Source organism: Oncorhynchus mykiss, chromosome 23 (assembly GCF_057628025.1).
Source record: "Oncorhynchus mykiss isolate SJ-2025 chromosome 23, ASM5762802v1, whole genome shotgun sequence".
Lineage (NCBI taxonomy): Eukaryota > Metazoa > Chordata > Actinopteri > Salmoniformes > Salmonidae > Oncorhynchus > Oncorhynchus mykiss.
Genome location: NC_143044.1, coordinates 46,861,944 through 47,006,122, shown reverse-complemented (window position 1 = coordinate 47,006,122; position 144,179 = coordinate 46,861,944). Strand labels below are relative to the sequence as shown.

Below are 144,179 nucleotides of genomic sequence, written 5' to 3'. Positions count from 1 at the left end.
GGTCATCCTGTCTGGGTTGGCGCCCCCCCCCCCCCCATTGGGTTGTGCCGTGGCGGAGGTCTTTGTGGCCTAAACTGGTAAGTTGGTGGTTGAAGATATCCCTCTAGTGGTGTGGGGGCTGTGCTTTGGCAAAGTGGGTGGGGTTATATCCTTCCTGTTTGGCCCTGTCACTGGCTTTACTGGGTGTCCTCGGAGTGGGCCACAGTGTCTCCTGACCCCTCCTGTCTCAGCCTCCAGTATTTATGCTGCAGTAGTTTATGTGTCGGGGGGCTAGGGTCAGTTTGTTATATCTGGAGTACTTCTCCTGTCCTATTCGGTGTCCTGTGTGAATCTAAGTGTGCGTTCTCTAATTCTCTCCTTCTCTCTTTCTCTCTCTCGGAGGACCTGAGCCCTAGGACCATGCCCCAGGACTACCTGACATGATGACTCCTTGCTGTCCCCAGTCCACCTGGCTGTGCTGCTGCTCCAGTTTCAACTGTTCTGCCTTATTATTATTCGACTATGCTGGTCATTTATGAACATTTGAACATCTTGGCCATGTTCTGTTATAATCTCCACCCGGCACAGCCAGAAGAGGACTGGCCATCCCACATATGCTCTCTCTAATGCTCTCTTTCTTTCTCTCTCTCGGAGGACCTGAGCCGTAGGACCATGCCCCAGGAATACCTGACATGATGACTCCTTGCTGTCCCCAGTCCACCTGACTGTGCTGCTGCTCCAGTTTCAACTATTCTGCCTTATTATTATTCGACCATGCTGGTCATTTATGAACATTTGAACATCTTGAACATGTTTTGTTATAATCTCCACCTGGCACAGCCAGAAGAGGACTGGCCACCCCACATAGCCTGGTTCCTCTCTAGGTTTCTTCCTAGGTTTTGGCCTTTCTATGGAGTTTTTCCTAGCCACCGTGCTTCTACACCTGCATTGCTTGCTGTTTGGGGTTTTAGGCTGGGTTTCTGTACAGCACTTTGAGATATCAGCTGATGTACGAAGGGCTATATAAATACATTTGATTTGATTTGATTTGATTTGTGCTCTGTACCTTACAACTTCACATTAGTGAGCTCAGTAAATATGGTGGCTGTGGTCTGTACCTTACAACCTCTCATTAGTGAGCTCAGTAAATATGGTGGCTGTGCTCTGTACCTTACAACCTCTCACTAGTGAGCTCAGTAAATTTGGTGGCTGTGCTCTGTACCTTACAACCTCTCAATAGTGAGCTCAGTAAATATGGTGGCTGTGCTCTGTACCTTACAACCTCTCAATAGTGAGCTCAGTAAATATGGTGGCTGTGCTCTGTACCTTACAACCTCTCAATAGTGAGCTCAGTTTATTTGGTGGCTGTGCTCTGTACCTTACAACCTCTCATTAGTGAGCTCAGTAAATATGGTGGCTGTGCTCTGTACCTTACAACCTCTCATTAGTGAGCTCAGTAAATATGGTGGCTGTGCTCTGTACCTTACAACCTCTCAATAGTGAGCTCAGTAAATTTGGTGGCTGTGCTCTGTACCTTACAACTTCACATTAGTGAGCTCAGTAAATATGGTGGCTGTGCTCTGTACCTTACAACTTCACATTAGTGAGCTCAGTAAATATGGTGGCTCTGCTCTGTACCTTACAACTTCACATTAGTGAGCTCAGTAAACATGGTGGCTGTGCTCTGTACCTTACAACCTCTCATTAGTGAGCTCAGAAAATATGGTGGCTGTGCTCTGTACCTTACAACTTCACAAATGTGAGCTCAGTAAATATGGTGGCTGTGCTCTGTACCTTACAACCTCTCATTAGTGAGCTCATTAAATATTGTGGCTGTGCTCTGTACCTTACAACCTCTCAATAGTGAGCTCAGTAAATATGGTGGCTGTGCTCTGTACCTTACAACCTCTCAATAGTGAGCTCAGTAAATATGGTGGCTGTGCTCTGTACCTTACAACCTCTCAATAGTGAGCTCAGTAAATATGGTGGCTGTGCTCTGTACCTTACAACTTCACATTAGTGAGCTCAGTAAATATGGTGGCTGTGCTCTGTACCTTACAACCTCTCACTAGTGAGCTCAGTAAATATGGTGGCTGTGCTCTGTACCTTACAACCTCTCATTGGTGAGCTCAAGTAAATATGGTGGCTGTGCTCTGTACCTTACAACTTCACATTAGTGAGCTCAGTAAATATGGTGGCTGTGCTCTGTACCTTACAACCTCTCAATAGTGAGCTCAGTAAATATGGTGGCTGTGCTCTGTACCTTACAACCTCTCAATAGTGAGCTCAGTAAATATGGTGGCTGTGCTCTGTACCTTACAACCTCTCAATAGTGAGCTCAGTAAATATGGTGGCTGTGCTATGTACCTTACAACCTCTCAATAGTGAGCTCAGTAAATATGGTGGCTGTGCTCTGTACCTTACAACCTCTCAATAGTGAGCTCAGTAAATATGGTGGCTGTGCTCTGTACCTTACAACCTCTCAATAGTGAGCTCAGTAAATATGGTGGCTGTGCTCTGTACCTTACAACTTCACATTAGTGAGCTCAGTAAATATGGTGGCTGTGCTCTGTACCTTACAACCTCTCACTAGGGAGCTCAGTAAATATGGTGGCTGTGCTCTGTACCTTACAACCTCTCATTGGTGAGCTCAGTAAATATGGTGGCTGTGCTCTGTACCTTACAACTTCACATTAGTGAGCTCAGTAAATATGGTGGCTGTGCTCTGTACCTTACAACCTCTCAATAGTGAGCTCAGTAAATATGGTGGCTGTGCTCTGTACCTTACAACCTCTCAATAGTGAGCTCGGTAAATATGGTGGCTGTGCTCTGTACCTTACAACCTCTCAATAGTGAGCTCAGTAAATATGGTGGCTGTGCTCTGTACCTTACAACTTCACATTAGTGAGCTCAGTAAATATGGTGGCTGTGCTCTGTACCTTACAACCTCTCAATAGTGAGCTCAGTAAATATGGTGGCTGTGCTCTGTACCTTACAACCTCTCAATAGTGAGCTCAGTAAATATGGTGGCTGTGCTCTGTACCTTACAACCTCTCAATAGTGAGCTCAGTAAATATGGTGGCTGTGCTCTGTACCTTACAACTTCACATTAGTGAGCTCAGTAAACATGGTGGCTGTGCTCTGTACCTTACAACCTCTCAATAGTGAGCTCAGTAAATATGGTGGCTGTGCTCTGTACCTTACAACCTCTCAATAGTGAGCTCAGTAAATATGGTGGCTGTGCTCTGTACCTTACAACTTCACATTAGTGAGCTCAGTTTATTTGGTGGCTGTGCTCTGTACCTTACAACTTCACATTAGTGAGCTCAGTAAATATGGTGGCTGTGCTCTGTACCTTACAACTTCACATTAGTGAGCTCAGTAAACATGGTGGCTGTGCTCTGTACCTTACAACCTCTCAATAGTTAGCTCAGTAAATATGGTGGCTGTGCTCTGTACCTTACAACCTCTCAATAGTGAGCTCAGTAAATATGGTGGCTGTGCTCTGTACCTTACAACTTCACATTAGTGAGCTCAGTAAATATGGTGGCTGTGCTCTGTACCTTACAACCTCTCATTAGTGAGCTCAGTAAATATGGTGACCTTTGCCCCTTTTACACAACATCATGTGGTATGGACTGAAGGATATACAGAGATAATGATATATCTTCTCTGTGTTTTTGTTCCAATCTTGAGTTTTCAGAGATGACAGGTTGAGTCTCCACCAGCATCGGCATCGTAAATGTCTCTCTTTGCAGTTCAGGCTTCTTCATTGAACCTCCATTAGTGCTTTATAGACACTGTGTCCTCCATCTTGATTGCCTTTTATGGACGCTTTTTAAAAAACTTTTAACTCCTTATCATGCCGCTGAGTTTTTCTGCTCTTCTCAAACAGAGTCTATCTCAAATTCTATTCTTTTGATGGAGAGAATTCAGTTACATGGCCTTTGCATTTATATTTATATCAGGCTACCACCATTTTACGAGAGAAGAGAGCGAGAGAGAGAGAGAATGTATGTGCATGAGAGAAATAGAGAGAATGAGAGAGAGAGACAGAATGGGAGAGAGAATGAACGTGAATGAGAGAAAGAGAGAGAGAATGAGAGAGAGAATGAGAGAGAGAGAGAAATAGATAGAGCCAGAGAAGATGACAAAGAAAAAGTGAAATGTGGTGAGAGATATGAAGTGGCAATGTAAATATATGTTTCCAACGCCAAATAAGCCCTTAAATTGAAATGTAATTGAATTGATATATTACAGCCAACAAGTGGTACTTGTTTATTTTCCTAATTATGCATATCAGTTGAAATGTGATCCTGGTATGATGTGGGAACACCGGAGCTAATTATAGTGTAACTCAAACCCTAATGAACCAATAAACACACAAACACACTCTAAAAGTCTATCCCTACTTATTAATAACAGGAATGTCCCAGTTAACCACATGCAGACACCTATGATGCACTGAGCTGTCCAGTACCACCACAAGATATACACATCCCACTGGGCACAAATGTCGGATCAAAGTCTAGTTTTGATTTACATTTGGTTGAGGTGTCAACTAAAGTGAATTCAATGTGAAATCAACCAAAATGTAAATGTGATGATGTTGATTCGATTTGGAAATCTGACTGGCTTGGCAAAAGGTCATCAAAGTAAATATTTTTTTTAATTATTTATTCACCAAACTTTGAACCTAATAAATCATTAAGGAAATTGTCGATTTTTTTCCACTCAACCTTTTGTTTCTTATTTTTGTTTTGTACTTTCTGACCCTTTTTTCTCCCCAATTGGTAGTTACGGTCTGGTCCCATCACTGCAACTCCTCTACGGAATCGGGAGAGGTGAAGATCAAGAGCCATGCATCCTCCGAAACACAACCCTGCCAAGCCAAACTGCTTCTTGACACATCGCTCGCTTAACCCGGGAGCCAGCCACACCAATGTGTCGGAGGAAACCACGTCCAGCTGGCGACCGAAGTCAGCTTGGAGGCACCCGGCACGCTACAAGGAGTTGCTAGAGTGCGATGGGGAAAAGGAAATCCCGAGATCAACTCTGGATCGGTAATGAGGCCTCAAGCACTGCGATGCAGTGCCCTAGACCGCTGCGCCAACCGGGAGGCTAAATCCAATGATTTAGGATAAAAGTTGGGTGAACAAAAAATACAAAAATACCCTTACGCTGATGACTTTTTGCCAATCCAAACGGTTTTCTATCTTAATTCAACGTCATCACATTAAATTTTGGGGTAGAAATTAAGTGGATTCAATCTGTTTTTGCCCAGGGTGATTAGACAGCAGCATGGTAATAACATGAACCCTCAAACTATGATATTTGGAGTGAACTAGGCCTACCTATCTTAAATCAAAGCCCTAATTACATTATTATATTTTGAAAGCAGACTATCACACCTCTGTATAATCTAGCATTTGATCCCTGTGCACAACATAAGATGCAACACCGGGTCATTCAATAAGACACACTGTAATACACACAGGAGAAACGTAATACTCCAGAACTGGGTTTTAGAGAGAAGCTCACTGTACAACTATACTAAACCACTAGTTTTGTAATATGTGGGCAAGTACTAAGACACACTACTGGGCAAATACTGACACTGAGACAAGCTGCATCATGCTTTAGACTGATGACAGACACTGAATATATTTCCCTAAATTCAATGTGAGAAATGAGTATGGAGTACCTACTGTGTCATCTGTGATTATCAATTCTGAATTGAGATCTGTTTCTGATGTTATAAACAAATATCACTAGAGGTAGGTAGAGTTACAGTATATCTAGAGGTAGGGAGAGTTACAGTATACCTATAGGTAGATAGAGTTACAGTATATCTAGTGGTAGGTAGACTTACAGTATATCTAGAGGTAGGGAGACTTACAGTATATCTAGAGGAGGGTAGAGTTACAGTATATCTAGAGGTAGGTAGAGGTACAGTATATCTAGAGGTGGGTAGAGGTACAATCTATCTAGAGGAGGGTAGAGGTACAGTATATCTAGAGGTAGGTAGAGGTACAGTATATCTAGAGGTAGGTAGAGGTACAGTATATCTAGAGGTAGGTAGAGGTACAGTATATCTAGAGGTAGGTAGAGGTAGTGTCACACCCTGATCTGTTTCACCTGTCTTTTTTTTATTTTATTTTTTCTTATGGGGTGGATCAGCTTTAATATTGTGGATAGATTGTTGCTTTAATATTGAGGATAGATTGTTGCTTCCATCAATGTAATTGTCTGCGTAATTTCCCCATCTATTTTTTGGGTAAATACATAGACTCGTATACATACATACATACATACATACATACATACATACACATAGCCTTATACATACAGTGGCGAGAACAAGTATTTGAAACACTGCCGATATTGCAGGTTTTCCTACCAAATTTTTATCATAGATACACTTCAACTGTGCGAGACAGAATCTAAAACCAAAATCCAGAAAATCACATTGTATGATTTTTAAGTCATGAATTTGCATTTTATTGCATGACATAAATATTTGATACATCAGAAAAGCAGAACTTAATATTTGGTACAGAAACCTTTGTTTGCAATTACAGAGATCATACGTTTCCTGTTGTTTTTGACCAGGGTTGCACACACTGCAGCAGGGATTTTGGCCCACTCCTCCATACAGACCTTCTCCAGATCCTTCAGGTTTTGGGGCTGTCGCTGGGCAATACAGACTTTCAGCTCCCTCCAAAGATTTTCTATTGGGTTCAGGTCTGGAGACTGGCTAGGCCACTCCAGGACCTTGAGATGCTTCTTACGGAGCCACTCCTTAGTTGCCCTGGCTGTGTGTTTCGGGTCGTTGTCATGCTGGAAGACCCAGCCACGACCAATCTTCAATGCTCTTACTGAGGGAAGGAGGTTGTTGGCCAAGATCTCGCGATACATGGCCCCATCCATCCTCCCCTCAATACGGTGCAGTCGTCCTTTCCCCTTTGCAAAAAAGCATCCCCAAAGAATGATGTTTCCACCTCCATGTTTCACAGTTGGGATGGTGTTCTTGGGGTTGTACTCATCCTTCTTCCTCCGAACACAGCGAGTGGAGTTTAGACCAAAAAGCTATATTTGTCTCATCAGACCACATGACCTTCTCCCATTCCTCCTCTGGATCATCCAAATTTCAGACGGGCCTGGACATGCCCTGGCTTGAGCAGGGGGACCTTGCGTGCGCTGCAGGATTTTAATCCATGACGGCGTAGTGTGTTACTAATAGTTTTCTTTGAGACTGTGGTCCCAGCTCTCTTTAGAGCTGCCGTGTAGTTCTGGGCTGATCCCTCACCGTCCTCATGATCATTGATGCCCCACGAGGTGAGATCTTGCATGGAGCCCCAGACCGAGGGTGATTGACCGTCATCTTGAACTTCTTCCATTTTCTAATAATTGCGCCAACAGTTGTTGCCTTCTCACCAAGCTGCTTGCCTATTGTCCTGTAGCCCATCCCAGCCTTGTGCAGGTCTACAATTTTATCCCTGATGTCCTTACACAGCTCTATGGTATTGGCCATTGTGGAGAGGTTGGAGTCTGTTTGATTGTGTGTGGACAGGTGTCTTTTATACAGATAACGAGTTCAAACAGGTGCAGTTAATACAAGTAATGAGTGGAGAACAGGAGGGCTTCTTGAAGAAAAACTAAGAGGTCTGTGAGAGCCAGAATTCTTACTGGATGGTAGGTAATCAAATACTTATGTCATGCAATAAGATGCAAATGAATGACTTAAAAATCATACAATGTGATTTTCTGGATTATTTTTTTTGACAAGTTAAAAGACCAAGCTCACCGGTAGGAGTGAGTACTCTTGTGGTACATAGAGAGAACTTTTCCTCTCCCCTTACTCACATGCCTTTTCATGCCACGTTGCTGTGGGGGAACCAGTCAAAATTTCTCCGGGTCCTCATCGACTCTGGGGCCGATGAGAGATTTATGGACGCTACCCTGGCTTCTGAGCCGGATATCCGCACTTAGCCCATCTCCAGTCCCATGGATGTTAGAGCACTGGATCGGCGCTCTATTTGCCGGGTCACCCACAATACCACCCCCATCCACCTACGTGTGTCAGGGAACCATAGCGATATGATCCAGTTTCTGCTCATTAAGTCTCTTCCGTTTCCCGTGGTATTGGGATTTTCCTGGCTCCAGCGACACAATCCCCTCATTGACTGGCCTGCCGGTGCCGTCATTGGCTGGAGCCCATTCTGCCACGCCCATCTTCCTGGGGCCTCTGAAGTTGCCTCGGACCTCTCCGCCATTCCCGCGGAGTACCAGGATCTCCGGGAGGTGATCAGTAAGGCCTGTCGTTCTGGACCCTTTGCACCCTCTGTGGATTATAGACCCCTGCCTGCCTTTGACCTGTCGCTTGCCTGCCCCTGCTTCAAAAAGAAACGTTTGTTTCTCAACACTGTCTGCATCTGGGTCATGCCTGAAACGTGATAGATAGTGTATATCTAGAGGTAGGTAGAGGTACAGTATATCTAGAGGTACTTCTTCTTTAACATCCCCTGCTATATATTTATGAAACTTTAAATAATCCAATTTAAATTTTAGAAAGCACACATTCATAAAATGTTAACCACCCAAACAATTATGAAATTGTGTTAAAAATCAACATTGTATTATTGAAACCTTTCTGATGACTAGATTGAATTCAAATGTATACTTGCAGAGATCGGAAATAGTCTGCGAGACAGAGTACATATACTGTAAGTATATTCATATTATATGACTATATTCAGCCATGCATGACATCACCCATTTGTAATAACTCTCAGTATGTGTGGGAATGTTAACATGCACGGGCCAGAGATGGAGAAATGCAATGGTATGCCGTTTGAGTGTTTCCAGTGTAATTAACATGTGGGGCTGTCTTCCTGTTTCCAGTGTGATTGATAAGTGTGGCTGTCTTCCTGTTTCCAGTGTAATTAATGTGTGGGGCTGTCTTCCTGTTTCCTGTGTAATTAATGAGTGGGGCTTTCTTCATGGTTTCAGTGTAATTAATGAGTGTGGCTGTCTTCATGGTTTCAGTGTAATTAATGAGTGTGGCTGTCTTCATGGTTTCAGTGTAATTAATGAGTGTGGCTGTCTTCATGGTTTCAGTGTAATTAATGAGTGTGATTGTCTTCCTGTTTCCAATGTAATTAGTGAGTGTGGCTGTCTTCCTGTTTCCAGTGTAATTAACGAAATTGAGTTTAGGTGCATCCTGTTTAGGTGCATCCTGTTTCCATTGATCATCCTTGAAATGTTTTTACAACTTGATTGGAGTCCATCTGTGGTAAATTCAATTGATTGTATATGAATTGGAAAGGCACACACCAGTCTATGTAAGGTTCCACAGTTGACAGTGCATGTCAGAGCAAAAACCAAGCCATGAGGTCGAAGGAATTTTCCGTAGAGACAGGATTGTGTCGAGGCACAGATCTGGGGAAGGGTACCAAAACATTTCTGCAGCATTGAAAGTCCCAAAGAAAACAGGGGCCTCAATCATTCTTAGATGGAAGAAGTTTGGAGCCACCAAGAGTCTTCCTAGAGCTGATTAGAGACCTGAAAATATCTGTGCAGCGATGCTCCCATCCAACCTGATAGATTTTGAGAGGATCTACAAAGAATGGGAGAAACTCCCCAAATACAGGTGTTCCAAGCTCGTAGACTCAAGGCTGTAATCGCTGCCAAAGAGGCTTCACCAAAATACTGAGTATGTACAGTGCCTTGCGAAAGTATTCGGCCCCCTTGAACTTTGCGACCTTTTGCCACATTTCAGGCTTCAAACATAAAGATATAAAACTGTATTTTTTTGTGAAGAATCAACAACAAGTGGGACACAATCATGAAGTGGAACGACATTTATTGGATATTTCAAACTTTTTTAACAAATCAAAAACTGAAAAATTGGGCGTGCAAAATTATTCAGCCTCTTTACTTTCAGTGCAGCAAACTCTCTCCAGAAGTTCAATTAGGATCTCTGAATGATCCAATGTTGACCTAAATGACTAATGATGATAAATACAATCCACCTGTGTGTAATCAAGTCTCCGTATAAATGCACCTGCACTGTGATAGTCTCAGAGGTCCGTTAAAAGCGCAGAGAGCATCATGAAGAACAAGGAACACACCAGGCAGGTCCGAGATACTGTTGTGAAGTAGTTTAAAGCCGGATTTGGATACAAAAATATTTCCCAAGCTTTAAACATCCCAAGGAGCATTGTGCAAGCGATAATATTGAAATGGAAGGAGTATCAGACCACTGCAAATCTACCAAGACCTGGCCGTCCCTCTAAACTTTCAGCTCATACAAGGAGAAGACTGATCAGAGATGTAGCCAAGAGGCCCATGATCACTCTGGATGAACTGCAGAGATCTACAGCTGAGGTGGGAGACTCTGTCCATAGGACAACAATCAGTCGTATATTGCACAAATCTGACCTTTATGGAAGAGTGGCAAGAAGAAAGCCATTTCTTAAAGATATCCATAAAAAGTGTTGTTTAAAGTTTGCCACAAGCCACCTGGGAGACACACCAAACATGTGGAAGAAGGTGCTCTGGTCAGATGAAACCAAAATTGAACTTTTTGGCAACAATGCAAAACGTTATGTTTGGCGTAAAAGCAACACAGCTGAACACACCATCCCCACTGTCAAACATGGTGGTGGCAGCATCATGGATTGGGCCTGCTTTTCTTCAGCAGGGACAGGGAAGATGGTTAAAATTGATGGGAAGATGGATGGAGCCAAATACAGGACCATTCTGGAAGAAAACCTGATGGAGTCTGCAAAAGACCTGAGACTGGGACAGAGATTTGTCTTCCAACAAGACAATGATCCAAAACATAAAGCAAAATCTACAATGGAATGGTTCAAAAATAAACATATCCAGGTGTTAGAATGGCCAAGTCAAAGTCCAGACCTGAATCCAATCGAGAATCTGTGGAAAGAACTGAAAACTGCTGTTCACAAATGCTCTCCATCCAACCTCACTGAGCTCGAGCTGTTTTGCAAGGAGGAATGGGAAAAAAATTCAGTCTCTCGATGTGCAAAACTGAGAGACATACCCCAAGCGACTTACAGCTGTAATCGCAGCAAAAGATGGCGCTACAAAGTATTAACTTAAGGGGGCTGAATAATTTTGCACGCCCAATTTTTCAGTTTTTGATTTGTTAAAAAAGTTTGAAATATCCAATAAATGTCGTTCCACCTCATGATTGTGTCCCACTTGTTGTTGATTCTTCACAAAAAAATACAGTTTTATATCTTAATGTTTGAAGCCTGAAATGTGGCAAAAGGTCGCAAAGTTCAAGGGGGCCGAATACTTTCGCAAGGCACTGTAAATGGTATATTTCAGTTTTTTTATTTTTAATACATTAATGTATAATAATGCAAAAATGTCTAAAAAGCTGTTTTTGCTTCGTCATTATGGGGTATTGTGTGTAGATTGATGAGGGAAAAATGTATTTTAATACATTTTAGAATAAGGCTGTAATGTCACAAAATGTGAAAAAGTCAAGTGATCTGAATACTTCCCGAATGCGCTGTACATGAGTCAGTCATGTTGCTTCCTTCTCTTCAGCCTCATCTATCCCTTGTCTGTTTTACTCTTCCTCAGCTTGCTCAAATTCATGTTATTGTTCCTGAACATATCTCAATGAACGTTATGGTTGCAGAACATATCTCAATGAACGTTATGGTTGCAGAACATATCTCAATGAACGTTATGGTTGCAGAACATATCTCAATGAACGTTATGGTTGCTGAACATATCTCAACATATCTCAACGTTATTGAACGTTATTGATTTTTTTCATTTTTTGTTTTTACAAATGAAATATTTCATATACAATATGAAATGATTACACACCGTGATTAAATGTAGAATGAATTAATAAATTGGTTTATTGTTTATTTCATTGACTGAGTGTGGCATTCTTGTTTATTTCATTGAGTGAGTGTGGCATTCGGGTCGGCACGGTAGCCTAGTGGTTAGAGCGTTGGACTAGTAACCTGAAGGTTGCAAGTTCAAACCCCCGAGCTGACAAGGTACAAATCTGTCGTTCTGCCCCTGAACAGGCCCCTGAACCCACTGTTCCTAGGCTGTCATTGAAAATAAGAATTTGTTCTTAACTGACTTGCCTAGTTAAATAAAGGTAAAAAATTCTTAGTTATACATTTATGTATGGGTAAAATAAAATAAAAATAATTGGGCAACGTCTTCAGGAGGTGGAGTCAGATTAAAATCAGGAAATGGAAAAAAAGCCTAAAGATATGTAACACTACCCAGCTTCTAATTTGACTTGAAATGCTGCAAGGAAACTCCACCACCAAACTTAAGTGAATAATTCAGTAAAACACCTTCAGCCCCTTTCAAACAAATTCACAAAATCAAAGTGGTACTTACAAATAATTATGCTGGTGTTTTTAAATCCGAATAAGTAGGAAAACAACAGTGAAAGTTAACCCCCCATTTGCCGAGCGCTCTGATAGGAGGGGAAGTATATGTTTACCTTGTGATTAGGACAATTTTACTGTGGTGGAGCAGTAAATTCAAACCATTCAGCCAGTTTGGCCCAGACAACATCAGGCACTCCCTTCTGGTGAACACTATAGACCCTTGTCTAGTTTGTTTTCCTTTCATAGTTCCTTCAAAATTAAATAAAGCTTCACATGTAATTACACATAATTCTGTATGTTTTTGTGTCCATTTCCTTCAAACAAATAAAGATAGACTATGAAGTGAGCGTATTATGGTAAACCTATGGCACACAGAAGGCTCTCATAGAAAGGCCTGAAAGGGTGTCTTATTTATGCAAAGTTAAAAAGGTCAAAGAAACATTATCCAGTCTGTTCTTAAATGACATGAAGCCTGTCACGTCGGAGAGAGGTTCACAGTTCTGTGTTGCCACGTCATGAAAACAGAGTAAATATTACATGTGAAAAGTTCCTCATATTCAAAAAGTAGTATTGTGGTTATGTCTGACTGTCTCACATTTATCTCTGCATAGATCTCTGCAACAGAAAAACCTTTCTTACTTGCCCTTCTACTGTTTTTGCCACTCAGACAATGCCTTGAAATTGCAGTGACGCGTTGGCACTATGCCATGAAGGCCCTGAAACACGCTACATAAGGAAACGTGTGTGTGTGTGTGTGTGTGTGTGTACCTTGAGATCTGGACAGTGTCCCCGTGGACAGAGAGGGATGTAAGCAATTTCCAATTCTCAAAACACTCCCGTAGTTAAACATATTACATGCCGATCGCCAGCACCCTTGTCCTTTCTCCTCCAATCTGTGAAATATGAACCCTCCCATAGCGCAAGCTATTATATAACCTGCCTGCAATTAACCAATCATAATCATCAGTCTCCATTGTCATAGACACACGAAACACACATGGGTGATCCACATCCAACCATAGTTTACACCATGTTGGTTTAATTTATTTACATTCAATTTTTCTTAAAGAGAGAAGCTCACCAAATATGCAGGCAATCACACTATGTGATGTAATTGCAAAAGGTCTACTTTGACATTTGGATATGGAGTGAATGGGAAAATTAAGATACAACTGACAATGGTTTAAAAAAAAAACACGTGTGCCTTTACTGAGAAAGGTACCACGTTGCATATAGATCTGGGCCTACCAAAGTTAGTTGAGAGCGACCCCAGACTGTGTTGCATGTCAAATATACCAACACATACAACTCATTACCTTTTTATAAGGATCAGTACAGGTTCCCCCTGTATATAGCCTCGTTATTGTTATGTACATTTATTGTGTTGATATTTTTTCTCTTTTATTCGGTAATTGTTTTTCTTGAATCTATTTCTTGAACTGCATTGTTGGTTAAGGGCTTGTAAGTAAGCAGTTCACAGTAGGTCTAAACCTGTTGTATTCGGCGCATGTGGAAAGGGAAGGTAGACAGTGGTAGACAGTGGTAATCAGTAACAGTAATTGTGCCTCAAAGCCTCTCTCTCTGTCCAAACAATATAAAAATAGACCAGAAAGAGACTGAACACAGAGGATATAGAATAGGTAACAGACAGACGAGCAAGAACACAGGTAACATACAGGAGATATAACACAAGTCAAATATACACAGGTAAAAGACAGGAGATACAACAAGTCAAATATACATAAGTAAAATACAGGAGAAAGAACAGGTAACAGACACACAGGAGAAAGAACTCAGGTAAAACACAGAGGAGAAAGAACACAGGTAAAATACACAGAGGATATAGAACACAAGTAACAGACAGACGAGCAAGAACACAGGTAACAGACAGATGAGAGAACATGGATGACAGACAAAAGGAGCTAGAACACAGGTGAAATACATCGACATGTAAACCCAAAAAGGTCTCATGCCATTTATTAAAGCCGAAATCTGCTGCTCAGTCATCTATTCCAGACATTGGATAAACTGACCTTCACTGAATTAAACTGAACAAGAAACTGAAATCAATTCCCCTGGACAAACAAAACCACCAACATAATCTGCAGGTGTCTCTACTTCACCAGAAGAATTAGGTTGGTCTTTCCTCTGTTGGGATTTTATGCGGTTTGGATTTTTGCTTCCTTGGGTCGGTTGAGTAACAAATGCATTCTTTCTGAGAAGACAATCCGGTTTTAGGTATCTATTAAAATTAATCTTACAACAACTTAGTTGTCACGTTCGTTATACGAAGGAGACCAAAGTGCAGCGTGGTATACGTACATTCTTCTTTTATTACAGAAAGAACACTGAACAAACTAACAAAACGAACCGTGGCGCTAAAACGAATAGTGCAGACAGGCAACTAAACATAGAATAAGATCCCACCAAACACAAACGGGAAATGGCTACCTAAATATGATCCCCAATCAGAGACAACGATAAACAGCTACCTCTGATTGAGAACCATATCAGGCCAACATAGAAATACAAAAGCCCCTAGACCTACAACAACCCTAGACATACAAAAACCCTAGACAATACAAAAACTAGCGTACCCATCCTAGTCACACCCTGACCTAACCAAAATATAAAGAAAACAGAGATATCTCAGGTCAGGGTGTGACAGTGTCTCTTGCTGGGATGTATTTCTTTCACTCAGAGGAGATAGACATTTTGAGACACCAGAACTGCTCTGACAGAAACAGAGCTTTTCTTGAGCTTCCTTATTTCTATTGTCTGCAAGAAGTGGACTTTTCATTCAGTGGGGTGCGTCACATAATTAAATATGATTCGAAAACATATCATCTCTGATTTTGCCTGATATTGATGAAGGACAGACTCAGCTTCTGCAGTCTGGTATCAGTAGATTGCGTTCTTTCGATTTCGACGACAAAAACATGTATTTTTTGTCTGTTTGTGGGACAGTACATAAACTCTCAATCACAAAACTTGATTTAAGGATCCATAAAATTGGAAACTAGTCATGGTCTGCACTGAGAAATAGTAATCTTTTCTAGAGATAATGACAGTGTCAATTTAGGATTGATTCATTGTTTGAGGAATCATACCGATGTGGCAGTTAGTCTTCTTTTGAAAGTTATCCCACATCACGTCAGAGCATTTTAATTGCTTGAGACATCTGGAGTGGCTAGATTCAGGACTCAATGACATAACTATTATTCTAGACTTAGCATCTCAGGGACTGGGTGAATTGAGATTCTTAGACCTAACATTAAACATGATCTCTCAGATTACAGATAATAATTTCTTTGGCCTTGACAGCTTGGATACCCTCATGCTGTGAGAAAACCCCCTTGTATATATCGATGTGTCTGCATTCATCCACCTCACTTTGCTGACGAACATAGATTTAGGGGACTTTCTCCCTCCTCCCTCTGAGGTGGAGAACAGTGTGAACGTGACACATATATTTGGTGCCATCCCTCAAGGCCTGACTCATTTGAACATTTCCTCCATTGGTACCCTCTTACCATCATCAACAGCACCCTAAAACCCGGCCTCACTCTTCAGCTACGTGCTCAACTGCTGAAGGCCAATCTTCCAGTCTGTCTTCAGTCTCACAGCAGTAATGATCAACTTCTATGTGGGCATCACTTCACCGCACGGTACCTCACCTCCCTGGAATACTTATCTGACCTGGACATGCTTGTGCAGCTGAGGTTTCTGAACCTGATGGGAGAGGCTGGCCAACATGTTTCACAACCTGACCAGGCTGGAGAGCCTGAATTCAATTCACTCTGGAGGAAGAGCTGAGCAGAGACCTCCACTCCCTCAGGCAGTTGATGGTGGAATCTCTAGAAGAGTTCAGTGTGATGGAGAGCTTCCCAGAGACCCTGACCAGCCTAAGGTCCCTGGTATTCTATGTTCCTCGAATACATTGCAACTGTGATAACTCCTGGCTGGTCCCCTGGGCCCAAGGACAGAGACATGTCCAGGTAATCAGTTGTGATAAGTACTGGCTGGTCCCCTGGATCCTGGACCCCAAAACATCCTGTGGCGTTCTGCATTAGCATCGAATAGCCCTCGTGATATGCAACTTTTCAGGGAAGTTAGGAACCAATATACACAGGCAGTTAGGAAAGCTAAGGTTAGCTTTTTCAAACAGAAATGTGCATCCTGTAGTACAAACTCTCTTTCTAAAATTATCTGCCGAAATTGTTGCAACCCCTATTACTAGCCTGTACAACCCCTTTTTTGTATCTTCCGAGATTCACATAGATTGGAAAGCTGCCGCGGTCATCCCCCTCTTCAAAGGGGGAGACACTCTCGGCTCAAACTGCTACAGACCTATATCTATTCTACCCTGCCTTTCTAAGGTCTTTGAAAGCCAAGTTAACAAACAGATTACCGACCACTTCGAATCTAACCGTACCTTCTCTGCTATGCTCTCTGGTTTCAGAACTGGTCATGGGTGCACCTCAGCCACGCTCAAGGTCCTAAACGATATCATAACCACCATCGATAAGAGATATTACTGTGCAGCTGTATTCGTTGACCTTGCTAAGGCTTTCGACTCTCTCAATCACAACACTCTTATTGGCAGACTCAGTTTCTCAAATGATTGCCTCGCTTGGTTCACCAACTACTTCCCCGATATAGTTCAATATGTCAAATCGGAGGGCCAGTTGTCCGGATCTCTGGCAGTCTCTATGGGGGTGCCACAGGGTTCAATTCTCGGGCCAACTCTCTTCTCTGTATACATCAATGATGGCACTCTTGCTGCTGGTGATTCTCTGATCCATCTCTACGCAGACGACACCATTCTGTATACCTCTGGCCCTTCTTTGGACACTGTGTTAACTAACCTCCAGATGAGCTTCAATGCCGTCTGTCCAGCATCACTACTCTGGACTGTTCTGAATTAGAACATGTGGGAAACTACCTAGGTGTCTGGTTAGACTGTAAACTCTCCTCCCAGACTCACATTAAACATCTTCAATCCAAAATTAAATCTAGAATCGGCTTCCTATTTCGCAACAAAGCATCCTTCACTCATGCTGTCAAACATACCCTCGTAAAACTGACTATCCCACCGATCCTAAATGTAATTTACAAAATAGCCTCCAACACTGCTCAACAAATTGGATGCAGTCTATCACGGTGCCATCCGTTTGGTCACCAAAGCCCCATATATTACCCACCACTGCGACCTGTATGCGCTCGTTGGCTGGCCTTCACTTTATACTCGTCGCCAAACCCACTGGCTGCAGGACATCTACAGGTCTCTGCTAGAAAAAGCCTGGCCTTATCTCAGCTCACTGGTCACCATAGCAGCACCCACCCGTAGCACGCACTCCAGAAGGGATATCTCAAAGGTCACCCCCAAAGCTAATTCTTCCTTTGGCCACCTCTCCTTCCAGTTCTCTGCTGCCAGTGACTGTAACGAACTGCAAAAATCCCTGAAGTTGGAGACTCTTACCTCCCTCACTTGCTATAAGCACCAGCTGTCAGAGCAGCTCACAGATCACTGCACATGTACATATCTCATCTGAAAATAGCCTTTCCAATCTACCTCATCCCCATACTGTATTTATTTATTTATCTTGCTCCTTTGCACCCCAGTATCTCCACTTGCACATTAATCTTTTGCACACCTACCATTCCAGTGTTTAATTGCTATATTGTAATTACTTTACCACCATGGCCTATTTATTGTCTCACCTCTCTTATCCTACCTCATTTGCACATGCTGCATATAGATTTTTCTACTGAATTATTGATTGTATGTTTGTTTGTTTATTCCTTGTATTACTCTGTGTTGTTCTATGTGTCAAACTCCTTTCTTTATCTTGGCCAGGTCACAGTTGTAAATGAGAACTTTTTCTCAACTAGCCTACCTGGTTAAATAAAGGTGAAATAAAAAATAAAATAAAACAGAGACATGCTCAGGTCATCATGTATCACCTTGGGGACTAACATGCAAGAATGAAAATGCTATCCACAATTGTAATAGGTACTCAAAGGCCAACTGTTCCCTAGACGTGGGTTTTGTCTTGTTCATCTGCAACTCCATGGGCCTTCTCCTCTTCATGCTGGTGGTGCTGCTCCATTAGCTGTCCGGGGACTACCTGCTGCCCCTCGGACACATCTCCCGCAGCTGTCTGGAGGAGGTCATGTCTCTAGAGGCCTTTGAGTCGTTCAGCAGGAGCGACAAACGCTGGGTGGTGGAGAAGCTACTGCCAGGCATGGAGCAGAGGAGGCCCCCATTCCTGTGTCTCAGCTTGCACATCAGGGACTTCCTGCTGGGGAAGGACATCATGACAACATCACAGACAGCCTCTATGGCAGCTGCTACTCCATGAGTCGTCACAACCTGTGCAGTAACTGGTGCTCTTTAAAGCTACGCCTGGTCTGCTGGTGGAGCACAGGAACATCCTCATCCTGGTCTTCCTTGAGGACATCCCCTTCAGCCACTGGCAAGACTGGTCAAGCCGTCTGGCAAGACTGGTCAAGACCAGGACCTATCTGGACTGGCCCCAGGACTCAGCCTTGCAGCCCCCCTTCTGGACCGAGTGTCGACCAAACTGGCTGCTCCAAGGCCTGTGTGAACAACCTGGTATCAAATCAAGGTTGTCAGAGTTACTCAAGACTGTCTTGGCACACTGAGCTAAAACCTTGATATCTTTAAGAGCTTACACAATGTTTGCTCTTAGGAAAGATTACTCATCACCTGAAAGTAATTAATGATTTCATAACATAGCATTACATATCACCTGAAAGTAATTCATTCATTCATAACATAGCATTAAGAATTATTTACATTTTAGTAGGTATAAAGAAGCAAACAACTAATGAAACAAACCATTTTCTCAGGCTAATTGTTCATATTAGTAACAAGTTAAAATCACATGGAAATGTTTACATCAACACATTTTTTTTAGGCTGCTTGTTCAAGTTGGTAAAGGAATAAAATGTACACAAGATTATTGACTCAAGTTAAAACAACCTATTTGGAATATCTAATAAGTGTTTATGTATCAGGAGTCACCAACCCAAAATATCGATTGATTTGTTTGGTTCGTTACAGTTTAGCATTGGCATCATTGAGTGCAAAATAATGAGAGTGGTAGAATACTGACAACATGGTAAAATCCTGGTGCCACAAGGTGGGAGAGAAGGCCAACCAGGCATGTGGCAGAGGAGCACAGCTTGACCCTGGAGATGCTTCTTTACAGTAACACATGGGAATGTGTTTACTGCTGGCCAATGCTGGCAGAAGCCCCTACAGCCCAGCCAGCTGCCAACTGACACTGGGATAGAATGGATACATGAGAGAGGAAGGCTTAGTGTGTATTTTATGATGACTTGAGTAAGAACTGAGCAGGAAGCCTGGTTACCCAAAGCAGAGAGGTAGGCAAAGTGGGTAATTACTTTAAAGAGGGCTTCATTACAATATCACAACAAACAATGATGCTGCTCCTCTGAAGTAACCATGAGAGGCAGGGCGCGCCAATCAAACCTAATGACCAACACTAAACAGTCAGGAACATTGACTGCTATACATACATATGTTCACCATTAGAAAGAGTTGCATCGTTGTTCAGTATTACTGGTGACACATATAAACCAACAGAGTAAAATGGTTTACTCACAACCACTTTAAAGATCAGTATACCTGGCCTGGTAATTCCTCTCTCTTTCAATACAAGTAATTATGATAAAAATAATAATAATGACAATAGTAATAATAATTAAGATAATAATAATATTTATAATAATAATATTTGAATTGTCATTGTACTGTAATTATAATTATTTAAAATAATTACATTGCCATAATATATCTTGCAGAAACGGTTGTGTAATTGTTTCTGTCATATTCAGACGTTTAAGCTTGGGGAGAAATTCACTTGACATTTGTAACTGATTTAAAATGTTAATTTTATTGTTGTAATAAAATACCTAGGTCAATATATTTAGGTCGCAATTATTTCACATTTCAAATGTTAGTCCAAACATTTAGCAAAATAAAACAGATTTTTAATTTGTTAATCCATTATTCCCGAATGTATTACTGACGTTTTTTATAATACATTTTTTAAAGTAATTATTCTGAGTGAAAATAACCTAATTTAAAATGAATGCAGATATTATTCACTAGATTGCCTTACCTAAACTGCTATGGTTATTCAATGTCTTTTCAAATAGAATGCATCCAGTGTTAGCCAATATAGCAAAAACACTGAGATTTCATGACACGGTGATCTGAAATCTGTCCGTTAGCAGTGCTTAAAGGATTTAGGTTAAAAAGCAAAGGAAACCACAGTGCAACAGTGCGAGTTGGAAAGGTTGCTATGGCAAGATCTTCATCGGACAAAAAGCCAGAGTGGAATTACACCGCTGTGGCCTCAGCTCCGCTCAATAGTCACCGCAAAGGCGATGTCCCAGACATCAACGGCCCTTATGTGTGTACTATCTGGACTCGAACACTTCATTCACGAAGTGGTTTATCTGTGACAGCCAGAGATTGGCTATGAGTGACATGGGAAACTCAAGTAGACCCATGAAAGAACGACTGTATACCGACAGTATACCGACTGCAATGGCCTAATTATTGTGTTTCTGTTGTCCATTTTTTTTTTTAATTAAATGACATTTCTTATCACATATATTCGAAAAAAAACGTATTACCGATAGCATTATAAGAGTAGGCCATATTGATTTTTAGTAATGACATGTTGTTTTCATCAAAATAGACTATTTCATGTTCTAATAATTATCTGCAGATACTAGAAGGAAACAACCTTAAATAACTTTACAACCTTTATGATTCTCAAACACCATGACTTCAGCTAGAGACAACCAAACCCTTTTACACATTATACTCACCATGCAGACACTATCCAGAACAGTTGTCAACCATTATGATACATGAACCTCACACTTAGACAACTGTTTTTAGCATTGCATTTTGTTATTTACGCATTATCAAAGCCGAATAATGAAATGTTGCTCTGCGCCTGACACACACGCACACACACCTAGAGAGAGAGAGAGACAGAGAGACAGACAGACAGAAACAGAAAACTGGCATTTATCTATCTGTCTAATGGCATCAAATGGATTCATAAAAAGCTAAGGAGATGACTCTCCACAATAACGCTGCATTTAGATGAGTTCACTAACAGTTTTTAGAACACACCCTAGTGATTTAACCTATCAACATAAATAGTCTGTTTCTCCTTCTCTGTATCATCTGTAGGGAATTAAGTGTATTAGGTTTAAAGGCTGCCTCTCTCTCTCTGTCTCTCATCATCATCATCATGCAGCACATGTTGTTGGAGTCAGTGGACCCTCGTTAGGTTTAATCCAGCAAAGACAAGGCCACACCGGTTTAAGTAGTCTGAGGCGGCTGCATGAGGGGAACAGAAAGTCTGTTTTGACAGAAGCAAAGAGTTACCAGGAGTGGCAGGAGAGCCCATCACACATGTAAAGGGTCCAGATTAGGAACACCCCATCACTCTCTAAGGGATCCAGATTAGAAACTCACCATCCAACATGTAAAGGATCCAGATTAGGAACACCCCATCACTATGTAAGGGATCCAGATTAGGAAAGCCCCATCACACTGTAAGGGACCCAGATTAGGAACATCCCATCAAACTGTAAAGGACCCAGATTAGGAACACCCCATCAAACTGTAAGGGATTTAGATAAGGAACACACCATCACACAGTAAGGGGTCCAGATTAGGAACACCCCATAACATATGTAAGGGGTCCAGATTAGGAACACCCCATTATACTCTAATGGGTCCAGATTAGGAACACCCCATTATACTCTAATGGGTCCAGATTAGGAACACTCCCCTCCTCAGGAAAGCACAATCTCCCAGCTCAGTTAGTGGATTAGTAAAGATTTTTTCAGAACAACCCGCCATCATTCAGTCTTTCAATCAGTCATTTAACAGAACATGACAATGATCAATGAATTGTGTTGTTAAACGTTGAATTAAGGTTTTCCAGATATGCAGTAGAAAATATGGTATTGTCTTGGACAGCATTGTAGTACCGTTGGAGTTTTGCCCTTGGGGTAATTCTAATTGACAAGAAGGGGGGCCTATGTCTGCTGCAATACATGATACATGAGCAAATCCATGATTCATGAGGTATCGTATTGAAGTACCTTAATATATAATAGTATACAGCATTCTGAGAATGTGGACAATTAATCCAATATCAGCTCATAACATTTATTGAAGATACATAATATAATCAAGTTATTTAAACAATTTCAGAATTACAGACAAACAGCCGCCAAAAGGAAACAGCAGTGCAATCCCTTACAGCAAGTTGTTTATTAATGATAAAAAATATCAATATCAATAACCCCAGAGACGAAGTTAGTGTGTTTAATTACAGATAAAGGCCTATGGTGAGTCTGAGCGAGTAGTGAGGTTCTCCACAGAGACCCAAGGCAATATGTTTTATATTTGCATACAGCTGGCGGAGACTGAGTGAGTAATAAGCATATTGAGCATATTAAACAACCCCGTAGGACTGTGTACTGTATTCATCTACCCTCAGGGTTACTGTGTTCCTAAGGGGAGAAGATTACACACAACCCCAACATCACATGAAGGTAAAGTCACAGAGGTCTCAGAGGTATGGTTGTGTAGATTATAGCCTATCGCTTTCAGATGAATCACCATTTGATCTGCTGGTTTCCTGCCATTGATCAAGCCCCACCAGACCGCTCAGCTGAAGGACTGGGAGAAACCTGATCGTAAGAGAGTGACAGAATTAAAGAATGAGAGGAAGGAGAAGAGAAGGGTAAAGTCACTCACCAGTGTACCCTCTCGCCCTCCCCTCTCCATGTGTGCTCATCTTAAAACCTCATCATGTGCAGACAGAGCTAGAATATGTCTGTGTTTCATGATAATCTCTATAAAGCCTTTTCTATATGGGTATCTCCCTTCCTCCTGTCACCTGACTCCCCTGGCTGAAACATCTTCCTGTCACCTGACTCCCCTGGCGGAAACTTCCTCCTGTCACCTGACTCCCCTGGCTGAAACTCCCTCCTGTCACCTGACCTCCCCTGGCTGAAACATCTTCCTGTCACCTGACTCCCCTGGCTGAAACTTCCTCCTGTCACCTGACTCCCCTGGCTGAAACTTTTCCAAAAACAGTATTTTTCACCTCTGCATTCCTTTCCTGTCTACAGCATGTTTCTCATCCTCTCTAGCTGGCTGTTGCTACATTTCTCTTTGATTCTGTGTTAAATGGAGGATGTCAGGTCTTCCACTGAAACAGACGGTTGCAGTGTCAGTTATATATCCTGGAGACACTTTTTAGACTTACACCTCAGCACCATAACATGCCCCCACCCCCCTCCCCCTCCACCATACACACCCGTGGTCTGAGTGACAGTCGCTCCAATGCCCTAGCCTGGCGGGAAGGTACAACCTGACCCATCTGGTTCTGATCGCCCCCAAACATGGATAGGCAACATGCTCGCTAGGTCTTGTCCTTGCCAAGAAACCTGCTGTATCGGTGCCTTTTCTATCCAGATACACTGTGATAGATCTATTTCTGTGAAATGTGAAGATAATTCAAAACAGTCTTCTCATACAGTGTGTAGGCGAGGTAGTGTGACACATATGGTCTCTGTCTGGACAATCATGAGGCAATTTTACTTTTTAAAAAATCACTCGTTATTTGTCAATTATTTCAGTCAAGCATTAGAAGCGAACGTCGCACTCATGAAACAACTAGATAATATTTCTAAGATGTTCTAAGTTATTGCTCGAATAGCCACAGACTTCAAATCTATCACCTCCAAGTAAAACAATCAGATACCATCCCACTAAGCCATCTAGTCAAGGTAACGAACTGACAACTATTCTGTTGAGGTTTTCGCTTACCACGCAGAGTACAGTACAGTCATTGCATTTTCATATTCAACTGTCTCTGTAAACTTCAGCTTCTCTAAGGAAGGGAAATTATTCCCTGTAATACACATATGTCAGAGTCAAGGCCCGCGGGCCACATCCGGCCCGCAAGAAGGTTTTTTACGGCCCCTGGGATGATCTTGATTTATTATTAGAACCGGCCCGCAGCAAGCCGGCAGCCCGCAGATCTTTTACACGCACCAATACTACATTTCCCACAATGCAAAGGTGACGCACCGAGCAGTAGGCTGCTTCATTTCAATATTTATTGGCACAGCAGTCGTCAGCATCACAGTAAAATTAACTTTCAGATACCCATCAAAAATGGCAAAACGGAAGGTGGATACTGAGAACCGGGGGTTTCAAACAAGGTGGGAGTCGGAGTATATGTTCACGAAGGTAGCTGGAAAACCTGTGTGTCTTCTGTGTGGAGAAAGTGTGGCGGTACTGAAAGAGTATAATCTGAGACGACATTATGAAACGAAACACGCGGACAAAAACAAGAATATGGACATGGAACAAAGGCTACAAAAGGCCAGTTTTATTTTGTCAGAAGAGATCGCTAAATCAGCCCGGCCATTTACGGAGGGGGATTTCATCAAAAACTGCATGATTAAAGTTTGTGACGAAGTTTGCCCAGAAAAAAGGCAACTCTTTTTAAATGTGAGTCTGAGCAGAAACACCATTGCCGAGAGAGTAGACCAGTTGTCCATCAATCTAAAAGAGCAGCTTGTGAAAAAGGGAAAAGATTTTATTGCATATTCCTTGGCTGTGGATGAGAGCACCGACATTTCTGACATTGCCCAGTTGTCAATTTTCATCCGCGGAGTGGACTCCAACCTAAGCGTGACAGAGGAGTTTTTGGCTTTACGTCCTATGCATGGCACAACTACGGGGCATGATTTGTATGAAGAGGTGTCAAGATGTGTAAATGAGATGGAGCTGCCTTGGGAAAAACTCGTGGGTTTGACAACCGACGGAGCACCTGCGATGTGTGGACACAGGAGCGGACTGGTGGCGAAGATACGGGAAAAGATGCAAGAGGAAAACGCGACAGGTGAGCTGACAGCTTATCATTGTATCATACACCAGGAAGCGTTGTGCGGTAAAGCCTTGAAAATGGAGCATGTAATGAGCATCATCACGCGCACAGTTAACTTTATCAGAGCCAAAGGTTTGAATCACCGCCAGTTCAAGGCATTTCTGACGGAGTTAGAAACGGAGCATGGTGATTTGCCTTATCACACAGAGGTGCGATGGCTAAGCCAGGGAAAGGTGCTTCAAAGATGTTTCGAGCTTCGTGAGGAGATTTGTCTGTTCTTGGACAGCAAAGGGAAAGACACAACACAACTCCGAGACGAAATGTTTCTGTGTGAAATGGCTTTTCTGTGTGACATTACGAGTCATCTGAATGCAATAAACTTGCAGCTGCAGGGTCGGGATCGTGTCATCTCTGATATGTACAGTACAGTGAAGGCATTTAAAACCAAACTGACTCTGTGGGAGACGCAGATGCGGAAAGAAAATTTGAGCCACTTTCCCAGCTGCCAGACCATGAAAGAGAAGCTCTCTACCAGTGCGTTCCCGAGCACACAGTTGGCTGATAAAATAGGTATGCTTGCCGCTGACTTTCGACGCCGATTTGCTGACTTTGAAGCACAAAAAAGCAGGTTGGAACTGCTCGGTAACCCATTTGCTGTTGACGTGGAAAGCTCACCACCAAACCTCCAAATGGAGTTGATTGACCTCCAATGCAATGATGCACTGAGGGCAAAATATGCGGCAGTGGGTGCTGCGGAGTTCGCCCGTTTCCTCCCCGGCACAATGCCCCAGCTGCGCATCCAGGCTGCTCAAACGTTGTCTATGTTTGGCAGCACATACCTGTGTGAACAACTGTTTTCTTTGATGAACCTGAACAAAACATCACACAGAAGTCGACTTACTGCTGAACACCTCCACTCAATTCTGAGGATTTCTTCAGCTCAGAGCCTTACCCCGAACATTGATGAACTTGTGGAAAAGATGGGACACCACCAAGTATCACCCTCAACCTCAAACAAGTGAACATTACTGTGCAATCACATATTTAGAGTTTTTACTCAGTTCAAGTTTAAAAGTTAAAATTTAATATTTGTTTTCACTGCATGTTACTTCTCCTTAAACAAAGTGTTGTTTTTGATTAATAGATTTTTGCACTTTATTTTTTTGTATTTCAATCCAATTATATTTAAAAAATATTTCAGTTGAGTGGATGATAGAAAATTGCTATTATTGTTTTTTCTTTGAAGTAAATTTAGCCCACTTTTGCTAAAATAGAAAATATAGTCTACTGATGGTGCCTTGAATACCGGTTTCTTTCATTTAATGTTCATGTTATGGGGATATTTATATAAAGGAAATTTGTCTTTTGTGTCTGTTGAAAATTAAAGATTACTGACAGAGCCATAAGAAAATATTGCTTTATTTATCTGATCATATTGTAATATATTTGTTAGGTTTTCAGTAGGTTCAATTAGGTTCACTAGACTATATGCGTCATTTAAAAATTTTTCAATGAACATTCGAACAGTCCGGCCCTCATCTTGTAGCTGATTTTTTTATTTGGCCCTCCGTCCATTTGACTTTGACACCCCTGCTGTAATATAACCTAAATAGCCTAGAACGTTTGTATATTGCGGAACAGATTTGCCCTCAAACCATGATTTACTGTTACTAACTCCAAATGTAATCAGATACGACCTCATACTTCTATTCCTGCTTTGGGCAAACGGTAAAGATCAAGGTCAAGGTCAGGTTCAAAAATGTATGCAATGTTTACTTGGGTTAAAATCCATGTATTTTATATAGAGACACACGATACCCTGACAATCAAGACTGATCATCAACAGGGTATAAAAATATTTTTTTCCTATTCTTTACTTCACTGTTTTCTATTTTGTAGTAAATATACATTATCAAATCAAAGCAAACTTTATTTGTCACGTGCCGAATACAACAAGTGTCGGTCGACCTTATCGTGAAATGCTTCCTTACAAGCCCTTAACCAACAGTGCAGTTCAGGAAGAGTAGTCTACCCTATTAAAAACCTTTAAAAAATCTCTTCCCGAGACACGACTAACACAGTGGAGGAAGAGAGACAGGACTCAGGAAGAAGCTGGATTAGTGCAGAGAACAATAAATACCTGGCTGAAGCTGGAGATTGGGGGTGGGGTTAGCCATTGTTTACAGTAAGTATCCTGCTGGATGGGTGATGTTAAGAGTAGGCCTCCCTTCTTAGGCCCCTATGTCCTCTCTCTGCTGCCAGCTGTCATGGAAACAACAGAGGAAGTCAAGTGGGTGTCAGAGACGGAAGAGAAAGCGAGACATCCCAATCTTATTTTCTGATTCATACACAGTCAATGAACTAAGCAGGCCAGACCCAGTTGCAATCGCATTGGTGCCTATGGGAGAGCTACCCCCTTAATGCACACCGGAGCTGTGACCATTTCTTCGAATGGTAAATGGCCTGAGTAAGATCTTAAATCATCCACAATCTTTGGTGTCGTCTTACATTAAAATATAGAGTTTGCCCCGTCTGCCCCTCTTTGTAAATTTTTTTCATGATATTGGTGATTTAGGATTTTTTATGTTACAAAACACTGTTCAGTAATCATCATAGCAAATGGTATGGGTTTATAGTAACCTATGCCTATCTATAAACCGATGGCATCATCATCATTGGGCTTTGTTGCCAATAAGTCTACATGCAGGCAGGGCCGGTTCCAGGCAAAAGGGTCGCTTAGGGCCCCCTGCCGCTAGGAACTCCGTCTGGGTCTCAATTTACTGTTACCTTTCTAACTGAGTTAGAATAATAGAATACACAAGGTACCATTTAGAAATTTGACTGTGCAACAGTTTCTCTTCTTATGTTAGTCACTGACAGTCACTCAATTGGCCATGTCAGCTAACAATTTTTTAGATTGGTGATTTAGTCTCGCCAGCTAACTAAACATGTAGAAATCATGGCCGAATACCGAGCACACAGGGCACGTGCCCAGTGGCCCTGGCCTCCAAGGGGTCCCCCATTGATTTTATTAGTCACTCTCACTCAGATATCATATTTTGGAATGGCACATTGCATTGAACAACAAAGGAGCTGATTAGCTGTCACTGCCATTCAGAAATGGCTGTTGTGGCTTCTGCTACCTAGTATGAGGATGAAAAGGACAGTTTTCCGGAGAAACTAGCAGTAGTTCAATCTTCTTGGTGTAACAGTTGGGATAATAGGAAAATTAGGAGTACAAAACATTTCTCATGCCTGGATTGAGGTCTGTTTTCCGAGCCATATCTCGGAAATATACAGAGGAATGCTGTCTGACCCTAGTGCAGCTGTAAGCAAGAGGCTCGGATCTGCTGGCTAAGACAATACTGCAGCACATTATTCCAGAAGCATTTGCTAAATAGTTTCACAGTTTTCGTCCATCTGATGCCCTTTTTAGCCGACTACCACATTAGATTACAGTATACATATGGAGACAAATAAATAATGTTGTTGTCTTTCCTCTCTCCATACGGGGGATTTTTTTGTGAGAAGTTGACATTTATGAAGTGAATTCCCTTATTTTTGTCTTTCAGTATTTCATTACTCACCATCTCATCTCTGTCTCCTTTTGAGTTGAGGAATAGGCTACAGACAGAAAGCTTTTTGCAGGGATTATAGGTCTTGAAAAACAACTTAATAGACAGAGCCTGTGAAGACTGTGAAGACACTGAATCTAGCTGAGACGAGGATGAGCTGTGCTTCACTAAAGCTCTCTGTTCCTAAAATAAACAGCTGCTCTGCTGATAAATAGGTGTGTGTGTGTGTGTGTACGTGTTTAACTATTCTTGTGGGGACCAGAGGTTGTGTGTCCCCCACAAGGTTAGCTGTTCAAGACTGTGCGTGTGTGTGTGTTTGTGCATGTTGAAGGTACAGAGTTGTTTGTCTCCCATATTATTTGGCGTTTTCTGAACTGTGATTTAACATCAGCATCGCCGACAGAGAGCTGCCTGAGTTTCAGTTTCCTAAACAACTACTGATTTAGAACCATGGAGTTACCGCAAGGCAGAACATACAACAGGAGCACTGCCTCCGCTATTCCAACACCATTTCAACTTAAACATTTAAACATCATCAAATCAACAATGCAATATATCTAAATCAGTTAGCTAGTTAACATGAGCCTACTTGGCTACATTGCTGTTGTTCTGGGATTGAGTTGCACTTTTCGCACCAAAGTACGTTCATCTCTAGGAGACAGAAGGCGTCTCCTTCGTGAGCGGTATGATGGCTGCGTGGTCCCATTGTGTTTATACTTGCGTACTATTGTTTGTACAGATGAACTCGGTACCTTCAGGCGTGCGGAAATTGCTCCCAAGGATGAACCAGACTTGTGGAGGTCTACAATTTTTTTCTCTGAGGTCTTGGCTGATTTCTGTTGATTTTACCATGATGTCAAGTAAAGAGGCACTGAGTTTGAAAGTAGGCCTTCAAATACATCCACAGGTACACCTCCAATTGACTCAAATTATGTCAATTAGCCGATCAGAAGCTTCTAAAGCCATAAAATAATTTTCTGGAATTTTCCAAGCTGTTTAAAGGCACAGTCAACTTAGTGTATGCAACTTCTGACCCACTGGAATTGTGATACAGTGAATTATAAGTTACATAAACAATTGTTGGAAAAATTACTTGTGTCATGCCAAGAAATTTGTGAAGTGGTTGAAAAACGAGATTTAATGACTCCAACCCAGGTGTATGTGAACTTCCGACTTCAACTGTATTATATTTAAAATGTAGAATGTTATTATTTTAAACATAGCTATAATTATAATTTATTATAATGTTATAATGTTATAATGTTATAATGTTATTATTTGAAATACCAGTTATAACGTTATTATAGTATGTATACCAGCTATAATAGTTATATATTATATATGCCAGTTATAATAGTTTTATGTTATATATTCTAGTTATAATGTTATCATATTATATACACCAATTATAAAGTTGTCATATTACTTATACCAGTAATATTGTTATTATATTATATATACCAGTTATAATGTCATTATATTACATATATATTATGTATTATACTATACTATAATATACTATTATACTGTATATGCCAGTTAAAATGTTAGTATATTATATATTCCTATTATGAGATTCTTAAATTGTACATACTAGTTACAATATTATTATATATACCAGTTACAATGTTAATATATTATATATACCAGTTACAATATAATTATATTATATATATATCAGTTATAATAGTATTGTATTATATAGACCAGTTATAAAATTACTATATTATATTTACCAGTTAAAATATTATTATTTTATATATACAAGTTATAATGTTATCATATTACATATTACATATTACCAGTCATAACCCTATTATACTGTATATGCCAGTTATAAAATTACTATATCATATATACCAGTTAAAATATTATTACATTACATATGCAAGTTATAATGTTATCATATTATCTATACCGCTTATGATAATATTATTACATTATATATGCCAGTTGTAATATTATCATATTATTTATACCAGTTAAAATGTTATTATGTTATATATAACAGTTATAATGTTGTTATTTTAAACATACCAGTTTTAATGTTATTATATTCTGTAAACCAGTTATAATGTTATTATTCTATACATACCAGTCATAAAAATGTTATATTATATTTACCATTTATAATATTATTGTATTATAAATACCAGTTGTAATGTTATTATATATATACACCAGTTAAAATAATATAATATTTTGCACACAAGGTATACAATTGTATTATATAATATAATAATATTTAATACTGGTATTTATATACCAGTTATAATATAATTATATATACCAGTAATAATATTATTATAATAGATATACCGTTTAAATGTTATCTTATTATGTAAACCAATTAGAATGTTATTATTCGATACATACCAGTTATAACGTTTCTATATTATATATACCAGTTGTAATATTATTATATATACCAGTTATAATGTTAATATTATTTATACCACATTTAATATTAATGTTATATATGCAAAATATACAATTATAATATTATGAATACCAACTATAATGTTGTTATATTATTTATACCAGTTATAATATGTCATTTATAATACTATTATTTTAAATATACTAGTTATAATGTTATCATATTATTTATACAAGTTATAGTATTATTTTATTATCTACACCTGTTATAAAATTATCATATTATTTATTCCATTTATAATATTATTATATTATGTACAGCAGTTATAATATTAATATTTTTTATATACACCAGTTATTATGTTGTCGTATTATTTACACCAGTATTAATATTGTTATATTATGTATACAAGTTATAATGTTATTAATTCATACAAACCAGTTATACCGTTTTTATATTATGTATACCAGTTATAATGTTATTATATTATGTATACCAGTGATGATATTATTAAATGATATATACACCAGTTAAAATATTATGTTATATATTCCAGGTATAATGTTAATATATTACATATACCAGTCATAATATTATAATATTGTTTATACCAGTAATAATGTTGTTATATTATATATACCAGTTATAATATTATTATATATACCAGTTATAATATTATTATATTATACAGTTGAAGTCTGAACCTAACTGAGTCAGGTTTGTAGGCCTCCTTGCTCGCACAGGCATTTTCAGTTCTGCCCACACATTTTCTATAGGATAGAGGTCAGGGCTAGTGATGGCAACTCCAAAACCTTGACTTTGGTGTTCTTACGCCATTTTGCCACAACTTTGGAAGTATGCTTGGGGTCATTGTCCATTTGGAAGACCCATTTGTGACCAAGCTTTAACTGATGTCTTGAGATGTTGCTTCAATATACCCATGTAATTTTACTTCTCTTGATGCAATCTTTTTTGTGAAGTGCACCAGTACCTCCTACAGCAAACCACCCCCGCAAAATGATACTGCCACCCCCATGCTTCACGGTTGGGATGGTGTTCTTCGGCTTGCAAGCTCCCCATTTGTCCTCTAAACATAACGACAGTCATTGTGGCCAAAGAGTTCTATTTTTGCTTCATCAGACCAGAGGACATTTCTCCAAAAAGTAAGATCTTTGTTCCCATGTGCAGTTGCAAACCATAGTCTGGCTATTTTATTGCGGTTTTGGAGCAGTGGCTTCTTCCTTGCTGAGTGGCCTTTCAGGTTATGTCAATATAGGACTCGATTTACTGTGGATATAGATACTTTTGTACCTGTTTCCTCCAGCATCTTCACAAGGTCATTTGTGGTTGTTCTGGGATTGATTCAAGTAAGTAAGTTCATCTCTAGGAGCGGTTCCTGAGCAGTATGACGGCTGCGTGGTCCCATGAAGTTTATACTTGCGTACTATTGTTTGTACAGATGAACATGGTACCTTCAGGTGTTTGGAAATTGCTCCCAACGACAAACCAGACTTGTGGAGGTCTACAGTTGTTTTTCTGAGGTCTTGGCTGATTTCTTTTGATTATCCTATGATGTCAAGCAAAGAGGCATTGAGATTGAGGTAGGCTTTGAAATACATCCACAGGTCCAATTGACTCAAATTATGTCAATTAGCCTATAAGAAGCTTCTATAGCCATAACATAATTATTTTTGAATTTTCCAAGCTGTTTAAATGCACAGTCAACATAGTGTATGTAAACTTCTGACCCCCTGGAATTGTGATACAGTGATTGAGTGAAATGATCTGTCTGCAAACAATTGTTTGAAAATGATCATAACCATCACAATTATCTGAACCAGAAGCTAGAACGCGTACATTTTCATTTCACTGGTATAATCAGGAAGTTTCCACTCCTTGTGTATTAGTGTACTCATAGTGAACCACACAGTCCTTAGCATTAGCATTCAAAGTGAATACTGATACCGAGGCAGAGTGGGTGTGCCAATAAACTTGAATAATGATATTGTTTACTTCGAACAACCAACACACAGTAATCTCTGAATTTCCCTAGGCAAGAATTTTTTTTAAGTGTTTGTTTTTCATCATGCCTGTATGGTGCCTGGCTGTGCTAATTACAAACACTCACAAAAAAATGAATTATCTTTCACCATTCTACCTACCAGTGTCACGGTCTTCCTCCTCTTCATCTGAAGAGGAGAGGCGAGAAGGATCAGAGGACCAATATGCGGCGTGGTATGTGTTCATAGTGAATTTTAATAAAGAAAGACTGAACACTATACAAAAGAGTAACAAAAACAATAAACCAAATTTGACCGTGAAGCTACAAATGAGACCTGTGCTGACACAAGCCACTAACATAGACAATCACCCACAAACAAACAGTGCAACCCAGGCTACCTAAGTATGATTCTCAATCAGAGACAACTAATGACACCTGCCTCTGATTGAGAACCATACTAGGCCGAAACATACAAATCCCCAAATCATAGAAAATCAAACATAGACTGCCCACCCAACTCACGCCCTGACCATACTAAATAAATACAAAACAAAGGAAATACAGGTCAGAACGTGACAACCAGACATTCACTCCAATTCTGCCGGTGGCTTGCGGCTATCAAGAATGATGCGGTGACCAAAGATTACCAGAAAGATTTTCAAACTGAACTGATGGGGTATCCATTTTGACGAGAGCTGAGAAGTGATGAGATACCATACATGTTTTTCCTTCACAACAAAATGGAAGACATTCAATAAGCTTGCTTGCCTAGCTGGTTAATTTAGCTAGCTAATGTCAAAGTTCTGTATTGAACTCTGAAAGGCATCAGTTGTATGATATAACTATCTTTTGGTACAGTATATACAGTGCATTCGGAAAGTATTCAAACCACCTGAATTTTTTCACGTTTTGTTATGTCACAGCCTTATTCAAAAATGTATAAAAAAACATCTGAATTAATTTACACACAATACCCCATAATGATAAAGCGAAGACAGGTCTCTGAAATGTATAAAAAATAAAAAACAGAAAAACCTTATTTACAGAAGTATTCAGACCGTTTGCTTTGCGATTGATTGGAATCCATCTGTCGTAAATTGAATTGATTGGACATGATTTGGAAAGACACATCCTGTCTATATAAGGTCCAACAGTTGACAGTGCATGTCAGAGCAAAAAACAAGCCATGAGATTTTGGCCGCGAAGGTTCACCTTCCAACAGGACAACGACCCTAAGCACACAGCCAACGCAAGACAGGAGTGGCTTCGGGACAAGTCTCTGCATGTCCTTGAGTGGCCAAGCCAGAGCCTGGACTTGAACCGGATTGAACATCTTTGGAGAGATCTGAAAATAGCGGTGCAGCAACGCTCCCCATCCATTGTGACAGAGCTTAAGAGGATCAGCAGAGAATAATGGGAGACAATCCCAAAATACAGGTGTGCCAAGCTTGTAGCTTCATACCCAAGAAGACTTGAGACTGTAATTGCTTCCAAAGATGCTTCAACAAGTACTGTGTAAAGGTTATGACCACTTATGTAAATGTGATGTTTCAGTTATTTTTTTTAAATGTATTTATTTATTTATTTCACCTTTATTTAACCAGGTAGGCAAGTTGAGAACAAGTTCTCATTTACAATTGCGACCTGGCCAAGATAAAGCAAAGCAGTTCGACACATACAACGACACAGAGTTACACATGGAGTAAAACAAACATACAGTCAATAATACAGTATAAACAAGTCTATATACGATGTGAGCAAATGAGGTGAGATAAGGGAGGTAAAGGCAAAAAGGCCATGGTGGCAAAGTAGATACAATATAGCAAGTAAAACACTGGAATGGTAGATTTGCAATGGGAGAATGTGCAAAGTAGAAATAAAAATAATGGGGGTGCAAAGGAGCAAAATAAATAAATAAATAAAATACAGTAGGGAAAGAGGTAGTTGTTTGGGCTAAATTATAGGTGGGCTATGTACAGGTGCAGTAATCTGTGAGCTGCTCTGACAGTTGGTGCTTAAAGCTAGTGAGGGAGATAAGTGTTTCCAGTTTCAGAGATTTTTGTAGTTCGTTCCAGTCATTGGCAGCAGAGAACTGGAAGGAGAGGCGGCCAAAGAAAGAATTGGTTTTGGGGGTGACTAGAGAGATATACCTGCTGGAGCGTGTGCTACAGGTGGGAGATGCAATGGTGACCAGCGAGCTGAGATAAGGGGGGACTTTACCTAGCAGGGTCTTGTAGATGACATGGAGCCAGTGGGTTTGGCGACGAGTATGAAGCGAGGGCCAGCCAACGAGAGTGTACAGGTCGCAATGGTGGGTAGTATATGGGGCTTTGGTGACAAAACGGATTGCACTGTGATAGACTGCATCCAATTTGTTGAGTAGGGTATTGGAGGCTATTTTGTAAATGACATCGCTAAAGTCGAGGATTGGTAGGATGGTCAGTTTTACAAGGGTATGTTTGGCAGCATGAGTGAAGGATGCTTTGTTGCGAAATAGGAAGCCAATTCTAGATTTAACTTTGGATTGGAGATGTTTGATATGGGTCTGGAAGGAGAGTTTACAGTCTAACCAGACACCTAAGTATTTGTAGTTGTCCACGTATTCTAAGTCGGAGCCGTCCAGAGTAGTAATGTTGGACAGGCGGGTAGGTACAGGTAGCGATCGGTTGAAGAGCATGCATTTAGTTTTACTCGTATTTAAGAGCAATTGGAGGCCACGGAAGGAGAGTTGTATGGCATTGAAGCTTGCCTGGAGGGTTGTTAACACAGTATCCAAAGAAGGGCCAGAAGTATACAGAATGGTGTCGTCTGCATAGAGGTGGATCAGATCCTCACCAGCAGCAAGAGCGATCTCATTGATGTATACAGAGAAGAGAGTCGGTCCAAGAATTGAACCCTGTGGCACCCCCATAGAGACTGCCAGAGGTCCGGACAGCAGACCCTCCGATTTGACACACTGAACTCTATCAGAGAAGTAGTTGGTGAACCAGGCGAGGCAATCATTTGAGAAACCAAGGCTGTCGAGTCTGCCGATGAGGATGTGGTGATTGACAGAGTCGAAAGCCTTGGCCAGATCAATGAATACGGCTGCACAGTAATGTTTCTTATCGATGGCGGTTAAGATATCATTTAGGACCTTGAGCGTGGCTGAGGTGCACCCATGACCAGCTCTGAAACCAGATTGCATAGCAGAGAAGGTATGGTGAGATTCGAAATGGTCGGTAATCTGTTTGTTGACTTGGCTTTTGAAGACCTTAGAAAGGCAGGGTAGGAAAGATATAGGTCTGTAGCAGTTTGGGTCAAGAGTGTCACCCCCTTTGAAGAGGGGGATGACCGCAGCTGCTTTCCAATCTTTGGGAATCTCAGACGACACGAAAGAGAGGTTGAACAGGCTAGTAATAGGGGTGGCAACAATTTTGGCAGATAATTTTAGAAAGAAAGGGTCCAGATTGTCTAGCCCGGCTGATTTGTAGGGTTCCAGATTTTGCAGCTCATTCAGAACATCAGCTGAGCAGATTTGGGAGAAGGAGAAATGGGGAAGGCTTGGGCGAGTTGTTGTGGGGGGTGCAGTGCTGTTGACCGGGGTAGGAGTAGCCAGGTGGAAAGCATGGCCAGCCGTAGAAAAATGCTTATTGAAATTCTCAATTATGGTGGATTTATCAGTGGTGACAGTGTTTCCTATCTTCAGTGCAGTGGGCAGCTGGGAGGAGGGGTTCTTATTCTCCATGGACTTTACAGTGTCCCAGAACTTTTTTGAGTTAGTGTTGCAGGAAGCAAATTTCTGCTTGAAAAAGCTAGCCTTGGCTTTTCTAACTGCCTGTGTATAATGGTTTCTAGCTTCCCTGAACAGCTGCATATCACGGGGGCTGTTCGATGCTAATGCAGAACGCCATAGGATGTTTTTTTGTTGGTTAAGGTCAGTCAGGTCTGGGGAGAACCAAGGGCTATATCTATTCCTGGTTCTAAATTTCTTGAATGGGGCATGTTTATTTAAGATGGTTAGGAAGGCATTTTAAAAAAATATCCAGGCATCCTCTACTGACGGGATGAGATCAATATCCTTCCAGGATACCCCGGCCAGGTCGATTAGAAAGGCCTGCTCGCTGAAGTGTTTCAGGGAGCGTTTTACAGTGATGAGTGGAGGTCGTTTGACCGCTGACCCATTACGGATGCAGGCAATGAGGCAGTGATCGCTGAGATCTTGGTTGAAAACAGCAGAGGTGTATTTAGAGGGCAAGTTGGTTAGGATGATATCTATGAGGGTGCCCGTGTTTAAGGCTTTGGGGAGGTACCTGGTAGGTTCATTGATAATTTGTGTGAGGTTGAGGGCATCAAGTTTAGATTGTAGGATGGCTGGGGTGTTAAGCATGTTCCAATTTAGGTCGCCTAGCAGCACAAGCTCTGAAGATAGATGGGGGGCAATCAGTTCACATATGGTGTCCAGAGCACAGCTGGGGATCGTGGGTGGTCTATAGCAGGCTGCAACGGTGAGAGACTTGTTTTTCGAGAGGGGGATTTTTAAAAGTAGAAGTTCAAATTGTTTGGGTACAGACCTGGATAGTAGGACAGAACTCTGCAGGCTATCTTTGCAGTAGATTGCAACACCGCCCCCTTTGGCAGTTCTATCTTGTCTGAAAATGTTGTAGTTTGGAATTAAAATGTCTGAATTTTTGGTGGTCTTCCTAAGCCAGGATTCAGACACAGCTAGAACATCCGGGTTGGCAGAGTGTGCTAAAGCAGTGAATAGAACAAACTTAGGGAGGAGGCTTCTAATGTTAACATGCATGAAACCAAGGCTATTACGGTTACAGAAGTCGTCAAAAGAGAGCGCCTGGGGAATAGGAGTGGAGCTAGGCACTGCAGGGCCTGGATTCACCTCTACATCGCCAGACGAACAGAGTAGTAGTAGAATAAGGGTGCGGCTAAAAGCAATAAGAATTGGTCATTTAGAACGTCTGGAACAGAGAGTAAAAGGAGGTTTCTGGGGGCGATAAAATAGCATCAAGGTATAATGTACAGACAAAGGTAAGGTAGGATGTGAATACAGTGGAGGTAAACCTAGGTATTGAGTGATGAAGAGAGAGATATTGTCTCTAGAAACATCATTGAAACCAGGAGATGCCATTGCATGTGTGGGTGGTGGAACTAATAGGTTGGATAAGGTATAATGAGCAGGACTAGAGGCTCTACAGTGAAATAAGCCAATAAACACTAACCAGAACAGCAATGGACAAGGCATAATGACATGAAGGAGAGGCATGCTCAGTCGAGTGATCAAAAGGGTCCAGTGAGTGGAGAGGTTGGTTGGGGGTCACGGCGATTTAGACAGCTAAATCGGTAGCAAGCTAGCATAGGAGCAAGCTAGCATAAGATGGAGGTCTGTTATTAGCCAACTCTTGCGTTCCGTCAGTAGATTAGTGGGTTTCCGTGTGGTAGAGGGGATGAATCCAAATCACACAACAACAACAAAAATAAAAACAATAGATATAGTTATAGAGGCCCAAGAAGAAAAATAAATCAATAAATAAAAATAAATAAAATAAAAATTGTCCGATTGTCTATTCAGATAGCAGCCGATAAGATAGCCAACGGCTAGCAGGCCGCAGATGAGCGCCCAGGCAACGTTGCGCCGGAGGAGCCAGCCGGACAGTTCCCTCGGGTAGACAACGTCGGCAGTCTAGCCGTGAAGGCCCGGTGGGGCTCCGCGTAGGCAGCAAAACTGGTCCGTATAGGTGACTGCAGCCCAGGAGTGATTGATGGAACTCTTCAGCTGGCTAGCTCCGGAACAATTGATGTTAGCTCCGGAATCGACGAAAGCCGATAGTCACACGGATTGCAGCTAGCTAGCTGCGAGATCCAGGCATGGACGTCCAGAGCCAGCGGCCGAAATCCAGGGACATGGAGAGAAAAATTGGTCCGATATGTTCCGCTCCGAGCCGCGCTGCGCTGCACCGCGCCGTACAAAACTGGCGATAGATTTTCGAGCCAAAGGACAGCCGATGACCACAAACCGTGGTCAGCTGAGTACCAACGATTAGCCAGTATATAAGCTAACTAGCTTCTGAACTAGCCCCTGAACCAGCTTCAGAGTAGCTTCTGGACCAGCTTCTGGCTAGCTCCCGGCTAGCTTCTGGCTAATTTCTGGCTAGCCTCTCGGAGGATCACAGATCTGAGGTAAATAATACTTTTTTATATAAATATAAATTGGTGAAACGGATTGCAGGAGAGTGTTCTGAAGATGAGTTTTTGGAAAATTAAAAATGTATGTGAAAAAAAAGTTGTAAATATATATATATACGGGACACGACAGGACGAGGACAAAAATACGTCTGAACTGCTATGCCATCTTGGGAGAGATGTGATTTATATTTAATACATTTGCAAAAAAATCTAAAGACCTATTTTTCTTTTGTCTTTATGGGGTATTGTGTGTAGATTGATGAGGAAAAAAACAATTTAATCAATTTTAGAATAAACCTGCGATGTAATAAAATGTGGAACAAGTCAAGGGGTCTGAAAACTTTCCAAATGCGCAGTAGCTAGCTCTCTTAGCAAACATAAAAATTATTTGATTTCCCCCCCATTGTAACAAAGTAGTATGTTCGCCAGCAATACACAATATGGGTTTCAGTAGATAAACTGAAGTTAGCTAGCTAGCTAGGTGGCTTGCAGGAAAAATGACTTACTTAGCTGGGCACTGTTTTTGTCATCTGTCCTCCCTCTACTGGCATGAGCTGGAGCTGAACTTCTAAAGTTAGCAAACTCTTTGTTTCTAATCCTCTTCTCTATATTCCAGTGAAAACATGTATAGTTGAATGTCACCATGTAGCTAATAGATGCTCTATCGTCTAATTCGTGTTGATGAGAGTAGTCCAGAAGCTATTTCTTCTGGTCAGTTCTTTCAGTTTTGCCTTAAGGATTGTTGTTAGTGTCCGCCTCCTTTTCAAAAGATCCCGCTTTTGGGGGAGGGACGGATGCCAGAGCATAAAGCACCGCCCAAAACAAGTTGTAGTCTTTCAGAGACTGGAAAAAATGTGTCTGCTTGTATATGTAGCTATGAATCCGCTGATAGGAACATTGCTGAAATATGGGCAATGGCTCTGTCAAACAAGGACAATCATATCTACACCCACAAAAACGTACAGTGCAATCAGTATAACATAGTGTGATCAGTATAACATCTCACTGTCCTGGAAATGCCTCAGACATCATGAAAACAAGCCCAGATTCCCCCAGGGTGAAATTCCCCTTTAGCTGTAACAGAAATGCATGATGCATCACTCAGACCCATCCCTCTCCTCTAACGCAGACCTAATGCAGGGAACAGGGGCTTGTTTTTATTACAGCGTGTCCGAGTGTTTGGACTATCTCTCGATTTACAAAAGCCACGTTGACAGGCCTCCTCATTGAGCCAAGCCCCACAGATGTCCAAACACCAGCTAATGTAACCGGCAGGACCTCATACGAGTCCTATACAAAGCTCATCATGACAGCAGAATAGGAAATGGAGGACAGAGTAAAGTCACTCAAATGGAATGGCTGATTAGTTCACACCAGACTGGAAATGGGGAGTTTAATGTAACCCTGCAGCCTGGAAGATATAAACAGACGGGGCCATCTTCAGCCGTGGGTAATCCTAAGAGGCTCATTTGTGTATCTCACACTGCAGAAACAGTTTTGATTAATCGTGCAACCTTTGACCCAAATGACTGATGACAGAGGAAAAAATGCAGACAGCCATTACATCCTGTTTGCGTGTGGGGTGGTCCGCTGTTAATCTTCACATTATCTGATACACTCTAACAGTCTATGGAATATCTCTGGGGGTTACAGTAAACCCCAACACACGTCCAAGACAAGAGGAAAGAGATTTGATCAAATATTGTTATTTGATCAAATAAGATACAATTAATCTTTCGTCAGTCAAACTACATACAGTACATAGATAATAGAGCATGCATGTATTATGTTTCTATTAAGATCAATTAGAACCCTTTGTAAAGTATAAATAACATTCTATTTTGGAATTATACATCACATTTTTTATTGCATTTCACACTAATTTGCAATAACAATACACATACATGTATAATGGTATATTTAAATTGACTAAAAACACAAGCCAAATATCCCATTTGAGAATCATCTAGTGCAGTCATGAAATGCCTACTGCTGTTTGACCACATGATTAGCAGTCTCAAATTGCATGAGTTTTAAACTGTTCATACTGACGTCAGTTTGATTAGGTTCAAATGTATGGACAATATTGCAAAGACCTTGAAAGTAAATCAAACATTTTTAAAGAGTTCACTTTTTTAATGTAAAACATTTGAGTTTTTGTAGATATATCATAAACAGTGGAATAGTGCATTTACATCTCTGTAGTTATTGAAATTGTAACATTTGCTTTGAAACTTGTTCTCATATGTAGCTGTTTATTTGATCAGTTCAGAACATTCAAGACCTTGAAAGGAATCGCTCGGTGCAAACAAATGCTCCTCCTGTTCCCAGTGTGTAACAAAACATTTCCGCGGTCATTGTGATATTGAAGGAAGTTTCAATGCCGTTTATTTTTAATCTAGGCCCATAGCTAATGTGCAGTAATCTAGGCTTTTAATGGAGGGGAACAACCATACAATCACTTCCTTTTGGACCGGAGCAAAAAGGCTTTGAGAAAATCAATGGGATATTTCACTCAAATTTCAGAGAGTTCAGTGAGAGACTTATAAACCGTATGAGGCAGCACACTTTTAACTCTGAACTCTATCATACAGTATATAACAGTAATGATAAAACACAAGACTATAAGAGAACAAAATCCAGGAAATAAGAAATAGGCTATTTAGTTAGGTGTCAGTATAGTCATGTGTGCTATGGCTCTGTTGTCTGACCCATTACGTTAACTTTCAGATCACGATTCTACTATCACAAACAGGTTATAGCATACACAGTTTCTATGTTGCTGTAAGGGATCTAGCCCTCCTCTTCTGAGGAGGAGAAGCGAGAAGGATCGGAGGACCAAAACGCAGCGTGGTAAGTGTTCATGTCTTTTTAATAAACAAACTGAACACTGGAACAAAACAATAAACGATGTGAACCAAAAGAAACAGTACCGTGTGGCCCAAACACTCACACGGAAACAAACACCCACAACCCAACAGTGAAACCCAGGCTACCTAAGTATGATTCTCAATCAGGGACAACAATTGACAGCTGCCTCTGATTGAGAACCATACTAGGCCGAACTCAAAAACCAGCATAGAAAAACAAACAGACTGCCCACCCAACTCACACTCTGACCATACTAAAACAAAGATATAATAACAGAACTAAGGTCAGAACGTAACAGTTGCAATATTTACCAAAATGCTTGTCTTTCTAGTTCCGACAATGCAGTAATAACCAACAAGTAATCTAACCTAACAATTCCACAACTACTACCTTATACACACAAGTGTAAAGGGATAAAGAATATGTACATAAAGATATATGAATGTGTGATGATACAGAACGGCATAGGCAAGATGCAATAGATGGTATCGAGTACAGTATATACTTATGAGATGAGTAATGTAGGGTATGTAAACATAAAAGTGGCAGAGTTTGAAGTGGCTAGTGGTACATGTATTACATAAAGATGGCAAAATGCAGTAGATGATATAGAGTACAGTATATACAGTACATATACATATGAGATGAGTAATGTAGGGTATGTAAACATTATATCAAGTGGCATTGTTTAAAGTGGCTAGTGATACATTTTTTACATGAATTCCCATTATTTAAGTGGCTGGAGTTGAGTCAGTATGTTGGCAGAAGCCACTCAATGTTAATGGTGGCTGTTTAACAGTCTGATGGCCTTGAGATAGAAGCTGTTTTTCAGTCTCTCGGTCCCTGCTTTGATGCACCTGTACTGACCTCGCCTTCTGGATGATAGCGGGGTGAACAGGCAGTGGCTCGGGTGGTTGTTGTCCTTGATGATCTTTATTGCCTTCCTGTGACATCGGGTGGTGTAGGTGTCCTGGAGGGCAGGTAGATTACCCCCGGTGATGCGTTGTGCAGACCTCACTACCCTCTGGAGAGCCTTACGGTTGTGGGCGGAGCAGTTGCCGTACCAGGCGGTGATACAGCCCGACAGGATGCTCTCGATTGTGCATCTGTAGAAGTTTGTGAGTGCATTTGGTGATAAGCCAAATTTCTTCAGCCTGCTTCTTCAGCCTCCTGCTGCGCCTTCTTCCCAACGCTGTCTGTGTGGGTGGACCAATTCAGTTTGTCCGTGATGTGTACGCCGAGGAACTTAAAACTTACTACCCTCTCCACTACTGTCCCATCGATGTGGATAGGGTGGTGCTCCCTCTGCTGTTTCCTGAAGTCCACAATCATCTCCTTTGTTTTGTTGACGTTGAGTGTGAGGTTATTTTCCTGACACCACACTCCGAGGGCCCTCACCTCCTCCCTGTAGGCCGTCTCGTCGTTGATGGTAATCAAGCCTACCACTGAAGTGTTGTCCGCAAACTTGATGATTGAGTTGGAGGCGTGCATGGCCACGCAGTCGTGGGTGAACAGGGAATACAGGAGAGGGCTCAGACGCACCCTTGTGGGGCCCCAGTGTTGAGGATCAGCGGGGTGGAGATGTTGTTACCTACCCTCACCACCTGGAGGCGGCCCGTCAGGAAGTCAGGTACCCAGTTGCACAGGGCGGGGTCGAGACCCAGGGTCTCGAGCTTGATGACGAGTTTGGAGGGTACTATGGTATTATTTGAAAGGAAACACCATTTGAAAGGAAACACTTTAAAGTTTGTGGAAACGTGAAAGGAATATAGGGGAAAATAACACAATATATCTGGTAAAAGGTAATACAAAGAAAAAAACATCCGTTCTTTTGTATTTTTTGTACCATCGTCTTTGAAATGCAAGAGAAAGGCCATAATGTATTATTCCAGCCCAGGTGTAATGTATAGTGTATGTGCACAGTTTTAGACTGATACAATGAACTATTGCATTTCTGTTAAAAATTTTGGGCACTCTCCTCAAACAATAGCATGGTATTACTTCACTGTAATAGCTATTGTAAATTGGACAGTGCGGTTAGATAAACAAGAATATATCAGATATGTCTATTTCCTGGGAATAGCCTATGTTAGCTCAACCGTCCCATGGAAGGGACACTGATCCCGAAAGAATTTAAAACATCTCTGTCGCTCTGTGGCCAGCAGGACAGAGTCACACAAACAATGGCCATCTCTCCTACATAAAGCCTGTTTGTCAAACTTTCTCTGGAAAAGCTGAGCCTCTCCTGCAGGCTCAATTAGCTATGATTGCCTCGCCTGGTTCACCAACTACTTCTCTGATAGAGTTCAGTGTGTCAAATCGAAGAGCCTGTTGTCCGGACCTCTGGCAGTCTCTATGGGGGTGCCGCAGGGTTCAATTCTCGGGCCGACTCTCTTCTCTGTATGCATCAATGATGCCGCTCTTGCTGCTGGTGATTCTTTGATCCACCTCTACGCAGACGACACCATTCTGTATACCTCTGGCCCTTCTTTGGACTCTGTGTTAACTAACCTCCAGATGAGCATCAATGCCATACATCTCTCCTTGGGTGGCCTCCAAATGCTCTTAAATGCAAGAAAAACTAAATGCATGCTCTTCAACCAATCGCTGCCAGCACCTGCCCGCCCTTCCAGCATCACTACTCTGGACGGTTCTGACTTAGAATATGTGGACAACTGAAAATACCTAGGTGTCTGGTCAGACTGTAAACTCTCCTTCCAGACTCACATTATGCATCTCCAATCCAAAATTAAATCAAGAATTGGCTTCCTATTTCACAACAAAGCATCCTTCACTAATGCTGCCAATCAAACCCTCGTAAAACTGACCATCCTACAGATCCTCGACTTCGGCGATGTCATTTACAAAATAGCCTCCAAAACTCTACTCAACAAATTGGATGCAGTCTATCACAGTGCCATACGTTTTGTCACCAAAGCCCCATATATTACCCACCATTACGACCTGCATGCTCTCGTTGGTTGGCCCTCGCTTCATACTCGTCACCAAACCCACTGGCTCCAGGTCATCTACAAGTCTCTGCTAGGTAAAGCCCTGCCTTATCTCAGCTCAATCGTCACCATAGCAGCACCCACCCGTAGCACTTGCTCCAGCAGGTATATCTCACTGGTCACCCCCAATGCCAATTCTTCCTTTGGCCGCCTCTCCTTCAGTTCTCTGCTGCCAATGACTGGAACGAACTGCAAAAATCACTGAAGCTGGAGACTCTTACCTCGCTCACTAGCTTTAAGCACCAGCTGACTGAGCAGCTCACAGATCACTGCACCTGTACATAGCCCATCTGTAAATAGCCCATCCAACTACCTCATCCCCATACTGGATTTATTTATTTATCTTGCTCCTTTGCACCACAGTATCTCTACTTGCATATTCATCTTCAGCACACCCTACCATTACTGTGTTTATTTGCTATATGGTAATTATTTTGCCACTATGGCCTATTTATTGCCTTACCTCCCTTATCCTACCTCATTTGCACATGCTGTATATAGACTTTTCTACTGTATTATTGATTATATGTTTGTTTATTTCATGTGTAACTCTGTGTTGTTGTATGTGTCGAACTGCTTTGCTTTATCTTGGCCAGGTCGCAGTTGTAAATGAGAACTTGTTCTCAACTAGCCTACCTGGTTAAATAAAGGTTAAATAAAAAATTTAATAAAAAGTTGGTTTCAGCTTTTTGATTTGTTTGACTGTGGAAAAATATAACAGTTGTGGAAAAATGGAAATATTACCTGTTATAGTTGCATAACATTTCTGAACTATTTTCCTCTCTGAAAAGTTATGACATGAGCAAATGTTTGGTGCATGATAAGATTAAATAAAGTCAAGAATACGGTATGACACTCTCATTATATATATTGCAGGTTTAGTTTCTTTAGTGCTTGTTTTGGCTGATTTTGCTTCCATTCTCCGCTGTTGTGTGACTTTGACTCCATTTCTTCATTCATTCCTCTTTATGACGATGGTTTCCACCGCAGTGACTGTTTGTTGAGGGATTGTCCACTGATTTGTTTTAGAACCAAACATTTCAAAATGATGGTTCAGTTGAGCAAAACCCAAAACAGACGGATCATCCAGAAATGCAGATATCACAGTAACCTTTGCCCTAGGACACATACACGTGCATGCTTGTACACAAGGAGACCATTTTCTTAGTTGAAACATGGTTACAACATACAAAACCCATTATAAATGTAATATATTATAATATATAAATGTAATATATTATAATAATGACTGCATAAATAAATAATTCAAATTCTGAGCTATATTGTATGCGTTTTGGTAGTTACAGTGCATTCGGAAAGTATTCAGACGCCTTATTGTAAAATTGATTAAATCGTTTTTTTCCACATCAATCTACACACAATTCCCCATATTGACAAAGAACATGTTTTCGATTTTTTTTTACAAATGTATAAAATACATTTAAATGAAAATAAAAAATTTCATAAGTTTTCAGAAACTCAATACTTTGTTGAAGCACCTTTGGCAGAAATTACAGCATTGAGTCTATGTGGGTATGACGCTACAAGCTTGGCACACCTGTATTTGGGGAGTTATTCCAATTCTTCTCTGTAGATCCTCTCAAGCTTTGCCATGTTGGATGGGGAGCGTCGCCACACAAATATTTTCAGGTCTCTCCAGATATGGTAGATTCCAGGCTCTGCCTGTGCCACTCAAGGACATTCAGAGACTTGTCCCGAAGCCAGTCCTGCATTGTCTTGAACGTGTGCTTAAGGTCATTGTCCTGTTAGAAGGTGAATCTTCGCCCCAGTCTGAGATCCTGAGCGCTCTGGAGCATGTTTTCATCAATAATCTCTCTGTACTTTACTCCGTTCATCTTTCCCTCGATCCTGACTAGAATCCCAGTCCCTGCCGCTGAAAAACAACTCCACAGCATGATGCTGCCATCACCATGCTTCACCGTAGGGAGGGTGCCATGTTTCTTCCAGACGTGACGCTTGGCTTTCAGGTCAAAGAGTTCAATCCTAGTTTCATCATACCAGAGAATTTTGTTTCTCATGGTCTGAAAGTCTTTAGGGGCCTTTTGACAAACTCCAAGCGGGCTGTCACGTGCCTTTTAGGCACATAAAGGTGTGATTGTGGAGGGCTGCAGAGATGGTTATCCTTCTGGAAGATTCTCTGATCCCCACAGAGTCACACTGGAGCTCTGTCAGAGTGACCATCGGGCTCTTGGTCACCTCCCTCTCCCCCGATTGCTCAGTTTGGCTGGGCGGCCAGCTCTGGGAAGAGTCTTGGTGGTTCCAAACTTCTTCCATTTAAGAATGATGGAAGCCTGCGCCTCCCGGGTGGCTCAGCGGTCTACGGCACTACATCGTAGTGCTAGAGGTGCCACTACAGACCCGGTTTTGATCCCGGTCTGTATCGCAACCGGTCGTGATCTGAAGTCCCATAGGGCGGCGCACAATTGGCCCAGCGTTGAACAGGTTTGGTCGGGGTGGCTTTACTTGGCTCATCACGCTCTAGCGACTCCTTGTGGGGGGCCGAGTGCCTGCAAGCTGACCGCGGTTGTCAGTTGAACAGTGTTTCCTCCAACACATTGGTCCGGCTGGCTCCCCAGGTTAAGCAGGTGGGTGTTAAGAAGCGTGGTTTGGCAGGTCATGTTTCGGAGGACGCATGATTCGCCTTTTGCCTCCCAAGCCCATTGGGGAGTGGCAGCGATTACAAAAGATTGAAATTGGGGAGAAAAAGGGACTAACATTTTTTTTTTATTCTACAGACAATTCCTTCCATGTCATGGCTTGGTTTTTGCTCTGACACACACTGTCAACTGTGGGACCTTATATAGATAGGTGTGTGCCTTTTCAAATCATGTTGTAGAAACATCTGAAGGATGATCAATGGAAACAGGATGCACCAGAGCTCAAATTCAAGTCTCTTAGCAAAGGGTGTGAATACTTATCTAAATATATATTTTTTATTTAATCAATTTTGGAATAAGGCTGTAACGTAATTTAAAAAGTGGAAAAAGTCAAAGGGTCTGAGTACTCTCCGAATGCACTGTACATCAATGTATTTTATATTTGTAGAATATTATTTATTGCAGAATCAATTTAGCCACTAAGTCATCACTCTAGCACACTGGCTGGCCTGTAGCGAGACAAACACCTGCAGTACGCCCTCCTAAATTCATTGAGGCAGTGCAGTGCTACTGTACCGCTAACAAGGCACAGGGATTAAGTGTTGGCATCCTGCTTGTGCCAAAAGTTTACATTGGACACTTTGGCAAAAACAGACACAGATACACAGACGCTATTGTGCTATGTTGAGTTTACAGCAGTGGTGAAAGAGAGAGAGAGAGAGAGAGGTTGCGTAGGATCGATGGTCCTGCTCACCATTGGGACCGAGCTAACAGCATCTAGCTCTCAGGTGTCCATAGCTGATGCATTAGTCTGCTGATGCACGCCGGTTTTGGGTTCAAACACACATTTTCTTAATACAACATGATCCCATTTCCCCCTCTCATCAATCATGTAACCCGATTACGCCAGCCCTCTCTGCCTCTGCGTTTCATTTGGTCTGTCAGACATCTCTCTTTCTCCTGCACCGGAGACTATACTCTGGAGGACAGCCTGCCTCTGAAGTCGTGGCGGCCGGGAATGGTTGCAGCTGTATGATCCCTTTTTTTCATAGTTTCGAGGAAATATTGCGCAGGCAGTTGTATCCCTGTATGACAAGGATTATGAGAATGCAGTGCTTTGGGTTCTGCTTAGGAGCTAATTTGTTGAGGGTTGTTTGCAGAGATAAAGCTTGGGTGACCACCATGACCACAGATGGACAGACAGGCTAGTGACATTGCCTACCACTGTGACATGGTGTTGACAGGCTGTGCATGATGTGTGCAGTGGCTGTCTTGTGGTTAGTACCAACGGTATACGGCGATATCGCTTGGAGCCCCTCCAAGTCTATCTCCCATGAGGTATCTCTCTGTAAACATTCCCCTTTCTGTGTTAACCTCTAATACATTTCTCCACTTTGCCCTCTATGACTAATTAGCTTAGTGCTCAACATTCAAGCCCACCCTGCCCCACCCCTCTCCGCCCCACCCTGCCTCTACCTGCCCCGCTCCGCCCCTTGTTGCCACTCTCCGCCCCGCCCCTCTCCGCCCCGCCCCTCTCTGCCCAACAGGTCTCTGTTATTTTTCTGCTCTATATATTTTTCCTCAGTTCCAATATGACTCAATATTTCTACTGCTGCTGCAGTGGTGGTGTTCACTGGTCATTTGTCTTCATTTCGCCTGTTGGTTAGTTTGTTTATGAAAGTAAACACAGCGACCTGGGAACATGGAAAAGGCCTGGTCTTCTTGTCTAATTAGATCTCAGTGCAACGCAAGCTAGGTCACAGACAGACAGTACACTAGTGACTGAGTAGAACACTTTGAATGGGTCCAACTGAGCTGACCTTCAGATACTTACTGGTTGACTGTAGACACAGTGTGTTCTGTGAGTCCAGTGTACGCCTAATTGGGTCAGTGAGTCAGGGGACAGAACTGTCCTCAGTGTGGTGTAGACAAGTGATTCAGTGAGTCAGGGAGTCAGGAGACAGGACTGGCCTCAGTGTGGTAAAGTTAATGAGTCAGTGAGTCAGGAGACAGGACTGGCCTCAGTGTGGTATAGCTAAGTGAGTCAGTGAGTCAGTGAGTCAGTGAGTCAGTGAGTCAGGAGACAGGATTGGCCTCAGTGTGGTGTAGCTAAGTGAGTCAGTGAGTCAGTGAGTCAGGAGACAGGACTGGCCTCAGTGTGGTATAGCTAAGTGAGTCAGTGAGTCAGGAGACAGGACTGGCCTCAGTGTGGTGTAGCTAAGTGATTCAGTGTGTCAGGGAGTCAGGAGACAGGACTGGCCTCAGTGTGGTAAAGCTAAGTGAGTCAGTGAGTCAGGAGACAGGACTGTTCTCAGTGTGGTAAAGTTAATGAGTCAGTGAGTCAGGAGACAGGACTGGCCTCAGTGTGGTATAGCTAAGTGAGTCAGTGAGTCAGGAGACAGGACTGGCCTCAGTGTGGTATAGCTAAGTGAGTCAGTGAGTCAGTTAGTCAGGAGACAGGACTGGCCTCAGTGTGGTATAGCTAAGTGAGTCAGTGAGTCAGTTAGTCAGGAGACAGGACTGGCCTCAGTGTGGTAAAGCTAAGTGAGTCAGCATTGGACTCAGTATTGGACAATAATGGGACAGTATTGGACTCAGTGTGGAATAACTAAGGTGCCCATGACAACAGTATGAGGGATATGTCACATGCTTGCCGGTTTGTTCGGCATGGTTTTGCCCAGGTTCCTTATTGCTGGTGTCAGAACGGGTGGCAAGGTAGCCTAGTGGTTAGAGCATTGGACTAGTAACCGAAAGGTTGCAAGTTCAAATCCCCGAGCTGACAAGGTACAAAATCTGTCGTTCTTCCCCTGAACAGGCAGGCACTGAACTAGGCTGTCAATGAAAATAAGAATTTGTTCTTAACTGACTTGCCTAGTAAAATAAAGGAAAATAGGAAGTAGAGAAACTAGAGTCTGGAAGGTTTAGGACCCAGGGGCCAAAGTTATCAGGAACTGGAGGATGTAGGACCCAGGAGCCAAAGTTACCAGGAACCAGAGTCTGGAGGGTGAAGGATCAAGGGTGCCAGAGTAGAACAGGTCAGTCTGGGTATATAAGCCTGTCAGCTTGTCACCAATATCCCCGTGGCATATGTCACTCACCACACAAACATACACACACCTTCAAGATCAGTTGGCCCATTTTTCTTTCCATTTCACCCTTATCTCTTTTGATGATTCCCTGATGTAATGTGGTCTTTAACTCATTCCAGTCATTGCATATAAATTATTTGCTCCTCCTAACATGGTCTCTTTACCATCTCTCCACCAGGGATACTACACAGTGCTGATTGTGTGTTAACAGGTTAGATATATTCAGAGTGCTCCTTTACACACGTTGGAGCAGCACCAAAGGATAGCATTTCCCATGAGAACAGGAGAAAAATGTTGAGTTGAGTTTATTTTCCCTCAGTGTGCTTATGAATCATGGTTAACAAAAGCAGAGTTGTGGAAGTATTATGGGTTTACATGAGGCTGTATGGAGGAAGTATTATGGATTTACATGATGTTGTGTGGAGGCAGTATTATGGGTTTACATTATGTTGTGTAGAGGAAGTGTTGTGGGTTTTCATTATGGTGTATGGAAGAAGTGTTGTGGGTTTATATTATGTTGTGTGGAGGAAGTATTATGGGTTTACATGATGTTGTGTGGAAGAATTGTTGTGGGTTTACATGATGTTGTGTGGAGGCAGTATTATGGGTTTACATGATGTTGTGTAGAGGAAGTGTTGTGGATTTTCATTATGGTGTATGGAAGAAGTGTTGTGGGTTTCCATGATGTTGTATGGAGGAAGTATTATGGGTTTACATGATGTTGTGTGAAGGAAGTGTTGTGGGTTTATAGTATGTTGTGTGGAAGAATTGTTGTGGGTTTACATGATGTCGTGTGGAGGAAGTATTATGGGTTTACATTATGTTGTGTGGAGGAAGTGTTGTGGGTTTACATTATGGTGCATGGAAGAAGTGTTTGGGGTTTCCATTATGTTGTGTGGAGGAAGTGTTGTGGGTTTACATTATGTTGTATTTAAGAAATGTTGTGGGTTTCCATGATGTTGTATGGAAGTAGTATTATGGGTTTACATGATGTTGTGTGGCGGAAGTGTTGTGGGTTTATATGATGTTGTACGGAGGAAGTGTTGTGGGTTTCCATGATGTTGTATTTAAGAAGTGTTGTGGGTTTCCATGGTGTTGTATGGAGGAAGGATTATGGGTTTACATGATGTTGTGTGGAGGAAGTGTTGTGGGTTTACATGATGTTGTATGGAGGAAGTGTCGTGGGTATACATGATGTTGTAAGAAGGAAGTGTTGTGGGTTTACATGATGTTGTATGGAGGAAGTGTTGTGGGTTTACATGATGTTGTGTGGAGGAAGTGTTGTGGGTTTCCATGGTGTTGTATGGAGGAAGGATTATGGGTTTACATGATGTTGTGTGGAGGAAGTGTTGTGGGTTTACATGATGTTGTATGGAGGAAGTGTTGTGGGTATACATGATGTTGTAAGGAGGAAGTGATGTGGGTTTACATGAAGTTTTGTGGAGGAAGTGTTGTGGGTTTACATTTTGTTGTATTTAAGAAGTGTTTTGGGTTTCCATGATGTTGTATGGGGGAAGTATTATGGGTTTACATGATGTTGTGTGGAGGAAGTGTTGTGGGTTTACATGATGTTGTATTTAAGACGTGTTTTGGGTTTCCATGATGTTGTATGGGGGAAGTATTATGTGTTTACATGATGTTGTGTGGAGGAAGTGTTGTGGGTTTACATGATGTTGTATTTAAGACGTGTTTTGGGTTAACATGATGTTGTATGGATGAAGTGTTGTGGGTTTACATGATGTTGTGTGGAGGAAGTGTTGTGGGTTTACATGATGTTGTAAGGAGGAAGTGTTGTGGGTTAACATGATGTTGTATGGAGGAAGTGTTGTGGGTTTACATGATGTTGTAAGGAGGAAGTGTTGTGGGTTTACATGATGTTGTAAGGAGGAAGTGTTGTCGGTTTACATGATGTTGTGTGGAGGAAGTGTTGTGGGTTTACATGATGTTGTGTGGAGGAAGTATTCTGAGTTGACATGATGTTATGTGTGGAGCTAATATACAATTACCTAAAGGGGATATCATGAGCAACGAACAAATGGTATTTCCATGCAACAGCACACACACAGAGAGAGAGAGAGAGAGAGAGAGAGAGAGAGAGACACACTCTCCCAAAGTAACACACACACACACACACGCACACACACACACACACACACACACACACAGGATGGTATTTCAGTACACAGCCTGGACAGTATGGCATTTTCTGCGAGCTGTCTGTGTGGATTCTTGTCGAAGCCAAGTGGTTGATTCATCCTTCAACTGCCAAAATGGGCTTGATTACCAACACACTCACTCACTCACTCACTCACTCACAAACACAAACACCTTTTTTGCATGACTTAGGTGTGCAATCATCCCAATATGTGCAGAATATGAGCCAACACAGGAAAGGGCTCTCTCCATGTGGCCAGCCTGACTTCACCCAAGTGTGGGAGTCTAGCTGCTAGATGAGCACTAGCTGCTGCCCATTGGTGCCCACAGAAGACTATGCCGGCTGCAAGTATTGAATTTAACTGTAGAGTTGATGTCTTTGCTGTAGAGGTCGACCGATTAATCGGAATGGCCGATTAATTAAGGGGATTTCAAGTTTTCATAACAATCTGTAATCTGCATTTTTGGACACCGATCATGGCCGATTACATTGCACTCCACGAGGAGACTGCGTGGCAGGCTGACTACCTGTTATGGGAGTGCAACAAGGAGCCAAGGTAAGGTGCTATCTAGCATTAAACGTATCTTGTAAAAAACAATCAATCTTAACATAATCACTAGTTAACCACACATGGTTGATGATATTACTAGTTTATATAGCTTGTCCTGAGTTGCATATAATCGATGCGGTGCATGTTACTTTATCATTAAATCATAGCCTACTTTGCCAAACGGAAATTTTACAAGTGCATTCGCGAAAAAAGCACTGTCGTTGCACCAATGTGAACCTAACCATAAACATCAACGCCTTTCTTAAATCAATACACAAGTATATATTTTTAAACCTGCATATTTAGTTAATATTGCCTGCTAACATGAATTTCTTTTAACTAGGGAAATTCTGTCAAGTTCTGTGCAAGAGAGTCAGGCTATATGCAGCAGTTTGGGCCACCTGGTTCGTTGCGAACTGTGTGAAGACCAATTTCGCCAAACGGGGGATGACATAACAAAAGAGCATTTGAAAAAAAATCACAATTGTTGCATGAATGTACCTAACCATAAACATCAATGCCTTTCTTAAAATCAATACACAGTATATTTTTTTAAACCTGCATATTTAGTTAAAAGAAATCCAGGTTAGCAGGCAATATTAAACTAGGGAAACATTCATTCAAACAGCACTTTTGTGCATTTGCCAGCAGCTCTTTGCTGTGCTTCAAACATTGAGCGGTTAATGACTTCAAGCCTATCAACTCCCAAGATTAGGCTGGTGTAACCGATGTGAAATGGCTAGCTAGTTAGCGGGGTGCGTGCTAATAGCGTTTCAATTGGTGACGTAACTTGCTCTGAGACCTTGAAGTAGTTGTTCCCCTTGCTCTGCAAGGGCGGCAGCTTTTGTGGAGCGATGGTTAACGATGCTTCGAGGGTGGCTGTTGTCGATGTGTTCCTGGTTCGAGCCCAGGTTGGGGGCAAGGAGAGGGACGGAAGCTATACTGTTACACTGGCAATACTAAAGTGCCTATAAGAACATCCAATAGTCAAAAGTATATGAAATACAAATGGCATAGAGAGAAATAGTGCTATAATTCCTATAATAACTACAACCTAAAACTTTTTTCCTGGGAAAATTGAAGACTCATGTTAAAAGGAACCACCAGCTTTCATATGTTCTCATGTTCTGAGCAAGGAACTTAAACGTTAGCTTTTTTACATGGCACATACTCACTTTTACTTTCTTCTCCAACACTTTGTTTTTGCATTATTTAAACCAAATTGAACATGTTTCATTATTTATTTATTTATTTATTTTAAATTAAAAGTGTTCATTCAGAATTGTTGTAATTGTCAATATTACAAATAAATACATTTAAAAAATTGGCAGATTAATCGGTATCAGCCTTTTTTTGGGTCCTCCAATAATCGGTATCAGTATCGGCGTTAAAAAAATCATAATCGGTCGACCTCTACTTTGCAGGCCACCATTCACAGTCCTGAATAGGGCCTCTACTGACTCTGGGTTTGTAGTTTCCTTACCCCTGCCAATAGATTCAGGCCTCACTCCAATACCCCAGACAATCAGATCAATGTGGGTTGTAAGTAGCAACCCCCCTTTCCTCTAAACAGACACAGGGGCACTTGAGCACAAGAGACCCCAACTTGTTAATAACATAGATTTCCATATCAGTGGCTCTCTGGACCAATGGACAAAAGGGCTGACTGACCAGCTATGACCAGGATGCCAATCAGGGAACTCCACACTGGATGGACCAGGCCCCCAATCAGGGACCTCCACACTGGATGGGCCAGGCCCCCAATCAGGGAATTCCACACTGGACTGCAGGTCGGAGTGCACTCAAACAGAGGAGTAACATTGGCTGTAATAGCTGTAGCTTCTGTATGTATCAACTACAGTAGCTATGGAAGTTGACTTTTATTGGAGATTGTGATAGATTTACATATTCTCTGCATTACATATTTGCTTCTCTGTGAGATACACTTTCCAGTTGTCCACCCATTGCCAATAACATGCAGTCCGACTGTAAAAACTGTAGCCCTGTGTGGTGTTCTTTCTGTTTGTCTGCATGCCTGACCATTCACTTCCCTATGAAGGCATCAGAGTATCAGTAGCCTATGTAACTCTCTGTACCATCCTTCCATTACCTCACCAGAAATGCTACTTCTCCCTGAACACACCAGCACTACCTTAATTTCACTAGAAATGTTCCCTCGAAATCCTGCTGGCTGCTGGTCTACCTCCTTACCCCGACTAGTTAGTGGTCTGGGGTGAATGATTCCCAATAGTTACACTCTCTCCGTGCCAACCCTCCATGAAGCACCCTCTCTCCACTACACCCACCCACCCAGCTATATCCTGGCAAAACACACACACACCAACACACACACACACTTTGGGTCGAGCAGCGAATTCCTGAGGGTTATCAAGTTTCCCGTTGCCATGGGGACAGAGCAGGGAGGCAGCTCCATTAATCATTTAGAGCGCTGCTCAGAGTGGAGGTCAGCCTGATTGCGCCGGATAGGGTATCATCTGAGCGCCCCACCAGGGACCTCCTTGATTTGAATTAAAAAAGATTAAGCTGCCCCACCCACCCTCCTCCACCGACGCTCAGGCATCATCAGCCGCCCCCAGACCATATCATGTGACCATACTCTACGGAGCCACTCTGATTAAGAGATTGGAGCAATGCGTTTATTTTTCAGGGACCCACTGAAACATTAGACTCTCACAGGTGTCTACGGAAGAGAGGGAGAGAGACAGAGAGAGAGAGAGAGAGAGAGAGACAGAGCGAGAGAGACAGAGAGAGAGAGAGAGAGAGAGAGAGAGAGAGACGGAGAGAGAGAGAGAGAGAGAGAGAGAGAGAGAGAGAGACAGAGACAGAGACAGAGAGACAGAGAGAGAGAGAGAGAGAGCGAGAGAGAGAGAGACAGAGATAGAGAGAGAGAGAGAGAGAGAGAGAGAGAATAGGAGATCTGGATTCTCTCCTTTTCCCTTTCTTTCTTTCTCTCTCTCTATCTTTCTTTCTTTCTCTCTCTCTCTCTCTCTCTCTCTCTCTCTCTTTCTTTCTTTCTCTCTTTCTTTCTTTCTTTCTTTCTTTCTGTATTTCTCTCTGCTTTCTTTCTTTCTTTCTTTCTTTCCTTCTCTGTCTTTCTTTCTCTCTTTTTCATTGCATTCCATCTCTTTCTCTCTTTCTCATTTTCTCTCTCTTTCTCCTGTCTTTCTCTCTTTCTTTCCTCTTTCCTTTTCATTGCTAACTTGTTGCTGTGATTTGTGAAACTGGAAACAGTAACTCAGCTTTATCTGTCCTCTGACATTTCCCACTCTTTCAAGCCCATGAAACGGTGCATTTGTTATAAAAACCTTTAGAACTTAATAGGAATATGGTCTTTTACGAGCATGTAGGACAACCAGGTCGGCACGAGGTGAATAGCTGAAGACCCAGCAGAGACACAGATGGACAGCGCGTAGAAAATCTGTCTGACAACGGCTAGCTAGCGGACCGGGCAAGGGGTGGAATAGTCTGGGGGGGTGGAGTTGGGATAGTCTGGGGGGTGGGGAAAGGATAGTCTGGGGGGTGGGGAAAGGATAGTCTGGGGGGTGGGGACAGATAGTCTGTGGGGTGGTGACAGGATAGTCTGGGGGGGGTGGGGTTGGGATAGTCTGGGGGTGTGGGGTTGGGATAGTCTGGGGGATGGGGAAAGGATAGTCTGGGGGGTGGGGACAGGATAGTCTATGGGGTGGTGACAGGATAGTCTGGGGGGGGTGGGGTTGGGATAGTCTGTGGGGTGGGGACAGGATAGTCTGGGGTGTGGGGACAGGATAGTCTGGGGGGTGGGGACAGGATAGTCTGTGGGGTGGTGACAGGATAGTCTGGGGGGGTGGGGTTGGGATAGACTGGGGGGGTGGGATTGGGATAGTCTGTGGGGTGGGGACAGGATAGTCTGGGGGGGTGGGGTGGGATAGTCTGTGGGGTGGGGACAGGATAGTCTGGGGGGTGGGGACAGGATAGTCTGGGGGGGTTGGGTTGGGATAGTCTTGGGGGGTCGGGTTGGGATAGTCTGTGGGGTGGGGACAGGATAGTCTGGGGGGGTGGGGTTGGGATAGTCTGTGGGGTGGGGACAGGATAGTCTGGGGGGGTGGGGTTGGGATAGTCTGTGGGGTGGGGACAGGATAGTCTGGGGGGGTGGGGTTGGGATTGTCTGTGGGGTGGGGACAGGATAGTCTGGGGGGATGGGGGTGGGATAGTCTGGGGGGGTTGGGATAGTCTGTGGGGTGGGGTTGGGATAGTCTGGGGGGTGGGGACAGGATAGTCTGGGGGGGTGGGGGGGACAGGATAGTCTGGGGGGTGGGATAGTCTGGGGGGGTGGGGTTGGGATAGTCTGTGGGGTGGGGACAGGATAGTCTGGGGGGTGGGGGTGGGATAGTCTGTGGGGTGGGGACAGGATAGTTTGGGGGGGTGGGGGTGGGATAGTCTGTGGGGTGGGGACAGGATAGTCTGGGGGGTGAGGACAGGATAGTCTGTGGGGTGGGGACAGGATAGTCTGGGGGGGTGGGGGTGGGATAGTCTGTGGGGTGGGGACAGGATAGTCTGGGGGGTGGGGACAGGATAGTCTGGGGGGGTGGGGTTGGGATAGTCTGGGGGGGTGGGGTCGGGATAGTCTGTGGGGTGGGGACAGGATAGTCGGGGGGGTGGGGGTTGGGATAGTCTGCGGGGTGGGGACAGGATAGTCTGTGGGGTGGGGACAGGATAGTCTGGGGGGTGGGGGTGGGATAGTCTGTGGGGTGGGGACAGGATAGTCTGGGGAGTGGGGACAGGATAGTCTGGGGGGTGGGGGTGGGATAGTCTGTGGGGTGGGGACAGGATAGTCTGGGGGGTGGGGACAGGATAGTCTGGGGGGTGGGGACAGGATAGTCTGTGGGGTGGGGACAGGATAGTCTGGGGGGGTGGGGGTGGGATAGTCTGTGGGGTGGGGACAGGATAGTCTGGGGGGTGGGGACAGGATAGTCTGGGGGGGTGGGGTTGGGATAGTCTGGGGGGGTGGGGTCGGGATAGTCTGGGGGGGTGGGGGTGGGATAGTCTGTGGGGTGGGGACAGGATAGTCTGGGGGGTGGGGACAGGATAGTCTGGGGGATGGAATAGTCTAGGCAATGGGATATTCTGGGTTTTGGGGACGGGATAGTCTGGGGAATGGGATAGTCTGGGGAATGGGATAGTCTGGGGAATGGGATAGTCTAGGTTTTGGGGACAGGATAGTATGGGGAATGGGATAGTCTGGGGAATGGGATAGTGTAGGTGTAAGGGACAGGATATTGTGGGGAATGGGATAGTCTGGGGAATGGGATAGTGTAGGTGTAAGGGACAGGATAGTGTGGGGAATGGGATAGTCTGGGGGGGGTCATCCAGACTAGGGGGGGGGGGGGGGGGGTTGGGCAATACTGTAGCTTCCCTGTGCAGTAAAATGACCAAATGTGTTAGCCCATGAGAACAGAAGTGGACCTCCCTCCACCAACCTCCCGAGCCATAATGATGGCCGTCCAGGCCCCTGAGATTTACGGTGCCTCGGAAACCGAGATGCAGAGGACCACAGATCATCATTACTCTGAAATAGAGGTAGGCCGACCACTTCATAGATCACAGTGACTATGAAATAGAGGTATTCTGCACCACTGCACCGGCTCCCAAAGGTGCCTGAAAAATGTACGGTCTCCTCCAGAACTTCAAACGATCTCCATAACAGGTCCGGACACATTTATTGTTCCATGGATGACGGGGGAAAGGACCAGAGCAAAAATGTAAAAACCTCCTTTGTCTCAGACAATTAAAATTCTGATGGCGGCTGCCCCTGCCACTGCATTGATGCTGCAAGCTGCAAATTCCTTTGCTCTAAGCGTTGCCTCTCAGTAATAGTGCTTCAACTGATGGGTATTGCATCCAGGCTTTGTTGTCTCTGGGGTTTCAGTGTGTGTGTGTGTGTGTGTGTGTGTGTGTGTGTGTGTGTGTGTGTGTGTGTGTGTGTCCCTCATGTCCCAGAGTTCTGTAGTGCACCAACTACAGAGCAGGACTTCTACTCTGTCTGTCTGTCTGTCTGTCTGTCTGTCTGTCTGTCTGTCTGTCTGTCTGTCTGTCTGTCTGTCCGTCCGTCCGTGTGTGTGTAGGCTATATACCTACATGGGGCCTGTGGTCTAAAGCTACTGGGTCATTCCTTTGCAATTTAGCTTTAATTAAGCACACCGACCAAATCACTGAGGAACAATGAGGCATCTGTCTTTTAAAGGAGCTGCAGTCAAAACCTGAAGCCAGCCGGGAGTCTGTTCGCTCTATCAGTCCAGCCTTTTACTTCCAAAGACCGCTGCTGGATAGATTCTGGACCAATGTCATTGTTGTTGCACTTGTTCAACTACTGAACTGAGACATGATTCAACAGGCTGTCATCTGAGAGCGAGAGAGACAGAGGGAGAGAGAGAGAGAGAGACAGAGAGAGAGCGAGACAGAGAGAGAGGGATAGAAATGGAGAGAGAGAGACAGAGAGGGAGAAAGAGAGAGAGAGAGAGAGAGAGAGAGAGAGAGAGAGAGAGAGAGAGAGAGAGAGAGACAGAGACAGAGACAGAGACAGAGAGAGAGGGATAAAAAGGGAGAGAGAGAGACAGAGGTAGAAAGACACAGAGAGAGAGGGAGCGAGAGAGAGAGAGAGAGGGAGAGAGAGAAACAGAGAGAGAGACAGAGAGTGAGAAAGAGACAGAGAGAGGGGGAGATAGAGAGAAACAGAGAGAGAAACAGAGACAGAAACAGGGAGAGAGAGAGATAGAGTGACAGAGAGAGAGAGACAGAGAGAGAAAGAGACAGAGAGAGAAACAGAGAGAGAGAGAGAGAGACAGAGAGAGGGCGAGAGAGGGGGAGAGAGAGAGAGAGAGAGAGAGAAACAGAGAGAGAGAGACAGAGAGAGAGAGACAGAGAAAGACAGAGAGAGGGAGAGAGAGAGAGAGAGAGAGAGAGAGAGAGAGAGAGAGGGAGAGAGAGAGAGAGAGAGAGAGAGAGAAACAGAGAGAGAGAGACAGAGAGAGAGAGACAGAGAAAGACAGAGAGAGGGAGAGAGAGAGAGAGAGGGAGAAAGAGAAGAAGTGCATGGAAGTTTGATGTGTCCTAGGCTGCTGCATGTCATCCCAGATAGAGTGACAGAGAGAGAGAGAGAGAGACAGAGAGAGACAGAGACAGAGAGAGAGTGACAGAGAGAGAGAGAGAGACAGGGAGAGAGAGAGACAGAGAGAGAGAGAGAGAGACAGAGAGCGAGACAGACAGGGAGAGAGAGACAGAGAGAGAGAGACAGAGAGAGGGAGAGAGAGGGAGAGAGAGGGAGAGAGAGAGAGAGAGAGAGAGAGAGAGAGAGAGAGAGAGACAGACAGACAGACAGACAGACAGACAGACAGACAGACAGACAGACAGAGAGAGGGAGAGACAGAGAGCGAGACAGACAGGGAGAGAGAGAGACAGAGAGAGGGAGAGAGAGGGAGAGTGAGAGAGAGAGAGAGTCAGAGAGGGAGAAAGAGAAGAAGTGTATGGAAGTTTGATGTGTCCTAGGCTGCTGCATGTCATCCCAGGTCCCAGAGGACAGAGAGGAGCTGAGGGCCGAGTTAGTGGCAGAAAGCTACATCCCTTTCACTATTTATTACGAACGACTATAACGTTTCAGTTCTCTGGTAAAGAGCTTGTGAGCAGGTAGAGAAAACATTATCATCAACAACTGATAAAACAACAGAAGGCATAAACTTGGGAGGCTGTAAAGTAGCATGGGGTGGCTTATTGGGGATCATGGCAGACTGATTATAGAATGGTTTTACAAAAAAGCAATCTGTCTAATTAATAATACTGCACTAGACTGGTCCATTCACCAGGTGATGCAATAGCCTGGTCTGTTCACCAGATGATGCACTAGCCTGGTCCATTCACCAGATGATGTACTAGCCTGGTCCATTCACCAGATGATATACAAACCTGTTCCATTCACCAGATGATGTACTAGCCTGGTCCATTCACAAGATGATGCACTAGCCTGGTTCATTCACCAGATGATGTACAAGCCTGGTCCATTCACAAGACGTTATACTAGCCTATTCCATTCACCAGATGATGCACTAGCCTGGTCCATTCACCAGATGATGTACTAACCTGGTCGATTCACCAGATGATGTACTAACCTGGTCCATTCCCCAGATGATGCACTAGCCTGGTCCATTCACCAGATGATGTACTAGCCTGGTTCATTCACCAGATGATGTACAAGCTTGGTCCATTCACAATATGTTATACTAGCCTATTCCATTCACCAGATTATGCACTAGCCTGGTCCATTCACCAGATGATGTACTAACCTGGTCGATTCACCAGATGATGTACTAACCTGGTCGATTCACCAGATGATGCACTAGCCTGGTCCATTCACCAGATGATGTACTAGCCTGGTCCATTCACCAGATGATATACAAACCTGTTCCATTCACCAGATGATGTACTAGCCTGGTCCATTCACAAGATGATGCACTAGCCTGGTCCATTCACCAGATGATATACAAACTTGTTCCATTCACCAGATGATGTACTAGCCTGCTCCATTCACAAGATGATGTACTAGCCTGGTCCATTCACCAGATAATGCACTAGCCTGGTCCATTCACCAGATGATGTACAAACCTGCTCCATTCACCAGATGATGTACAAGCCTGCTCCATTCACAAGATGATGTACTAGCCTGGTCCATTCACCAGATAATGCAATAGCCTGGTCCATTCACCAGATGATGTACTAGCCTGGTTCATTCACCAGATGATGTACAAGCCTGGTCCATTCACAAGATGTTATACTAGCCTATTCCATTCACCAGATGATGCACTAGCCTGGACCATTCACCAGATGATGTACTAACCTGGTCGATTCACCAGATGATGTACTAACCTGGTCCATTCACCAGATGATGCACTAGCCTGGTCCATTCACCAGATGATGTACTAGCCTGGTCCATTCACCAGATGATGCACTAGCCTGGTCCATTCACCAGATGATGTACTAACCTGGTCCATTCACCAGATGATGCACTAGCCTGGTCCATTCACCAGATGATGTACTAACCTGGTCCATTCACCAGATGATGCACTAGCCTGGTCCATTCACCAGATGATGTACTAGCCTGGTCCATTCACCAGATGATGCACTAGTCTGGTCTGTTCACCAGATGATGCACTAGTCTGGTCTGTTCACCACATGAATACTTTATAACTTTCCTTCCTTTTGTCTTACTCATACCTAGGTGGATATTAATGGATGATTTTTAGAGTTTCCTTTTATTACAGGAGTCTTGTTTTAGCTATCAATCGCAAGTATTGTCACAATACCTCAAAACGCTTCCCTTGTGGAGTGTTTGGGAGAAGGTCCTTTGGTACCTGGTTCAAGACTAGACAGGCGACCTGTGTGTGTGTGTGCGTGTGCGTGTGTGTGTGTGTGTGTGTGTGTGTGTGTGTGTGTGTGTGTGTGTCCCTACACAGCTGTATTTGTTTGGAATTTATTCAATTTATGTGTAGCTAGACATTTAACTCCAGATTGCAGATTATTTGCTGTTACTATTTAGGAAGAAACTGAAATGAAAAGAGCCAGAGATAATAGAAAGTATAGTGCAATCTAACGCGGTATGAACTCAGAGATGCTCTGAATTTATAAAATTAACTTGACTGGCCAATAAAAAAAACTGTATCCACCGGCAGGTCAGGCCCCTATCCCCAATCGAGAGGGCCTGATCTGACTCACTGTTTTTGTCCATAACACAAACAGTGAAGTTCATACCTCAACAATGTCAGCTTCCCTCCACACTGCTCTCACTCAGAGCAGGCTGGCTTGCATCACAGCAGAAAAAGAGGAGAATAAGAGTATCCCGTGTCATTTCCTGTTCCACCATTCCTTGTCTTTCTGACCTTGTTTGCTGATCTTCCCGGAGCTTCTCCGTTTCCCCACTCACTGAGCTTCCGGAGCTTCTCCGTTCCCCCTCTCAATGTCTGTCTGTCTCTCTGTCTCTCTCTCATCCTGTGTCTCTCTCTCCTCCTGTGCCTCTGTAAGATGGCGCCGGTGAAGAAGGCAGACATTTTACATGCCCCCACATAATGTTGCTGCTACCGTCTCTTATGGCCGAAAATTACTTCTGGACATCAGGACTGCGATTACTCACCATTGACTGGCAGAATCCTTTTGTCCTTTAACGAGTCTAACGAGGCCGATGCAAACGATATACTGCTTTCTATGGAAACAGGCCCAGATCCCTGTGATTTGCGTTAAGAAGAGGTTTAGAAAAAGGGTCCGGAGGACGGGCTGCCTTCTGAGAATTCATAGGCGATCGAATAATCCCCCACTTCCTTCCATTTTGCACGCAAACGTGCAATCTTTGGACAATAAAATAGATGACCTACGCAGAATATTAAACTACCAACGGGACATTCAAAACTGTAATATCTTATGCTTCACATAGACGTTGCTGAACCCCGACATTAGCAACATACAGCTGGCTGGTTATAAGCTGCACCGGTAGGATAGAATAGCGGCGTCTGGTAAGACAAGGGGTGGCGGACTATGTATTTTGTAAATATGAACTGGTGCACGATACCTAAGGAGGTCTCGAGCTACTTCTCGCATGAGGTAGAGTATCTCGTGATGAACTGTAGACCACACTACCTACCTAGAGAGTTTTCATCTGTATTTTTCGTTGCGTTTTACATACCACCACAGTCAAAAGCTGGCACATAGACAGTATTGAATGAGCTGTATTCCGCCATAATCAAACAAGAAAACATTCAGCCAGAGGCGGCGCTCCTAGTAGGCGGGGACTTTAATGCATGGAAACTTTAATCCGTTTGACCAAATTTCTATCAGCATGTTAATTGTGCAACCAGAGGAAAAAAAACTCTGGACCACCTTTACTCCACACACAGAGACGCATACAAAGCTCGTCCCACAAGTTCCATTTGGCACATCTGACAATAATTCTGTCCTCTTGATTCCTGCTTACAAGCAAAAACTAAAGCAGGAAGCACCAGGGACAAGATCAATAAAAAAATGGTCAGATGAAGCAGATGCTAAGCTACAGGACTGTTTTGCTTGCACAGATTGGAATATGTTCCGGGATTCCTCTGATGGCATTGAGGAGTACACCACATCAGTTACTGGCTTTATCAATAATTGCATAGATGTCGTCATCCCCACAGTGACCGTACGTACATACCCCAACCAGAAGCCATGGGTTATAGGCAACATGGGCACTGAGCTAAAGGCAAGAGCTGCCTCTTTCAAGGAGCTTTCTAAACCGGAAGCTTATAAGAAATCCAGATATGCCTTCCGACGAACCATCAAACAGGCAATGCGTCAACACAGGACTAAGGTAGAATCGTACTACACCGGCTCTAATGATCGTAGGATTTAGCAGGGCTTGCTGCAGACCACCATAGTGTCTGTGCCCAAGAACACTAAGATAACCTGCCTAAACGACTACCGATCCGTAGCACTCCTATCTGCAGCCATGAAGTGCTTCGAACGGCTGGTCATGGCTCACATCAACAACATTATCCCAGAAACCCTAGACCCACTACAATTTGCATACCACCCCAACATATCCACAGATGATGCAATCTCTATTCCACTCCACACGGGTCTTTCCCACCTGGACAAAAGGAACACCTACGTATGTGAGAATGCTATTCATTGACTACAGCTCAGCGTTCAACACCATAGAGTCCTCAAAGCTCATCAATAAGCTAAGGACCCTGGGACTAAACACCTCCCTCTGCAACTGGATCCTGGACTTCCTGATGGACCGCCCCCAGGTGTTAAAGGTAGGTAACAACACCTCTGCCATGCTGATCTTCAACACAAGGGCCTCTCGGTGGTGCGTGCTCAGTCCCCCCCTTTTCTCCCTGTTTACTCATGACTGCACGGCCAGGCACGACTCCAGCACCATCATTAAGTTTGCCGATGACACAACAGAGGTAGGCCTGATCACCGACAGCAACAAGACATCCTATTGGGAGGAGGTCAGAGACCTGGCCGTGTTGTGCCAGGAAAACAACCTCTCCCTAAACGTGATCAAGAGAAAGGAGATGATTGTAGACTACAGGAAAGAGAGGACAGAGCACGCCCCCATTCTCATCGACCGGGCTGCATTGGAGCAGGTTGAGATCTTCAAGTTCCTTGGTGTACACATCACCAATAAACTAACATGGTCCAATCACACCAAGACAGTCATGAAGAGGGCACGACAAAATATATTCCCCCTCAGGAGACTGAAAAGATTTGGCATGGGTCCTCAGATCCTCAAAAGGTTCTACAGCTGCACCATCGAGAGCATCCTAACTTGTTGCATCACTGGCTGGTGTGGCAACTGCTCAGCCTCCAATTGCAAGACACTACAGAGGGTAGTGCGAATGGCCCATTACATCACTGGGGCCAAGCTTCCTGCCATCCAGGACCTCTACACCAGGCGGTGTCAGAGGAAGGCCCTAGAAATTGTCAAGGACTCCAGCCACCTTAGTCACAGACTGTTCTCTTTGCTACCGCACGGCAAATGGTACCGGAGCACCAAGTCTAGGTCCAAGAGGCTTCTAAACAGCTTCTACCCCAAGCCATAAGACTCCTGAACATCTAATCAAATGGCTACCCAGACTATTTGCATTGACCCCCGCCCTTCTTTTACACCGCTGCTACTCTCTGTTGATATCATCTATGCATAGTCACTTTAATAACTCTACCTACATGTACATATTACCTCAACTACCCGGTGCCCCCACACATTGACTCTGTACCGGTAGGCCGCTGTATATAGTCTCGCTTATGTTATTTTACTGCTGCTCTTTAATTACTTGTTGCGTTTATTTCTTATTTTTCTCAATTTTTTAAACTGCATTTCACTCTAAGGTCTACACCTGTTGTATTCGGAGCATGTGACTAATAAAATGTTATTTGATTTGATTTGATTTAATCTGTGCCAACTTGTTCAGTGTGGCTGCTGGCACGGTTTAGTCTTGGATATGGCAGGGGTGCTCACACTCTCTGGGCCAAGTGCCAGCCTGTCGTCTACACTCATGTTTGACCACAGAGCCACAAGGGAGGGTTTTCTATTCTTCTTGGATCCTTCTTTCAAAAGCTTTTTCTTGCTCTGTCTGTTGAAAGATTAACCCTCTTTCCCAGATAGAAGTGCAAGAAACGGCTTCTCCGAACACAGAATATTTTATTTTCGAGGGAAAAAATAGATTGATTGTGAAAACCAAACCGGATGGGGCCTTTCATAAGTGCAGTTTCGAGTGTGGCAACAAAAGTGAAAGGTGAGACACAGGTAAAATCCTTGGCTCATTAAATTAGCATTGACTCTGGCTTGAATGTCTTTCCATAAAAGCCTTCGCCGACTGAGTCAACGTCTTTTAATCCCGCACTGGGCTGGTCAAATGTATTAAATTATCTACAAGATTACATATGAAAAAAGTATTCAAATATGCTGAGATGCACAAGATAAGCTTTCAAAGTTGCCTATCTGTTAGTCCACAGAGCGAGCATTTCTGCACAGAAATTACCGCTCATAGACAGTTTTTACTTGGTGGAGCCTGTATAGCTAAGTGCCACATTTATCCCTTCCCACTAACTAAGGAAATAGCTTGGAAGAAAACTATTACAGGAGATTCACTGAAGATGTACACAGTAGCTTTACTAGCTATTATACAAAAAAAGATTGACTCATTCAAATTCAACTACAAGCACCACAACTAATAATTTGAACAATAACAATAATCATGCTTATGATAAACATCTATCACTTTAATAAATATGATAAAAAATACAATCATATGAAAATGCATTCTATAAATGTTGGAACACTGGGGTGGTTTTCATAGAGGTGAACAGACTAACAGACTGTATATTTATCTAAATGTGTGTTTTATTTATCCAGTCACCGTATTTATCTGAATAAACAAGGGAAAATGGCCTGCTGTCAACTAGTATAAAAACAGTCTGGGAAATACAACAAACATTTTCCTTTCATCCTTTAACAGTGTAGTCTAAATTGGGTTTACTGTATCTGTTAGCATTTATGAGCTCTTCAAACCTGGTTTGGGCATGGAAACGACACCCTGGATCTTGCAATTACCCTTTCCACTCCAGGTAAACACTACGTCCTAAAAAAGAAAGGGTCCGTAATGAGATTTTACCAAAACATTCAACTGTAATGTCGCACTAGCTTTTCCACTCCATCAGGGAATATAAAGTTTAAGAGCCTTTTGATATCAGTGACCCAGAGAGAAAAAGCACTGGCTGGAGAAGTGGCCCTCTAATTACCAATGTGTTAGTGTGCAGTGAGACGATGAGACGCTGCAACAATGACACCTTGGGATGTAAAGTTACACCTGAACAGGGACCATCATTTATATCCTCACTATCCGTGCCTATAAAGGAGAGGTCAGACAGAACTTCAAAGTCGATGTTCAGAATTCAGTGTGTTTTTATGTGAAGGTATGAGTTTTAGGTGAGGTCTGGTTTTTATGTGAGGGTGTGCGTTCTAGGTGAGGTCTGGTTTTTATGTGAAGGTGTGTGTTCTAGGTGAGGTCTGGTTTTTATGTGAGGGTGTGTGTTCTAGGTGAGGTCTGGTTTTAATGTGAAAGTGTGTGTTCTAGGTGAGGTCTGGTTTTTATGTGAGGGTGTGTGTGTTCTAAGTGAGGTCTGCTTTTTATGTGAAGGTGTGTGTTCTAGGTGAGGTTTGGTTTTTATGTGAAGGTGTGTGTTCTAGTTGAGGTCTGTTTTTTATGTGAGGGTGTGCGTTCTAGGTGAGGTCTGGTTTTTATGTGAAAGTGTGTGTTCTAGGTGAGGTCTGGTTTTTATGTGAAGGTGTGTGTTCTAGGTGAGGTCTGGTTTTTATGTGAGGGTGTGTGTTCTAGGTGAGGTCTGGTTTTAATGTGAAAGTGTGTGTTCTAGGTGAGGTCTGGTTTTTATGTGAGGGTGTGTGTTCTAGATGAGGTCCTTCACAAGGCGTCCACAAATAAGCACTCATTAAAACTTCTAATAGATCCCTTCGCGCGCCGGATTGATTTGACAACACCCAGTGAAATAGCAGCGCGCCAAATTCAATAACAGAAATACTCATAATAATAATTCATAAGTCATACAAGTGTTATACATGGCTTTAAAGATTAACTTCTTGTTAATCCAGCCACAGTGTCAGATTTCAAAAAGGCTTTACAGCGAAAGCAAACCATGTGATTATCTGAGGACAGCACCCCATCAAACATACACTTGAAAATCATAATTCAACCCGCAGTTCAACTGCAGTTTAAGACCATCCATAGAACATACTACAGTCGAAACTAGAAGTTTTGAGAATGACACAAATATTAATTTTCACAAAGTCTGCCTCCTCAGTTTGTATGATGGCAATTTGCATATACTCCAGAAAGTTATGAAGAGTGATCAGATGAATTGCAATTAATTGCAAAGTCACTCTTTGCCATGCAAATGAACTGAATCCCCCCCCAAAAAAATGCAGTCCTGCCACAAAAGGACCAGCTGATATCATGTCAGTGATTCTCTCGTTAACACAGGTATGAGTGTTGACGAGGACAAGACTGGAGATCACTCTGTTATGCTGATTGAGTTCGAATATCAGACTGGAATCTTCAAAAGGAGGGTGGTGCTTGGAATCATTGTTCTTCCTCTGTCAACCGTGGTTACCTGCAAGGAAACACGTGCCATCATCATTGCTTTGCACAAAAAGGGCTTCACAGGCAAGGATATTGCTTCCAGTAAGATTTCACCTCAATCAACCATTTATCGGATCATCAACAACTTCAAGGAGAGCGGTTCAATTGTTGTGAAGAAGACTTCAGGGAGCCCAAGAAAGTTCATCAAGTGCCAAGACTGTCTCCTAAAGTTGATTCAGCTGCGGGATCAGGCACCACCAGTACAGAGCTTGCTCAGGAATAGCAGCAGGCAGGTGTGAGTGCATCTGCACGCAAAGTGAGGCGAAGACTTTTGGAGGATGACCTGGTGTCAAGAAGGGCAGCAAAGAAGCCACTTCTCTCCAGGAAAAACATCAGGGACAGACTGGTATTCTGCAAAAGGAACAGGGATTGAACTGCTGAGGACTGGGGTAAAGTCATTTTCTCTGATGAATCCCCTTTCTGATTGTTTGGGGCATCCGTAAAAAAGCTTGTCCGGAGAAGACAAGGTGAGTGCTATCATCAGTCCTGTGTCATGCCAACAGTAAAGCATCCTGAGACCGTTCATGTGTGGGGTTGCTTCTCAGCCAAGGGAGTAGGCTCACTCACAATTTTGCCTAAGAACACAGCCATGAATAAAGAATGGTACCAACACATCCTCCGAGAGCAACTTCTCCCAACCATCCAGGAACAGTTTGGTGACGAAGAATGCCTTTCCCAGCATGATGGAGCACCTTGCCATAAGGTAAAAGTGATAACTAATTGGCTTGGGGAACAAAACATCTATATTTTGGGTCCATGGCCAGGAAACTCCCCAGACCTTAATCCCATTGAGAACGTGTAGTCAATCTTCAAGAGGCGGGTGGACAAACAAAACCCACAATTTCTGACAAACTCCAAGCATTGATTATGCAAGAATGGGCTGCCATCAGTCAGGATGTGGCCCAGAAGTTAATTGACAGCATGCCAGGGTGGATTGCAGAGGTCTTGAAAAAGAATGGTCAACACTGCAAATATTGACTCTTTGCATCAACTTCATGTAATTGTCAATAAAAGCCTTTGACACTTATGAAATGCTTGTAATTATACTTCAGTATTCCATAGCAACATCTGACAAAAATATCTAAAGACACTGATGCAGCAAACTTTGTGAAAATTAATATTTGTCATTCTCAAAACGTTTGGCCACAACTGTATATGCCAGTGAAGGTTGGTTGTCCTGCAATGCCACAATGGATGAAAGAAATGTCAAGTTTCTAGCTATCACTAGATTTGATTTATTACAAGATTAAGGGTATACTGTGCAACTTTCATAAGGTCTGGATGCCTTATATGGAATAGTGTACGACAAAAGGAGTCTGTATTGAAAACATGCCCACTTCAGGGGAGATACCTATTTAGGCAATCCCTAGCTGCTGGGCTGCTCAATCCTGGCACTGGGGGTCAGCCATATTGTTGGTTGTCACTCTGACCTTAGCCTAACATATCAGAAACCAATAATGAATATTCTATTAAGATCCTAAAGATGAGTGGGGTGTGTTGGGTTGTGGTGTGGTGCTGCAGGGCAGTGGACCCCTAGAGACAGGATGTGGTGATTCAGCTATATTGTGTGCAAGTAAAAAGAGCTCTACAGTACTATTAGACCTATGATATGAATTACAGTGCACTCTGTAATTACTGGGACAGTGCAGAATTGTTACTTATTTTGGCTCTACATTCCAAACTTTTGGATTTGAAATCAAACAATGACTATGCGGCTAATGTGCAGACTGTGATCTTCAATTTGAGGGTATTTTAATGGTGAAACGTTTAGAAATTACAGCACTGTTTGTACATACCATCCCCCAAAAAAGATTTGTATGTTTATTAAAGTAGTAAAAAATGTGTAGTATTTGACCCTACATGATTACATCAAGCGTGTGACTTCACAAACTTGTTGGATGCATTTGCTGTTTGTTTTGGTTGTGTTTCAGATTATTTTGTGCCCAATCGAAATGACTGGTAAATAATGCATTGTGACATTATGGAGTCACTTTTATTTTAAATAAGAATAGCATGTGTTTCTAAAAACTTGTACATTAATGTGGATGCTACCATGACTACGGACAATCCTAAATGAATCGTGAATAATGATGAGTGAGAGGACATGCCTCTTACCATTACAATGACAGTGGAGGTTAGCATTTTTTTGGTGGGGTATGATATTTGTGCTTCTATAACTTTCTCATTCAAGCTGACAGTCTGCACCTTAACCTCATAGTCATAGTTGTATTTCAAATCCAAAGTTGTCAAGTATAGAGCGATAGGAAGAAAAAGGCTTCACTGTCCCGGTAATTACTGAGGGCACTGTATAAGGAGGATGTCCTGTTTCTGAGTGTTAATGTATATGTGTAGGTGGATGTGTGTTTTTATTCAACTTTTGTTTTCCAAACCTTTCCCCTGAGACATTAAAAAAAGATGGGAAGGAAATTGTTGGGAAGAGAGTTGAGTTATTGACTAGACTGGTGGGGGTCGGGCTGGCAGGGCGGTCTGGCTAAAATGATACATACAGTAGACGTTGTCTTAAAGAATATCAAAAGTTACGTCCTCATACTTTAAGTTGTTACTTTGTTCGGTTATTGGATAAAGGTGCAACACACTATTGATTATAAAATGATATTTGATCTAGAACAACTTTTTGTTGTTCTAAATATAGATGACTAGAATGGCCAAAGGTCATATTAGGTTGTGTAGAGATTCTGGAAATTAGCTTTAAATGCCCAAAACATTCTGAGGAAGGACCCTGAGACCCCCCACCAGATTATAACCCCCACTTCTAAAACCAAAGTTGCGCCCCTGAATATTTATGCTCATGTATCCTTGTGTTTACTTCCTAGATCGGTTTTTAAATGATCTGTTTCAGAGTTACGGTACCAGTGCTGTGTTCAGATAGAGACACAGTGATACATGCTCTTCATGTTGCTCCAGCTCTGGTGGAGTGTTATCTCTGGCTGATGAGGTCATGTAATGAGGTCATACAGATAGCCTGCTGCTGGAAGCCAAGTAACAACGTCTAGCAGGGACAGAGATGAACATCACTACGATGTCATGTGAGTGTTCTACTTTTGATGTTAATAAAGCCACTCTGTTAGTTATCCAACAATTTCAACTAATGAAATACACCCCTTGATTTAGAAGAATATGACTTAGATACCTCGTTGAGATGAGTACACCTGTTTTGCATCATCATATCCCCATATATCTTTCTCACACAATGCGTGCACTTACACACACGCACTAATTTACATGTGTGCAAACACACACAAAGCCTGCCATCTTGTCTCTCCTCTGGTGCCAGCTGCAGACGGTGTGCAGACAGACTGATCTTAGTTCCAGTGATTAGGTCTTTCATGTGCCCTGACCTAAGGGTTTAAAGTCAGCTTTAATGCCTGAGTGTTGACTCTTCTACTGTCCTCGCTACTGGAGCTAAAGAGCCACACACGTGAGTCAGAGTCAGATACCACACCTGTAGTCCACCCACACTCCATTCCTTCACTGAGGGGAGATTTGTGTTCAATACAATTTAAACACTGTGCCTTTCCACCAGCCAAAGCAGGAAGTACATGTGGTTCCAATGAGTCAACTCTTCCCCATCTCCTTGGTGGTTTAATATTATCTGCTGGATGGAAGCAGGTCCTGACAGTGAAGATAACAATATGAAGGGCCCTTATTTCATTATTATTCTCAGCAGTGCTTATTAAACTCTGTTACTCGATTAGCCATCTGCTAGCTGTGAGGGAGAAGAATGAACAGAGGAGTGGGGATGTTACTTTGCATGCATGGTACTCAGTTGGTTTGCTCTGTTGACGCTATTTATACTCATTAAAAAAATACTCATTATATGGTATACTGTACATACACAAAATCCTCTTATCAATAAATTAATTCAATGAAAGCAATGTATGTTTCATTATGTTCATACGTTTAAATACCCAATTAGAAATAAATAGGATTTAGAGGGCTTGGTAATTCACACATGCTTTTTCTAAGTGTCAGTGGAAAGAATGAAGATAGTGTTGCCTGTGTAAGCTCCACGTGTTGCCAATGTGGAATGGACACATGTAGCAATTGTCTCTCTGCGCGCATGTGGGTGGCCGAGCTCTGGGCATTACTGCAATTTGTGAGCAATTGACAGTGATCCCCCTCTCCCCGTAAAGGCCCATCTTTTCCTCTGCATGCAGACAAGCACATCTTCACTAGGCCTCATCCTACAGAAACCCTATACTCTCCCACTATATGTATGTACATGCCAATATGCTATACTGTAGACCACAGACATATTGAAATATGTGGCTCTGCTGTAGACTATAGACAGATAGAGAATGGTTACAGAAGCAGTTGCGTAACTATGAATCAATCTCATGAAAACATTTGAAACAGATACACCTTCTACATGTCTGTGTTGTTTGGTGGCGTTGCACGTAGTAGTATGGGGGTTATTTTCATCCAGGAATTCGTCATAGCTCAATATCAGTTTCATCTGAGCCTCATAAAATGTCCCTATTTTTGAATACTTGATGGCTTTCTGCTGAGACATTCAACTGTTTGCTAAAAACAGGTTTGTCTGGTTTCAAATGAGCAATGCTGAACGATGAAAAGCGTCTTTAACAAACCAACAATTCAAATGATCCAAATGAATTCAGTGTGAAAAAGTTAGCATAGCCTACATATCAGTATCATTAACTTAACTTGAACTAAGGTGCATTTAATTATCGTTTCATACTGCTCATTGACAGGTTAAATAACCTAATGTGAAGAATAACAATATAATAGCAATATTATCGAAACATCAAAAAAGAATATCATAATCACACACCAACAAGGTGGCTTTTATCCACATTGAAAGGCAGACTGACCATCAAGCTCACAATCGAACACACTATTGCACCTCAATGATGACGGAATGTGATACCGACCTGCAGAAGTGAGAAACATGTTATTACTTTGGAATAAATAAGGTTCAACATAAAAAATGATTAAATTAACAAATCTTACATGTTGACTCAGAACATTTGAACTTTTATGACAAAAGTTGAACTCCATATTGATTAATTCAATAGGTTGTTACAATGAAGGATCCGTTCCAGGAATGAGTTTCGAAATGAGTTGTGTTAACATTATGTTTTTTGCATGTTAACACTATCAAAATCAGCATAGGAAAGGAGAACTACTATTGGCTGTATATGCCATGATTCATATGCCGCATTTACTCACAGTACAGTGGCTTGTGAAAGTATTCACCCACCTTAATATTTTTCCTATTTTGTTGCCTTACAACCTGAAATTAAAATAGATTTTGGGGGGGATTGTATAATTTGATTTATACAACATGCAAGATGCAAAATATTTTTTCATGTGAAGCAAACAAGAAATAAGACAAAAAAACTGAAAACTTGAGTGTGCATAACTTTTCACTCAGCCAAAGGCAATACATTGTAGAGCCATCTTTTGCAGCAATTGCAGCTGCAAGTCTCTTGGGGTATGTCTCTATAAGCTTGGCACATCTATCCATTGGGACTTTTGCCCATTCTTCAAGGCAAAACTGCTCTAGTTCCTTCAAGTTGGATGGGTAACGCTGGTGTACAGCAATCTTTAAGTCATACCACAGATTCTCAATTGGATTGAGATCTGGGCTTTGACTAGGCCATTCCAAGACATTTAAATCATTCCCCTTAAACCACTCGAGTGTTGCTTTAGCAGTATGCTGAGGGTCATTGTCCTGCTGGAAGGTGAACCTCCATCCCAGTCTCAAATCTCTGGAAGACTGAAACAGGTTTCCATAAAGAATTTCCCTGTACTTAGCACCATCCATCATTCCTTCAATTCTGACCAGTTTCTCAGTCCCTGTGATGAAAAATATCCCCACAGCATGATGCTGTCACCACGTGCTTCACTGTGGGGATGTTGTTCTCTGGGTGATAATAGGTGTTTTGTTTGCGCCAGACATAGCGTTTTCCTTGAAGGCAAAAAAGCTAAATTTAAGTCTCATCTGACCAGAGTGCCTTCTTCCATATGTTTGGGGAGTCTCTCAAATACCTTTTGGTGAACATCAAACGTGTGTGCTTATTTTTGTTCTTTAAGCAATGGCTTTTTTTCCGGCCACACTTCCGTAAAACCCAGCTCTGTGGTCCTACAGACAGATACTCCAATCTCTGCTGTGGAGCTTTGCATCTACTTCAGGGTTATCTTTGGTCTCTCTCTGATTAACAACCTCCATGCCTGGTCTGTGAGTTTTGGTGGGTGGCTCTCTCTTGGCAGGTTTGTTGTGGTGCTATATTCTTTGGTGGTGCCCCTTGCTCAGTGGTGCTGCAGACTCTGGGGCCTTTCAGAACAGGTGCATATATACTGAGATCATGTGACAGATCATGTGACACTTAGATTGGACAACAGGTGGACTTTATTTAACTAATAATGTGACTTCTGAAGGTAATTGGTTGCACCAGTATTTATTTAGGGGCTTCACAGCAAAGGGAGTGAAAACATATGCACACACCACTTTTCCGATTGAATTTTTTAGAATTTTTTTAAACAATAGATTTTTTTCATTTCACTTCACCAGTTTGGACTGTTTTGTGTATGTCCATTACATGAAATCCAAATAAAAATATATTTAAATTACCAGTTGTAATGCAACAGAATAGGAAAAACACCAAGGGGGATGAGTACTTTTGCAAGGCACTGTAAGTCCTCAATACTCTCAAATGGTGTATGGCTGTGGTTGCACACTCAAATTGATTGTAATTCTTAACTTCCTGAATTTTGCAGGCATTTAATTTGCCAGACTGGCAGAATTAAAAAGCAATCATAAAATTCAACTCCTCCACATAAAAAAAAGTGTGAATACTTACATTTACAATGCACACATGTTTTGCCTAATTTCTACAACATGTGGTTTCATATTACATTATTAAAGGCACTCCACTGTAAATACTGACATGCTTGATGGACAATCGGAGAGCTTGAGAAGGAACTCATTATGATTATGAAAAAAAAAAGACAAAGAGATTTGTTTTGGATGCTAAAAACACACATTAGTCAGACGGAGGGATCCGCCATAGAAGGATTGGTGTAAGAAACTCTAAAGTTATAATGTATTAGTTGTTCTAATGTATGCTATTCTGCTATACATGGAGAAAACTAGGAAAGAACTGCTGTTGTCTTGAACTCATGAACTCACTGTACTGGAAGAAGGCGAACATGATTTAATGCTGCACGCAAACAGATAAACAGTCCTTCAAAGTACAGTAAAGCATTGCATGATTATGAGTAAAGTTCAGTTGGTTACTGGTCTGCATGACAAAAACATGTAGAGTATGTCCTGCAGTGTGTACTTATATGGTGCAGCACCAGTGTAGGCTTACTGACTGTATCATGGAAGTATTTATTGGCCATATGGCTTGTGACACCCCGTGAACTCCTAGTTTCAAGTGAAACCCCAAATCACAGTAAAACTGCAAGGACAGGAATGGATACAAATTCAGCATTAGGCACATAGCTAATTACTGTGGATCAATGTTAATAAAATCTTTCCGGGCAGATTTAACCAGGTAGGCTAGTTGAGAACAAATTCTCATTTACAACTGTGACCTGGCCAAGAAAAAGCAAAGCAGTTTGACACATACAACAACACAGTTACACATAGAATTAACAAACATACAGTCAATAATACAGTAGAAAAGGATATATACAGCATGTGCAAATGAGGTAGGATAAGAGAGGTAAGGCAATAAATAGGCCATGGTGGCAAAGTAATTACAATATAGCAATTAAACACTGGAATGGTAGGATGTGCAGAAGATGAATGTGCAAGTAGAGATACTGGGGTGCAAAGGAGCAAGATAAATAAATCAATAAATACAGTATGGGGATGAGATAGATTGGATGGGCTTTTACAGATGAGCTATGTACAGGTGCAGTGATCTGTGAGCTGCTCTGACAGCTGGAGCTTAAAGCTAGTGAGGAAGGTAAGAGTCTCCAGCTTCAAAGATTTTAGCAGTTCGTGCATAAGGGGAAAACATTAATAAGCGATGTCACAGATTTATTTAACCAGAGAGCAACCTGCCTTCTGTAAAGATATACCCTCCCAGACTGGAAGAGGAAGTCAATACCCTCCCAGACTGGAACAGGAAGTCATATGTGAGAGGAAGGAGCACAACAAGCTGTCATCAGATTGTAACAAGCCCTCTGGGGTAGAAACTCTCTGGAGTAGAAGCGCTCTGGGGTAGAAGCCCTCTTAGTTGACCCTACTACAATACTTGTTAGACGCCCAGGAATCGGCCTTTTTCTGTCCCACTCAGCAGGTATACCTATCCATCTTGACCGATACCCATATGCGGAAGAAGAGGATATTATGAAGGCACTGTAAAGAACCCCTTCCTTATCGCCCAGTGATTTAATCTAAACTGAACACAAATAGAAACGCAATATGTAAAGTGTTGGTTCCATTTTTCATTAGCTGAAATAAAAGATCCCAGAAATGTTCCATATGCACAAAAAGCTTATCTCTCTCAAATTTTGTGCAATTTTTTTACATCCCTGTTAGTGAGCATTTCTCCTTTGCCAAGAAAATCCATCCACCTGACAGGTGTGGCATATCAAGAAGCTGATTAAACAGCACGATCATTACACAGGTGCACCTTGTGCTGGGGACAATAAATGACCACTTTAAAATGTGCAGGGGGGGGGGGGGGTGCTGATGAGTATTTATTTATTTTATAATGTGCTTGTGTGAGAAAAACGAATTATGATGGGCTGGGCCTGGCTCCCCAGTGGGTGGAACTGGCTCTCAAGTGGGTGGGCGTATGCCCTCCCAGGCCCACCCATGGCTGCACCCCTGCCCAGTTATGTGAAATCCATAGATTAGAGCCTAATGAATTAATTTAAATTGAGTGATTTCCTTATATGAACTGCACCTCAGTAAAGTCTTTGAAATTGATGCAAGTTGCATTTATATTTTTGTTCAGTATAGTCTAGTGCTCATTAAACAATAAAGTCAACTCAGGAGAACAATGGATACATTTCTGTTGCTTGTTGCAATATGCACAAAAATAAGTAGCTAGAGTACAAACAGTGTCTCCTGTTAATGATCATTCAAAAATAATGCTAGAATAACTACAATAATAATTGAGTCAGTCTTTGGCGAAACTCTGAAAAAATTAATTTACAGCTTTGTAAGAAAAGTTGGCTGATAATGCTGATTAGAATATATGGAGCAGGAGCAGTCCGAGTGAGAGCAGTCTGAAGTAGGGGAAGTCTGAGTGGGAGCAGTCTGAGTGAGAGCAGTCTGAAGTAGGAGCAGTCTGAGTGAGAGCAGTCTGAAGTAGGAGCAGTCTGAGTGAGAGCAGTCTGAAGTAGGAGCAGTCCGAGTGAGAGCAGTCTGAAGTAGGAGCAGTCTGAGTGGGAGCAGTCTGAGTGAGAGCAGTCTGAAGTAGGAGCAGTCTGAGTGAGACCAGTCTGAAGTAGGAGAAGTCTGAGTGGGAGCAGTCTGAAGTAGGAGCAGTCTGAGTGAGAGCAGTCTGAAGTAGGAGCAGTCTGAGTGAGAGCAGTCTGAAGTAAGAGCAGTCTGAGTGGGAGCAGTCGGAAGTAGGAGCAGTCCGAGTGAGAGCAGTCTGAAGTAGGAGCAGTCTGAGTGAGAGCAGTCTGAAGTAGGAGAAGTCTGAGTGAGAGCAGTCTGAAGTAGGAGCAGTCTGAGTGGGAGCAGTCTGAATGAGAGCAGTCTGGGTGGGAGCAGTCTGAGAGGGAGCAGTCTGAGTGAGAGCAGTCTGAAGTGGGAGCAGTCTGAGTGAGAGCAGTCTGAAGTTGGAGCAGTCTGAGTGAGAGCAGTCTGAAGTTGGAGCAGTCTGAGTGAGAGCAGTCTGAAGTGGGAGCAGTCTGAGTGGGAGCAGTCTGAAGTTGGAGCAGTCTGAGTGAGAGCAGTCTGAAGTTGGAGCAGTCTGAGTGGGAGCAGTCTGAAGTTGGAGCAGTCTGAGTGAGAGCAGTCTGAAGTTGGAGCAGTCTGAGTGGGAGCAGTCTGGAGCAGACATTTTCAGTCTAAAAACTGTACATTTGTTTGGTTTATTTTCTTGGAAGGTGGAAATATAAAGATTTGTATATTTACCAATATGTCAGGGAATTTAACATGTGTGTCAGGAATCATAATACTGTATATCATATCATATATCATATATCATATCATATATCATATATACTGTATATAGTATTAGTCTCACATCTAAAATAACAAGTATGCCATAAAGGGGGTGAGAAGTCAATAGACAAAATAAGATGACATTGAAATCACAATGTCTAGTGCCACAAGGAATGACCAAAATCAAATGTCAATTTTAAGTTTTTTTTTTTTTGTCCATGTAGTTCGCTGATCTGCCTTTGAACTCGATGCATTGGCACCTGAGAAATTGTTTACAGTGTTGGCGCCTGTTATCATTAGGTTTTATGTGCCCTCTATGGGCCATGCTGGCTCAGTCGAGCCTTCTACAGTGTCATCAGAACGTGATTAGCAATAGTCCTACCTGCAGGAAAAAAACACAATTTGAATAGGATGCAATTTGAATGTACTACTGCTAGGGACTGTCTAATGAATTCGTAATGTTGCATAACAATCTATCTAAATAACAATAATAATGGATGTGTTTCATCTTCCTCTTCATGATCTTTATAATCAGATATGTGTGTAATTCATTGATAGCTGACCCTTTGTTCCTATAGCAAGTTACAGTGGGCCTACCCTAAAATGTTATTTTTTAATTGTTTATATGTTTACCCTAATTTGTACTTATTGTTAGTATTACCTTTATAGACTAGCCTAGCCCTTATGAGAATCAATGTGGACAATAGTTTGTTTCCTTGTCAAACAACTTAACGCATTGTTGTTTTTGGAAAGGTAGGCCGGTCAGCAGGGAAAAATATAGACCGCGGGTGCTCTCCTCTCTTCAAAGGCCATCTTCCTGGCATAACAGTCACGCACGCGGTTCAGACTGGGGTTGTTTGTGAAAATTGATTTTTTTATATGCAATTTACGCAGACGCTGACCTAAAATAATACAAATTATAATAATATCACACTTTCAGAGGCTCTGGTATAGGCTAAAACATCATTATACATTTCATTATCCATAACATAGGCTATATTTTGTCCTTGTATGTCACAAGCTAAATTTGTTTCCAAAACTGCACACGACGCATATCGCCCTGACAAGAGATAGGTCCATGACATGTCACGCGCAGCCTGGGTCTCCCGGGACAGTAAATGTTGCCAAGCGTGAAGTATCAGGAGAGCTGGAGTAGCACTCCACTTCAAAGTATAGTTCCGTGTTAATCATGTGAGGGGGAAATGCATAATAGACTCAGTGTACTGGTGAAGTAACCGAGCAAGCACTGAAAATAGGTAGGAATCAAATCAAATGATTGATTGAATTCATTAGTCTAAGTAGCGGCGCAGGGCCCACACTCAAGTCCCGGTGGAGAGGCTGAAGAAAGACACTTGTTGCTTCCAGTGTTCGCTCATTCATGCCTTGGGCGCACATCTCATCTGTGATCTGAGATGTATGCCCAATGCCCAAGAGAAAGTCCATGGGTAATTCTGTAAATCAGAGAAAACCTTGTAAAGTGTGTAAAGTGTTATCATAGTATCAATAGTTCGATATGTTTCTTAATGAGAACAGGATAACATGGCGTATTCCTTAGTATAAGTCTAATTTGAAATCAGCACTAAAAACCAGCTAGACCTGTGTTAGTGATAGCCCATCATCCACTGCGTGAACCTTTTTAGCCAACGCCTATTCTGTCTGTACATTAAGACAAGATCTCATCAGTCCTTCCAATAATCCTTCCTGTGTAGGCCTATTGGGTAACAAGGTAGATATAAACATTGAATTATTGCCTAGTCCCTCATTATTATGTCCTTAAACAGTAGAGACACCAATCGCCTGGATTTAATTCGTTCTCTCTGTCTGCTCAACATGACATGTCTGAACGAATGCAGCTCATCGACCCACTTCGGGCCTGTCTCGGGGTAGCCAACGGAAAAGCCACGTCCCGCCTCCACCCTGCGCTCCCCAAAAACATATTGCAATAATCAGTCCAATTAGTGGAGGTAGTGGCAAAGAGCTTTTGGGTTAGCGATGGGAGGTTGTGAAAATAGGGGGCGACTATTAGAAGAAACGCGATCCCCGTTCATCAGCATTGTAATAATCACCGCTCAGACCAGCCACGCCGGTCCAGCCAAGCTCTGATCAAACTGATCCGTGGAAACAAGAGGTTTACAAACATTGTCAAGGCGTGACCGGTACCTTGATTCGGCCTGTCACTGCCAGGTTCCTTCGACCTGCAGCAGAGGCTTTGATCAGCACTTGTGACTGCGCAGTGTCCCAGCGGGCACTTTCCGCCTGCAAGGAATAAACGAATAGGCGCACCTTTAACCGCAAGGAGCACTACACCTGTATAGGGCATTGCATTGCTATTGACAAGGAGTTGGAACAATATAGGCCTATTCTGTAATTGTAAGCCTGATTTATATGTACGCCAGGTTGGCTCTTAGCGTTTTCTGTTCATGCCAGTTCCTAATAGCTTAAACTATTTTTTCACATAGACATACACAAAGGCCCATCTCAGAACAGAATTTCAAATGAATTTCATTAAATATTATTTTATTCTAGATCTGTATAGCCCTAACGTTTATGTGGCCTATAGCCAGGTTCGTACATTTTCTCAATAGACAAATATCCTATGCATAAGCATTTAACAAAAAGGGTGTGGAAAATAGTGGGGCAGACGACTGTTGTCCCGCTCATCCCAAAAAGTTATCATAAACGATCTGGGAGCTTTATGCCGGTAGTGGCTGGTCAAATCAAATCAAATTTCTTTATATAGCCCTTCGTACATCAGCTGATATCTCAAAGTGCTGTACAGAAACCCAGCCTAAAACCCCAAACAGCAAGCAATGCACGGTCTGTCAAACAATGTTTGGGTGCTCATTTTAAACATGTGTGCTCGTTGCTTTTGTACCATGAAAACGTTTCTTCAACATCTCCTTTAGATTTGACTTGAAGCACTATTTCGTGTCATTGATTGAAATTATACTCAATTGGAAATTATAGCCTATTATGCACGGTTTATTTTGTGTATGTTATTAAACATGTATTAAACATAATTGCATCGTGTGGCCTTCTATTTATATTGAGTACCACACATATTTGTTTAATTAAGCATAGATGTAGCCTACTATTATTATTAATATTATTATTATAAGTAGTAGTTGTATTAGTATTATTAGTATTAGCATTATTATTACATTTCCCTATGTAATAATACATCTGTAAGTGGATGAAGACGAACAAACTACTCAGAGGTGTATATAACTAATGCCCAGTCTAATATCATTACATTGGGAATGTGTATACCTCTAAGAATAACCATTTCAGCAGCCTTGTCCCCTGATGATTAGCATCAGTCAAGCTAATGCCTAAATACCACTTTGCAAACTTCGCTTCAGGCGAATTTATTAAAGTATGCTCCTTCCGTGAGTGAAAACATAACATGGAAACGGATAAGGGTTTTCTTTCAGGATTATTCATCTTGATGATAAAAGGGAAATTAGTTAGTGTGTGTTTTCATTCGGCGAAATTTGCCATCATATGATATAAAATACTGAGAAGCATGTTAAAATGAATGATGTAATTTATGGCTACAGTATGGATGCATTTTAACCTACAAGTGCATATGAGACATCCCACGGTCCTTTCACTAAAGACTGGTTTTCTTGCTATTAAATGGCTTTGTTTACTGGGTCTGATTTAGAGCGCAGTGGTCTGAATTAAGCTAGAGTAAAACTAAACTACAATTTTAAAGATAAATAGAGACATAGGACTATAGCCTAAATATGACCATAAATATTGTTGAGCTTTTTGAGCCAGTATAGCCTAATAATTGTGTCTTTCAAATTTGCGATGTGTGCTTTGCCTAATTCAAAGTACTGGCCGAATGGCAATATATCTTTAAATCTTAAAATAATATAACCGATGAAAATGGCCCTATATTCATGGTTGACAATAATGGCAATATTTATATATTCAAATGTACTAACCTTGAGTGTTGACTAGACGAGTAGCCTACACTTTGGCTTGAGATTTGTGGAGACTCTTGGGCTGGCTACACCCTCGCCTGAAAGAGGCAAGGCAAATTTTCATTGAAGGCAAAACAACACAGAGCAGAACACGTTTTCATGTCTTGCTATTTTTACAACCCTTTCGTTTTTTTACTACACGCGTTAGTGATTCTATAATTTCACACAAAATATAATTTTGCTGAGCTTTCTTGTGGTCTGAGGTGCTCTTAAGTTAGCAGCAAAATTACAAAGCTCTTCGGATGAAAGCTGCAACAGTTTTTTTGCGCTCTATTTTACAGAAAGCACATCATTCAGATGCTGTTAATATCTGTGGATGGAAAGAGACCTGGCCTAGTGTGTTATGATACGGGTGAGCGTAAATTGACTTTATGAAGAGGTCCCCCTGTGATGCAATAGAAATCTATGAGCTGGTCAATTCTCCACTCCACCAGGCAATAGATAATAACATATCCACAACAGGTAGCCTAGGCACTCTCAGTCAGAATAATTATTTGTATCGGGAGATAGAAGATCTATATTTATGAACTATTAACATATATTTCTTAAATACTATCTCCAAACAAGAGGTTAATTTGTCTTACCGGCATCAAGCTCAACCTTTCCTTCCCATCAGAAAGCCTTAGAGAGCGCGAGCTGTCCCCTCCCCTCTCTCCCAGACCAGTCTTTGCAGAAAACACCTCTTTCAACCGTTTGTTTTATTATTCAGACACCTTGTGCTTTTGCCCTAATGCTACAGTATTCCACAGTGTACAGTTCCTGGTGGTGTGCCCACAGGATGCCTGCCTGCCTGCCTGCCTTGGTATTTTGTCATATCCTCATGTGTATTAAATAATGCATGGTTAATTACACCAGATGTTGTCAATGGGCACATGATCTAGCAGGGGTTAAACCACGATTGGAAGGTGAGGTAACTGTCTTCAAATCTGGGAACTTTTCTATGACCGTTTTTTTTGTTGTAGAAATCTATTTAATTCAACTGTCTCCCATTCCTGGAACACGTCAACAGTGGCCCCAGTTTGCCTAAGTTTTTTAACTTGGGGAAATACTGTATCTATAGACTTTTGTCACTGTGTCGAAACAGGTCAAATTATACCACATATTTCAGGTAACAATTTGTGTTGTTCCCCCAGCAATGTTTATTTACGCCGAGCCTATAGTTTAAGTATGATATCTATACCATGATGTGCCAGATGCGTGCTGTAGGCCTACATAAAATGTCGTATTGCAATGTAAACATTAGATGGCACATCATTAATGAGCAGGAATGGTGGAGACTGTGTATACATTTTCTACGCGCTTTGGCGCCATCCTCCCCAGAAAAAAGGGATCACTGCTACACAGCTTCGCACTCTTTGGCTGCCTCAAATGTCTGTCAAAAATTGGGAGAAAAAAAATATATTTACTGGAAAAATCTGGGCAATATTTCTATTGGTAGGCGAGCTTGGATAGAAGGGGACAATCAGTCAGTGGGACCAGGTAGCCACCTCAAAGCATATCTGGTTACTTTGGATGACAGCGTAACCATGACAAAATCATTTGACTAAAACTATTGTCTTTTCCTCGCCATCCACGGGTCAGATAACCAACCAATCACAGTTCACATAATCGCTTTTCTTTCCATCTTAGAATAATATTATTAAAACTAGTGAGCAAGCCTGGTCTTCAGGAATAGGTTATGTTGAAACGAAATAGAAAAGGTGGACAACGACTGTGGAAGGAGTAAACTCTTTCTCTCAGTATACTTGATGGGAATGCTATGCATTTTGTATTGCCATTCATGAACGGGACTTTAGTTTTTACATTTCGATTGGATTTTATATTTTGATACAGCCTACTTTTGGAGAACTTCATGGTTGTTCGTGGACTTACAGTGTAGGCTACTTGCATTACTGTCTTAGCCATAACAGAGGACGTGGAAGTAGAGCAAAATATACGTGTTTATTAACTAGCAACCATGTCTATGCTTCCAACTTTTGGCTTTACGCAAGAGCAAGTTGCGTGCGTCTGCGAGGTCCTCCAACAGGGTGGAAACATCGAACGGCTCGGGCGATTTTTGTGGTCTTTACCCGCGTGTGAGCACCTCCACAAAAATGAAAGTGTTCTCAAAGCTAAAGCTGTGGTCGCCTTTCACAGAGGCAATTTCAGAGAGCTTTATAAAATCCTTGAGAGCCACCAATTTTCCCCTCACAATCACCCGAAGCTGCAACAGCTTTGGCTCAAAGCACACTACATCGAGGCGGAGAAGCTCCGAGGCCGCCCTCTCGGGGCTGTGGGAAAGTACCGCGTCCGCAGAAAGTTCCCCCTGCCTCGGTCTATCTGGGACGGCGAGGAGACAAGTTACTGTTTCAAAGAGAAGAGCAGGAACGTACTCAGAGAATGGTACACGCATAACCCCTACCCTTCCCCGCGGGAGAAGAGGGAGCTCGCCGAGGGCACAGGGTTGACAACCACACAAGTCAGTAACTGGTTCAAAAACAGACGGCAAAGAGACCGCGCGGCAGAAGCTAAGGAAAGGTACGAGTAAGTAAATGTTTACTCTTTGTCTTATTGGTACATTTGTTTCAATGTTTATGTGTGCGTAAAAGTCTGGAAGCTGACTTTACCCTGGATTATCTGGTAGGAGAAACCGACTCATACATACTATCCTCTCATTTCATACCAGGGTATTCTAAATTATGTAATATTTTATTATAAGCGATCATTAATGATAATTATAACTTTGATAAACACAAGCAAACTAATAGCATGCTATTATTTGACCATTTAACCTATCCATGTGACTAATTGACGCATGCTTAGAAATATGAACACTGGATGAATTTTAAAGAAAACATAAGGAATCACCCTTGAAGATATAAACCTGAGTACTTGAACATATGTACATTTAGGCCTGGTTTAACTATTTCGCACAACAACAAAAAATGTTCCTTGAATGTCAAGATGTTGATATTCTGCTAGTAGGTGGTAGTTATTTTGCTATTGCTTACTGAGCTGTTTGTACATTTCAAAGTTTTGAAATTATAGGCCTACTGTAAAGAGGACCTTTAATGTCTTTAGTCAGGTGTTCACTCAGAGGGTGTCTTCTTTCACCCGCTGGTGACTAATTCAAGCTGAAACCACTGCGTAAATCATGCCTTTCCACTTTAAAACCATGAGTCATTGCGCCGTGACTGTGAATCTATGCCTAATACACTTTTAGCAATAATTAGGTCTGTCATTAACGCCTGCCAGCCTGTGTATACACAGTTGAGGTTTGACCTTATGCCTTCATACCCATATAAGCCCAAACTAACCGTATAGACCAGTTTAGATATCATTAAAATGGCTCAACATTTTTTTCCTAACGTTGACTTGATGGAATACGGTAATGACAAATGTGTCTATTTATTCGTCCTCATTATAGGGTACGTGTTGTTTGATAAAATATGTTTAGAAATGGCAAAATGCAATTCAGAGTCTAATTAGATAATTATATAATAACAGTTTAGTTATAAATATAAAATAAATTGCCTAGTGTGTGTGTGTATGTATGTATGTATGTGTGTGTGTGTGTGTGTGTGTGTGTGTGTGTGTGTGTGTGTGTGTGTGTGTGTGTGTGTGTGTGTGTGTGTCCATTGCATTCACAAATTCCAAAATAAGTGCCATGCGGACTTAACGCGCTTGTAATGAGACTAGATGATGCAAGAAAATCGAACACTGATCCTAGTTTCAAATAGGCTTTGACTCATGAGTTTCACACATTGTTATTTTAATAGCTACATAGCCTGCTACAACTTCTTATAAAAATACAGCATAGGCCAATGACAGCGACGACATAACCTACACTTCTCATTTACCAGTTCATTTTAGTCTACAGGCCTGAAACGTGTCAATTAAAAACTGTACTAATACTACATGTTTAATCTAACAGCTCAGGATAATTATGATGAGCCTATAGGCCTATGTGTCGTTTGCAAGCGAATGCATGTTTGTAATGGCTACATGACAATGCGGAATGATGTAGGCTACGTTATACTTTACTATATTATTATCTTTCCTTTCTACAGGGAAAACAACGAAAACTCCAACACCAACAGCCACAACCCATTGACTTCTTCCATGAATGGAAATAAAACACTTTTGGGGAGCTCAGACGACGACAAAACGCCCTCAGGGACTCCGGATCACATTTCCTCGAGCCCGGCAATGCTCCTCGCTTCAAACTCCGGGCTGCAGATGCACGGCCTCGCGCCTCCACCTGGGCCTAGCGCCATCCTCGTGTCCAGCCTTGACTCCGTGCACCATCATCACTCTTTGCACGACACTATACTGAACCCTATGTCGTCTAACCTGGTCGAACTCGGCTCTTAAACATGGGACCCTGTTGGGAAAGACCTTTCTGAGTGCACATGGATGTTTGAGAAAAGCTTCAGGCACTTGAGGCAAAAGGAAAGAACAGAGTCGGAAAAATGTGACACACGCCGTGAGAGGTGAGATGGTAGGCGTTTAGCTGAACAGGCTGGACTGAATGGTATTTTACCGGAATGTAATAACATGTCATACTGTTGAAAACGATAACAATAAAATGTCTTAATTCGTGTTACTATTATCGTTCTTATTTTAAGGGATACATATCAACAGATGCATAAACTCCAAGTCAGGTATGCCCCATGTCCTTTCGTTTACACATAGGTTTTCCAAGAGAGCCCCATTCAGTTTGTTTTTGTTTTGGGTTATCATCGCTAAGTGTTTTACTATCATGAGAGCCGTATGTTAACGATTACAGACTATTATCTTTTATTATTTGTATTTTGAAATCATTTGGAGAGAGACTGCGTGTAAACTCTGCGATTAATAACTAAACATAAACAAATAGATCCCACTACAGTTTTATATACACTTTACAATTATAACGAATAAACAGGAGAACTTGTTTAATTTGAAATATTTCCGCTTTTTCTTTGAAACATAGCAATTAATTGTTGTCGAGTCTGTTTTTGCATATCACAGTTGTCCATTAAGAAATATATCGTATGATGGAAAACACCACCTGAGACGTTAAATGCTTTAGAACTCACATTTAAAACTATTGTTGACCTTAATGTCAACAGGTGCGTCAAGAATAGGAGGAGCCCTTGATTTACGTTGATTAATTATTTCGGAAAGGCAACAGAATGTCTAGCGTGAAAAGAGACGTGTTATGCATCTGAGTTATGATTAGTATACCCTATAAACCGGATGCAAAGGCAGCGCAATATGACCTGGTTGTTTTCTATTTTTCTTGCAATAAGCCAAGACCTGGGTCTATATCATTTCTCGAAATGTAATATGACCAGAAAAATTGTCAAAGTAGCCTACAAAGTATTTGAAAACCTAAAAGCATTTTTGACTTTATACGTTTTGCTTGCGTTGTTGGGTTCGTGTTTTAAGATGGGTATTTTGGGTACACAGGCAACCCAATTCTGATATGTTTCACACTAATTGGTCTTTTGACCAATCACATCTTTTATTTAACTAGGCAAGGCAGTTAAGAGCAAATTCCTATTCACAATTACGGCCTATCCCGGGCGACGCTGTGCACCGCTCTATGGGATTCCCAATCACGGCCGGATATGATGCAGCATGGATTCGAACCAGGTACTGCAGTGACGCCTCTGTAGTGAGACGCAGTGTCTTAGACCACTGCCCCAGTCGGATCTGATCTGATTTTTAAAAATACCAATTAGTGAGAGAAAAACAAACATAATTGGGCTGCCTGTCTAAACGCAGCCTCCTTATAGGTTCACAACCCCGGTGCCCATGCGTGTTACTCTTTTACACATGACTATTATCAAAAAAAGCTGACCAAAATGACGTAGACCATAACGGAGCTTGATGTTCAAGTGATGACACTTCATCTTTCCTCCCGCAAATGAGAACAAAAGTGTGGTGTTCACAGAGACAAATACAAAACTAGAAACGTGTTGAAAGATGGCACTTTGTTTGAATAGCTTTAAGCCACCACCTCCCATCAACCAATCTCTTCTACTTTCAAAGTCTTGTTGAATATGTCTAAAAACAACATTGACATATTCCCTTTTTCAGGAATTGTCGGTCTTCATTGTTTTGTCCTTACATAGTTTAATCTCTCTGTTCAAATAAGATCCCTTCTATGCGCCATATGGATACCTTGCGGGATAATACATGTGAGATGCATCGAACCAATTCCGTGTTTCGAATGTGATATTCACAATAAAAAAACTGTTTTGACACTGTGTCGGACGGCAGGTAGAGCTAGTGGTTCGAGCGTTGGGACAGTAACCGATTTAAAAAAAAAAAAACTTTATTTAACTAAGCAAGTCAGTTAAGAACACATTTGTATTTTCAATAAGGGCCTGTTTAGGGGCAGAACGACAGATTTCTACCTTGTCAGCTCGATGTTTTGAACTTGCAACCTTTCGGTTCCTTGTCCAATGCTCTAACCACTAGGCTACCCATAGTCGTGTGTCGTTCTGTGTCGTTCTGCCCCTGAACAAGGCAGTTAACCTTGTTCCTTGACCGTCATTGTAAATAAGAATTTGTTCTTAACTGACTTGCCTAGTTAAATAAAGGTATAAATAAATGTGAATTCAGATATAAGCAAGATGCTATTCAAAGTGTGCATTTATATAGGCATTCGTAAAAATGTGTGTATAACCAAGGGTTTTTCTTGAGTGGTAAGAATCACACCTTGTTGGCTCATGGGACCAAAAAGTTATTGTATTCAGTCCTCTCTCTTTATAATTAGCAAACATTTTAATGGATACTCAAAACAGCCATGCCCCATAATGCCATCTGTGTTTGGGTAGGAGTAACACCAAATACTTTAATTCTGTTTCTCACAAACCAAATATTTTAATTCCGGGGAAGTGCACGGTTTTGCTCTTGACTTTCTCTCGCTTTCTCCAACAGCTCAAATCCGAATGTTAACTAGCTTGGTATGAGTGCAGCATGTGTGCCTAAAGAGGGGCGGAAAGGTTGTTAATTTTTTGGGCATAAGATGTTACAAAACTCTGTCGGCATTAGCTGGGCGAAACAGAACATGTGGTTATAAATACAATGCAATGTGTTGATTTAATGCTGGAAAGACAGTTTATGGGAACATTACTGCAAACTGCAATGGAAACAAACTAAACAATAGTGGATTTCTGCACTGCATTCCACTTTTTCTCTCCCTCTCGCTCTCTCTCTTTCACACTTCCCTATCTCTTTCACACTTCCCTATCTTCCCTCTCTCTTTCACACTTCCCACACTTCCCTATCGACTTTTACAAAGGAGCTAAAGACGTTGCAGGTGTAATTTCTGTGGTTATATCCAATTTTCTCTTTGGTTATATGAGTGGTATTATACTGACTGTAACAATTGCTGCTGACTTTAGGCTTCGGTGCAGATAACATCCTTGCAGTACTTGTAATTGTACAAGTATAGTCATGCTGTTTAATTCTTAGAACAATATACCAATGGACTTGTGCAATGTTTTCGACATGTAAACAAGTGTCCAGTAGACAGAAAGCCGAATAGGTCACTTGAGCTTACCTCAAATACATAAACTAATAAGTCCTCTAAGCAGTCATACTGACTATTCAGTTCAAGGCTGAATTTTAACTTGAGATGTGCGTGAAAAACTTCCGGGCATATCTTTCACCGAGCCCAATGCAAGCTTTACGCAATGTAATATTTTTGCACGGTTTTTCTCAATGCATCCGGTTTACAATATTGTATAACAGTATATACAAAGTGAGACTACGCAAATGGAGACCTCTCTCATCCAAGCACTGGAGTAGCCTGTTGTTAGACAATCCACCAGGTAACATATTGTGTGGGCCCTTACACTTTATCTATGGATTTCGCCTGACCTTTAAACTAGAAATCATTGGAATATGTGATTATTCTGTACTAATAAATCTTCATTTAGTTCATGCCCATGCGTCAAATTACGCATATGTAGGACTGATTTACATTTGCATTGTTCTATAAATAATTGTCAAATATTACTATATATAGTATATGTCAGATAGGTATTTAAATGCAAGATAGTATTAAATTGAAATGTAATTCTAGACAATATAATTCGCCTCATAATGTTATTTATTCATTGTTTTGTCATGGGTTTACATTCTTTGTTATTTAATCTGATAATGTTTTCCTGTTAAATTTAGATTTGAGCAAATTATGAAGAACAAACTAAGGACCAAATTTTATACTCAATGCTGTTGTTTTCTAAAAGACATTTAGATATATATTTTTAATTATACAATTCCACGAATGTAGGCTATTGTTTTATGATTGGGCTAGTCTCCTAACCAAGCAACATGTTAAATTAAAACCTTTGCGGACATGTTGACATAATACCCATATCTAGCTTTAAAGGACATGGATATAAGGATATGAGAAAGACACATTTATTTCTAGGCCTGTATAAGGTAATTGGTGCTGTTCTACCCCTGAACAGGCAGTTAACCCACTGTTCCTAGGCCGTCATTGAAAATAAGAATTTGTTCTTAACTGACTTGCCTAGTTAAATAAAGGTAAAATTCAAAAAAAAAAAAATGTTTCGTTTCGTCAGTAGACTAAACGTTATTGTGGATGAAAGGTAATACTATTTGTGATCAATATGACCGTACCCTTGACAGTAATCAATAACCGTATAAATTATCAGCTGCTGGACCTGATCTAATCGATAAACTGTCAATAAAGCCACATTCCATAATATGCAGATATTAACGGATCAAAGGCAATATATTACCTGTAAACTAATTTAGAACATTTTTACCGTCGTCACTGAAACCTTGACGGAAGTTATTATAAGGTGCAGCCTTTCATTTTATTCTGTGATACAGATGTTACATGACCTACACCTATAAAATGTATTCAGTGTTTTGATACCAAACTCACTCATGTTTATGCATGCTGACAGCCTACTCAGCAGTCATCGGAGTCAGCTGAATAGCACAAGGCACACCGATGTGATTACAACCGTTTGGTTTTGTTTCACTCGTTTTTCCTATATTTTTTTTATCTATAAAGTCGCATAGATAGGACTTCTGTTGACAAGGAAGTAGTACAACATTATATTCAAGACAACTGAAGAAGATTCTAATGCCCCAACATTTCCAGGCCACATACAATTGTCCTTTCACACGGACTAAAAGACGCCCAAATAAAAATAATAATTAGAAATATTAGTAGTATTATTTGCCCATTATTGTTCGTGCCCTCAATAAATAATTAGGCTATATTACAATATTACACTACTGAGGGCTGTTCTTATGCCGTGGTATATTGGCCATATACTACAAACCCCCGAGGTGCCTCATTGCTATTATAAACTAGTTACTGGCATAATTATAACAGTAAACAAGTAGTTTGCATCATACCCCTGGTATATTGTCTGATATACCACGGCTTTCAGCCGAAAGCCAATCAGCATCCAAGACCCAAACTCTCCGGTTTATAATATTAATTATACATTATAGTTGTAATTGTCATAGCCTACTAATCATCCATATCCGTTAACAACTTTCCATTAGAGTAGTGTGATGGAGTGGTTTGTGCACAGTTGAGAACCGTTCCATAGAGTGAGGTTCAATGGGATGTGTAGCATATTGATGGACACATTGATTACAACGCTTCTTGGCCCAGAACGCATATCATGTGCATCCCCTAAAACGAGATAAAACGGTGGGGAAACGGACGGTGTTGTGTTACGGTCAACGAAGAGCGACGAATAGGCAGGGGAGTAGCCTATAACCAGAGGCTTAGAATTAATGCACTACACTCCCACTATACCGGACGGATACAGTCACAGTACTTCGCTGCTGCCTGTCACAGACGCTGACATTTGCTTGAGTGACTGGTCACTGTTCAGGCCTACTCCTTAGATTTATCGAAACACAAACGGAACCCTGTCACAAGTGTAGTGGAAGTCGAGCTGACTGTATATTTTGTGACCTGTATACATATCATGTGGTGTTTGGTTGTATAAAAAACTACTCCATCTCATATAAATTGTACATTTAGCAATTCAGCTAACGCCGGCCATATTGATTCCATGAAGTTCAGCAGCGATAGTTTTTCCAGAGGCGTCACATGACACCATACCATTATTAAATCAGTCCACCCAAGGATTACCTAGACCATTCTTTATGCATTTACAGTGCATTCATTCGGAACACAATGGGAAGATTAAATAAGTAGCCTAGAACACAATACTGATTTAACTGGTGTTTTGATGTCGTTTATCAACTGACAACATAAAACAAATACATTTTAACTCAGCAGCTAGGAGCTGTTACAGACTTAGATTTTTACATGTATGTTTTGAGGTTGGACTTTAGCACCTATAGCACTTTAGCACGTAGGGTGCACAGATATGTGTCACCTCATTAGTCAGGATGTGTTACACCTGTGCTAGTTGCCACCTCGTTAGTGGGAAGGTGTTTCACCTGTACTGGCCCAGCTGCTATTTAAGAGTGGTTGGCCATGTGCTCCAGTTGTCTTGAGAGATGTGGATGGGCAACACATTTAGTTGGCTTGCCCTATTTGATTTCTAGAAAAACATTCCTTTGAGCTTTGCAGTTTTTGATAATAATGGGGCTGGACAAAGGATGGATGGGGTAATAATGGGGCTGGACAGAGGATGGAGGGGTAATAATGGGGCTGGACAAAGGATGGAGGGGTAATAATGGGGCTGGACAGAGGAAGGAGGGGTAATAATGGGTCTGGACAAGGATGGAGGGGTAATAATGGGGCTGGACAAAGGATGGAGGGGTAATAATGGGGCTGGACAGAGGAAGGAGGGTTAATAATGGGGCTGGACAAAGGATGGAGGGGTAATAATGGGGCTGGACAGAGGATGGAGGGGTAATAATGGGGCTGGACAAAGGATGGAGGGGTAATAATGGGGCTGGACAGATGATGGAGGGGTAATAATGGGGCTGGACAAAGGATAGAGGGGTAATAATGGGGCTGGACAGAGGATGGAGGGGTAATAATGGAGCTGGACAAAGGATGGAGGGGTAATAATGGAGCTGGACAAAGGATGGAGGGGTAATAATGGGGCTGGACAGAGGATGGAGGGGTAATAATGGAGCTAGACAAAGGATGGAGGAGGAATAATGGGGCTGGACAATGGATGGAGGGGTAATAATTGGGTAATAATGGGGCTGGACAAAGGATGGGGGGTAATAATGGGGTAATAATGGGGCTGGACAAAGGATGGAGGGGTAATAATGTGGCTGGACAGAGGATGGAAGGGTAATAATGGGGTAATAATGTGGCTGGACAGAGGATGGAAGGGTAATAATGGGGTAATAATGGAGCTGGACAAAGGAAGGAGGGGTAATAATGTGGTAATAATGGAGCTGGACAAAGGAAGGAGGGGTAATAATGGGGCTGGACAAAGGATGGAGGGGTAATAATGTGGTAATAATGGGGATGGACAAAGGATGGAGGGGTAATAATGGGGCTGGACAAAGGATGGAGGGGTAATAATGTGGTAATAATGGGGCTGGACAAAGGATGGAGGGGTAATAATGGGGCTGGACAAAGGATGGAGGGGTAATAATGTGGCTTGACAAAGGATGGAGGGGTAATAATGGGGCTGGACAGAGGATGGAGGGGTAATAATGGGGCTGGACAAAGGATGGAGGGGTAATAATGGGGCTGGACAGAGGATGGAGGGGTAATAATGGGGCTGGACAAAGGATGGAGGGGTAATAATGGGGCTGGATTGAGAATGGAGCGGTAATAATGGAGCTGGACAAAGGATGGAGGGGTAATAATGGAGCTGGACAAAGGATGGAGGGGTAATAATGGAGCTGGACAAAGGATGGAGGGGTAATAATGGAGCTGGACAAAGGATGGAGGGGTAATAATGGGTCTGGAAAGAGGATGGAGGGGTAATAATGGAGCTGGACAAAGGATAGAGGGATAATAATGGGGCTGAACAAAGGATGGAGGGGTAATAATGGGGTAATAATGGGGCTGGACAAAGGATGGAAGGGTAATAATGGGATAATAATGGGGCTGGACAAAGGATGGAGGGGTAATAATGTGGCTGGACAGAGGATGGAAGGGTAATAATGGGGTAATAATGTGGCTGGACAGAGGATGGAAGGGTAATAATGGAGCTGGACAAAGGAAGGAGGGGTAATAATGTGGTAATAATGGAGCTGGACAAAGGAAGGAGGGGTAATAATGGGCCTGGACAAAGGATGGAGGGGTAATAATGGGGTAATAATGGGGCTGGACAAAGGATGGAGGGGTAATAATGGGGCTGGACAAAGGATGGAGGGGTAATAATCTGGTAATAATGGGGCTGGACAAAGGATGGAAGGGTAATAATGGGGTAATAATGTGGCTGGACAAAGGATGGAAGGGTAATAATGGGGTAAAAATGGGGCTGGACAAAGGATGGAGGGGTAATAATGTGGCTGGACAGAGGATGGAAGGGTAATAATGGGGTAATAATGTGGCTGGACAGAGGATGGAAGGGTAATAATGGAGCTGGACAAAGGAAGGAGGGTAATAATGTGGTAATAATGGAGCTGGACAAAGGAAGGAGGGGTAATAATGGGGCTGGACAAAGGATGGAGGGGTAATAATGGGGTAATAATGGGGCTGGACAAAGGATGGAGGGTTAATAATGGGGCTGGACAAAGGATGGAGGGGTAATAATCGGGTAATAATGGGGCTGGACAAAGGATGGAGGGGTAATAATGTGGCTGGACAGAGGATGGAAGGGTAATAATGGGGTAATAATGGAGCTTGACAAAGGAAGGAGGGGTAATAATGTGGTAATAATGGGGCTGGACAAAGGATGGAGGGGTAATAATCGGGTAATAATGGGGCTGGACAAAGGATGGAAGGGTAATAATGGGGTAATAATGTGGCTGGACAAAGGATGGAAGGGTAATAATGGGGCTGGACAAAGGATGGAGGGGTAATAATGTGGCTGGACAGAGGATGGAAGGGTAATAATGGGGTAATAATGTGGCTGGACAGAGGATGGAAGGGTAATAATGGAGCTGGACAAAGGAAGGAGGGGTAATAATGTGGTAATAATGGAGCTGGACAAAGGAAGGAGGGGTAATAATGGGGCTGGACAAAGGATGGAGGGGTAATAATGGGGTAATAATGGGGCTGGACAAAGGATGGAGGGGTAATAATGGGGCTGGACAAAGGATGGAGGGGTAATAATCGGGTAATAATGGGGCTGGACAAAGGATGGAGGGGTAATAATGTGGCTGGACAGAGGATGGAAGGGTAATAATGGGGTAATAATGGAGCTTGACAAAGGAAGGAGGGGTAATAATGTGGTAATAATGGGGCTGGACAAAGGATGGAGGGGTAATAATGTGGCTGGACAGAGGAAGGAGGGGTAATAATGGGGTAATAATGGAGCTGGACAAAGGAAGGAGGGGTAATAATGGGGCTGGACAGAGGATGGAAGGGTAATAATGGGGTAATAATGGAGCTGGACAAAGGAAGGAGGGGTAATAATGTGGCTGGACAGAGGATGGAGGGGTAATAATGGGGTAACAATAGAGCTGGACAAAGGAAGGAGGGGTAATAATGGGGCTGGACAGAGGATGGAAGGGTAATAATGGGGTAATAATAGAGCTGGACAAAGGAAGGATGGGTAACAATGGGGCTGGACAAAGGAAGGAGGGGTAATAATGGGGTAATAATGGGGTAATAATGGAGATGGACAGAGGAAGGAGGGGTTATAATGGGGTAATAATGGAGCTGGACAGAGGAAGGAGGTGTAATAATGGAACTGGACAGAGGAAGGAGGGGTAATAATGGGGTAATAATGGAGCTGGACAGAGGAAGGAGGGGTAATAATGGGGCTGGACAGAGGATGGAAGGGTAATAATGGGGTAATAATGGAGCTGGACAGAGGAAGGAGGGGTAATCATGGGGCTGGACAGAGGATGGAAGGGTAATAATGGGGTAATAATGGAGCTGGACAAAGGAAGGAGGGGTAATAATGGGGCTGGACAAAGGAAGGAGGGGTAATAATGGGGCTGGACAGAGGATGGAGGGGTAATAATGGGGTAATAATGGAGCTGGACAAAGGAAGGAGGGGTAATAATGGGGTAATAATGGAGCTGGACAGAGGAAGGAGGGGTAATAATGGGGTGATAATGGAGCTGGACAGAGGAAGGAGGGGTAATAATGTGGCTGGACAGAGGATGGAAGGATAATAATGGGGTAATAATGGAGCTGGACAGAGGAAGGAGGGGTAATAATGGGGTAATAATGGAGCTGGACAAAGGAAGGAGGGGTAATAATGGGGATGGACAGAGGGGTAATAATGGGGCTGGACAAAGGATGGAGGGGTAATAATCGGGTAATAATGGGGCTGGACAAAGGATGGAGGGGTAATAATGTGGCTGGACAGAGGATGGAAGGGTAATAATGGGGTAATAATGGAGCTTGACAAAGGAAGGAGGGGTAATAATGTGGTAATAATGGGGCTGGACAAAGGATGGAGGGGTAATAATGTGGCTGGACAGAGGAAGGAGGGGTAATAATGGGGTAATAATGGAGCTGGACAAAGGAAGGAGGGGTAATAATGGGGCTGGACAGAGGATGGAAGGGTAATAATGGGGTAATAATGGAGCTGGACAAAGGAAGGAGGGGTAATAATGTGGCTGGACAGAGGATGGAGGGGTAATAATGGGGTAACAATAGAGCTGGACAAAGGAAGGAGGGGTAATAATGGGGCTGGACAGAGGATGGAAGGGTAATAATGGGGTAATAATAGAGCTGGACAAAGGAAGGATGGGTAACAATGGGGCTGGACAAAGGAAGGAGGGGTAATAATGGGGTAATAATGGGGTAATAATGGAGATGGACAGAGGAAGGAGGGGTTATAATGGGGTAATAATGGAGCTGGACAGAGGAAGGAGGGGTAATAATGGAACTGGACAGAGGAAGGAGGGGTAATAATGGGGTAATAATGGAGCTGGACAGAGGAAGGAGGGGTAATAATGGGGCTGGACAGAGAATGGAAGGGTAATAATGGGGTAATAATGGAGCTGGACAGAGGAAGGAGGGGTAATCATGGGGCTGGACAGAGGATGGAAGGGTAATAATGGGGTAATAATGGAGCTGGACAAAGGAAGGAGGGGTAATAATGGGGCTGGACAAAGGAAGGAGGGGTAATAATGGGGCTGGACAGAGGATGGAGGGGTAATAATGGGGTAATAATGGAGCTGGACAAAGGAAGGAGGGGTAATAATGGGGTAATAATGGAGCTGGACAGAGGAAGGAGGGGTAATAATGGGGTGATAATGGAGCTGGACAGAGGAAGGAGGGGTAATAATGTGGCTGGACAGAGGATGGAAGGATAATAATGGGGTAATAATGGAGCTGGACAGAGGAAGGAGGGGTAATAATGGGGTAATAATGGAGCTGGACAAAGGAAGGAGGGGTAATAATGGGGATGGACAGAGGGGTAATAATGGGGCTGGACAGAGGAAGGAGGGGTAATAATGGGGATGGACAGACGGGTAATAATGGGGCTGGACAGAGGGGTAATAATGGGGCTGGACAGAGGATGGAAGGGTAATAATGGGGTAATAATGGAGCTTGACAAAGGAAGGAGGGGTAATAATGTGGTAATAATGGGGCTGGACAAAGGATGGAGGGGTAATAATGTGGCTGGACAGAGGAAGGAGGGGTAATAATGGGGTAATAATGGAGCTGGACAAAGGAAGGAGGGGTAATAATGGGGCTGGACAGAGGATGGAAGGGTAATAATGGGGTAATAATGGAGCTGGACAAAGGAAGGAGGGGTAATAATGTGGCTGGACAGAGGATGGAGGGGTAATAATGGGGTAACAATAGAGCTGGACAAAGGAAGGAGGGGTAATAATGGGGCTGGACAGAGGATGGAAGGGTAATAATGGGGTAATAATAGAGCTGGACAAAGGAAGGATGGGTAACAATGGGGCTGGACAAAGGAAGGAGGGGTAATAATGGGGTAATAATGGGGTAATAATGGAGATGGACAGAGGAAGGAGGGGTTATAATGGGGTAATAATGGAGCTGGACAGAGGAAGGAGGTGTAATAATGGAACTGGACAGAGGAAGGAGGGGTAATAATGGGGTAATAATGGAGCTGGACAGAGGAAGGAGGGGTAATAATGGGGCTGGACAGAGGATGGAAGGGTAATAATGGGGTAATAATGGAGCTGGACAGAGGAAGGAGGGGTAATCATGGGGCTGGACAGAGGATGGAAGGGTAATAATGGGGTAATAATGGAGCTGGACAAAGGAAGGAGGGGTAATAATGGGGCTGGACAAAGGAAGGAGGGGTAATAATGGGGCTGGACAGAGGATGGAGGGGTAATAATGGGGTAATAATGGAGCTGGACAAAGGAAGGAGGGGTAATAATGGGGTAATAATGGAGCTGGACAGAGGAAGGAGGGGTAATAATGGGGTGATAATGGAGCTGGACAGAGGAAGGAGGGGTAATAATGTGGCTGGACAGAGGATGGAAGGATAATAATGGGGTAATAATGGAGCTGGACAGAGGAAGGAGGGGTAATAATGGGGTAATAATGGAGCTGGACAAAGGAAGGAGGGGTAATAATGGGGATGGACAGAGGGGTAATAATGGGGCTGGACAAAGGATGGAGGGGTAATAATCGGGTAATAATGGGGCTGGACAAAGGATGGAGGGGTAATAATGTGGCTGGACAGAGGATGGAAGGGTAATAATGGGGTAATAATGGAGCTTGACAAAGGAAGGAGGGGTAATAATGTGGTAATAATGGGTCTGGACAAAGGATGGAGGGGTAATAATGTGGCTGGACAGAGGAAGGAGGGGTAATAATGGGGTAATAATGGAGCTGGACAAAGGAAGGAGGGGTAATAATGGGGCTGGACAGAGGATGGAAGGGTAATAATGGGGTAATAATGGAGCTGGACAAAGGAAGGAGGGGTAATAATGTGGCTGGACAGAGGATGGAGGGGTAATAATGGGGTAACAATAGAGCTGGACAAAGGAAGGAGGGGTAATAATGGGGCTGGACAGAGGATGGAAGGGTAATAATGGGGTAATAATAGAGCTGGACAAAGGAAGGATGGGTAACAATGGGGCTGGACAAAGGAAGGAGGGGTAATAATGGGGTAATAATGGGGTAATAATGGAGATGGACAGAGGAAGGAGGGGTTATAATGGGGTAATAATGGAGCTGGACAGAGGAAGGAGGGGTAATAATGGAACTGGACAGAGGAAGGAGGGGTAATAATGGGGTAATAATGGAGCTGGACAGAGGAAGGAGGGGTAATAATGGGGCTGGACAGAGGATGGAAGGGTAATAATGGGGTAATAATGGAGCTGGACAGAGGAAGGAGGGGTAATCATGGGGCTGGACAGAGGATGGAAGGGTAATAATGGGGTAATAATGGAGCTGGACAAAGGAAGGAGGGGTAATAATGGGGCTGGACAAAGGAAGGAGGGGTAATAATGGGGCTGGACAGAGGATGGAGGGGTAATAATGGGGTAATAATGGAGCTGGACAAAGGAAGGAGGGGTAATAATGGGGTAATAATGGAGCTGGACAGAGGAAGGAGGGGTAATAATGGGGTGATAATGGAGCTGGACAGAGGAAGGAGGGGTAATAATGTGGCTGGACAGAGGATGGAAGGATAATAATGGGGTAATAATGGAGCTGGACAGAGGAAGGAGGGGTAATAATGGGGTAATAATGGAGCTGGACAAAGGAAGGAGGGGTAATAATGGGGATGGACAGAGGGGTAATAATGGGGCTGGACAGAGGAAGGAGGGGTAATAATGGGGATGGACAGACGGGTAATAATGGGGCTGGACAGAGGGGTAATAATGGGGCTGGACAGAGGATGGAGAGGTAATAATGGTGTAATAATGGAGCTGGACAGAGGAAGGAGGGGTAATAATGGGGATGGACAGAGGGGTAATAATGGTAGGTTCTTGTGATATCACAACTCACATTTTAAATCAAATAGAAAATATCACTGTAGTCTATGATAGACAGCATAGTCCAGAATGTTCAATATATCATATGATTCCTATTTCTACACGTCATAGACCAAATAGTTATTATGCTTCATAAAACTGGTTGTTTTGGATCCTGAATGCTGATTAGACGAGTCCAAGCTCTGCTGTATTGGCCATGACAAACACACCTATGCCTATTAACAGTGGGGGGTGGGGGGCAGAATTTAAATCTCTGTACTATCATATATAGTGTGGAAGGTGCCCAGAGGAGATGAGACTACTTTTTCTGAGCCAGTCAAAATCATGTGACTTCTCCATTGTTGTTGTTTTTAAGTTGTCAGAGACTCTTCTTAGTGGATGTACGAATTGAATTATGGGGAATTTCAGGCCCCGGAGTGAACATAATTGTACACACGCAAAGCCGACAAAAAAAAAACGAGGGCTGAGTGGCTTACGTTGCAACCTTCCTTTGCTTGGCTACTCATTTGGACCACCCTCCAAGATGGCGACGAGGATTCCCCCAAGGGCATAAGGCGAGGGTAAGTGGATGAGGGTGTGTCTTTTAAGTGTTTGGACCGTTACCTATATATGGCACCAATTGTAACCTTCTGCGTCACTTTCAAAGAGAGACTTTCATTTTGAAGTTGAACCGCAAATGCCACGCGTGTGGCTAATCCTTATTGTGACTATCTTCACAACAAATAACTTGGTCTGGTCAAGCCTCACTAGCTTTCGCCAAAGAATTAAGTAGCTGCCTAGCTAGTTATTTACATGAACTGAAGTTCGATTACAATAGAAGAACAACAAGTGGCTACCAAGCTAATACTTACTCACATGGATTCCTAAATCATTGTTAAGAATATTCAAAATGACTGCAGTTTCTGAAGGTCATTGTTTCAGGCTGGTTGCATTGGTGCTAACTAGGTATCAATCTAAAGCTAGCTAGCTACCCCAGAATTTGCTAATAACATCTGTATCAAATATATTTGCAAACAGTTTTGATCCTGCTCATTTGATCTTATTTCAAATGCTCACACAGACCGGTGTGTGTGCTTGTTTGCATACTTTTACAGCTTTGACAGTTCTACTGATCGTAGTGGTGGCGCTTGGCTTGCATGTGCAAATTCAGCACACACAACATTCTATAATAGAATTGTGTTATTTGACCGTCAAATTAAAGCTTATTTGAGGCTTCAAATGGTGTTATTTGACGTGCATCTTTTTTGACACACAAGGACCCAAATGCCATTCCATATCCAAGGCAGTGTGTATCATGAATACTGTCAAAGGGAAATGGCAGTGGTGTAGTACTATTTTATAGTATTATTTGAATAATTTGTACTAAAGTCAGTTTTTTATTCTGTAATTTACTATTTATATTTTTGAAAACTTTTACTTCACTACATTCTTAAAGAAAATAGTGTACTTTCTACTCTTTCTACTCTTTCTAGCGTCTGTGTGTAGCTGGTGAGATGAGTCAGGCGCAGATATGAGTAATGAAAGCAATTTTACTCAAATATATCACAATACACGTTGTATAAATACAAGGCCACAAATAAGGACCGCAATACAATAAACAATTACACACAAACAAACATGGGGGAACAGAGGGTTAAATAATGAACTAGTAATTGGGGATTTTAAACCAGGTGTGTAAGGCAAAGGCAAAACAAATGGAAAATTAAAAGTGGATCAGCGATGGCTAGAAGGCCGGTGACGTCGACTGCCGAACGCCGCCTGAACAAGGAGAGGGACCGACTTCGGCGGAAGTCGTGACACATACTTCATCCCTGACACCCAAAAGTACTTCATACATTTTGAATGCTTAGCAGGACAGGAAAATGGACCAATGCATATATCAAGAGAACAACCCTGGTCATCTCTACTGGCTCTGATCTGACTGACTCACTAAACACAAATGCTTCATTTGTAAATTATGTCTAAGTGTTGGAGTGTGCCCCTGGCTATCCATCAATTTAAAAAACAAGAAAATGGTGCCATCTGGTTTGCTTAATAAATGGATTTATACTTTTGATACTTAAGTATATATTAGCAATTACATTTACTTTTGATACTTAAGTATATTTAAAACCTTTTGGGGCTTTTACTCAAGCAGTATTTTGGTGGGTGACTTTCACTTTTAATTGAGTCATTTTCTATTAAGGTATCTTTACGTTTACTCAAGTATGACAATTATACAATGGGTGGGTCTAATCCTGAATGCTGATTGGTTTAAACCATGTCCCACAAGTTAGGCTACCACCGGCTAAGGCTATGACATTGAAATGCTTATTCACTATTCCATCTGACTGTGCAGTCCACTTTCTCATCAGCCCAGCCAGTTAATTTATTAACTTGATCTCCAATGTAAAAAGCATCTCAAAATGATCTCCCATTTATTTAAGACTAGCATTTGGTTTTCAAAAGTGGAGATTTGTATTAACCTTGCTGTCTCTCTCTACAATATTTGCACATTGTTTTAATATTGACATTTGATCTGCAGCTTTCCTATTGTAGCCTAATGATCGTGTAGGGAGTCGGGACTAGACAGACAGTCTGGCAGCTTTTCTCAGCCAGTCGAATTCATGAATCATCATAATTTTTATTGATATACAGTACCAGTTAAAGGTTTGGACGCACCTACTCATTCCATGTTTTTTTCTTTATTTTTTACTATTTTTTAGATTTTAGTGAAGAGTGAAGACATCAAAACTATTAATTAACACATGTGGAATCATGTAGTAACCAAAAAAGTGTTAAACAAATCACAATATATTTGAGATTTGAGATTCTTCAAAGTAGCCACCCTTTGTGTTGATGACAACTTTGCACACTCTTGACAAAGCACCTCTCACTCACATGGCTCTCCGTCACGTGGTTGGGTCTTTCTCACAGGCTACAAGTGAAGACAGACACATCGGGCGCATATTGAAGATATTGGACAAACTGTCCACATTTACTTTTTGTCAGCCATTAGATAGATCCCAAATTAATACAACCACTAGCATAAAAAATAATGTTTTTATGCAATCAGGATGACGCAATGTTTATCTTAAAATGATCATAGACTATTAGGAAATTTCTTCACATTATTAGCGCAGCAATGCACACACGGCAGTAGGCTATGAGCGCGAATGTGCCATTAGCGGGAAAACACCATTATCAAAAGTGACCACAAATGTGATTATGCCCCTTTTATTATAAAGGGGCATTTTTATGGTGAAAATTATCTTCCCCTAACTTGAAACTCATGCGCTGTGTATGTATGCCAATTGGGCTCTACACCCATTGTAAAGCAGATTAATATTCTTAATTTAAAGAAGATATTTGTCCACTTTAGTTGTGATACAAACCTTGTCAAAACATATAGCCCTATGGGCTGGGCTACAGTGCCTTGCGAAAGTATTCGGCCCCCTTGAACTTTGCGACCTTTTGCCACATTTCAGGCTTCAAACATAAAGATATAAAACTGTATTTTTTTGTGAAGAATCAACAACAAGTGGGACACAATCATGAAGTGGAACGACATTTATTGGATATTTCAAACTTTTTTAACAGATCAAAAACTGAAAAATTGTCCGTGCAAAATTATTCAGCCCCCTTAAGTTAATACTTTGTAGCGCCACCTTTTGCTGCGATTACAGCTGTAAGTCGCTTGGGGTATGTCTCTATCAGTTTTGCACATCGAGAGACTGACATTTTTTCCCATTCCTCCTTGCAAAACAGCTCGAGCTCAGTGAGGTTGGATGGAGAGCATTTGTGAACAGCAGTTTTCAGTTCTTTCCACAGATTCTCGATTGGATTCAGGTCTGGACTTTGACTTGGCCATTCTAACACCTGGATATGTTTATTATTGAACCATTCCATTGTAGATTTTGCTTGATGTTTTGGATCATTGTCTTGTTGGAAGACAAATCTCCGTCCCAGTCTCAGGTCTTTTTCAGACTCCATCAGGTTTTCTTCCAGAATGGTCCTGTATTTGGCTCCATCCATCTTCCCATCAATTTTAACCATCTTCCCTGTCCCTGCTGAAGAAAAGCAGGCCCAAACCATGATGCTGCCACCACCATGTTTGACAGTGGGGATGGTGTGTTCAGCTGTGTTGCTTTTACGCCAAACATAACGTTTTGCATTGTTGCCAAGAAGTTCAATTTTGGTTTCATCTGACCATGTTTGGTGTGTCTCCCAGGTGGCTTGTGGCAAACTTGAAACAACACTTTTTATGGATATCTTTAAGAAATGGCTTTCTTCTTGCCACTCTTCCATAAAGGCCAGATTTGTGCAATATACGACTGATTGTTGTCCTATGGACAGAGTCTCCCACCTCAGCTGTAGATCTCTGCAGTTCATCCAGAGTGATCATGGGCCTCTTGGCTGCATCTCTGATCAGTCTTCTCCTTGTATGAGCTGAAAGTTTAGAGGGACGGCCAGGTCTTGGTAGATTTGCAGTGGTCTGATACTCCTTCCATTTCAATATTATCGCTTGCACAGTGCTCCTTGGGATGTTTAAAGCTTGGGAAATATTTTTGTATCCAAATCCGGCTTTAAACTTCTTCACAACAGTATCACGGACCTGCCTGGTGTGTTCCTTTTTCTTCATGATGCTCTCTGCGCTTTTAACGGACCTCTGAGACTATCACAGTGCAGGTGCATTTATACGGAGACTTGATTACACACAGGTGGATTGTATTTATCATCATTAGTCATTTAGGTCAACATTGGATCATTCAGAGATCCTCACTGAACTTCTGGAGAGAGTTTGCTGCACTGAAAGTAAAGGGGCTGAATAATTTTGCACGCCCAATTTTTCAGTTTTTGATTTGTTAAAAAAGTTTGAAATATCCAATAAATGTCGTTCCACTTCATGATTGTGTCCCACTTGTTGTTGATTCTTCACAAAAAAATACAGTTTTATATATTTATGTTTGAAGCCTGAAATGTGGCAAAAGGTCGCAAAGTTCAAGGGGGCCGAATACTTTCGCAAGGCACTGTACCTGATGTGTGGAACTATGATTTGAAAAAGTTGCAAAAAAAGGTATGTGTCACTTCTTGCCTTACACTGGGCATCATTCACAAGTGATAATATATAATTCATAAATGATAGGCTAATAGTGTCACCCTATTCTTGATTTAATTTGGTCTTTACAGATACTAAATCATATGTTCGAAATCCGTTTTTGATTTAGAATGGACCATTATCATGCACCTGTCTCGAAACAGGGGCAGGGGGAAAAAATATGTCATCTATGCACTTAAATAGCGAGTGGAAGACACTTTTCCGTGGTTCATTTTCATTCCAGACAAGTAGGCTATACTCCTGTTGTAAAGATAAGCAATGTGCTTAATAACAGGAAAGTTGAGAAATAAATGTAGTATTCCTAGCCTATAGAAGTCTGATGAGTGCCTCTTCTTTTTAATAGAGGCCATTACTCTGTTTTATCATGCATAGCCTATAGAAATGTTGAGCAACATGAGCTGATGGGCTCTCATGAAGTGTTTGAATATATTTTAGATTAGATTTGCATTGATGTCAGAGTGATTAGAGGGAAAATAGACTGGTGGGCACAAGGCAATCAGCAAGTTTGTTAGGCTACTAACAAGTCACTATGTGTTCGATAATTGTGTTTAACATGATTTTTGAATGACTACCTCATCTCTGTACCCCACACATACAAATAGCTGTAAGGTCCCTCAGTTGAGCAGTAATTTTAAAACAGAGACACTCAGCACAACAACACTTCAATTTTTGTTTGACGTCACTTCCGGTCACAACTTGTAGATTTGTTTACGTGCTGCTGTGTGGTTTGTTGCTAACCTTACTTTTCTCCCTGCCAACTTTACAGATTTTACATTTTAATTACGTTTTAAATTTGAATTTTTCCCTCGCTCAACTTTTTTCATTCAACTTTGTCACCCCGGACGCTTTATCTGGACGTGGTTCGTCAGGACCTCCACCAGCCGAAGCTAAGTAGTAACATTAACATTATGCCTTCTAATTGCTGTCGCTGTACTCATAATATACAGGAGAACGATTGCCTTATGGTGAGGATAGATGTGCTGCAAGCCCAGTACAGACGCAATCGTCAGGCAAGAGCAATTTCAGTGTAGGAAAGGATGAAACAGCGTCTGTGCCACCAATAAGTACAGATGGTAGTATAAATCCCCTCGCACAGTCCCCGCAGCCGGACAATTTTCTCATGGCTTCTTGAAGGAAATGCTGTAGGAATGCTCAACCGGTGTCGCTCATTCACCCGACAGAAACTTTCAACTGATTCTCCCCACTAAGCAATGGGTCGGAGTCAGAGGCCGAGCCTTCTCTGGTCTCTCCTTGTCCCGTTACGGGGTCTAAGATGCCGAAGCTTCCCACCATTAGCTCTGACAAACTTATAACCCTAGTCATTGGCGACTCCATTACCTGCAGTATTAGACTTAAAACGAATCATCCAGCGACCATGCACTGTTTACCAGGGGGCAGGCTAATTAAGGCTAATCTGGTGAAGATGGTGCTGGCTAAAACTGGCGAGTGTAGAGAGTATTGGAAATGTCAGTAAAGACACTTGCCAGTTGGTCAGTGCATGCTCGCAGTACACTTCCTGGTAATCCGTCTGGCCCTTTGTCCTTGTGAACGTTGACCTGTTTAAAGGAAATGTGTTGACTCAGGGGGTTGAATATTTATCTAATCAAGATATTTTGTTTTTCATGACTTTATTACAAATGTTCTAATTTTTCTTCCACTTTTTCATGACAGAGTATTTTGTGTAGATCGTTGACAAAAAAAATACAGTTAAATCCATTTGAATCCCACTTTGTATCACAAGCAAATGTGGAAAAATGTGTGAATACTTTCTGAAGGCACTGTAAAAATGATAATGCCCTTGAAGCCAGCGTTTGGAGGATATATTGGCATGGTTTGCAGGCCCTGCATGAAAAACCCGTGCCAATATATCCTCCAAACACCGGATTCTCGGGCATTATCAGTTAAATGTCATACAAAAAGGTGTCACAAGGTTGGGAATGATGATGGGTTCTTGTGATGTCACAAGTCACATTCCAAACTATGACATCAGATAAAACATATTACTGTGACATAATAGACCAGAATGTCCATTGGTAAAGGAGTCAGTGGAATGCAGATGTTCCCATGACCAGATTGACGTGCTTTCAACAAATCTGATCTAACTAAGTGGATATTTGTTAAATTCGTCATGATGTATTTAGTGTAACAGGCCCACAATGTGTTTACTTTAATTTGGATACATTTGGCTGTTTTCGCTGCATAACATGTAGAAGTTGTCCCTTTTCAGGTTTAGAAGAAGGGGCTGCTAAATGCTAACTCCCGTTTTTACAAGGTGGTTAGCATAGCTAGCATACAGACATTTTTGATGGTAGTCAGTCATTTATTACTATAATGCAGTTAAAACTCAGATTTTTACACAGTTGACAGTGCATGTCAGAGCATAAACCAAGCCATGAGGTCGAAGGAATTGTCCATAGAGCTCCGAGACAGGATTGTGTCGAGGCACAGATCTTGGGAAGGGTACCAAAAAATGTCTGCAGCTTTGAAGGTCCCCAAGAACACAGTGGTCTTCATCATTCTTCAATGGAAGAAGTTTGGAACCACCAAGACTCTTCCTAGAGCTGACCGACCTGCCAAATTAAGCAATCGGGGGAGATGGTCAGGGAATGTCTTGGTCAGGGACATGATCAAGAACCAGATGGTCAGTCTGACAGACCACCAGAGTTCCTCTGTAGAGATGGGAGAACCTTTCAGAAGGGCAACCATCTCTGCAGAACTCCAACAATCAGGCCTTTATGGTAGAGTGGCGAGATGGAAGCCATTCCTCAGTAAAAAGCACATGACAGTCTGCTTGGAGTTTGCCAAAATGCACCTAAAGGACTTAGACCATGAGAAACAAGATTCTCTGGATTGATGAAACCAAGATTAAGTATTTGGCCTGAATGTTAAGCATCACGTCTGGAGGAAACCTGGGACCATCCCTACGGTGAAGCATTGTGGTGGCAGTCAGGATCGAGGGAAAGATGAATGGAGAAAAGTACAGAGAGATCCTTGAATGAAACCTGCTGCAGAGCACTCAGGACCTCAGACTGGGGAGAAGGTTCACCTTCCAACAGGACAACGGCCCTAAGCACACAGCCAAGACAATGCAGGAGTGGCTTCGGGAAACGTCTCTGAATGTCCTTGAGTGGCCCAGACAGACTTGAACCCGATTTAACATCTTTGGAGAGACCTGAAAATAGTTGTTCAGCAACGCTCCCCATCCAACCTGACAGAGCTTGAGAGGATCTGCAGAGATGAATGGGAAAAACTCCCTAAGAATAGGTGTGCCAAGCTTGTGCCGTCATACCGAAGAAGCCTCAACGTTGTAATCGCTGCCAAGGGTGCTTCAACAAAGTACTGAGTAAAGGGTCTGAATACTTATCTAAATGTGATATTTAATTTTACATTTTTTTTTATAGAAAGTAGCAAACATTTCTAAAAACCTGTTTTTTCTTTGACATTATGGGGTATTGTGTGTAGATTGATAAAGAAAAAAACTTTAATCCAATTTAGAATAAGGCTATAAAGTAACAAATTGTGGAAAAAGTGAAGGTGTCTGAATAGTTTCTGAATGCACTGCATTTACATTATAGACAATGGGATTCTAAATCAATGTCATATATAGAACCTATTTTCCACCTCACAATGACATCGCAACATCCCTACAGACTTGAAACTACTAGACCAGTAGGTGGTAACTTGACTCTTGTGTTGGTGTTCAGTTGGCTTTTGTTTGTTTCCTGCCAAACAGGTATTACTAGGTAGACTAAGAAATTAAACTGATGCCCAGAACAACTGTGTATTCCTCATCAACTGCCCTGTCACTCAAAAACAACGTTGGTTGGCAGCATCAAGACAAATCCAGTTTTGGAAAGAACATATATTTCCATGTATACTGAACAAGAATATAACTGCAACATGCAACAATTTCAAAGATTTCACTGAGACAGTTCACAGAAGGAAATCAGTCAATTTAAATAAATTCATTAGGCCCTAATCTATGGATTTCACATGACTGGACATGGACAAAGCAATGGGTGCCAGGTCCAGCCAATCAAAATGACTTTTTCCCCACAAAATGGCTTTATTACAGACAGAAATACTCTTCAGCCCCCCGTCCCCCCGTCCCCCTCGTCAGACGATCATGCAGGTGAAGAAGCCGGATGTGGAGTTCCTGAGCTGGTGTGGTTACACGTGGTCTGCGGTTGTGAGGCCGGTTGGACGTACTGCCAAAGTCTCTAAAACAAAGTTGGAGGAGGCTTATTTATGGTTGTGAAATCAACTCAAATCAATTATCTGGCAACAGCTCTGTTGTTTATTCCTGCAGTCAGCATAAAAATTGCACACTCCCTCAAAACTTGAGACATCTGTGGCATTGTTTTGAGTGACAAAACTGCACATTTTAGAGTGGTCTTTTATAGTCCACAGCACAAGCTATATAATGATCATGCTGTTTAATTAGATCCTTGATATGCCACAACGGTCAGGTGGATGGATTACCTTGGCAAAGGAGAAATGCTCACAAACAGGGATGTAAACATATGTGTGCACAAATGTTGTGATCTTTTATTTCAGCTCATGGAAAATGGGGCCAACACTTTACATGTTACGTTTATATTTTTGTTGTGTATATTATATATAGCTTTAGGTACTTTAAAGGCATGTTTTCAACTATTTAAAGAGAGCATTACTATCTTTAATACCTGAAAGAGTGATCTCTTAATACCTGAAAGAGTGATCTGTGCGTTTGTGCTAACTACATGAGTGTAAACTATCATCAATATAACTTTACTGATTTTATGTACTCTATCATTGACGTTTCAATCAGGGTCGGTAGAGATGATGATGAAATGTCTGAGTTTGCTACATAAACAAGGGCTTGGTAATTATTAGGAAACCTGGTGAGATACAGTTCACAGTCAACATTGGTAAACAATATGGTGTAGGATACAGCTAGTCCAACAGTATTGCTGAGGAGGAAACCGTGGTAGCCTAAACAAGGTGACTGTGTAAGTGAACCAGGGTCAATGACAGCATTGTTTGATTAAACCCTGAGAAGACAATGTGGAGGAGGATGCATGTGTCTGTCTTCCTGCTGCAACGGTAACCAGAACAATTACACCTCACACACTGCAGACAAGTGCATACTCCTAAATGAGCACTCTCTATATCAGAGAGAGAGAGAGAGAGAGAGAGAGAGAGAGAGAGAGAGAGAGAGAGAGAGAGAGAGAGAGAGAGAGAGAGAGAGCGCTACATTGAAAACTTGCACCCTCTAGAGGAAAGGAACTTAACCAGCAACCATATTCCAACGCATCACTTTACATTGCAATACAGTAACTGTTGATAAGGAGGTTTTATTATGGACTAGGCTTGACAGGATACATTCAAATATATTCTTAAATGAATTTTGAAAGGTACAATATAATTAAAAACTTTACTGAATTTATTGTGCAAGGTCCAATATAAATATCCATAGATATACAATCACCTTTTTGTCCAGGTTCTTACACGGTCACACATTTTCCAGAAGTGAAAAATCCCCTACAGAATCGGTGGGTCCCCCACGAGACGGTTGAGCTAACGTAAGCTAATGCGATTAGCATGAGGTTGTAAGTAACAAGTACAGTACATTTCCCAGGACTTAGACGTATCTGATATTGTCAGAAATCTTAAATTCTTGTTAAACTAACTGCACTGTCCAATTTACAGTAGCTATTACAGTGAAATAATACCATGCTATTGTTTGAGGAGAGTGCACAATTTTGAACATGAAAAGTTATTAATAAACAAATTAGGCACATTTGGGCAATTTTGATATAAAAACAGAAACAGAAATGCAATAGTTCATTGGATCCGTCTAGAACTTTGCACATACACTGCTACCATCAGGTGGCCAAAATCTAAATTGCGCCTGGTCTGGAAAAATACGTTATGGCCTTTCTCCTGCATTTCAAAGATCATGGTACAAAAAAAATACATGTTTCTTTCTTTGTATTATCTTTTACCAGATCTAATGTGTTATATTCTCCGAACATTCACATCCACAAACTTCAAAGTGTTTCCTTTCAAATGGTATCAAGAATATGCATATCCATGCTTCAGGCCCGGAGCTACAGGCAGTTAGATTTAGGTACTGTATGTATGTACTCTACTGATTCCTCAAGCTGTGACCTCTTGGTGCACCTATCCCTTTAGCTTGATAATTGTCATCAACCTCCGCTGAATTGCAGAGCGCCAAATTCAAATTAAATTACAAAAAATATTTAATTTTCATGAAATCACAAGTGCAATATAGCAAAACACAGCTTAGCTTGTTGTTAATCCACCTGGCGTGTCAGATTTCAATAAACGCTTGGTAGATTGGTCACGAAAGTCAGAAAAGCAAAAAATTAAATTGCTTACCTTTGATGATCTTCGGATGTTTGCACTAACGAGACTCCCAGTTACACAATAAATGTTCCTTTTGTTCCATAAAGATAATTTTATATCCAAAATACCTCCATTTGTTTGGCGCGTTATGTTCAGAAATCCACAGGCTCGAGCGGTCACGACATCGCAGACGAAAATTCCAAATAGTATCCGTAAAGTGCGTAGAAAGATGTCAAATGTTTTTTATAATCAATCCTCAGGTTGTTTTTACAATATAAAATCGATAATATGTCAACCGGAATGTAGCTTCTTACATAGGCGAGAGAGAGAAAATGGCTGTTGTGCATGAAAAACTCTGCTGGCACCCAGCCATCCACTGACGTGATGGGTTCTTTCTCGCTCATTTTTCAAAATAAAAGCCTGAAACTATGTCTAAAGACTGTTCACAGGTTGAGGAAGCCATAGGAAAATGAATCTGGTTGATATCCCTTTAAATGGAGCAAAGGCAGGATATGGAACAACTAGCTTTCAAAATTGAAGCCACTTCCTGGTATGATTTTCCTCAGGTTTTTGCCTGCAACATCAGTTCTGTCATACTCACAGACAATATTTTGACCGTTTTGGAAACTTTAGAGTGTTTGCTATCCTAATCTGACAATTATATGCATATTCTAGATTCTGGGCATGAGAAATAGGCAGTTTCATTTTGGGTACGTTTTTCATCCAAAAATCTAAATACTGCCCCCTAGTCTCAAGAGGTTTTAATTTGATTTCATTTCATTTCATTTGATGAAAACCTCTTAAGGATCTGCCACTTTTTTCAATTTTAGCATAAAATTACATACAGTGGGGGGGGGGAAGTATTTAGTCAGCCACCCATTGTGCAAGTTCTCCCACTTAAAAAGATAAGAGAGGCCTGTAATTTTCATCATTGGTACACTTCAATATGACAGACAAAATGAGAAAAAAAATCCAGAAAATCACATTGTAGGATTTTGAATTTATCTGCAAATTATGGTGGAAAATAAGTATTTGGTCACCTACAAACAAGCAAGATTTCTGGCTCTCACAGACCTGTAACTTCTTCTTTAAGAGGCTCCTCTGTCCTCCACTCCACTTGAACTTGTTATCAGTATAAAAGACAACCTCAAACAGTCACACTCCAAACTCCACTATGGCCAAGACCAAAGAGCTGTCAAAGGACACCAGGTAAGCAGCTTGGTTTAAAGAAATCAACTGTGGGAGGAATTATTAGGAATTATAGGATTATCAAAATGATCACAAGAACGGTGAGCAAAAATCCCAGAACAACACGGGGGGACCTAGTGAATGACCTGCATAGATGGTTGGTTATCTGCACGAACCCAGTCTTCACTATGAGTCATACATACATCAATTGTCTTAAATCATTTATTTATTAACTAACTAAACAATAATAGAAGTGCACACACAAACAAACAATGTAAATATGGTTACAAGAAATGATAGGGGAGTGTGCCCTAGTGAGCTAAACCGGCATGGTGGCTTGTTAGACAAAAGGGGAGTGGGGCTCAGCTGAGAAGTCACTGCAGAGTTGATAATTATAACAATTGAAATGCAAATCCTTGGCACATGAACGCTCACTCATTCGGGAACAATTGCCATCAATATATATATTTATGCTCAGTGTGTCGTCGGGATCTCTGTTGAAAAGTTAGTTTCTGTTGGAGAGTGTCCGTCCTCTCTCTCTCTCTCTCTCTCTCTCTCTGTCGTAGTTATAATGGATAGTTCAGAGTGACATTCATTCATGTCGTTATGGATAGATGTTTCGGCGGTTGTCGGTCTTCACGTTCAATGATACCGAATTCCTAGCTGCAGACTAGTAATTCATATCAAAGACTTGTTCTTATTCTGTCGGTATCGATAGTCTAAGAGTTTAACCAGAGTTTAAGTTTAACTTGGTATGGTTAAAAGATTCAGCCATCTACTCAAACCTTGGCCCTCTCGTTATCGAGGTAAGCTGGTCTGCAAACTTTGTCCTCTCGTAATTGAGGGAAACATTGTCTGCAACCTTTGTTCTCTTGTAATTGAGAGCAACATGGTCTGTTGAGAAATTCTCAAGGTGGGGGGTTTTATTCGGAATTGCAGAAAGGGGCATGTCCCAGGATGCTCGGCCATAACTGTGTTCATGCGCGGTCCTCTGATTTAGTTAACCTCTAGTGACACCCCATCCTGTGAACGGGACCGTTGTCATCATCTGACACTAATTAGCATAACACAACGGACATAAATCTTCCTCGAAAATCTTCCTATTCATGAAAATCACAAGTGAAATATGTTGGAACACAGCTTAGCCTTTTGTTATCCACCCTGTCATCAGGTAGATAGCCAAAGATAATTTTTTCCCAAAATATTATTTTTATAGGCGAAATAGCTCTGTTTGTTCTTCACGTTTGGCTGAGAAATCGACCAGAAATTGTGGTCACTACAACGGTGAAAAATATTCCACATTAGCTCCATAATATCGACAGAAACATGGCAAACGTTGTTTAGAATCAATCCTCAAGGTGTTTTTCAAATATCTATTCGATAATATATCCACCGGGATAATTGGTTTCTCAGTAGAAGCGTTTGGAATAATGGCTACCTCTGTACTTTACGCAAGATTTCTCCGGGAGCATCATGTGGCCACTTGCGCAATGTAGCCCCCTACGGGTATTCTTCAACATAAATGCGTACAACTACGTCACAATGCTGTAGACACCTTGGGGAATACGTAGAAAGCATACGCTGGTTCAAAGCACATTCACAGCTCAATGGGGACTCATTGGCACGCAGCGCTTTCAAAATATGGGGCACTTCCGGATTGGATTTTTCTCAGGCTTTCGCCTGCAACATCAGTTCTGTTATACTCACAGACAATATCTTTGCAGTTTTGGAAATGTTAGAGTGTTTTCTATCCAAAGCTGTCAAGTATATGCATATTCTAGCATCTTGTCCTGACAAAATATCCCGTTTAAAACGGGAACGTTTTTTTTTTCCAAAAATGAAAATACTGCCCCTAGAGTCGCAACAGGTTAAACTCCAAAGGGAATTGGAGTTTCTTTCATTTAACAGTCCAAAATCACATTACACAATTTCACAAACAGTATCATCCTTACTCATTCATTTTATACAACAATTAGATGTAAGCCTCTTATCTGAGGCTATTATATAAACAGCGTTATGGTAATGTGGCTGTATTATCTCCCATGAGCTTCACAAAATTGTACCAAACAGACCAGTTCGTAGCTGGATTCTTCACCGATCTTTTATACCTTCTCCAGAACATAAATGTTGTTCGGTTCTCCAGTTCTGTGAGGTGGAAGAAATTCCTTTGTTCTCTATGAAAATTCACTCTGTCTTTATACTGATAATCTCCTCCAGGCCACAGCAGCCTGGGTGTAGGAGACAGGGGGGTAGGGGGATGGTGCATAGAAAAGGCCAGTGCAGAGGGAGGGGTGCTCGCTGTACCCAAAGAGGGCAACTTCATGACAGTGCTTAGTCCCCTCCTGTACTCCCTCTTCACCCACGACTGCGTGGCCAAGCATGGCTCCAACACCACCGGTCCTCCTTTTCCTGTAGTCCTCGAACAGCTCCTTTGTTTTGCTCACGTTGAGGGAAAGGTTGTTTTGCTGGCACCACACTGCCAGGTCTCTGACCACCTCCCTATAGGCTGTCCCCATTCACATCATCGGGGCTGTAGTGGAGCAGGTCGATAGTTTCAAGTTCCTTAGTGTCCACATCACCAACAAACTATCATGGTCCACCAAGTCTAGGACCAAAAGGCTCCTTAACAGCTTATACCCACCCCTAAGCCATACAACTGCTGAACAATTAATCAAATGGCCACCTGGACTATTTACATTGACCCCCCCCCCCCCCCTGTTTTACACTGCTGCAACTCGCTGTTTATTATCTATGAATAGTCACTTTACACCAACTACATGTAAAAATTACCTCGACTAACCTGTACCCCCACACATTGACTCGGTACCGGTACCCACTGAATATAGCTTCGTTGTTGTTATTTTATTGTGTTACTTTTTATTTTATTTTTTAGTTTAGTTTATTTAGTAAATATTTTCTGAACTCTATTTCTTGAACTGCATTATTGGTTAAGGGCTTGTATAAGTAAGCATTTCATGGTAAGGTCTACACCTGCTGTATTTGGTGCATGTGACAAATAAAATGTATGTAAATTTGTTTTGATTTGATCATGGGGACACACTCAATATGACATGCTACAATCACATTTTTTTTGTATTTTATTTTTTGTATTTTATTCAACTTTTATTTAAACAGGAGACAATAAAAATATGGATGGAGAAGGAAAACGAAGAGAAAACTAGCATAAATCAAGTGAAGATTAGTGAAGGTTAGTGAAGGTTACTGAAGGTTAGTGAAGATTTTTGAAATTTTGTGAAAGTTACTGAAGGTTAGTGAAAATTATTGAAGCTTAGTGAAAGTTAGTGAAGGTTAGTGAATGTTAGTGAAGATTAGTGTTTAAAGAAGAGAAACCCAGCATGAATGAAGTGAAGGTTAGTGAAGTTTAGTGTTTACGCCTCATCCTATTATTGCAACACTGATGGTTAATGAATTGAGGCTGTAGTGTCATTAGTGGTTTCTTTCCATCATGCTTGAGGACACAAACTATAGATTTCAAATGGCATGTCTGGAGAGAAGGGTGATGGTGAAATGACTTTTATTAGTATTGTAAGACGGTTTTTATAACCATCTTCATGAAAGTAACATGTAACCATGTCATGCCCAGTAGATGGCACCATTATACAACAAGCAGATCTGACCAACTTGAAATGTCCAATGGCTATGTTCTGTACATAAAAACAATGGCTATGTTCTGTACATAAAAACAATGGCTATTATCTGTACATAAAAACAATGGCTATGTTCTGTACATTAAAACAATGGCTATGTTCTGTACATAAAAACAATGGCTATGTTCTGTACATAAAAACAATGGCTATGTTCTGTACATTAAAACAATGGCTATGTTCTGTACATAAAAACAATGCCTATGTTCTGTATATAAAAACAATGCCTTTGTTCTGTACATAAAAAACAATGGCTGTGTTCTGTACATAAAAACAATGGCTATGTCCTGTACATAAAAACAATGGCTATGTTCTGTACATAAAAACAATGCCTATGATCTATACATTAAAATAAAATAAAAACGTCTGACATTGAGAGTGTAATAAAATACATTATTGAGAGTGTATTCTAACAGAATTGTCTGTGGACCTCACTGGGAAACGTTAGAGGACAAGATTGTGTAAGTGTGGCATTTGAGGGCGAAAAAAACTGATATCATTAGCCCAGTACAAACACTGATATCATTAGCCCAGTACAAACACTGATATCATTAGCCCAGTACAAACACTGATATCATTAGTCCAGTACAAACACTGATATCATTAGCCCAGTAAAAACACTCATATCATTAGCCCAGTACAAACACTGATATCATTAGTCCAGTACAAACACTGATATCATTAGTCCAGTACAAACACTGATATCATTAGTCCAGTACAAATACTGATATCATTAGTCCAGTACAAACACGGATATCATTAGCCCAGTACAAACACTGATATCATTAGTCCAGTACAAACACTGATATCATTAGTCCAGTACAAACACTGATATCATTAGTCCAGTACAAACACTGATATCATTAGTCCAGTGCAAACACTGATATCATTAGTCCAGTACAAACACTGATATCATTAGCCCAGTAGAAACACTGATATCATTAGTCCAGTACAAACACTGATATCATTAGCCCAGTAGAAACACTGATATCATTAGTCCAGTACAAACACTGATATCATTAGTCCAGTACAAACACTGATATCATTAGCCCAGTAAAAACACTCATATCATTAGCCCAGTAGAAACACTGATATCATTAGCCCAGTAGAAACACTGATATCATTAGTCCAGTACAAACACTGATATCATTAGTTCAGTACCTTGAGGCACTTCCCATTGTAGTGGATGGACCTTGAGGCAGTTACCATTGTAGTTGCTGGACCTTGAAGCAGTTACCATTGAAGTGGCTGGACCTTGAGGCAGTTACCATTGTAGTGACTGGACCTTGAGGCAGTTACCATTGAAGTGGCTGGACCTTGGGGCAGTTACCATTGAAGTGGCTGGACCTTGAGGCAGTTACCATTGAAGTGGCTGGACCTTGGGGCAGTTACCATTGAAGTGGCTGGACCTTGAGGCAGTTACCATTGAAGTGGCTGGACCTTGGGGCAGTTACCATTGTAGTGGCTGGACCTTGAGGCAGTTACCATTGAAATGGCTGGACCTTGAGGCAGTTACCATTGAAGTGGCTGGACCTTGGGGCAGTTACCATTGCAGTGGCTGGACCTTGAGGCAGTTACCATTGAAGTGGCTGGACCTTGGGTCAGTTACCATTGAAGTGGCTGGACCTTGAGGCAGTTACCATTGAAGTGGCTGGACCTTGGGGCAGTTACCATTGAAGTGGCTGGACCTTGAGGCAGTTACCATTGAAGTGGCTGGACCTTGGGGCAGTTACCATTGTAGTGGCTGGACCTTGAGGCAGTTACCATTGAAGTGGCTGGACCTTGGGGCAGTTACCATTGAAGTGGCTGGACCTTAGGGCAGTTACCATTGTAGTGGCTGGACCTTGAGGCAGTTACCATTGAAGTGGCTGGACCTTGGGGCAGTTACCATTGAAGTGGCTGGACCTTGGGGCAGTTACCATTGTAGTGGCTGGACCTTGAGGCAGTTACCATTGAAGTGGCTGGACCTTGAGGCAGTTACCATTGAAGTGGCTGGACCTTGGGGCAGTTACCATTGAAGTGGCTGGACCTTAGGGCAGTTACCATTGCGGTGGCTGGACCTTGAGGCAGTTACCATTGCAGTGGCTGGACCTTGGAGCAGTTACCATTGCGTTGGCTGGACCTTGAGGCAGTTACCATTGCAGTGGCTGGACCTTGAGGCAGTTACCATTGTAGTGGCTGGACCTTGGGGCAGTTACCATTGCGGTGGCTGGACCTTGAGGCAGTTACCATTGAAGTGTCTGGACCTTGAGGCAGTTACCATTGTAGAGACTGGACCTTGAGGCAGTTACCATTGTAGTGACTGGACCTTGAGGCAGTTACCATTGAAGTGACTGGACCTTGGGGCAGTTACCATTGCGGTGGCTGGACCTTGAGGCATTTACCATTGTAATGGCTGGACCTTGGGGCATTTACCATTGTAATGGCTGGACCTTGAGGCATTTACCATTGCTTTATACTATTCTGTGTGTATCTGAGAGGTCCTTATGTATGAACCTAAACCTTTATAAATGTGTAATTACACCATTTTCACAATAAATCACATATTTATCTCAATGAGTCAATGGTTTCAAATTGGTTTTAAGAAGGGTTGAATTGCTGCCTCGTAAAGCCAGGCCCACTCCTGACATAAATGGCTCATGTGTCCCATGCACCCACCAGTGTGACACAATACAGCTGTATAATGACACCATATTCACACAATGGGTGTGTATATATTCCCAAGACTGCTGTAGCTGAATTTTTTTTCGACCTTTATTTAACTTGGCATTTAGTATTTAGTGACGTCTGACTGACATCATCTATATCTGGACCTGTAGTGGCGAGGTGGGATGAGGCGTTGATAACACATCACAACAACTGCAGTCGGTCAGGCCAGCGGAGCGGTCCCCACAGTAGAGTTTAATCTACTCCCCCTCTTCTCTGGTGGGAGCTCTGCTGCTGAACTTGATTCGCAGAGAGAGCAAAGGGGTTGAAAGAGTGCACTCTTAAAAAATGCATGAGGAGGTGAACCTTGGGACAGATGTCTTTTTACAGTGTCTGGTTTAAAAATCCAGTGAGTCACCTCATGTGAAAAACATTCAATATAGATGTGGTGCAGCATTCAATTCCACCAGGGCTCCTCTGAATGGGGCCTGAAGAGATCCATCTGAAGTGTTTGTGTGGATTAGTGGGGAGGTGGTGTTTCAGACCTTTGGTGGATCTTTTGTCTGCATTTAGATTGAGTGATTTGTTTGGAGAAATCACAGTGATGCTGCTCGATTGGCCTGCTCAATGAAAATAAAAAAGACTCAACAAAATATGAAGATTATATATTTTAGGGGTTGCTGCCAAGATACTGTATTTGGCCATTCCAAACTAACTACATAGTAGAAACTATGGTATGTTTAGATGTGGTGTGTATTGTTGATTGTTGCACTACAACTATGTATTTGTTCAGCTAGTACATACACTAACGTTCAAAGGTTTAGGGTCACTGAAACATTTCCTTGTTTTTTAAAGAAAAGCAACTTTTTCGTCCATTAAAATGACAAATTTATCAGAAAGACAGTGTGGACGTTGTTAATGTTGTAAATGACTATTGTAGCTGGAAACTGCACTTTTTTTAATGTAATATCTACATTGACGTATAGAGGCCCATTATCAGCAACCATCACTCATGTGTTCCAATGGCACGTTGTGTTAGCTAATCCAAGTTTAGCATTTTAAAAGGCTAATTGATCAATAGAAAACCCTTTTGCAATTATGTTAGCGCAGCTAAAAACTGTTGTCCTGCTTAAAGAAGCAATTAAACTGGCCTTCTTTAGACTAGTTGATTATCTGGAGCATCAGCATTTGTGGGTTCGATTACAGGCTCAAAATGGCCAGAAACAAAGCACTTTCCTCTGAAACTCGTCAGTCTATTCTTGTTCTGAGAAATGAAAGCTATTCCATGCGATAAATTGCCAAGAAACTGAAGATCTCGTACAACACTGTATACTACTCCCTTCACAGAACAGCGCAAACTGGCTCTAACAAAAATAGAAAGAGAGGTGGGAGGCCCCGGTGCAAAACTGAGCAAGAGGACAAGTACATTAGAGTGTCTAGTTTGAGAAACAGATGCCTCACAAGTCCTCAACTGGCAGTTTCAATGAATAGTACATGCAAAACACCAGTCTCAACATCAACAGTGAAGAGGCGACTCCGGGATGCTGGCCTTCTAGGCAGAGTTTCTCTCTCCAGTGTCTGTGTTCTTTTGCCTATCTTAATCTTTTCTATTTATTGGCCAGGTCTGAGATATGGCTTTTTCTTTGCAACTCTGCCTAGAAGGCCAGCGTCCCGGAGTTGCCTCTTCGCTGTTGACGTTGAGACTGGTGTTTTGCAGGTACTATTTAATGAAGCTGCCAGTTGAGGACTTGTGAGGCATCTGTTTCTCAAACTAGACACTCTAATGTACTTGTCCTCGTGCTCAGTTGTGCACCGGGGCCTCCCACTCCTATTTCTATTCTGCTTAGAGCCAGTTTGCACTGTTCTGTGAAATGCTGATGCTCCAGATACTCAACTAGTCTAAAGAGTGCCAGTTTTATCAAATCAAATCAAATCAAATGTATTTATATAGCCCTTCTTACATCAGCTGATATCTCAAAGTGCTATACAGAAACCCAGCCTAAAACCCCAAACAGCTGTCATGTATTGTCATGTTGTGTCTTGTTTCTGTCCTTTCTCTTCACCCTGTCTCCCCCTGCTGGTCGTTTTAGGTTACCTTTTCTCCCCCTCTTTCCCCCAGCTGTTCCTTGTCTCCTCCTAACTACCTCGTCACCCCTTTTCCCACCTGTTCCCTTTTTCCCTCTGATTAGTCCTCTATATCTCTCTCTGTTTTTGTTCCTGTCCTTGTCGGATTCTTGTTTGTGTTGTTCATGCCTGAACCAGACTATCGTCATGTTTGCTGCAACCTTGTCCTGTCCTGTCGGAACCTGCCGGTCCATCTGAGCCTACGTTTGTTTTCTTATTAAAGAAGCTCTGTTTACGTTAATTCGCTTTTGGGTCCTCATTCACGCACCGTAACAGAAGAATCCGACCAAGAATGGACCCAGCGACTTCGGATCCTCTCCACTCAGCCGTCGAGATCCAGGGAGCAATGCTAGGCAGACACGAGCAGGAATTGTCTGCTGCTCGACATGCCGTTGAGACCCTGGCCACCCAAGTCTCCAACCTCACAGAACAGGTTCACCATCTCCGCCTCGATCCACCGGCCACTTCCAGGGCTTTCGAATCTCCGGAGCCCAGAATCAATAACCCGCCGTGTTACTCTGGGGAGCCCACTGAATGCCGCTCGTTCCTCACCCAGTGTGATATTGTGTTTTCTCTCCAGCCCAACACTTACTCCAGGAGCACTGCTCGTGTCGCCTACGTCATATCTCTCCTTATTGGACGGGCTCGTGAGTGGGGCACGGCAATCTGGGAGGCAAGGGCTGAGTGTACTAACCAGTATCAGGACTTTAAGGAGGAGATGATACGGGTTTTTGATCGATCTGTTTTTGGGGAGGAGGCTTCCAGGGTCCTGTCTTCCCTATGTCAAGGTAATCGATCCATAACAGACTACTCTATTGAGTTTCGCACTCTTGCTGCCTCCAGTGGCTGGAACGAGCCGGCTTTGCTCGCTCGTTTTCTGGAGGGTCTCCGCGCAGAGGTAAAGGATGAGATTCTCTCCCGGGAGGTTCCTTCCAGCGTGGATTCCTTGATTGAACTCGCTATTCGCATTGAGCGACGGGTTGATCTTCGTCACCGAGCTCGTGGAAAGGAGCTCGCGTTCTCCGTTGCCCCCCTCTCCGCATCACTACCATCTTCCTCTGCCGGCTCGGGTGCTGAGCCTATGCAGCTGGGAGGTATCCGCATCTCGACTAAGGAGAGGGAACGGAGAATCACCAACCGCCTCTGTCTCTATTGCGGTTCTGCTGGTCATTTTGTCACTTCATGTCCAGTAAAAGCCAGAGCTCATCAGTAAGCGGAGGGCTACTGGTGAGCGCTACTACTCCTGTCTCTCCTTCAAGATCCTGCACTACCTTGTCGGTCCATCTACGCTGGACCGGTTCGTCAGCTTCCTGCAGTGCCTTAATAGACTCTGGGGCGGAGGGCTGTTTTATGGACGAGACCTGGGCTCGGGAACATGACATTCCTCTCAGACAGTTAAGGGAGTCCACGGCCTTGTTCGCCCTGGATGGTAGTCCTCTCCCCAGGATTCAGCGTGAGACGCTACCTTTAACCCTCACTGTTTCTGGTAATCATAGCGAAACCATTTCTTTTTTAATTTTTCGTTCACCTTTTACACCTGTTGTTTTGGGCCATCCCTGGCTAGTTTGTCATAATCCTTCCATTAATTGGTCTAGTAATTCTATCCTCTCCTGGAACGTCTCTTGTCATGTGAAATGTTTAATGTCTGCTATCCCTCCTGTTTCCTCTGTCTCTTCTTCACAGGAGGAGCCTGGTGATTTGACAGGGGTGCCGGAGGAATATCACGATCTGCGCACGGTGTTCAGTCGGTCCAGGGCCACCTCTCTTCCTCCACACCGGTCGTATGATTGTAGTATTGATCTCCTTCCGGGAACCACTCCCCCCCGGGGTAGACTATACTCTCTGTCGGCTCCCGAACGTAAGGCTCTCGAAGATTATTTGTCTGTAGCTCTTGCCGCCGGTACCATAGTCCCCTCCTCCTCTCCCGCCGGAGCGGGGTTTTTTTTTGTTAAGAAGAAGGACGGGTCCCTGCGCCCCTGCATAGATTATCGAGGGCTGAATGACATAACAGTGAAGAATCGTTATCCGCTTCCTCTTATGTCTTCAGCCTTCGAGATCCTGCAGGGAGCCAGGTTTTTCACTAAGTTGGACCTTCGTAACGCTTACCATCTCGTGCGCATCAGGGAGGGGGACGAGTGGAAGACGGCGTTTAACACTCCGTTAGGGCACTTTGAATACCGGGTTCTTCCTTTCGGCCTCGCTAACGCTCCAGCTGTCTTTCAGGCATTAGTCAATGATGTCCTGAGAGACATGCTGAACATCTTTGTTTTCGTTTACCTTGACGATATCCTGATTTTTTCACCGTCACTCCAGATTCATGTTCAGCACGTTCGACGTGTCCTCCAGCGCCTTTTAGAGAATTGTCTTTTTGTGAAGGCTGAGAAGTGCTCTTTTCATGCCTCCTCCGTCACATTTCTCGGTTCTGTTATTTCCGCTGAAGGCATTAAGATGGATCCCGCTAAGGTCCAAGCTGTCATTGATTGGCCCGTCCCTAGGTCACGCGTCGAGCTGCAGCGCTTTCTCGGCTTCGCGAACTTCTATCGTCGTTTCATCCGTAATTTCGGTCAGGTGGCAGCCCCTCTCACAGCCCTTACTTCTGTCAAGACGTGCTTTAAGTGGTCCGTTTCCGCCCAGGGAGCTTTTGATCTCCTCAAGAATCGTTTTACATCCGCACCTATCCTTGTTACACCTGACGTCACTAGACAGTTCATTGTCGAGGTTGACGCGTCAGAGGTGGGCGTGGGAGCCATTCTTTCTCAGCGCTCCCTCTCTGACGACAAGGTCCACCCTTGCGCGTATTTTTCTCATCGCCTGTCGCCGTCGGAACGTAACTATGATGTGGGAAACCGCGAACTGCTCGCCATCCGCTTAGCCCTAGGCGAATGGCGACAGTGGTTGGAGGGGGCGACCGTTCCTTTTGTCGTTTGGACTGACCATAGGAACCTTGAGTACATCCGTTCTGCCAAACGACTTAATGCGCGTCAGGCGCGCTGGGCGCTGTTTTTCGCTCGTTTCGAGTTCGTGATTTCTTATCGTCCGGGCTCTAAGAACACCAAGCCTGATGCTTTATCTCGTCTCTTCAGTTCTTCAGTAGCCTCCACTGACCCCGAGGGGATTCTCCCTGAGGGGCGTGTTGTCGGGTTGACTGTCTGGGGAATTGAGAGGCAGGTAAAGCAAGCACTCACTCAAACTCCGTCGCCGCGCGCTTGTCCTAGGAACCTTCTTTTCGTTCCCGTTCCTACTCGTCTGGCCGTTCTTCAGTGGGCTCACTCTGCCAAGTTAGCCGGCCACCCTGGCGTTCGGGGTACGCTTGCTGCCATTCGCCAGCGTTTTTGGTGGCCCACCCGGGAGCATGACACGCGTCGCTTCGTGGCTGCTTGTTCGGTCTGCGCGCAGACTAAGTCCGGTAACTCCCCTCCTGCCGGCCGTCTCAGGCCGCTTCCCATTCCCTCTCGACCGTGGTCTCACATCGCCTTAGATTTTGTCACCGGACTGCCTTCGTCAGCGGGGAAGACTGTTATTCTTACGGTTGTCGACAGGTTCTCTAAGGCGGCTCATTTTATTCCCCTTGCTAAGCTTCCTTCTGCTAAAGAGACGGCACAAATCATAATCGAGAATGTTTTCAGAATTCATGGCCTTCCGTCAGACGTCGTTTCGGACAGAGGTCCGCAATTCACGTCTCAATTTTGGAGGGAGTTTTGCCGTTTGATTGGGGCTTCCGTCAGTCTCTCTTCCGGCTTTCACCCCCAGTCTAACGGTCAAGCAGAACGGGCCAATCAGACTATTGGTCGCATCTTACGCAGTCTTTCTTTTCGCAACCCTGCGTCTTGGTCAGAACAGCTCCCCTGGGCAGAATACGCCCACAACTCGCTTCCTTCGTCTGCGACCGGGCTATCTCCTTTTCAGAGTAGCCTCGGGTACCAGCCTCCGCTGTTCTCATCTCAGTTCGCCGAGTCCAGCGTCCCCTCCGCTCAGGCTTTTGTCCAACGTTGCGAGCGCACCTGGAAGAGGGTCAGGTCTGCACTTTGCCGTTATAGGGCGCAGACTGTGAGGGCTGCTAATAAGCGTAGAACTAAGAGTCCTAGATATTGTCGCGGTCAGAGAGTTTGGCTCTCCACTCAGAACCTTCCCCTTAAGACGGCTTCTCGCAAGTTGACCCCGCGGTTCATTGGTCCGTTCCGTATTTCTCAGGTCATTAATCCTGTCGCAGTTCGACTTCTTCTTCCGCGATACCTTCGTCGCGTCCACCCGGTCTTCCATGTCTCCTGTATCAAGCCCGTTCTTCGCGCCCCCGCTCGTCTTCCCCCCCCCCCCCCCCATCCTTGTCGAGGGCGCACCCATCTACAGGGTCCGTAGGATTTTGGACATGCGTCCTCGGGGCCGTGGTCATCAGTACCTAGTAGATTGGGAGGGGTACGGTCCTGAGGAGAGGAGTTGGGTTCCCTCTCGGGACGTGCTGGACCGTGCGCTGATCGAGGATTTCCTCCGTTGCCGCCAGGTTTCCTCCTCGAGTGCGCCAGGAGGCGCTCGGTGAGTGGGGGGGTACTGTCATGTATTGTCATGTTGTGTCTTGTTTCTGTCCTTTCTCTTCACCCTGTCTCCCCCTGCTGGTCGTTTTAGGTTACCTTTTCTCCCCCTCTTTCCCCCAGCTGTTCCTTGTCTCCTCCTAACTACCTCGTCACCCCTTTTCCCACCTGTTCCCTTTTTCCCTCTGATTAGTCCTCTATATCTCTCTCTGTTTTTGTTCCTGTCCTTGTCGGATTCTTGTTTGTGTTGTTCATGCCTGAACCAGACTATCGTCATGTTTGCTGCAACCTTGTCCTGTCCTGTCGGAACCTGCCGGTCCATCTGAGCCTACGTTTGTTTTCTTATTAAAGAAGCTCTGTTTACGTTAATTCGCTTTTGGGTCCTCATTCACGCACCGTAACAACAGCAAGCAATGCAGGTGTAGAAGCACGGTTTAATTGCTTCTTTAATCAGAACGACAGTTTTCAGCTGTGCTAACATAATTACAAAAGGGTTTTCTAATGATCAATTAACCTTTTAAAATGATAAACTTGGATTAGCTGACACAACCTGCCATTGGAACACAGGAGTGATGGTTGCTGATAATGGGTCTCTGTAGGCATATGTAGATATTCCATTAAAAATCAGCCGTTTCCATCTACAATAGTCATTTCCAAATTGAACAATGTCTACACTGTATTTCTGATCAATTTGATGTTATTTTAATGGACAAAAAAATGGTGCTTTTCTTTCAAAAACAAGGATATTTTTAAGTGACCCCAAACTTTTGAACGGTAGTGTATATTGTCTTAAAGCAGTATCTTGTTTTAATCAGACTATGATATATGATATAGGCCCATGTTTTACACACTGTGGAGAAATGTGTAGGCTATCAGGCTATATACCATCGGTAGGCCTATTTATAGGCTATATTTTTCAACATCCATCCCATGATGGAGATGTAGCCTATCTATTTCCAGCATGTTTACAGGAGAAATATAGGGTTGCACCTGTTTGGGGATAGTGACCACAAAGTGGAAATGTAAAAGTTTAAACCGCATACTGCCAAAGCCTCTTCCGAGACAGCTATTAGTGGTTGTCCTGTAGCCATAAGCGTGTATTACTGTCCATTTACAGCGGCCCTCAGGTCTCATGCTCTTACCCTGGGGTTTAACTCTGAATGGCCGCGCTCCAACGGAGCCCATTACATTTTCTCATCCAAAGCTCAGAAACTCTGGGTATCAGTTGTGAAAACTGAACTAGGGAGCTGGGATTCCATTACACTCGATGCCTTCTGAATCCTTGATCCAGCACAAATGGAAATCCAGTTCAGTATCCCAACATCATTTGACTTTCATATGATAAAACATTAATGCACGTGCTTGTTCGGTGGAGGTCCCCTTGGTGCTGGGCAATAACTGGAGCGCGAGAAACTGCAGCGAAATGTGCCAGACTTTAGGCCTATGAACTGTAAACTTCACATCGTGGAAGACACTTCTCCACTGTTGTCTTAGGTCTACACATAATTATGACAGTAGCATAGGCATGGGATACATGCAAACTAATAATGTATCCATTTCAGTAGACCTACGCCGTATATTGGCGTATTGTTAATCTCAATGTTATTGTTTTGGTAACAGTGGGCCAAGTAGGACACAATGCCAAAACCATACCTTTAAATGTGTGCTACTGACCCTCCTGAGTTCATCATAAGCCCACAACCTGTTCAGTCCGTGTAGCCTAAAACACATAATCAGCTAGATTTGTACTGACTACACCTCGGCTTTTTCTTCAATGGTGACAACATTAGGATATCCCACAAAGTGATTCATATGTAAATACATGTCTATCCATCCTGTATCAACCGTGAGTCAGCGTTTTATAGGCCTAGCTCACATTAAGGCTCTCGCTTATTACTGCAAGCAAATTCCGGTAGATGGCAGTAACAGCACGCCAAATGGTAATGGTGGCAGGTTGAACTTGTGTCAGTGCACAGGGCATTGTGCAGAGCCGCTGTGCTCGGAATCGACACCGTTAGGGGTTGTTTGTGAGCACGTGCTCAGCTCCGTGTGTAATCCATTCTACAGCTCTAAACGGAGGTTAAATTGATAAGGGCAACCAGGCTCGATTCAATCTCCAACCTTTTGTTAGGTGTAGGCGCGGTTTATAGGCTACTTATGGTGCTACAGGTCTGCTCCACATGTGATTACTAATTATCATTAGTTAGGTTGCCATTGCCATGTCTAATTTCACATTATTTACATAAACTAAAAATACGTTTGCTTTATTTGAATCAATTCTCAAATATGCCCTGACAGTCATATTTTTGTTGGTGCAAGAAATCCTTTTGGAAAAGGGAGCTGGAGCAAGGAACATGGTTTTGGTTCTGTGCGGTCCTTTGGATAAGAAAGTTGTTTTTTGTAAGATGAATCTCTTTAAAAACATGCACTGAAGGATTTCTGAAATCTTTCAGTCAGTCTTCATCCCAACAGATCATTAGTCAGTGTTTTTTTTTTTTTTAGATGATTCGTTGTGTCCTACCTGTTGACCTAGGCTATTTGAAACGAAAACAACAAATATTAAACAAATATATAGCCTAACTGTAGTTGTATGTTATTAATGCCAATAACTATAATATTATAGGCTATGTTATGTGAGAACAACAATTATACAATGTACACTAATATGTCTATGAAAATGACATCATCATATTTGTAGCCTTATTTATTGATGCTGATTGTTAAATGAATACAAGGTATTTCATAAATGTTTTATGAACGTTTATGAAACACATTTTTAACCACTTTGTCTAAATTGAAAGAAACATTCCATGGGTTTTAATCAACGTTTTTTAATTGACCTCGCTATATTTATAATGCTTTTAGCTATTTTTACTCGTGGAAATAAGGTACAGACGTGTTTCGTTGTTCCATTCATTACCATTTCTAAGCCAGTTTAGAAATGGTCAGAGTCAAATCCCGAGGTCAGACGAAGGAAAGGTGATTACTGCCTTCAACTGGCGGCCAATCTGTCGCTCGTTATTTGTCCTCGGCTGAGCGGGTTCTGGGTTTGTGGCGGAGTCCACCCGGCGCTTTCAATGCTACAGCTAGTGAAGGGACTCGTTTCGCCTGGAACTCTCCCTTCAGTCACAATAGATTGGCCGCGTTCACTGACAGACCATGGAACAATCGCCAATTCACAAGAGAGATGTGTCACCAAATCGCCAAAGTCCAGCTATTATGGCATTCGTTTAAGTGGTTTCTTGCGAATAAACTGCTTTCGAATTATGTATTTGTTGGAACCTCAAAGATTATTTACAAAATGTGTCAATTTCTAAATGGTTTCATGATTGTTTTTCAGAGTCACCATAGGAGGCTTGGCGGACTATTGGTGGTTGGGGGGCAACCTCTCCGGCGCAGCGTGGATCGCTAGCTCTGTCTCGCTCTCACTAACTCACTCGCTCTCTCTCTTTTCCCTATCTCTATTTCTCTGCTTAGTTTTCTTTGATAATTTTTACCAATTCACATCCTCGACACATCTTTTTTTGACCTCTGTCCCTTTTACTGCTTCTGGCCCACTCCCGAGTAAGGCACTGCATCGCAGTGTTAGAGGCGTCACTATAGACCCTGGTTCGATCCCGGGCTGTATCACAACCGGCCGTGAACGGGAGTCCCATTAGGGCGGCGCACAATTGGCCCAGCAACGTCGTGTTAGGGAAGGGTTTGGTCGGGGTAGGCCGTATTGTAAAATACGATTTTGTTCTTAAATGACTTGCCTAGTTAAATAAAGGTTAAATGAAACTAGACAGACAGTTGGACAATGTAATTCTGCCTGGAGATCTCGCTGAAGAGGACATTTATTTAATAGGACTACATCACTATGTCTAAATAATTGGAAATATGGAGTCGTTTTGGGAGACTGAATCTGATGGACATTATGCAAACTGCTATGAAATAATAATACTATTTTTTTTACTATCAAGAGGCTAATAAGCACATTTATTCCAAAAGCAATGTGTAAATGTGTGTAAGATATTTTATATTTTGGTAAAAGTTTGGTAGGCCTATTTTGTTTTATAATTCATAGATATGCTATGTTTAGTCATCAGATTAAAAACATATTTAAATAAGGAATCATACTAAACTATGAAAATAACACTGTCCACAGTTTTTGCAAACTAATGTTATAGTCCTATTTCTCTCCATGTTGCTCTCTTTGGTGGTGTATTTTTATTGTCTGTTATCAGTTGAGAATAGCTGTTGAAAACACAGGTGCTCGCGGTATTTCAGCTGCTCATGGGTCTGCCTGCCTAGTGTGCAGAAGGCGCGAGATCAGAGCAATGCCCAGCACCCCACCCCCTCCATTGAACAGTAGAGAAGTGTGTTTCGGATGAACAAGCTAAAGTAGGGTTTCTTTCATGTTGTGTTTGTTTTAAATGTGTTATGGAATGATACTTGTCAGCATTAAACCATTTGCCCCCGTGCTGACCAGTTTTAAACAGTAAGCATCAGAGGAGGTACGATTCCATCTTCATATGGTTCCAAATGATTGTTCAAACGGCTGGTTTATACACCACGGATTCTGTATCATAGCCTCTCGTGACCCCTGAAATACTTTTTAATATAATTACAGTTTTAAATCCCAGTAGTCTTAGAAAGGGAATAATGTTTATCACCCTGCATGCTATGTAAACATCAGACAGGTTCTTTATGGCATTCCGAGAACAAATCAGACTGCTCCCTTTTCAGTTTTGAACTGCATGGAAAGACCCCTTTTTTCATGGTCTTCTCTCCCTTACTAAACACACACACATTCTTCTCTAAACCTATGGTCAACATCCACTTTTTTTAAATTATCCTTTGAAATCCACAATATGCATCGAATTCCTTGAACTGTTGTGTACAAATGCATGCTTTGGGTAGTCAATGAAAATATTGTCCAAATTGAACTTGAATGCACCCTGAATTGTATTTAATAATAAAAAACTATCAAAGTTTGTCTCAACAGTTAGTTGTCTAATAAACAATTGTTTTGTCACTGAAACACTCGAAAACACTGAACTTGTGTTTATATGGCTTAGTATAGCTTTCTCAACCAATACTACTATAGGCTACAAATAGTTTTTGTTCCACGGCTTACCTTTTTCAAAACCTGCTTGAAAAGGAAGGAGCGTTTTTAGCAAAAAGGCCTGGCCCTGACAAGAGCGCTGTGCGCTGTGAGGCTGCGCCGCTGCTGCACGTGCTGAATCCGGGTCAGAGGGAACTGCTGCTCTTTGAGAGCTGCATGAATACCCACGAATAGAAAAGTTGTGTTCAGTTAACCGATTAAATCATCGAAAAACAGGGCAGTGCAAGCCTTTCTCACTGCAGACCAAGTCCAAATAGTTCGGGGATGCTTCTATGCTTGCAAGGTTATGGGAATAGCACAAATAATCCATTCGTCTGTTTGTTTGACACAGGCATTATAGACCAGACACAAAGATAAGGCTTGAAAAAAAATGCCGGACCATTTTTGCTGCACTTCTCTCAAATTGTTGTTTACTTTCTGTAGGCCTCGTATTTAGATCTGAGTATCACACACCGCCACTCCTTACAAAGTTATTTTGCCTCATGATACATATTCGATTACGAACGAAAGCCGGCACCAGTAAAGATCCCAGATGAAACAACAGACCTCATCTTCTTATAGTTATAGGTAATATATGTTATATATTATATATAGGCATATACCATGAACAAAATGTCAAACACCTGCAATGTAAAAATGTGCCAAATATATATATATATATTTTTAAACTATTTATTTCAAGTGTATCTTAGCTAGGCTACGACAAAAAAAAGTTGTATTTTCTGAAGAAGTTTAGTAAGAATAAATACAAACACGTTTATTTAACTTCCATTTAAAATATTTGTACTATTGTGTGGACCGGCTTAAGTAAACTGATGAACCACTTCTATAGAGGCTATATGATTGTTATAGCGGACATCTGCATTATAGTTTATTTTTTATTGATAAAAATTATCTTCAGTTTCTGATTAATTTAATCTTAACCATGGCTGGGACTTGTCGTCGCCAATAAACTAATGTGGTCTGAGAGGGTCTGTTGCGGTGATACAGATCAGCTATGGTCTCTGCTGACCCATGCGGGTGATAGGGCCTATCTTTCTGCTGCAGATGGATTTATAAGTTAAAACGGGCTTAAAATAAAGATTTATCACAATCACAACTTGCAATGATGGCACTCAAAACAGATCATATTTGTTTTTCAGAACTTAGTTTGCATTAGGGCATAGTTATTTTTGAGTAATATATATATATATTTGGGGTATTCATCTCACGGTGAGAAACGATATGAGTAGGTCAGGGAAAAGTGATTTAGCAACAATTGTGTCAAAACAACACGTGGATAGGACCGAAAACGACATTGATAACTTGACATTCTCAGTAAAATACACACACACAGACACATTCATATTCAAGTGCCGAGTTAAGTAAGCGAGTAACATTGGTATACACGTGGGTTATTGGTGTACCTTGTAGTTAGTTGAAGTTGTTGTCATGTGAATACACTGGGTTGGAATATTGTCAGGAAAAGACATCCATATTTTTTTGTCTACGGACATTCCAATGTCAACGCAAGGAGGATCTTGGCCACGGAATGTAATTCTGTTGTCACTATCTTTTATGTCCTTTGGTTGGACTAAGGATAATGATGAAGATATGATATGTTCAATACATACTTTTTGGAATGCAGCTCATTAAGATATCAGTGTCAAAGACATGTCAATGCCAATACAGTATTCTGTTTAGTGTCTTAAAAGTGCATGCTGTTGGCCTGTTTAATTGAGCTGTTCGTTATTATTCCACCAACATAGAATAAAACAGTGGTACCCTCAGAAATATAGGCTCTGGACTACTTTTGCTCCTTTCAAAAGAGACTTCCTGTCCTCACAGTGCATTGAAACCTAATTATTTCGCAGCTACAGAACATGTTGGAAGGGTTTTAGAGAACAATCAAAACTCTGTCTAAGAACAACTGTAATCTACCATCATAATTATTGTCAGTTCAATTGTAAATATACAAGTTATTATCATTGGTTTTGAATTCAGGATAGAATGCAGGGAGAAAGCTTTTCTGGGGGGAATGTTCTTCCCTGGGTGAAGAAAGGCTCTTTCACCGAACAACAATGGCAGATTGAGGCAGGGGAGGAGTCCACCATGATTAGTCCATTTAATGGCGCGTTTACTTAATTTCTGTATTCACTGGCAACCATAAACAAAATGGGGAACGGGACTCTTGCTTAAGAGCTTAAGAGCTACATGACGTTGACGTTTACCATAACACATGCATATATTTAGGAGTAAAACGATTTTCGTTCAACATATTGTCTATGGTTTTGGACACGTAGGCTATATGTGTCGCCTAGTGTCGTAAAGGGACCCACAGCATGTGCATCAGAATCACTACGCTCGTCTGGGCATAATATTACAATTTCTCAACATATATGCTCATAAACGATTGATGGTGGACAATGAAGACTCACTTAAAATAGAGACTTAATGCAGAATATAACAAAATGGAATACTGTATTTTGATTTAGAAATATACACGAACATAAACACGCAAGAAAGAATAATAAGCGCTTTAGAAAATATACGACTGTAATTGCCATTGAAGAATAAATAGCCCAATGTTTATATTAAATAGTTTTGCATAACTGTGACTGATAACACGTTTATCTAGTGTCATTATCCATGTTCGGTATAAAAACAAACAAACTAACAAAACGTCTAGAGCACTTTTACATTTTGACAAATATTTTATGTAGGAACACCCAGTCGAGAAAAGTGAACAAGGATAGAAAATGATGGAGATGGGAGAGCAATATTATGTACAAGCATATCTACACATATAGGATATCACAGACCGGGAGAATGATCGCGTTATTTACATATCTACACATATAGGAGAGTACAGACCGGGAGAATGATCGCATTATTTGAGATATACACAATTCAATATAAAATCTTGAAATAAAAATACAAATCTGATACAGTCATAACGATTCGGTTCCACATTTCACCATTTACTCCACACAGGCAGTGACAGAAGTGTAGTACAAAGGTGCTTAAAACGTAAATGATTGTCTGATGAACATAAGGTAAAACAGAATTGCATCTTGGCTGAGCGGCATCATCACTTTGACTAAAACGGAGTTGAAAAGGCGATAAACACCCTCTGGTAATTAATTCCCTCTTCTCGATGATCCTTGTAGAAATATTGAACAAGGTATTTTTCCCAGATACAAAAAAAACATCATGCAGGTAGAGGTGGTGGTGGGGGCGTGGTGGGTCCATTGAAAGCGCTTACAAAATATGTTTTTTTGTTGTTCTTTTTTTAATATATATATTTATATAAATTGGTCCTTTTTTCATCCTCGATATTTCATAGTTTTTTTTTCCATGTCCATATTTCCTGTAAATATTTATATTTTTATATCATACGTCGCACTCGGAGTCACTGGATGTTACTGAAAGAATGGACGTTCCAGTGTCAACTCGCTCTGTCATACTGGAGATGCTGGTAGTAGGACTGGCCGCGGTCGACGGCGATTCGGCCGAGCTGCGTGGAGTACACCCGGATTCTGAAAGGGACCGCATACCGTTCTGTCTAATTCCCTGGTGCTGAAGCCTAAAGAAAGGGAAAATAACATAGCAATTATATACAGTGTCCCTCCGCAAAATACCGCTCAGCCTGCTTGTCATTCACTCCATGCCTTGCCTTTAACAAATGCAGCCTAATGGGAGCAAGAATAGTCTAAAACAAAGCAGAAGAAATACTAAAAATGGCGAAATATGACCGTGTTTATTAGAATAAGAGGCTGGTTGTTAGTTATACTTAATCCATGGCCAATGCAATTTGAGAAGTGTCTTTTATATTTGATTTTGTCATATCCAGGCCTACGTCCAAATGAATGAGAGACTACAGGCCTACATCCAAATGAATGAGACTCAATTTTTCTGATTGTTTTGATTTACTGACACGTCAAATGGGGAATAATTGCAATCATCCTACATGAATCAATGCACAATGTAGGCCTCCGATTTTATCAGTGAGAAAACGCAGAGGATGCAATATAGCTGTGTTCTTCTATTCTTCACCAACTTGTTTTTTCTGTTTTCATCCAGTTCAATTTGTCATTTATTATTGCATTGTCAATAAATAATAGTCTACACACATTATGAATCGAAAACAAGGCTGCAAAACAGGCTATAGTTTTAGAATGAATATGTGGTATTTATGTTGACAGCTTATATCAAATGTTATGCATCAATTGTTTCCAAACGTCTATAGTCTAATGTATACGTTTCGTATGTGTAAAAAGCACCACGACTAAAAAATAATAATTCGTAACTGAACACATTCATTTTGCAAAACTATCCCATCTTTCCCAGTGTTTTTTGTGTGTGGTTTCTTAGTCTGCACTGGCCTTTTACAGCTGCTACATGTACATTATATTATGTTGATTAAACAACGAACCAATAACCTATAAGCTAGGTGTTTTATTTCCTGTTTGCGGTCAAAATCTATACCTCGCTGCAGTGTGTCAAGTTTTCAGACCAAAACGTTCACTTGTTGAGGGAAGATAACAATCAATTAAAAACGTAGTATCACCACAACATGCTGTATTCCAAGTTTAACAGACATCCTTATGAATAATTATTTTTTGTCTTGTCTGGAAAATAGGACAACTTCAAGACTTGCATTGCTGCTGATTTTCTTTGTGTGTACTTCCTGTTTTGTTATCTAACGCATACACTGATGTTTTCATTTTGCTTATCAGGGAAACTAGCATATCAACGTAATCTAGCCTACACGCTTTCCAATTTGTCGAGAGTTGTGTGTTTTACGTAGAATAATATTTTACGCATTTGTATATATTTTGGACAGCAATACTAGTTATATTTTTCTGTACACGCTTTGAAAAAAAGGTTCTATATAGAAACCCCAAATAACTATTTGTTCTAAGAGTGTAGCCCCTGAATGCATGTAGGCCAATGAGATTAAAAAGTAAAATGTCGTCGTGCTCCATCTCCACCTCCAACCATACACCCAATTTACTCATTTGTAACCCCTCTATAACCTTGTTTATTACTTCGATTAAGTTTTATATTTACATGGTATGTTTGCATTCAGTTTATAGGAATTATTTTTGCTTATTTGGTTCTGTGTAGCCTATGCTTGAAAAATGAACAGCGCACTGACCTGTTTTTTGCTGCCGCGGCTCTGTCTCGTTGCCTCCGGTTTTTAAACCAATTTCCGACCTGTGTAGGAGTGAGTCCAGTGGCTTGTGCCAGTTCCCTTTTCTTGCTGGGGTTTGGATATGGGTCCTGAAGGTACCACTCCCTTAACAGACCGCGCGTCCTCTCTTTGAAACAGTGCGTCTTCTGCTCGCCGTCCCAGATGGTCCTGGGCAGGGGGAACTTCTTACGTACCCTGTACTTGTCAACCGGTCCTAAGGGGCGACCGCGCAGCTTCTCGGCCTCCTGATAGTGTGCCTCCAGCCACATGGCCTGCAGTTTGCCATGGGAGTCTTTGGTAAACTTGTGGTTCTCCAAGATGTGATAAAGGTCTCGAAAATTCCCCGTGTGGAAAGCAACCACTGCGCGAGCTCGCAGGATGGACTCATGCTTGTTGATCTGCTCGCATGCTCCCGGTGCCACCGGCAGGGACCATAGGAATCGTCCCAGCCGTTCAATGTCTCCGGTTTCCTCTAGCGTCTCACAGACGCTAGCCACTTGCTCCGGAGAGAAGTTGAGGGTCGGTAGCGCAAACATTGACAAGTCTTCTGGAGACCTGGTGGGAGTGCTGCTCGCCAAGAGCACAGGGCGCTCAGTGAAGTTTGGCAGGAAGAAATGGGAGGGATAAAGCTCTAAAGGGGATCTGAAAACCATGGAATGACCTGAGAGAGAAATACAGTTATCAAGAAAAAGAACGACGAGTAAAGATTGTACGATTCAATAGCTATCGCCTAATGAAACCAGCCTCATAATATCTCCCCCTAAATCCACCGTGAGTGTAGCACTGAAACATTTTGTTTCGCTTTTCTATTGGTCTTCTTGGTGTGGTTGTGAGGTTGTCATGGCAGCCCTGCCAATCACTGTCAAGCGTGCCAATCATTAGCCAGTACGTAGACTAGGGCTTTCACCACTTCTGTTGCAAGCACCGGGGGTTATCAGAAACTCCAATCTCAACACCACCCTCCCACTGCACGATAGTGAAGTATAAAACAAGGCTCGCCTATTTGTTGAATGGAATTAGCAATTAGTGGGTGGAATATTATTGCGATCTTAACGAGGCTCGTTAGAGCTCAAGAAGAAATGTAGGGAGAGATGCTTGTTCTTTCAGGCAGGAAAACGTTTGCTTTTCTTTTTTTTGTAACAGTCAATTCACACCTTATGTTGGGGTAGTTTTTCCATTTTGTCCCATGTGAACCCTTTTAAGTTTTGGTGAGGGACGAAAGCTGGCATCATTTAGGCCCATGGGGGACTAGTATGTACATTTTGTCTAAAGGCTTGGATATATTGCGCAAATGCGTATAAAAAAACGTTATTTAAACGAACAAAACATAATATAGTCATTTTTACCGTTTGATATGCCTGTCTGACTCACTTCCGGAGATGAATCGGAAAACGCGATATGTCAAGATTTTCGTGACACAGTCTGGGCGCTTGCTTTGCTCAGAGAACAGCAGACCGTCGGTGCGGGTGTAATTCGCAGTGGCTCACCCTATAGTCGGGCTTGGCCTCCGCTGGTATTACGCAGCAGTGCAACCCTGCTGGCCCACTGCCCAGTGTGCGTTTTTCCAAACAGTGTTTTCATGTTAAATGAATATCGATGCGGTGCATTGTAATGATTAAACGTTTTGCCACTGGTATTGTTTTTGCAGTTCTTGCGCTGTAGGTCTAGTAGTTTTGGCGACCATTTGTATAATTATGGTGAAAATTATTAGTCTGAAACAATTTCGCCTAAAGAAAACTAGGCTTATTGCATTCTGTCATTTTCACAACTATAGGCATGATCAATATCCACATGTCACTGGATTTGGTTAAGAGCCCACATCAGCAGCCATAGTGGTGTGGTTTTCATGTTTATTACAAAAGTGACTGTAGGCCTACTGCCCCATTATTTGTCATGGCTTAGTTGGTGTCACGAACAGTGCTCACATTGTTTAAGCGCATGCATTAGACGTAGTGAAACACAACATCTAGACTTCGGCTAATCCGGCCTCAATAAAACTGACATGCCGCTTTTCTAAATCATTCAGGAATTCAAAACGTTTCCTTCTCTTTCTCAAGCCTCATATTTTTGCATTCCTCGCCATCTTCCTATACGACCGGTTCCAGCATAAGGGAGAGTAAGTAGCATGCACATCTGCGTTTTCGTTTTCTGTTTATCAAATTCACATCCAATTACAATTTCTGTGAGGTTGTTCCAGTGGATGCAGATACCATATTTATACCATTGCTTTGTTTTCGTGTGTGTGTGCGTGAGTGTGTGTGTGTGTGTGTGCGTCTGTGTGTTTGTGCTGCGTGTGTGTGTGTGAGTTTGTGTGCGCGCGCGCTATAGGGGTGGGGTGATGATGATGTTGGAAGCTTAAGGGCAGGTTGTCTTTGGGATCAAATCTGTTTGCTCCCTTGTCATACGAAACTCAGGAGAAGTAATTCCAAGTGGCACTTGAATTGGTCCAATTGGAAAGCTTCTTGGACTGGAAGTAACCTGCGTTATTTCCATGCTGGCTATGGTCGTGTTAAAACTAACCTGCCCCTTCTCGCTCCGCCAATATTAAGAGGGGGCTTAACGGAAAGTAATCGGAATATTTAAAGCTCCTTTGCTTGTGTCCCCGGTCTACACATTTATCTGATCAATATGCATCGACTCCAGGTATTACGTAGAGCTATTTTTTTTAAGGAGATGGAGCCTAGTTGTAAGCAGCCCTCGCAGGCAATTCGGAAATCACTTAGGTGAAATGTAAAACCTGAATGGGTTTGCAAAGCCAGTGGTAAATCACATTCTTCTTACATAGCCTAGCTTTTGTTTACGCTAAGCATGTCATTAACACCACCATACAAGTTTATTCACCTGGCCTAATTGTCTGTTTATCCTCCAGCTTCTTAGTACTCCTCTCTTAACGATAACCAGCGGGAGACGCGTTATTCAATGCCGATTAACCATTAACCTGATCTTTGTTTATTTACCACCGAACCCGGACGTGACAATACAGGCATGAGTTAGGACTAACTCTAAACTGACAGCACAAATATTAATTAACCTTGACTCGGCGTGATTACTTATCGGGGATGTATATATTTGCGCCCGTTGACTCTGGGCTCAACATTTCGGAAGTTCGGCTATATTTTTGTCAATGTTCCAAGGGGGGAAATAAACAAAGGTATTAGGTTGCGTCACATTCTGAGAGGGGGGACCGAGCCACTCAATGAAAAGGTAAGAAAGCATTACTTTTTATTTTCTTCCCTACTTAACCTCGGCTTCTCAATTGATGACCAGAAAAATCATGCGTAATTGTTTGGCATTTTCAGCACAAGGACTGAACAGAATGCAGCCCGGGTACATTGGCTACTTTCATCTTTTGAATTATTTCGTTTTTCTGACGCATGTATAGACTATACACACTTCAATAGACGATTTTGACACTGCATGGTTAAAGATTGAGATTGTTTTTATGACAGGGTCTTGGTCACATGCTGATGTGGGCAGCGACAGTTTCTCTTAAAGTTCTTGACTGAACTCACAATAGAACGCATTCGAACTTTTAGGGTGACATTTTGTCATATTTACCACACAACTACGTTATCCATCAGTCAGCATAGTTGTTATTTCTTCTCTATTTCTGCTTCTTCGTCTTTTTTTCTCGTCTTCTTTTCGTCCTCCTTTCCCCTTCTTCATTCTTCCTTGTTTTAATAAGGTTTTAAACGGGTGATTGTCAACGATTAACTACAGGGACCGGACTATATATGCATTATTTCTTGAATTTTGTCCAAGGGCGGAGGTGGAAATTCTTTCCGGATCCTGTAAGTTCCTTAGTCACACACTGGGCTCTGCCTCTTTAGTTCACTATTCATTCTTTAAAAATCTGATTGAATAAAACGCTTGTTTGAACCTACTTTTAAAATCGAATCGTTTTAGGATAGCCCATGATTTGCGCAAGACGCACGCGTTGTAAAGGCTAATAGTGATGAGCTCACCCAAATGTCTTAGCCTATAAAATGTCGATAGATGCATGGAAAACATTAACAATTACATGATTGATTAGGTATATTGCCGTGTCAATTTAGTGTTAGATAATCTGACAAAATGCGATTGCATTTGGTTTGCTGCTTTCGTATCTGTCTTCATGGAGTGGAAACGAGCACAGTCTCCTTCAAGTCTTGCACAGCAAGAGCTGCTGCAGCTGTGTAACGCTGTCGGGATGGGGCGCAAATACCCCTTTCTTGGTTTTCTTAGCATCGGCTTCAACCCACTTTGCTGGGCGTCCAAAGGTAGTGTATAGCTCTCGACTGGAGCGTTTATTTTTTATTGATCTTTCAGTAGCCTATATCGTTTGTGTTTTTATAATGATTGTGACATACACACCTTGAATCAGACGTGGCCTTGAATCAGACGTGTACCTTTATAGACTGAAAATATATATTGGCTATTGTCACTACTAAATTATTTATTGGCCATTGATACAACCTGGATAGTATTGACTTGGCACATAGTACTGGGAGGAATTGAGTGTTTGTCAAAGATAGCAACAATGAGAACCAATGAAACCAATGAGAATGTGGATGGAGATTACGAGATGGTTGGTTACCCATGCAGGTCAGGTGACTATGGGTCTTTTGGACAAAAGTGTTTTCTGATGATCTGTTTTTAGGGCCTAGACATCTGCTTATTTAAAAACAAAATACGAAAAGTTCCCACATTTGAAACCAGTGCAGAAAAATATTTCGTTTAGAACCATCCAGACCCATAGGCCTACATTAACTCTTTCACCAAACTCCAAACTCCAAAATTATTCGACTGTATGAAGAGTTTTTCCCAACTTATCTTTTTCTTTTTTTGTGTGGTCTCATTAAGTGGGCATCCTGCTAAGTCTGCGGGGTTATACGGGAGCTGTCCAATCAGTGTATTTGCACGGCTTGTTAGCGACAGTTAATGAGGGCGCTCCGCGCACGGACAGAATAGAATAGTGCCTCAATGTTAGATTTACCTTGTGTCAACTCGTTACTTCTAATGAAGCCATTGGAAGCTTCTCAGTGAATGGAGCCGGGAGGCTGGAACTGTAGGCTCTCTTTCTTCCGGTTACTCTAAGGAGGGCTTTCGCTGGATTGAACTCCGTGATGCGTGTATCAGTTGGTAGGCGTGTTCTGAGTGATTTGGATTGGACAAGAGAAAAGGGAAGTGTGTGTGTGTGTGTGAGTGTGAGTGTGAGTTAAATAAATCACCTCGTGTAATATCGCAAGCTGCTATCGTGTATTAGCCTACTTGGTCAATCGGGTTTGACGTGTCAGTTTGTCTCTCCAACAGCTCCACACTGTGCTTTCTCTTGGCCGGGTCCCTGTGTGCTTTAAGTCGAATCAACAACACACCATTGCCTCACAATTTAGGTAAAACAGCGTAGTTTCTCAAATGCCTTTCCAAGTGTGCTTCCCCTCACTATTCCAGCCCACAAGGGCACCACTTAAAAATCAATTCGTTTTTCATTTCCACGAGGAAATTATTCGAAAATAATTTTAGGATCCCAAGCAGGATGGCAACAACGTTTAAATTATATATTTGTTTATTTATCCCGTTATATATTTAGAATATTATTTATTTGTTTGACCACTGATTTTTTTACGCATCTTTAACAGCTTGTTTATGTAGCGCGTTGTTGTGCAGTTTAAGGCATACACAGTAAACACTAGCAGTAAAATAAACACACACATCTCACATGTTCAGAGTCAAAAGTAACTCACTGGTTAGACACATTAGAATATTATTAATTTGATAGATTGTACATGCATAATGTGGTCATGTTAGACTATGTGAGTCATATGGGTTAATATAATCAGATACACAAATTAATATAATGAATATGAAATAACTCATCATGCTTTAAAGACAATGAGATGTAGGTTCAGACCAAATGAACACGAGAGTCACTTTATCAAAAGTTTATCGATGATAGTTTTATGTGAAAGTATAGTTTTATATAGGGGTCTTTATTAGGTTTATGTGAAAGTCTAGTTTAATACAGGGATCTTTGTTAGGTTTATGTGAAAGTATAGTTTTATACAGAGGTCTTTATTAGGTTTATGTGAACGTCTAGTTTAATACAGGGATCTTTGTTAGGTTTATGTGAAAGTATAGTTTTATACAGAGGTCTTTATTAGGTTTATGTGAAAGTATTTATACAGGGGTCTTTGGTAGGGTTATGTGAAAGTATTTATACATTGGTCTTTATTAGGTTTATGTGAAAGTATTTATACATTGGTCTTTGGTAGGGTTATGTGAAAGTATTTATACAGGGGTCTTTGGTAGGGTTATGTGAAATTATTTATACATTGGTCTTTGGTAGGGTTATGTGAAAGTATTTATACATTGGTCTTTGGTAGGGTTATGTGAAAGTATTTATACAGGGGTCTTTGGTAGGGTTATGTGAAAGTATTTATACATTGGTCTTTGGTAGGGTTATGTGAAAGTATTTATACAGGGGTCTTTGGTAGGGTTATGTGAAAGTATTTATACAGGGGTCTTTGGTAGGGTTATGTGAAAGTATTTATACAGGGGTCTTTGGTAGGGTTATGTGAAAGTATTTATACAGGGGTCTTTGGTAGGGTTATGTGAAAGTATTTATACAGGGGTCTTTGGTAGGGTTATGTGAAAGTATTTATACAGGGGTCTTTGGTAGGGTTATGTG

At 42.2% G+C, this 144,179-nt stretch overlaps 2 protein-coding genes, 1 long non-coding RNA gene and 1 pseudogene across 5 annotated transcripts; 2 read left to right on the top strand and 2 right to left on the bottom strand.

Annotated features, from left to right (window-relative positions):
- The first annotated feature begins 7,986 nt into the window (after positions 1–7,986).
- On the top strand, positions 7,987–19,049 carry LOC110503038 (uncharacterized; annotated as a pseudogene).
- Positions 19,050–22,621: 3,572 nt separating this feature from the next.
- On the bottom strand, positions 22,622–84,438 carry LOC110502999 (uncharacterized). Of its 2 annotated transcripts, XR_002470412.3 has the most exons (4): positions 84,240–84,438; positions 83,617–83,693; positions 27,516–27,637; positions 22,622–23,162 (listed from the first exon to the last, which is right to left on the bottom strand). It is a non-coding gene; the product is annotated as an uncharacterized LOC110502999 (long non-coding RNA). The 2 variants fall into 2 exon arrangements; XR_016491159.1 differs by lacking the exons at positions 83,617–83,693; positions 84,240–84,438 and adding an exon at positions 40,019–40,444.
- Positions 84,439–84,973: 535 nt separating this feature from the next.
- Positions 84,974–88,241, top strand: LOC110502998 (homeobox protein SIX2). 2 transcript variants are annotated; one of them, XM_021581361.3, is made up of 2 exons: positions 84,974–86,172; positions 87,705–88,241. In XM_021581361.3, exons 1-2 carry the CDS (start codon positions 85,613–85,615, stop codon positions 88,006–88,008), a joined length of 864 nt encoding a protein of 287 aa, XP_021437036.1. In that variant the 5' UTR covers positions 84,974–85,612; the 3' UTR covers positions 88,009–88,241. The 2 variants fall into 2 exon arrangements, with proteins under 2 accessions (XP_021437036.1, XP_021437035.1); XM_021581360.3 differs by having other exon boundaries at positions 85,004–86,178.
- Positions 88,242–134,779: 46,538 nt separating this feature from the next.
- LOC110502997 (homeobox protein SIX3-like) lies at positions 134,780–138,343 on the bottom strand. Its single transcript, XM_021581359.3, has 2 exons — positions 137,477–138,343; positions 134,780–135,901 (listed from the first exon to the last, which is right to left on the bottom strand). The coding sequence occupies exons 1-2, from the start codon at positions 138,163–138,165 to the stop codon at positions 135,709–135,711; spliced, it is 882 nt and encodes a 293-aa protein (XP_021437034.2). The 5' UTR covers positions 138,166–138,343; the 3' UTR covers positions 134,780–135,708.
- Positions 138,344–144,179: the final 5,836 nt, after the last annotated feature.

Excerpts from the sequence above, each read along its gene's own strand:
- LOC110502998 (XM_021581360.3), top strand. The coding sequence starts at position 85,613 with ATGTCTATGCTTCCAACTTTTGGCTTTACGCAAGAGCAAGTTGCGTGC. Across the intron at positions 86,179-87,704 it reads GAAGCTAAGGAAAGGTACGA|GGAAAACAACGAAAACTCCA; the intron begins GTAAGTAAATGT and ends TCCTTTCTACAG.
- LOC110502997 (XM_021581359.3), bottom strand. The coding sequence starts at position 138,165 with ATGGTTTTCAGATCCCCTTTAGAGCTTTATCCCTCCCATTTCTTCCTG. Across the intron at positions 135,902-137,476 it reads GCCGCGGCAGCAAAAAACAG|GCTTCAGCACCAGGGAATTA; the intron begins GTCAGTGCGCTG and ends CCCTTTCTTTAG.